Source organism: Mesoplodon mirus, assembly GCF_964341445.2.
Source record: "Mesoplodon mirus genome assembly, chromosome: 2".
Classification (NCBI taxonomy): Eukaryota; Metazoa; Chordata; class Mammalia; order Artiodactyla; family Ziphiidae; genus Mesoplodon; species Mesoplodon mirus.
Window position 1 is genome coordinate 35,251,349 of NC_138977.1, and position 128,915 is coordinate 35,380,263.

The 128,915-nt window shown below is 41.0% G+C and overlaps 4 protein-coding genes and 2 pseudogenes across 6 annotated transcripts; 2 read left to right on the forward strand and 4 right to left on the reverse strand.

The window, feature by feature from the left end:
* Window positions 1–8,766: 8,766 nt before the first annotated feature.
* On the reverse strand, window positions 8,767–9,820 carry LOC309815696 (tripartite motif-containing protein 75-like; the record flags this gene model as incomplete). Its single annotated transcript, XM_082642626.1, is given in 2 exon segments — window positions 8,767–8,982; window positions 8,984–9,820. Coding segments are annotated over 2 exon segments (1,053 nt in total).
* Window positions 9,821–24,386: 14,566 nt separating this feature from the next.
* Window positions 24,387–46,575, reverse strand: LOC309815706 (uncharacterized protein; the record flags this gene model as incomplete). Its single annotated transcript, XM_082642633.1, has 3 exons — window positions 24,387–25,424; window positions 40,376–41,383; window positions 46,547–46,575. 3 exons carry the CDS (start codon window positions 46,573–46,575, stop codon window positions 24,413–24,415), a joined length of 2,049 nt encoding a protein of 682 aa, XP_082498759.1. The 3' UTR covers window positions 24,387–24,412.
* Window positions 46,576–56,288: 9,713 nt separating this feature from the next.
* LOC309815717 (transcription initiation factor TFIID subunit 7-like) lies at window positions 56,289–62,499 on the reverse strand (annotated as a pseudogene). Its single transcript has 2 exons — window positions 62,471–62,499; window positions 56,289–57,319 (listed from the first exon to the last, which is right to left on the reverse strand). The product of its transcript is annotated as a transcription initiation factor TFIID subunit 7-like (transcript).
* Window positions 62,500–66,223: 3,724 nt separating this feature from the next.
* Window positions 66,224–67,598, forward strand: LOC309815719 (tripartite motif-containing protein 60-like; the record flags this gene model as incomplete). The annotated part of the gene is given in 4 exon segments (XM_082642653.1): window positions 66,224–66,309; window positions 66,311–66,547; window positions 66,549–66,838; window positions 66,940–67,598. Coding segments are annotated over 4 exon segments (1,272 nt in total).
* A 521-nt stretch (window positions 67,599–68,119) lies between these two features.
* LOC309815723 (tripartite motif-containing protein 60-like) lies at window positions 68,120–116,421 on the forward strand (the record flags this gene model as incomplete). The annotated part of the gene is given in 10 exon segments (XM_082642672.1): window positions 68,120–68,167; window positions 73,958–73,979; window positions 75,145–75,282; window positions 82,523–82,717; window positions 82,720–82,889; window positions 82,893–83,033; window positions 83,035–83,276; window positions 87,269–87,400; window positions 113,376–113,492; window positions 116,331–116,421. Coding segments are annotated over 10 exon segments (1,296 nt in total).
* LOC309798634 (protein enabled homolog) lies at window positions 111,198–113,041 on the reverse strand (annotated as a pseudogene). The gene is made up of 2 exons: window positions 111,646–113,041; window positions 111,198–111,597 (listed from the first exon to the last, which is right to left on the reverse strand). The product of its transcript is annotated as a protein enabled homolog (transcript).
* Window positions 116,422–128,915: the final 12,494 nt, after the last annotated feature.

Consider the following 128,915-nt stretch of genomic DNA (forward strand, 5'->3'; position numbering starts at 1 on the left):
TTTATATAAAATTCTAAAAAGTGCAAACTAATCTATAGTGACAGAAAGCAGATCAATGGTTGCCTGGTGATAAAATGAGAGGAGGAGCGAAGCAGAAGGAAGAGATTACAAAAAGCCATGAGGAAGGATTGGGGGATGCTGAAGATGTTTGCTATCTTGATTATGGTGAAGGGCAAAGCTTATCAAGCTCTACACTTTAAATATATGCAAGTAAATGTAACAGAATATAATTATTATTGGGCATTTCTTGGTGTTCAGTTGATGGCTGTCAATGTTTGGATGAATAATAAAAAAATTCATATATAATTCACTAATTATTTTATGTTTTGTACACATTTTTTCTTGCCTTTATTTCAGGCAAAAATATGTTTTTATCAAGACATTCACAAAATGTGCCTTCTACTGACAGTAATGCCATTTGAACAAGTTTTCTTGAGTGTTTTTCTCAAAGCTGTTTTATTAAAATTTTTAATTTTAGAAACTGCACTCTGCTAATGCAGTGATACCTGGAATTTCAAAAAAATGCTTCAATCAATATTTAGATTTGGAAAGAAACCATGACTTTTGTATATCACATCAAACACTGCAATGGGATTGCAGATCATGAATTAATTTTATCAAAGAAATTATAAAATATTTTAATTTAATGACATAAACCACTCTTACATGTCATGATTGTCAGCATCTCTTTAAGCAATCCCTAGATCCATATACAATTTAAGTTCTATTTCTTTAAAAAAATGTTCTTCTCTCTAAAATAATTGAAATAAACTATTTATATTACAAAAATGCAAATTATCTATATTATGAATATTTTAAATAAATAAATTAAACCTGGAAAGTTTAATTTTTTGAAAATTTAGTTAATTTTATTAAATGTTCAAATCTGGGTCCTCTTTTTTTTTAATCGAGGCATACTTAGTATGAAACTTTATATTAGTTTCAGATGTATAATCTAATGATTCGATATTTGTATATATCGTGAAATGATCACTGCAGTAAGTCTAGTTATCATCATAGTTACATCACAATACAGAGTTATAAAAATTTTTTTCTTATGATGAAGACTTTTATGATTTGTTTTTTTCTTATGATGAGGACTTTTTTTTTTTTTTTTTTTTTTTTTTTTTTGCTGTACGCGGGCCTCTCACTGCTGCGGCCTCTCCCGTTGCGGAGCACAGGCTCCGGACACACAGGATCCGCGGCCATGGCTCGCGGGCCCAGCCGCTCCGTGGCATGTGGGATCCTCCGGAATCGGGGCACGAACCCGTGTCCCCTGCATCGGCAGGCGGACTCTCAACCACTGCGCCACCAGGGAAGCCCATGATGAGGACTTTTAAGATTTATTTGTATAGCAGGGGAACTATATTCAATATCTTGTAAAAGCTTATAATAAAAAAATAATCTAAAAATATGTATATATATGCATTTATATATATAAGTGAATCACTGTGCTGTACAACTGAAATTAACACAATAGTGTAAATCAAGTATACTTCAAAAAAAATTTAAACTTAGCAACTTTCAGATATGTAATACAGTATTATTAAGTATAGTCACCACACTGCTTATTAAATCCCCATGACTTCTTTATTTTATGACTGGAAGTTGGTACTCTGACCACTTTCACCCATTTCACCCACCATTCACCCCCACACTTTTGGCAGCCACCAATGTTCCAATCTGTTCTCTGAATCTATGAGCTTGTTGTTTTTGTTTTTTCTTTTTAAATTCCACATGTAGGTGAAATTATACACTACTTGTCTTTCTCTACCTGACTTATTTCAATTAAAATAATACACTCTGGGCTTCCCTGGTGGCGCAGTGGTTGAGAGTCCGCCTGCCGATGCAGGGGACGCGGGTTCGTGCCCTGGGTCCAGGAAGATCCCACATGCCGCAGAGTGGCTGGGCCTGTGAGCCATGGCCGCTGAGCCTGCGCATCCAGAGCCTGTGCTCCGCAATGGGAGAGGCCACAACAGTGAGAGGCCTGTGTACTGCAAAAAAAAATAAAAATAATAAAAGTAATAATAATACATTCTTAGTCCATCCATGTTGTCACAAATGGCAATATTTTATTCTTCTTTATGGCTGAAAAATATTCCATTGTATATATACCACATCTTCTTTATCCATTTCTCCATCAGTGAACACTTAGGTTGTTCCCATGTCTTGCTGATTGTAAATACTGCTGCAAAAAACATGGGAGTGCATACACATTTACAAGTTAATGTTTTTATTTTCTTAAGATAATACCCTGAAGTGGAATTGCTGGATCATATGGTAGTTCTATTTTTAATTTTTTGAGGAACCTCCATACTGTTTTCCATAGAGACTGCACCAATTTACATTCCAACCAAAAGTGCACGAGTGTTCCCTTTTGTCCACATCCTCACCAACACTTGTTATTTCTTGTCTTTTTGATAATAACATTTTGATGGGTGTGAGGTGATATCTAACAGTGGCTTTGATTTGCATTTCCCTGATGTTTACTGATGCTCATCATTTTTTCATGTGTCTGTTGGCCATCTGTATGTCTTCTTTGAAAAAACGTCTATTAAGATCTTCTGCTCATGTTTAATTGGATTCTTCGTTTTGTTGTTGTTTTGTGGGGTTTTGTTTGTTTTCTGTTTTTGCTACTGAATTGTATGAGCTCTCTTTATATTTTGGATATTAACGCCTTATCAGCTGTATGATTTGCAAATATTTTCTCGCATTTAGGGTTGCCTTTTTATTTTATTGATGGCTTCCTTTTCTGTGCAGAAGCTTTTTAGTTTGACACAGTCCCACTTGTTTGTTTTTGCTTTGTTGCCTTTGCTTTTGGTGTCAGATTGAAAAAATGATTGCCAGAACCAATATCAAGGAGCTTAACATCTATGTTTTCTTCTAGGATTTTTATGGTTTCACATCTTATATTCAAGTCTTTAATCCATTTTGAGTTTTTTTGTGTAAAGTATAAGGTTGTGCATAGTATAAGATTCATTCTTTTGCATGTAGCTGTCCAATTTTCCCAATACCATTTATTGAAGAAATTGTCCTTTCTTTATTTCATATCCTTGGCTCCTTTGTCATAAATTAATTATGTATGCCTGGGTTTATTTCTGGCCTCTCTCCTCTGTTCCATTGTTCTATGTGTCTGTTTTTATTCCAATATTTTACTGTTTTGATCACTAAATCCTTGTAATAGAGTTTGAAACTAGGAAGCATGATGCTTCCAGCTTTCTTCTTTCTTAAAATTTCTTTGGTTATTGGGGATCTTGGGTGGTGCCATCCAAATTTTAGGATTGTTCTATTTCTATGAAAAATGCCATTGGCAATCAGAGAAGAAAAAGAAATAAAAGGAATCCAAATTTGTAAAGAAGTTAAACTGTCACTGTTTTCAGATGACATGGTACTATACATAGAAAATCCTAAAGAAGATACCAGAAAACTACTAGAGCTCATCAATGAATTTGGTAAAGTCACAGGATACGAAATTAATACAGAGAAATCTTTTATATTTCTAGACACTAACAACGAAAGATCAGAGAGAGAAATTCAAGAAAAAATCCTTTTTTTTATTGCACAGAAAAGGATAAAATGTCTAGGAATAAACCTACCTAAGGAGGCAAAAGACCTATACTCCAAATACTATAAGATGCTGATGAAAGAAATCAAAGATGACACAAACAGATGGAAAGATATACCATGTTCTTTGACTGGAAGTATCAGTAGTGTCAAAATGAGTATACAACACAAGACAATCTACAGATTCAATACAATCCATATCAAATTACTAATGGTTTATCAAAATTACCATTTAATTAATAATGATAATAATAATAAAAAAATAAAGAGGGAGGGAGGAAACTTTGGGAGGTGATGGATATGTTTATGGCATAAATTGTGGTGATGTTTTCATGGATGTATATGTATATGCAAACTCATCAAGTTGTATACATTAAATATGTACAGCTTTTTGTATATCAATCATACCTCAAAAGAGCAGTTTTAAAAAGTACCATTTAATGCAACCGACAAGGACTTAATCTCCAAAATATACAAACAGCTGATACAACTCAACAACAAAATACCAAACAACCCAATCAAAAAATGGACAAAAGATCTAAATAGACATTTCTCCAGAGAAGACATACAGATGGCCAAGAAGCACATGAAAAGCTGCTCAACATCACTAATTATTAGAGAAATGCAAATCAAAACTACAATGAGGTATCACCTCACACCAGTCAGAAGGGCTATCATCAAAATGTCTACAAATAATAAATGCTGCAGAGGGTGTGGAGAGAATGGAACCCTCCTTCACTGTTGGTGGGAATGTAAATTGATACAGTCACTGTGGAGAACAGTATGGAGGTTCCTCAAAAAACTAAAAATAGAACTACCATATGACCCTGCAATCCCACTCTTGGGCAAATACCCAGAGAAAAATATGGTCTGAAAGGATACATGCACCCCAATATTCACTGCAGCACTGTTTACAATAACCAAGACCTGGAAGCAATCTAAATGTCCATTGACAGAGGAATGGATAAAGAAGTTGTGGTACATGTACACAATGGAATATTACTCGGCTATTAAAAAGAATGAAATAATGCCATTTGCAACAACATGAATGGACCTAGAGACTATCATACGAGTGAAGTAAGTCACACAGAGAAAGAGAAATATTATATGATATCACTTATATGTGGAATTTAAAAAATGATACAAACGAACTTATTTACAAAACAGAAACAAACTCACAGACTCAGAGAACAAACTTTTGGGTACCGGGGGGGAGGGTGGGGCAGAGGGATAGTTAGGGAGTTTGGGATTGACAGAACAAAAATTGTATATCACTATATTGTACACCTTTAACTTATATAATATGTACATCAACTATACATCAATTAAAAAGTTAAAAAAAAAGAAAAATGTCATTGGTATTTTGATAGCGATTGTGTTGAATCTATAGATTGCTTTGGGTAGTATAGACATTTTAACGATATTAACTCTTCTAATCCATGAACATAGAATATCTTTCTATTTATTAATATCTTCTTCAATTTCTTTCATCACTGTACATGTCTTTCCCTTCCTTGGCTCAATTTGTTTGTGTTTTTAAATGGGATTTTTTCTTAATTTATCTTTCTAATTGTTTGTTGTTAGTATATGGAAACAGGAAATTTTTGGCTATTGATTCTGTATCTTGCAACTTCACTGAACTTGCTTATTCTCACAGGTTTTGGGTGGAGTGTTTAGAGGTTTCTAAGCCCACTCTTGACAACATTATAACTCACAATTTCCCAGGACTTCTTTTGTTTAGAGGGTGGAAGTTTAGCTATTTAGAGAAGCATTTGTTTAAAACCTGATTGGTATTAGTCTCATGTGGATATTTCATGTTATAGGTGCTTAGCCCTGAGCACCACATTCTGAGAGGAAACCATGAGTGTATTAGTGTGTTTGTGTGTGTGTGTGTGTGTGTGTGTGTTGTAATCTGCAGTTCCCTTTGAAGCATGAAAACTCTGGCAAGGCACCTTGCTTGGGTATAAATGTGGAATAATATTTGTAGCCCTTTGTCAGTTGTATAAATTGGAAATATCTTTTCTCAAATTTCCCCACACTCTCTTTATACTGCCCTCTAATTAAAAGGAAGTCTAAAATTTCATATGGTCAAACTTAAATTTTCCTTCATGGCAGGTGCATTTTTGTAGATATTAACTAAAAACAAATTTTAATTGAGAGATCATGAAGATATTCCTCTATTTTAGCTCCCAAATGCCCTATAGTATGTCCATTCATATGTGGCTGGAGTTGACTTATATACACAGAATCAGTTCAATATTCTGGATCCCTTCTCATTAAATGACTGAAATTTAATTGGGGGGAAATGACATCATTATAACATTCAATCTTCTTAATATTTATGTGGTAATTCCTCTCACCTATTTTTGTCCTTTTAAAGATTTTCTCTGTAATGTTTTACAATCATCTGTGCAGAGACATGCATATTTTTGTGAGATTTCTTGCTAGGTATTTGCTGTTTTTTGGTTCTATTACAAATGGCAAGTTTCATTTTCTGATTGATGCTCTTATACAGAAATGCACTTGAATTTTGCATATTGATCTTGTATGTAGCAACCTTGCAAAATTTACATATGTATTAAATTCATTTGTAAATCGTTTTGGGTTTTCTAGGTAAAAAATCATATCATTTAATAATAGGAAAATTTCTATTTTTTTTCTTTCCAATCATTATACTTGTTCCCTCCTTGCCTGTTTGTGCTGCTTATGAATGCCAAAGCATTGTTGAATAGGTGTCACATTTCCATTCTAAGAGAAAACTATCAGAATTTTATCAGTGCTGTAGGGTTTTGGTAGATATCCTTCAGCAGATTAAGGAAGTTTGTTTCACTGTCTAATTGTCTAAATTTTTTTTTCTTCTCATGACTCCATGTATTAACCTGGGAAAGCTGACTTACAAAACACCACAGACTGACTGGCTTAAACAAAACAAATTTATTTTCTTGCAGTTCTGGAGGTCCAAGATCAAGGTGTCTGCAGGTTTGTTTTCTACTGAGGCCTCCTTGGCTTGCAGATAACCTCTCTCCGTGCCCTCCCATGGCCTTTTCTCTATGCATGCACATCCCTGGTGTCTTTCTTCTTTTGAGGACAGTCATTGAAGTAGGGCCCAACACCGTGTTAAACAGGTGATAGCAAGAATCCTTGTTTGAGGTCCATTGTCAGACAGAACACTTAACAGAATTTCATCACTGCAGTGGGTTTTGGTAGATATCCACTAACACATTAAGGCAATGACCTTTTCCTAATTTGCTAAATTTTCCTTTTTTTAAATCACTGACTGGTCATATTAGATTTATCCCCATTTTCACTTAACCTTGATTACCTACTTAAGTGCCCCACCTCTGAATACAGTTTGTGGTGGGACACATTCAGTCCATAACTATGGATGATGAATTTTATCAAATGATTTTTCTGCCATCTACTGAGATAATCATGAGACCTGTTTTCATTTAGTCTATTATGTAGTAAAATAAATTGAGTATTCAGTGATGTTTCTTATTGGTCTCTGGCTTTTTAGAATATAACCTTATTTGTTGTAAAGTTATGCATGTGTGGTAAACCTTTCAAGAAAAACAAAGGAATTATTAATAGCAAGATACTGGATGCTTCAAGCTGAGGAAAATGGGGGTGACATAGTGTGTTAGAATCCATGGGGCCTCTGAGCTACCGTGTAATGTTTGATTTCTTCACCTAGGTGTTTTATACATGGGTACTAATTTTACTATTCTCCTTTAAATTGTATCTACATGTTTACTACACAATCTTATATGCCTGCTTTTCATAACAAAACAAAAATAGATGAGTCACACTCAAAGATGAAATAAGCTACTGTGAAAATTAGAAATAGAATAGAAACATGCTTAAATGTTGGAACCAGGAAGAGAAAAGTAGCAGCCAGTTTAACCCTGTTGAGACATGGAAACAAATCTCCCCAAGCACAGGAAGGAGCAGGGACAATCTGCAAGTATTTAGGGGAACTTCCCTGGCGGTCCAGTGGTTAAGACTCGGAGCTTTCACTGCATTGGGCGCAGGTTCTATCCCTGGCTGGGGAACTATGATCACACATGTCACAGTGGGGGAGAGGGTGTTATTAAGCCCCCAAAATTAAAAAACCAAGGAAAAGTATAAGACTGATCTTTTTCTATGTCAAATATCTCCCAGGAAGATGTATAAATCATCTCACATAATGTCATAGTTACTGGACAATCTCAAATTTCAAGTAAGAGAGTAATATAGATGTACTACTGGTAATGAGCAAAACCCAACCTCTGTATAAAGGGCAATAAATCTGCCTGAACTTTGCCCTCGAGGGAGACTGGACAGTATACAAACCTGCCTGTGCTCTGATGGAGATGCCACCTCTATCTTTCAAGGCTGTTTCCCATAAAAACGTCCTGGGAAACACAGTCCTGAGTGGTCGGTCCCTTGCTCCCGACATGTGCAAGACGCCCCCTGAGAACTGTCTCCACACAGGTGTGTTTCCTCTCCCACATGGAACGTGTAAGGTGCTTATGGAACAGGTAAATGTATAGGTATAGGAAATATGCAAGTGTTCACACATTTACTGAAGCTGTGAAATTACAATTTTATAGGCTCCAACGTTAGAATTCCAGAAACACTTTACAGTTAAACTCCACGTCCCTGTTAGTTCCCACAACATCTCTACTGCTATGGAAACACCACCAACAACAACAAAATAGAAAACAAAATGAGAAAAACTTTCTTCATGACTTTAAGTCAAATAAACATTAAAAAAAAATCTCGGTGCCAGATGTAAGGACAGTTGTAAACATTCTACCTACTGTCCGTAAATTTCAGGAAGAAAAAGAAGCAAAGTCAAAGATCATCCTTAGTAATCTCTTACTGCACAGATTGTAAGACGTTGAGTATAGCATCGATAGAGAAATAGGGCTTTAGGATCTCAGAAAATTTATCGGTGAAAGAGTGGATGTGGGACCTGTCCTTCCAACTGTAGAAGGAAATCACGCCCAACTCATAGTCCAGATACACACCGATCCCGCCAGGCTCCTCCTTCAGCTCCAGGGGAAGGGCGCCCCCCGGCCCGCGGGCCTCACAATCCCCTCCGCGCGGCCCCAGAGTCCAGAGGCGTCTCTGTCCCTCCAGGCGCCCACCGCCGGTCCTGGAGGCGGAGTCTGCGCAGACGCCCACGGCTCACGCGGCCCCGCCCACCCAGCCCTCCCACTACCGCCCGCCGCTGGCAAAGCCCACCGAGCCCAGCATCGCAGGCTCCGTGCAGAATGTCCGCGCGCTTGGGGGAAAAAGCTGCCTGCTCCTCGCAAACGTCACCGACTTTCTATCCTCGGACACGAGCAGGTTGGGATGCGCTGTCCCGGGGTCCAGGGTCACGTCCTCCCGGAACTTCTGAATGATTTTCTGCAGAGCCGAGTGCTGCGGGGGGCAGGCTGCAGCCTTCCCGCCTCAGCTGGAAGGAGTAGACGTCAAGGCACCTCAGATGCTCGCCTCTGCCCAGGACGCCCCCGATGCCACTCAGCAGCCTGGCTCCAGGCAGCACGCTTCTCTCTGTCACCTCGTGCAGGAGGCCCCGCAGCGTGCAGACGTGGTCTGAGAAGGCGGTGATGTTGACGCCCAGCTGCTCCCGGATGTCCTGCTCCTCCTGGACCAGCCTCGCCAGGACGGCCTCCTGCTCGCGGCCCACAGCCCGGCTCAGCTGCCGGAACTCCGAGCCCAGCTCCAGCCGCTGGCGCTGCACCAGCTCCCGCAGCTCCAGCAGCTTTCTGTCCTGCGCGACCACCAGGCTGTGGGCATCTGCCACCGGCCTCTTCAAAGGCTCCACGTAAGCGCCGAGCCTCTGCCGGTGGTCAGCCGCGGCCTCGCCCACCGGCCTCACCAAGTGGCCCTGGTGCTCAGGGGTCCGTGTGCACAGGGGACACAGCACTTCCTCGTGTTCCTCGCAGAAGAGGCTCAGGACCTGGGGGTGCAGCTCGCACAGGCGCGGCTCCTCGCTCCTCCTCCTGTTGCTCCGGCTGCTCTGGAGCAGCCTGGCCACCTGGATCATCCTGCCCAGCTGGGCGTTGCTCCTCACCTGCCGCCCCTGGCACGGGTGGCGGCACACGGGGCAGGGGAACCTGTCCTCCAGGTGAGCCCAGGACCGCTGGATGCAGAAGCGGCAGGAGTTGTGCCCACACTCAGTGGTGACCGTGTCTCTCAGGCCCTCCAGACAGATGGAACAATTGGCTTCTGCCTGGAGTCCAGCCAGGGCCGCTGCCACAGCCATCGGGGCTGCACTGAGGTGGGTTTCTTAGGAGGCCGGGCTACTGGGTCTCCGCGCTGAGTAGCAGGTGCACCCTCGGGTCTCCCTCCTTCCTGTCCTGGATGTTGCAGGACTCTGGGGCGCAGGCAGGTGTTCAGAGAGGCCTCCTTCACTCCTGCGGCCTATCGTAGAGCAGCTGGGTGACTCACTGCCCTCAGCTGCTCCAGGGTGTGAAGCTAAGCTCAGCAACTCTCTGGGTCAGAGAGCAGACACAGCTCCAAAGTGCCTTTTCCTTCCTGGGGATGAGAAAATAATCCTTCCTGTGAAAAGGCTGCCCTGTGTCTTGAGGGACTCTCACTGCCACAGTGAGGCATCCTCTGATCCTCCCCTCCACCACGACCCACCTACACCCACATGGACCACAGGTTGATGGGACCAGGTCCTGGGACTGTGGAAAGTGTGTGGGCTTGAGGACAAGAGCCCAGGGCCTGGATGGGACTCCCCCTCAGTCACCTGCTATCTGGAGACCTGGGGAAAGTTACGTAACATCCTATTTCAAAGAGAATCTGGTTAAAGGATAAAAAACCCAGCTTCAATAATTTCAATCTTGTCAAAAATCTAATTTAAAAAACTGGTACTTTTTGGCTTAAACCACGGATACTTCTAACAGCACTGAATTCATAATACATCAAAATTTACTTTTCACTTAAGCTTCTCAACTACAGAATATGTGAAATTTTTTGCATAAGTGGATGGGATTTGGACTAGATGAAATTTGCTCTGGGCACCCTCCCCAAACTGACTTTTCACTTCAAGCTCAGAATGAGATTGAGATCAGTACGTCAATTTGAGTTGAAGCTGAGAAACACACACACATACAAACATACTCCCTGATGATAGTGGTGAGCTAGCAACTAGTGAGGATTTGTGGAGTCAAGATCCTAAGAAGAAAGTGTGGAGCTTTCCCTTCGAAGCACCTACTAATTCTCAAAGAGGCTGAGAGGCCACCAACTCTCAGGGCTGAGAACTCTTGAGTTCAGGGCACCCACACAGGAAGAGTCCTGTTAGACGCTCCAAACTTTCCACTGGGATCAGCAAAGTGATCCCAAAGCTGAAAGTGAGCATCCATGGAGGGTATGGGGGGAGGTTGGAGGGGGTGGGGGTGTATTGATTTAATCATCTCCAGCCCTGATAGGTTAAAGACAATCTCTGAGTCCAGAGACCCCAGAATGAATTTCAAGTGTTGAGATATAACATCTTGGAGATATGTGGTGTCACTGGATCATTCATACACAGCTGGTGAGAGGTAAGTGGGTACAACCACTTTTGAAAACTATTTTGCATTATTAACTATCTTAGAACATACACTCAGTTATTTTACTCAGGCTGTATAACCATCCAGACTATGACCCAGGGCTACAAACTCTGTGCACAAAAGTACATACACGAAGCTTCAGTACAACACTTTTCACAAGTCCAAACTGGAAATAACCCCAAAGTTCCACAGCATTAGAATGGCTAGATGAATGTGGTCTGTTCATACAATGGGACATTAATCAGCAATGTGTGGACACTAAATACTCTTCACCCCAAAACTGGGGTGAATCTCAAAGATGTAATGTGGTGTGACAAAAAGCCAGGCACAAAAGATTACACACCGTGTGTGCAGGAAAAACGACTTCATGGTGTTAGACCTCAGCATTAGTGCTCATATTGGGGGAGGAGGGATGAGCTAGTGATTGGGAGGAAGGTGAGAAGGGCTCTAGGGGTGCTGGTAACAATCTATTTCTTCATCTTGGTGGAGGTGGAGGGTTACAGGCTTATGCAGTTTTCACTGTGCATGTCTAATAAAAGCAAGAGTGACCATAAAACCATAGACTATAGAAATAAATTATAGAGAAATATGTTCCATCTGTTTGGCCGAGGAAGCAAATTTTTGAAAATCAGAAAACTACATGATTACTTCAAGCATATAATTAGCTTATATCAAGCAATTCAAGCAAACATAATGAAAAATCTGGACATAAAAATGGGTAAAGAAGATAAAAATATGCCAGTAATGAAATCAAAGCAGATCATTTTTAATAATCCAGAGATATCAGAGTGAAAAACAAGAGAGACTGTTCTTTGTGCCTTGTCTGATTGGCAAAGATTTATAAAATACTGCAAACAGGGTAGTGGAGCCAGAAAGAGAGGAAGCCTGGTGGGGTGGAGCGAGCAGAGATTCTGAGCCAAGCTGCCTGGGCTGCAATCCTGGCTCTTCCATCTATGGCCCTGTGACCTTTGACGGGTCAGAAGGGATTTATGGAGGAGGGGAAAATGTGACTAGCAGCAGGCCTGGCACACGGAAGGTGCTCTATGGTACTCAACTAACAAAACCCCAGACTTTCCATGCTCAGGATGCTGTGGTCAAAGAATATGTCTTTCACTGTCACCATTAACACCCTTGCCAAAGCCCCTACATGGTCCTCTGGGTGCCTGCACCAGCCTCTGACCACCCAGCTGGGCCCCTCCAGTCTCCTCCCACCCACACGAGGATCTAATCACACCCTTTCCTGCAGGACTGCTGTTCCTGGCACGAGAACCACGTCCTTCCCTCAGCTCCAGCTTCTCCCAGCACCAAGCTCTCTGCAGCGCTCAACCTCCTAACCTCTTCCTGCAGGTTCAGCCCTCTCTGGCCCCAGCACCTTTGTACAAGCAGAGCCTTCACTTGTCTCCTCACTCTCCCAGCTCAGAGCTCACTTGTCCCTTCCTCCAGATTCCCGCTTCCCGACTCCATGAGGGGTCACCTCCCCCAACAAAATGTGCCAGAGCTGCAAGGACAGGATCAGGAGCTCTTTCCACTCTGGCTGTTGTAAATTTACCCAGGTTTTGGAAATCTGCATCCCACACGTGACTGTCAACTCTGTGTTATCCCGCCATGATGGCATCTCCAAATATCACCTTAGTCCCTGGCTAAGCTGTTGAATGACTAAAATCCTGGCCAGGTTTCCAGTCTCCCTTAGGAACTGAGTGACTTTGGGCAACTTACTTGTATTCTCTGTGTCTGCAAGCAGGCAGTGGCGAAGTTGAGGAAGACCAAGTTCATACAGGGCCCCATAGCTCTAATCCCTCACTCCCCACCTACACAATGATGACGGATTTAAAGATCAAAGTGGAGCCCGGTGGCCACCTTTGATGTGGTTTCAGACATGACTCTGCATCACTGAGAATTTGATTTTCTGAACTGGTTGCGGCTCAAGGATACCACCAGCCATTTTCACAACAGCATCTGCTGACAGCTCTAGGGCAACTTTGCAGTTTCAACGTCCCCGCCCCCGCACCTGCAGCTGTGTAATCATTTGCAGCCACAGTCAATGCTTCTTTGCCTAGCACCCTTATTTTATGTAGCCTTGCAGGTTCTTTGCCTTGATAAGCCTCCCCCAGCTTGGACTCAGGGAACACAGGTCAAGTGCTTCATGAATCTGGGTCTCTGGGGCTGCTGTCTTATCAACCCCCAAATAAAAGCCTCTATTTCAATCAGGTCTTGGTTTCTGAAATTTTGGTTAACACCACAAAGTGCCCCTGACTGAGCCATCTCGGAGGGGGATCCCACAGGGGCTTCAGACCAGCCTCTGGGGGCTTTCTCACACACAGATACCAGTCTCTCCATCCTTGGGCCCTGGACAGGGTGGGAACTGGGCATCTGTGCTCTCAGCAAACATTTAGGTGAGTTAGGACAAGGCCCGCTGTGGGACCGGGAACCCTAATAAAGGACAGGTTTTTACATACACCAAACCCCAGTCTGGGTTCCCTTGGAGGTGGATCCCTAGGCTGGGCCCAGAGCAGCGGCTCAGGAAGCCCCCTGGTCTCGCCTCATCCTTGATCCCCACTTACCTGAGGGGGCAGTTCTCTCGGGGTTCCTGGGCCAGGTCCTCAGGCTGCTCTCCCAACACATGGTGGGGTCTGGGATGTGACATACCTGTCACATCCTCCTCCTCCCAGGAGGGTGGAGCTGTTGGGATCCAACCCTAAAGGCTGTGGCTCCTCCATAGATGGGAGGGTGGGCCCTGGGCATGGAGGGGTGTGTGGGGCGTGTTCAGAGGTGCTGCTTAGAGATGGGAGAGGAGGGGCAGACCCCGCCTAGATTAGGGCAGGTGATAAACAGGATCTCCGTTGCACCTTTGTGATCCTCCCTGGATCCTCTCAATGCCACTTAATCTCATCTTTGCTGATGATGAACTGAAATCTGAAAAGCTTTGTAAGGTTGTCCATTTACTTCCCAAGGAGGGGAGATGTGATTCAGGGCCCTCTGGCTCCCCCGCCTTTCCCCGTTAGGTAGCAAATTGTCAGGGAGGCTGCAAAATTACACGTCCCTGAGCAAAAGTTGCAGAAGGTAGTGGGGAGGCTGGGGAATATTAGGTAAAAGGAAAGTTACTGATGAGGGAACAACGAAGTACTGCACACTAGGCTTTTCACTGGTTGGCAGAGAATATTTATTATGATTACATCATATGCAGAGTATAAGACTCCCATCAGGCTCAGCTGCATTACATCCCTGAGAAGAGGGCAGGTTATCCTGCCTCCCTTGAAAGCTGTTTCCCCATTTGTAGGTTGGGGACAGAAACAATACTTTACACTTAGAGTATCTCTAGCCTAATAACCAAAAATCCAGTAAATATTTCAAATGAGAATGCATGGAAAGTACATACTACCCATGAAGTACTTCAGTTTTGATTGGCATTATTTTCACTATTTTGATTCATATTGCTTCTTGTGTTATTTTATGCCAGGAAAATAGACATTTAAAAACACATAAGAACACTAATGGGGGAATAATCAGCCATCATCCTACCACTTAGATAAATCAAGATTCATGCTCTCAACTGTGTGCTTTCAGAAGTTTGTATATATCCACATCTTTGTTTTTTTATATGACAGGTGATAAATGGCAGTATATTTTGCATACAGTTTCATGATCTGCTTCCCTCTACTTAACATTATATAAAATGGTGTCCTTCACAATCAAAAAATTGTTTCTCTAATAGGAAATACAATTTTTAAAAAAGGGAGTGTATATTGTTTAAAATACATAGAGGATAAAAAAGGAAGTCCACCAATGCCCCCAAATAATCTCTGTTAATGCATTAATTTAAGCCTTTTTTTTTTGCTGCATATACTGTACACTCACAGCATAATTACTAGTGTATTTACACATTGTCACATGGGCATCGAGTAGCACCGAAGTGTTCTTAATGTTGGGGAAACTGAAGTAAACAAAACCAAGTCCCTGCTCGCCTAGAGCAGCACAGATGGAAAACAAAAACAGAAATCTCCTGCATATATGCATGGGACAAAAATGTTTTAACATATTTTTTTAATATCTGACCCAATACAAACATAAAGTGTCAGGTGATAACAGCTGATATAAAGAAAAATCAGAATGAAAATTGGTCCAACCACCTTGAAAACCAGTTTGGTTCTTTCTACTTAAGTTGAGTATGCACCTACACAACCCTTCAGCTCAGCAATTCCACTCTTGTTATTTATGTTTAGAAATGTGTCCATTTGTGCAAGGAAGCATGTAGCAACACAATTCCCAATAGGGGAAACCTGGAAACAACCCAAGGGCTTTCAGCAACAGAATGAACTAATGAACAGTAGTACAGGCATGCAATGGACTACTATTCACCAAGAAAAGGGATCTGAAAAACAGAAAAATAAGGACGAATTCCCCACCTATCATATTGAGCTGAAGAGTCCAGAAATACAATAACATACTGTGTATGGCTCCCCTCATATGAAGATCAAAACCAGGCCAAACCAGTGACTCTTTTAGCAGCAGGTGGTGGTTACCTTTGGGGAGGAGAGTGGAGGCAGTGATGGAGAGTGGCCAGGAGGGGAAAGGGAGCAGGTACTGTTCTATTTGTGGGCTTGGTGGCTTACGGGACTATGTTCACTTTGTAATCATTCTCAGGTGATGCAAAATGATGGGTGTGTGTGTCTTTATATATGTATGGTCTACATCCATAAATGTTTACTTAAAAAAAGAACTGCTTCTGTTCTGTCTCCATAGGTGAGCCAGGGGATCTGCATTTGCAACAAGCATTTTGGTGACCCCCAGCCAAGGGAAATGGTGATAACAGGGATTGGCTTCCAGGAGCAATAAGAGGAGACTGAGTTCAGACCCCTGGTCACTCACTGACTAGCTGTGTGACCACAGATGTGCGTCATGGTGGGGTCTCAAGTAGCCTTCCTTCCAGCCCCACCTCCAAGCTGCACAATGTCCCCTGCCCTCTGCCCTGTCCCAGTGACCCTAGTTGTGGTCAGTGTGGAGTGCACTCTGGAACAAGACTCTGCGTTTGAGTCCGGGCTCTGCCAGTTATCAGCTGTAAGTTTGGGAGCACGGGTTAGCTCACCCCGCTGTGCCTCGATTTCATGCTCTGTGAAGTGAGTTAGTGGTAGAACCTACTTCCTCAGGTACTTGAGACTCAAGCAAACAGTGAGAAGACAGAAAGCGCTGTGTCAGTGACTCTTGTCATGAGGAAGATTATAATTGCACCCGAAGCAGATACCCATTAGCCTCTACTGTAAGTCTCAGATCTGAAGAGCGTGGTTCCTTTGAGAGTGGATCTGACACTGGCTCAGCCACTTACCAGTTGCGCCCCTACTGTGTGCCAGCCCCATGTTCACACAGCTGTGCTCAGGCCAGGAGTCTGAACACCTGTTTGCCTTACTGTAGTGACTGCAGTGGTTTCCGGCTCTGGTGAGAGAAAGGGCTCTATCATGATCTAGGGGTTCAGGAAAATACAAACTCCTTGTCATCACCTCTGTAGTCGGGATGGAGGGGTGACTGGGTCTGATGCTGGCATGTGCTTTTTAAATGAATTTGTCAATAGAAGTCTCACACATATCAGGAAAGTTGCAGGATTCTTTAGTGTACAGCTTGATGTATTATCACAAAGGGAATGCAGGTCTGAAACAAGATCTCATCTGTAAAAACAAAAGGCATTGCCAGCAATCTCCCCCCACAAACCCTAATCTAAGGACAGGATCATATCCTAGTAACAGTAAAAGAGATGAGTTTTTTAAGTAGAGGTGTAATGAGATCAATTTTTTTTTTGAAAAGTGAATGCCAGAGAACAGAATAATGACAGGGATGGCAGATGACCCAGTGAATGGGCCACTTAGGAGAATAGAGCAGTGGCCCAGGTGAGAGCTGCTGCTGCCCTGGTTTGGGAGAGAGAAATGAAGTTGAGGAAAAGTGGTGTGGGCCATTGGGTGTGGAGATATTATTCACTGAAATAGGCAATCCTGTGAGTAACAGCCTGGGTGCAGGGAATGGATTCAATGTAAGAGAGTGAAGTGTTGGCAGTCTGGGAAGAGGCATCTACAAATGGCCAAATGGCATCTGGACACAAGGTTTTCATGTAGATCCACCTGAGCTAAAGCTAGAGATTGAAGAGCCTTCAGGACACAGCTGGTAACTGTGGCCTCCCCAGTGAGGGGGAGCACATACAAAGTGTTTCTAGATCAGATTTCAATTTGAACATGTGTCAGAATCACTGAGAGAGTTTACTGACACAGGCATAGCTCAGAGATGTTGTGGGCCTGGTTACAGGCTACCTCAAGAAAACAACTATGACAAAATAGTGAGTCATGTGAGTGTTTTGGTTTTGAAGTGAGTATCAAAGGTATGTTTACACTATACTGTCATCTATTATGTGGGCAATAACATTTTGTCTAAAAAACAATGTAATGCCTTAATTAAAAAAGACTTTATTGCTAAAAAAAATGCTAACCCTCATCTGAGCCTTCAGCAGGTTGTAGTAGTAACTTCAAAGATCACTGACGACAATTCAAATTTAATAGTGAAGAAAAACTCTGACATATTGTGACAATTACCAAAATGTGGCTCAGAGACAGGAAGTGAGCAAATGCTGCTGGAAAAATGGCACCAATAGCCTTGCTCCATGCAGGATTGCCACCACCCCTCCATTTGTAAATAGATCACACAATGATGAAAGGAGAAAGGCCGGTACACAGACTGCTGAGCCACCCCTGCAGGTTCTGACTCAGTAGATCCCAGGTGGGAACCGGTCCCAGGTGACTCAGATGATGTTGGTCTGGGAACCACACATTCAGAACGACTAGAGGGCGCTGCAAAGGGGCCACATACAGCCTTCTGGATTCTCTAGGTACCTCATCTGTCACTTCTTCCAGTTACTAGATTTTTACCAAAGAAACAAATCAATAGTACGTGTTGTCCACAAAAATTCAGTTAACAATGATGTTAAAAAGGGAATTTCATTCAAGCCACACTGAGGAATATAACCGAAGTTCCACCTGTTAGAAGTTGAAGGTATAGTCATGTACGTGTTTGAGACACAGGATCGTCCATCAAAATAACATATGGACGCTGTAGGTTAACTCCTGAGCTCAGGTAATGCTTCTGGAGGGAGGAGGCTGGGCTGCTTGTGGGGAGCAAGATGGAGGTCCCTATGTTGACCGAGGGGTGGTGGAGGGGTCCCTCCCCCAAGCCCCATAGTTGGAGTCTCTCTCTTCGTAGCTAAAAATGTTTGAGGTGGCCCCACCTCAACTTGCCCTAAACCCCAGTATTTGTCCAATAACCTTCCTCTCTCTGGGCCTCAGTTTTCCCTCTGGGCGGTAAAGGGTTGCTGGTTCTTTCAGGGCTGCCACTTTGGTGAAGGGTGAGGGGGTTGTTGTGAGGTGGGAGACAAGAGGAGCCGTTAAACTGTGGCTTTGGGGTCAGACAGGCTCCACCTTGAAGTGGCCGTGAGACCTCCATGCCTCAGTTGCCGTGTTTGCAAAATGGGTCTACTTACCAGGATGAAATAAGATAATGTCCTTAAAGCATTTAACACAGCTCCAGGCACTTAGGAAGCCCTCAGAGGTGCTTGTTGCCGCTGTTCTACCTCTCTGGCCTGGTCTGGGGTGCCAGAAGGAGGGGGGAGGGTGCTGTCCCCTCCAGGAACTCTGCTGCTTTTCTGGCCCCATCCCCACCCCTCCCCCCACCCGCCGCGCCACATCTCAGTTTCCTTCTGTTCTGAGCCCCCATTTCTCCATTTCCCATGCCTCCACTTCCTGGAGGTCATCTGTCAGGCCAGCACACTGATCCCCTTGACTTCTGCGGGGCAATAAAAAATAAATAAATAAATAACATATGGATATGTTACATAAAGTTCACTAAGGTAAGCACGTACAAAGTGAGCAGCAAGGTCCATGACTCCCTACGGAGCTGGGAAAGAAGCTCTTCTTTTAATAAGTCACATTGCTAGCATCAAAGAAAGGGGAAAAGATTGATATTTATGTTCGAGCAGGTTCTCCCATCTTTTAGGAGCTGTGGGTTATGTGTGATGCAGAGGCACCCTGCACATTAGGGGGAGAGGGAGGAGGCCCAAAGGGACAGAGAGAGTGAATTTTAGGTTTAAATTTTCTTGTCCTGCCTTAAAATATAAATTTTATTCTATCGATATTGAACATAGTAGGTGAGTCATTGCTTACCAGTGTTCACATAATTATAAATACATTTCTTCTTCATTCTTCAGGATAAGGTCCCTCACTTAGTTTGGCTCTAAAGCCCTCCCAGCAGTTCATTCCCTTGGACATTTTGGGGGCACAATCGATATTTCCACACTAGTGAGGGGCAGACCTTAGTTGGAGCTCCCCAGACTGAAAGAACTGATGTAAACAGTCAAGTGTTCAACTTTGATGGCCTCATCTGGAATAAATGCCTGAGTTACAGTCATCAAATCCAACTCCCTACAATCAGACTTTCACTCTCTCATCAAGGTTTCAGTCCTGCCTTTCTACTCAGATGGTTCCTCATGGTGATTCTGTTTCCAACACCATTGACACTTTCATGACCTGAGGGCTCAGGACCTGGACTTTGTCAACCAGTCGCAGGTGCTCTTTCAATGGCTGTTTCTGCTTTGTTTTCCTCTTCCTGGCTGCTCTGTGACTGTGGTCCCTGGGGTTCTGCCCTTGACTGCCTCTCACTTTCCACCAGCGTCTCTCCACCTGTGTTCTGGTCCCACAGACTGCTATGCAACAGAGCACATTCATTTCTCATCCCTGCCCAGTGATCGTCAGAACTGGGGAGCCTGGAGAAAGAAATGCCCACCCCTGCCCCCATGAATGGGAGCTGGCCCGGCACCCTCACCTAGGTCTTGCTGTTCTCCTGATGAACGTAAACAGCTTCACAGAACAGCAACATCATCCGACAGGGCCACTCTGTGACTCTGATCAACAAGACAAACACAAGACTACTCTTGAAGCAGGTCTGGACGCAGACAAAACATGAACATCGTTCAAACCACAAAAATGACCCAACACCCAGGACAGGACCTGCCTCTCTTCGCTAATAGGAGTGACGGCTATTACTGTGCCCATCACATCTTCAGCCTCAGTCTAGTCTTCCCTCCTTCTGCATGAGGTTTATGAAGATACCCCATCACAGAATGAATCCCCTACTGGCAATATCTTATCAGAGCAATGTCCTTCTTCCTTAGCCTTTTCCTAAACCCCATAACACACCACCACCAAAATAACACCCCCTCCCTGAAATGCTAGAGGGTTCCCCATGGTGTGTCCTCCCTTGCTGAGAGTAGTGAGCCCAGGTGCTAAATAAAAGTGGTTCCCATCCCTTTGGCTTGAGAGTGTTGACAGGGACAGAGGAGAGATAGATCTTGTGGGAAGAGAAGGCTGAGCCAGGTTCCCTCAGGGTAGGGGTTGCACTGGGGGACGTGGGCTCATAGTTATGAAAAACAAGATTCTCATGTGTCCAGAATCGCCGCTCTCAAGCCACGGCTCCAGCTCAGCTCCATGTGTTGAGTGGCAGGATTGGGTCTACAGGGAGGAGAACATGGGACTCATCTCAGGTGCACAATTTAAGGGGTGCCAAAACACACAGGGATCAAGACCAATACTACTTTAAGTATTTTTAAAAGTCGAAATTAGGGCTTCCCTGGTGGCGCAGTGGTTGACAGTCCACGTGCCGATGCAGGGGACACGGGTTCGTGCCCTGGTCCGGGAAGATCCCACACGCCGCGGAGCAGCTGGGCCCGTGAGCCATGGCCGCTGGGCCTGCGCGTCCGGAGCCTGTGCTCCGCAACGGGAGAGGCCACAACAGTGAGAGGCCCGCGTAACGAGAAAAAAAAAAAAGTCAAAATTAAAGCAAAATGTCCATGATGAACAAAATGTCAGAATCTTAAAAATAGGATATGTATTACTGATTTTTCCTTCATAAACAATTTCTTGCCAAATTCATGCATAACTAATTCATGTATTACTAATGCCTGCTATATTTTGTCATATTTGATTCAATATTTTATATTACGAAAAAAATTAGTGTTACAGATAATTTTGAGGTACCCCAGAATCATTCTTCATGCGGCTCAAGTTACTTTGTACTTTTCAGTATACTTCAAAATTAATTATTATGAAAAATTTCAAAGATGCAGAGAAGCAGACACAATTGCATTAAAAAATAGTACCATCAACCCACATTCAACATTTATCAAAATTTTGTTAACTCATCTTTTTTCTTCCCTTTATGGTTGCTTTCATACTTGTATACATCATACCCCACTAAAAATGTGGACCTTTTTTACTAAAACCTTTATAATACCTAGAAAACAAGCAACAATGCCTTGATATCATTTACTACTTCATAGTCAAAATTCCCCAACTGCCTCATAAATGTCTTTTTTTCTGTCGGTTTATTCAAATGTGGATCCAAAGAACTTTCATGTTTCACAGTTAGGATTTTTTTTTTTCATTTTCAACTCTATTCTTTTTTTTTTTTTTATGGCAGCATTGACTCATTGACCTGTACAATTTCCCACATTCAAGTGCTGCTTCTTCTAAGGTCATTAACATATTCCTCCTCTACTCCCTACATTTACCATAAAGTGAAAGGATGCTACAAATGCTCATCCAATTCAGATTCAGTGTTTTGTGGTTAGATGATTTATAGGTGATGCAGAGTAGCTCAAAAACACCAGCAAATAACTGTACACATAATGTGGAGTTGCTCCCGTTTGGTGATGCTATGATTGATCAGTAGGTTAAGGTGTGACGCCTTGGTGCTCAAGTGTAAAGTCCCCACCAGAGGGTCTACCAGCTCAGTAAGGAGATGCTGAAAAAGTCTTAAACACTGAAAGAAAGAAAACTGTCATTATTTGCAAAAGATAAAACTGTCTGTTATGAAACTCGAAGAACCTGAAGAGAAATGATATAGCCTAGAGGGGATTTTAGCAAGATTATTGTATAAAGTATTAATACATATTTTAAGTATATCCACATGTGAGAAACAAAAATATAGTGTTGAAAGTGAATCTTTTACAATTGCATCAACATGTAAAATACATTTGAATGAATCTAGACATGAAATGCAGAAGTTGTATGAACAAAATCATAAACATGTAATGAAAGAGATTAAGGAAGACCTTTATAAATGTAAGAGTATACCCCACCTCCATGGATTGGATGACTCATACTAAAAGTTTCCTGTCTCTCCAGTTTGGATCGCTGCCTCAATGAAATCCCGAATAAAATCCACAAAAACACGATTTTAATAATCAACTATGATTTTACATTTTATTTTGTTTACCTATGTTCAGGGACCAAACTAGAGAGGCAAATCATCACTGGAAACAATATTTTAGAGGAGTGGGTAGCTTGTAGGCACTTCATAAAAGTGCCTATTTAAACGATTTCCTGAGTTGTCCTTGACAACACATTTTAAAACAATGAAGTAGATGTGCTGATACAGGACAAAAATAAGTGGAAAATAAGCATTTAAGATGAGATAGATTGCCCTCATTGCAAATATACCCAGGGGAAGGTTCTATACACATAAAGTATACGTCATATAAACGTTGGGTTTTATATGCAGGCTACTTGGAAAGGTTCATCAAAAAGCCATTAAGCAGGATTCCTCTAGAAAGGGAAACAGAGGAGAGGAGGTTCCCCATATGACCATTCTACCTGGGAAGGCTTTTCTGTAACGCACATCCCATCATTTTACCCTTCAACGTTTGAGGGAAGATGTTTCTGGAGTGCAGGCATAGGTGCTCCTGTTTAAGAAAAGCTTTCTGCTCTCCTGGGAGTAGATGGCTATCCTCAGGGAGACAAGAGGAGCACCTTCACCTGAGACCCATCTCCCTCTGTGAGCACCATAACTGCCTGCTTGTGGGCAGTGTGCTGGCGTCCTAGTGTCCCTGGATGCTGACTAGGGACAGGGGATACTGAGGACAGGTGTGATGGATTAACATAGGAATGATTGAGCCATCAATGAACGGGACATCATGCAGGCATTCATTATATATTAATACAAAGATCCTTAGTCTTCTATGAATATAAAGATGTGAGAAAGATCAAATCTGGAAGTGGAGATTCAGGATTACTTCGGAACTTACAAAACATACGGAGTTCCAGGGAAATGTATTTAAAGTACATTCAAGGCCTCCTCAAGGCCAACTTCTATTTCATTCCATCCAGGGAAGCCTGTCCCTAAACCTGTCCTGGTGGCTGCCCCATGACAGCCCCTCGCCCACCTGCTACAACACTCCCACAAAGCCCTCACCTCCTGAAGGAGAGGTGCAGCTGCACCTCAAGGAGAGAGCTTGTCTGCTGCCTGAGGGCCTGAGAGGTTGAGAACTGCAGAAGGGCTTTGGAAATCCAGAAACAGAGATTAGGATACATTTGGGAAACACCTCCTTTAAGGGGCAGATGGAATTCAAATAACCTCTGAAGGGACAGGCCAAGAATGTTCAGCAATTTCACTTTAGAAAAGAAAAATGAGGACTTTTCAATGTATTCCAAGGAACAGCTATATTGAAAATGGGTAACCAACAAGGACCTACTGTATAGCACAGGGAGCTCCGTTCAATGTTATATGGAAGCCTGGATGGGAGGGGAGTTTGGGGGAGTATGGATATCTATATATTTGTATGGCTGAGTCGCTTTGCTTTGCACATGAAAGTATCACACTGTTAATCGGCTATACTCCAATATAAAATAAAAAGTTAGAAAATAAAAAAATTAAAAAAATAATTCAACAAGCAAAATAAATAAAAATAAAATAGACATGAAAATCACCTGTACCTTGAAATATATTTATAATTATTAATCATTATTTTAGAAAATGGTGTGATTTCACATAAGTGAAATGAATAAACCTTAGAATTCACTTGTCATATTACTGGAATCCATTTGCACTGTGTTTTATTTTAGTGCATTTGGAAAGACCCATGCTGTAACAGTGAAATTTTCCCAAAAGCAACTGTACTAAAAACCTCAAATAGTACAGCACAATCCTGACAGGAAGAAAAGAGAAAGCAATATAATTAGTCAATAGGTTTTTAGTACCTGCTTTATGCCCAGCTAAACCCAGTTCAACAAGTGAAAAATGTATAGGACATGGTCCCTGTCTGAAGAAAACTTATAGCTCATTAAAGAGATGCACCAAATTCCTTATTTAAAAAAATTCACAACAGTTAGGCATGAAATTTTGTGCTTTGATTTTAAGAACAATAGATATTCAGAGAAAAAGGAAAAGAGGAAGAAAAGGCTGACCACTGTCAGGAATGAAATTAAGTACCAAAACTCTCCTCACTTCTCTAGGAGTGATTCTAGCTCTTCTTGCAAAGAGCTGAGCTGCTCCTTTTCTCGCTCTTCCTTTTGTTTCAGTTCATCCAGCACAGCCTGAAATCTGTTCTTGAGAGCCAGGTTTTCCACTTTCATGATGAGATCCTCCTGTCGCTTTGCCCTGTCCTGGGTCTCTTGGAGCTTGCCTTTCATGTTATCAATCTGTTTCTGAATTCCCATAACCAGCTGATTAGTTCCCTCGTTTTCTTGCTGGTGTTCATCTGACTCATTTAGCTTGTCCTGTAGCTGCCTTTCCAGATCTTCCTCAGTGTCCATGATGTTTATATCTTCTTCATCTTGATGCTGTGTCTCATCTTCATCTTCACTGCTGCTGCTGAGGTCATTGAATATCTCCCGAAGCTCATCATGTTCTAATGAGGCATGGCCCTGCCTGTGGCCAGACATTCCTGGGGAAGAGATATCAAGGCCTTGATTTTCTGCTTCTTTTGTTTCATCTTCAGTAATTATTTCCCAACGGGTACTGACAGCTTCAGCATCTGCTCTCAGCAACCGCTTTACTTCTTTTTCCACATCTGGAGATTCAATATACTTCTTCTTTATTGTCTTACGGAACCTTCTCTTTCTGACATTTTTTAGAGGCGGAGTAATTCCATGGTTCCATATAAACTTTTTCTCTTTGGCCTTATCCTTTTTCTTGCTTGCTTTGGGATAAGCAGTAGCAACTGGTTCCTCAACAGGAGGACAGAGATCACCATCAGCTGTAGAGACAAGCATAATCCAGTGACGGTTATAAGTCCAGTTTCTCCGGACAGGCGCGAGCGGAAAAGGAAGCCACTCAGAGCAAGGCGGCCGGGAGCCGAGAGTCTCCTTCCGAATTCCTTTGTTCTTCCCGGCACTTGGCAAAGTGATCCGCTGATTATCGGTGAAATGGCTGAGGACGGGCAACGCAAAATCTCGCCAAGAACCGCAGCTCCGAACACCGCAGCTCAGCCGGCCTCCGTCCGTTGCAGCAGACCTAGCCGAGAAAAAACAGCTACGTCACGCTCCACGCTTTTTTTTTTTTTTTTTTTTTTTTTTTTTGCGGTACGCGGGCCTCTCACTGTTGTGGCCCCTCCCATTGCGGAGCACAGGCTCCGGACGCGCAGGCCCAGCGGCCATGGCTCACGGGCCCAGCCGCTCCGCGGCACGCGGGATCCTCCCGGACCGGGGCACAAACCCGTGTCCCCTGCACCGGCAGGCGGACCCCCAACCACTGCGCCACCAGGGAAGCCCCACCCATTTTTTGATTGAGTTGTTTGTTTTCTTGACACTGAGCTGCATGAGCTGTTTGTATATTTTGGAGATTAATCCCTTGTCAGTTGTTTCCTTTGCAAATATTTTCTCCCATTCTGAAGGTTGTATTTTTGTCTTGTTTATGGTTTCCTTTGCTGTACAAACCTTTTAATTTTAATGAGGTCCCATTTGTTTATTTTTTTTTTAATTTATTTTATTTATTTTTTTTTTGCGGTACGCGGGCCTCTCACTGTTGTGGCCTCTCCCGTTGCGGAGCACAGGCTCCGGATGCGCAGGCCCAGCGGCCATGGCTCACGGGCCCAGCCGCTCCGCGGCATATGGGATCCTCCCAGACCGGGGCACGAACCCGTATCCCCTGCATCGGCAGGCGGACTCTCAACGACTGCGCCACCAGGGAGGCCCCCACTTGTTTATTTTTGTTTTTATTTTCATTAGTCTAGGATGTGAGTCAAAAAAGATCTTGCTGGGATCTATGTCAAAGAGTGTTCTGCCTACGTTTTCCTGTAAGAGTTTTATAGTGTCCGGGCTTACCTTTAGGTCATTAATCCATTTTGAGTTTATTTTCTGTGTATGGGGTTAGGGGATGTTCTAATTTCATTCTTTTACATGTAGCTGTCCAGTTTTCCCAGGACTACATATTGAAGAGACTGTCTTTTCTCCATTGTGTCAATATATTCTTGTCTCCTTTGTCATAGATTAGGTGACCATAGATGCATGGGTTTATATCTGGGCTTTCTCTCCTGTTCCATTGATCTATATTTCTGTTTTTGCACCAGTACCATGCTGTCTTGATGACTGTACCTTTGTAGTATAGTCTGAAGTCAGGAAGCCTGATTCCTCCAGCTCCGTTTTTCTTTCTCAAGATTGCTTTGGCTATTCGAGGTCTTTTGTATCTCCATACAAATTTTAAGATATTTTGTTCTAGTTCTGTGAAAAATGCCACAGTAATTTGATAGGGACTGCATTGAACCTTTATGCAGTTGAATCAGCTTTGGGTAGTATAGTCACTTTCACAATATTCATTCTTCCAATCCAAGAACATGGTATATCTCTCCAACTGTTTGTGTCATCTTTGATTTCTTTCATCTGTAACCTATAGTATTCTGAGTACAGGAATTTTGCCCCTTTATGTAGGTTAATTCCTAGGTATCCTTTTTGTGGTAATAGTAAATGTGATTGTTTCCTTAATATCTCTTTCTGATATTTTGTTGTTAGTGTATAGGAATGCAAGAGATTTCTGTGCATTAATTTTGTATCCTGCAACTTTATCATATTCATTGATGAGCTCTAGTAGTTTTCTGGTGGCATCTTTAGGATTTTTTATGTATAGTATCATGTCACTGGCAAGCAGTGACAGTTTTACTTCTTCTTTTCCAATTTGGATTCCTTTTGTTTTTTTTCTTTTCTGACTGCCATGGCGGGGACTTTCAAAACTATGTTGAATAATAGTGGTGAGAGTTAACATCCTTGTCTTGTTCCTGATCTTAGAGGAAATGCTTTCAGTTTTTCACCATTGAGAATGATGTTTGCTGTGTGTTTGTCATATATGGCCTTTATTATGTTGAGGTAGGTTCCCTCTATGCCCACTTTCTGGAGAGTTTTTATCATAAATATGTGTTGAATTTTGTCCAAACATTTTTCTGCATCTGTTGAGATGATCATATGGTTTTTATTCTTCCGTTTGTTAATATGGTGTATCACATTGATTGATTTGCATATATTGAAGAATCATTGCATCCTTGGGATAAATCTCACTTGATCATGTTGTATGATCCTTTTAATGTGTTGTTAGATTCTGTTTGCTAGTATTTTGTTGAGAATCATCAGTGATATTGGTCTGTAATTTTCTTTTTTTGTAATATCTTTGTCTGGTTTTGGTATCCGGGACATGGCGGCCTGGTAGAATGAGCTTGGGAGTTTTTCCAAGCTTTCTCTGTAATTTTATGGAAGGGTTTGAGAAGGATGGGTGTTAGCTCTTTAAATGTTTTCATAGAATTCACCTGTGAATCCATCTGGTCCTGGACTTTTGTTTGTTGGAAGATTTTTGATCACAATTTCAATTTCATTCCTTGTGATTCGTCAGTTTACATTTTCTGTTTCGTCCTGGCTCAGTCTCAGAAGGTTGTACCTTACTAAGAATTTGTCCATTTCTTCCAGGTTGTCTATTTTTTTGGCATAGTGTTGCTTGTAGTAGTCTCTTATGATCCTTTGCAGTTCTGCAATGTCCATTGTCATTTTTCTTTTTCATTTCTAATTCACTGATTTGAACCCTCTCCCTTTTTTTCTTGATGAGTCTGGCTAAAGGTTTATCATTTTTTTTTCTCTTCGCAAAGAACCAGGTTTTAGTTTTATTGATGTTTGCTATTGTTTTCTTCATTTCTATATCATTTATTTCTGCTCTGATTTTTACAGTTTCCTTCATTCTAACTTTGGGTTTTGTTTATTCTTTTTCTAGTTGCTTTAGGTGTAATGTTACATTGTTTATTGGGGATGTTTCTTGTTTCTTGAGGTAGGATTGTATTGATATAAGCTTCCCTCTTAGAACTGCTTTTGCTGCACCCCACAGGTTTTGGGTCATGGTGCTTTTGTTGTCATTTGTTTCTATGTATTTTTTGATTTCCTCTTTGACTTCTTCAGTGATCTCCTGGTTATTTAGTAGCATATTGTTTAACCTCTACGTGTGTGTGGGTTTTTATTTTTCCTGTAGTTGATTTCTAATCTCATAGCATTGTGGTCAGAAAAGATGCTTGATATGATTTCAATTTTTTTAAATTTACTAGGCTTGATTTGTGACCCAAGATGTGATCTATCCTGGAGAATGTTCCATGTGCACTTGAGAAAAAAGTGTATTATGGTGCTTTCGGATGGAATGTCCTGTAAATATCAATTAAATCTATCGGGTCTATTGTGTCATTTAAGGCTTGTGTTTCCTTATGGAGTTTCTGTCTGGATGACATGTCCATTGATGTAAGCAGGGTGCTAAAGTCCCCCACTATTATTGTGTTACAGTCAAGTTTTCCTTTCATGTCTGTTAATATTTGCCTTATATATTGAGGTGCTTCTGTGCTGGCTGCGTATGTATTTACAATTGTTATATCTTCTTCTTTGTTGATCCCTTAATCAGTATGTAGCATCCTTCTTTGTCTCTTGTAACAGTCTTTATTTTAAAGCCTATTTTGTCTGATATTAGTATTGCTGCTCCAACTTTCTTTTGATTTCCATTTGCATGGAATATCTTTTTCCATCTCCTCACTTTCAGTCTGTATGTGTCCCTAGGCCTGCAGTGGGTCTCTTGTAGACAACATATATACAGGTCTTCTTTTTGTATCTATTCAGCCAGAATGTATCCATTGTGTGTCTTTTGGTGGGAGCATTTAATCCATTTATATTTAAGGTAATTATCAATATGTGTGTTCCTATTACCATTTTCTTAATTGTTTGGGGTTTGTTTTTGTAGGTCTTTTTCTCCTCTTGTGTTTCCCTTTCAGAGAAGTTCCTCTAGCATTTGCTGTAGATCTGGTTTGGTGGTGCTGAATTCTCTTAGTTTTTGCTTGTCTGTAAAGCTTTTGATTTCTCATCGAATCTGAATGAGATCCTTGCTGGGTAGAGTAATCTTGGTTGTAAGTTTTTCCCTTTTATCGCTTTAAATATATCCTGCCACTCCCTCCTGGCCTGCAGAGTTTCTGCTGAAAAATCAGTTGATAACCTTATGAGGATTCCCTTCTATGTTCTTTTTTGCTTTTCCCTTGCTGCTTTTCATATTTTTTTCTTTGTATTTAGTTTTTATTAGTTTGATTAATATGTGTCTTGGCATGTTTCTCCTTAGGTTTATCCTGTATGGGACTCTCTGTTCTTCCTGGACTTGATTGACTATTTCCTTTCTTGTGTTAGGGAAGTTTTTGACTGTAATCTCTTCAAATATTTTCTCAGACCCTTTATCTTTTTCTTCTTCTTCTGGGACCCCTATAATTTGAAAGTTGGTCTATTTAATGTTGTCCCAGAAGTCTCTGAGACTGTCATTTCTTTTCATTCTTTTTTCTTTATTCTGCTCCTTGGCAGTAATTTCCACCATTCTATCTACCAGCTCACTTAATCATTATGCTGCCTCAGTTATTCTGCTATTGATTCCTTTTAGTCTATTTTTCATTTCAACTATTGTGTTGTTTATCACTGTTTTTTCTTTAGTTCTTTGTCTTTGTTAAACATTTCTTTTATTTTCTCAATCCATGCCTCCATTCCATTTCTGAGATTTTGGATCATGTTTACTGTCATTACTCTGAATTCTTTTTCAGGTAAGTTGCCTATTTCCTCTTCATTTATTTGGACTTGTAGGTGTTTACCTTGCTCTTTCATCTGTACCATCTTTTTCTATAGTCTCATTTTTTTTTTCTGACGGGTGGGGCTGTGTTCCTGTCTTGCTGGTTGTTTGGACTGAGGCGTCCAGCACTGGAGTTTGCAGGCAGTTAGGTGGAGCCAGGTCTTGGTACTGATATGAAGACCTCTGGGAAATCTGACCCCAATGAATATTCCTTGGGGCCTGAAGTTCTATGTTAGCCCAGCAGCTTGGACTCAGAGCTCCCACCACAGGAGATCAAGCCTGACCCCTGGACTTGGAACAAAGACCCTGGTCATGTGGGGATTTGTCCCGTCCTCTTCTGTGCCTTAGGTCCCCCACCGGCACCCATTAGGTGCTCTGCAAGAATTGCTCTGATGCATTCTTGTTGTACTTGTGGGGAGATGCAAACTTCACGTCCTCTTACTCCACCATCTTAACTCCATCTGCCTCCAGATTCTTAACTTCTCGTGGGCAGGAACCTCATCCCAAACAGCCAGGGATTCCAGCAACCAGCACACACCTGGTGTGGCAGGTGCTCAGAACTGCTCACTGAATGAAGACGCACTGTCTGTCCGTCATATTCACATGGAGACTTTCAGCTTTCACGGGACATCATTTTATTGGTACTTTGATTCAGACACTGAATCTTCCAGCTCCTTGGTGTCAGATTCCCCAGCCTGCAGAACTACCGATCCATGAAATCCCGTATGGAACTTGGCACCCAAGCAGGACAGCCAGTGGGAAGGGAACTGCATATCAGTGCCCTCAACCCAGCTGGGTCCAGCACCCCTGCCCAGGGAAGGCAGCCTGTGGGCCTGTATTGTATATTTGAAAGTTGCTAGAAGAGTAGATCTTAAAAGTTCTTATCACAAGTAAAAATAAAAATTCTAACTATGTGAGGTGATAAATGTTAGCTAAACTTATTGTGGTGATCATTTCACAATATATACATATATCAAATTCTTATATTGTATACTTTAAAGTTATATGATATTATATGTCAAATATATCTCAATAAAACTGGAAAAAATTAACTTATGGCCTTCTGGGGGGAAAAAAAGTATTCCAAGGAGCCAGAAACTATATCACTGATAGAATTAGAGAAAGGGGATTAAGGGTGAGAGTCTTCCATTCCCTGGACAGAGGATTCAATCAGAGAGGAAGATGAGAGGTGTCATCAGCAGCCTGTAATTTCCCAGGCTGATTGCATCTGCAGTCTGTCTAATGGGATAAAGGAAAGGAGTCTCCCTTCAGGCTTTTAAGGCCCAAGGGGCCAGATTCTGACCCCAGCAGTGAACAGAGAAGGTGGGCTGTGTCATGCCTTGAGACCTGGATCAAGACCTGGATCAAGGAAGACCTTCTGCTCTGTGAGGAAGAAGCCCAGAGCCCCAGTGGGTGGAGCCAGGATGCCCCCAAGGCCTTGAGGACACAGAGCAGCTCCTGCAGCACAGAGCCAAGACTGAGAAGCATGGACAGGTGAGCATGGACTTGGGGCCAGAATCTCAGGTGGGCCTGAGCAGGGACAACATAGCTGCCCAGGGGACACTGGGTGACCACACTCTGATGGAGAAGGGCCAAGACAGGATGGTCTGGGAGGTACTAGAGGGCAGGAGGTTCTCATTGGATTCATTTGGAACAGACTCTCTGGCCTGCAGAGTGGGAAATTCCATGGGTTCAGAGGAAGATGCAGTAGGGGGAAGGAAGCCCCAGTTGTGGGTGTGGGTGTGACTTGGAATCTGCCTGTCACCTGGACCATACCTGCGGGAGGTGTGGGCAAGTCCTAGGGGCTCCTGTGGGATGGACCTGCTGTGTGCCAGGCACCCTGCTCACTGCTGTTCCATTTTCTTCTCAATATATGGGCTCCTTAGTTAAGGTTTTATGTATGTACCTGTGTGGTTACTTTATGGAAGATAAATATTTGCTGGCTATCATAAGGACATATATACACACAGTTTCTTTTTATACTGTAATCACCTGTGACATTTGTTTTATCGTAATAGAGAGAAGGTCAACCTTTTAAGCCCTGTTTCTTCTTCTTTTTTTTTTTTTTTTCTTCTTTTGGGAATCAGACCCCAGGGAGTTTGTTCTTTAGCCTGCAGTGCCTGTTTTGCCCAAGGCCATTCCTAGGTCTTTTTCCAGAATGGCTGTGCTCTCGTCTTCCTGTCTCAGAATCATAGTATTATTTTCATGTGTTTGAACTTGCAGCCAACTCACATCAATTACTTGTAATGGTGGTACATCTTTTTTTTTTAATTGAAGTAGAGTTGATTTACAATAGTTTGTTAATTTCAGCTGTATAGCTGAGTAATTCACATTACATATACATACATTCTTTTTTATATTCTTTTCCATTATGGTTTATAACAGGATATTGAATATAGTTCCGTGTGCTGTACAGTAGGACCTTGTTGTTTACCCATTCCATATACAATAGTTTGCATCTGCTAACCCCAAACTCCCACTCTGTCCCTCTGCCACCCCCTCCCTCCCCCTTTAGAACCACAAGTTTGTTTTGTATGTCTGTGAGTCTGTTTCTGTTTCATAGGTAGGTTAATTTGTGTCATATTTTAGATTATACATGTAAGTGATATTGTATGGCATTTGTCTCTTTCTGACTTACTTAGTATGATAATCTCAAGTTCCATCCATGTTGCTGCAAAAGGCATTATTTTGTTCTTTTTAATGGATGAGTAGTATTCCACTGTATACATGTGCTACATCTTCTTTATCCATTCCTCTGTTGATGGACATTTTGGTTTCTTCCATGTTTGGGGGATTGTGAATAGCACTGCTATGAAAATAGGGATACATGTATCACTTTGAATTATAGTTTTGTTCAATATGTGCCTAGAAGAGACATTGCTGGATCATATGGCACTTCCATTTTTAGTTTTTTTGAGGAAACTCCATGCTGTTTTGCATATTGGCTACTCCAACTTACATGCCCAGGTTGGCACGCCTTTTGAGTCTGCTGTAATCTCTAAATTTCCCTTGGAGATAGAGACTGAAGGGATGTGGACACTTTAGGATGGAGGGAGAGGGAGAGTTGTGGCTCAAAGAAGGAAGAGAGAAGCTGGCGTGGCCTGGCTGGGACAGGAGCACACTGAGAACATTGGTCAGCCTTGTGAAAAGTGTTTTTACATAGAACATGTTCAGATTGTAAATTAAAAGAAAAATAGTAGAACAAACATGATTATCAGTTTCCAAGGGCTGCCACAGCAAAACACCACACATTAGGGTGACTTCAGCAACAGAAACTCATTGTCCCAGTTCTGGAGACTGGAAGTTGAATACCAACGGGTCAGCAGGTTCACTTTCTCCTGAGGCCTCTCTCCTTGGCTCCCAGGTGGCCTCCTCGTGGCTGTGATCTCACATGGCCTTTTCTCTGTGGGTCCCCGTCCCTGATGTCTCTTCCCCTTCTAAGAACACCCATCAGTGTTGCATTAGGACCTCCCTGAGCAGCCTCATTTTACCTTAATCAGCACATTACAGACTATATTACTATATAGGGTCCCATTCTGACGTCCTGGGAGTTACAGCTTCAACTTATGAACTGTGGGGGGCACACAGTTTAGCCTACAACATCCCATGTCCACATCCAGTGAGTGATGCCCCCAGCCATCCCTGCTCTTCATCACTGTGAAGCAAATCCTGCATATCATAGTGTTTTCAATGTAAATAGTGTACTCTGTGTCTTTCACGTATAGGATGTCTTTTCATTAATAACCTTTAAAAAATCATCAGATATCCAGAACCCCAACTGGCTGCAACCATCTTTTTGTTTGGATGTATGTATTTGAATTGACGCAGATGATGTTGGTCTGGGAACCACACATTCAGAACCACTAGAGGGCGCTGCAAAGGGGCCACATACAGCCTTCTGGATTCTCTAGGTACCTCATCTGTCACTTCTTCCAGTTACTAGATTTTTACCAAAGAAACAAATCAATAGTACGTGTTGTCCACAAAAATTCAGTTAACAATGACGTTAAGAAGGGAATTTCTTTCAAGCCACACTGAGGAATATAACCGAAGTTCCACCTGTTAGAAGTTGAAGGTATAGTCATGTACGTGTTTGAGACACAGGATCGTCCATCAAAATAACATATGGACGCTGTAGGTTAACTCCTGAGCTCAGGTAATGCTTCTGGAGGGAGGAGGCTGGGCTGCTTGTGGGAAGCAAGATGGAGGTCGCTACGTTGACCGAGGGGTGGTGGAGGGGTCCCTCCCCCAAGCCCCATAGTTGGAGTCTCTCTCTTCGTAGCTAAAAATGTTTGAGGTGGCCCCACCTCAACTTGCCCTAAACCCCAGTATTTGTCCAATAACCTTCCTCTCTCTGGGCCTCAGTTTTCCCTCTGGGCGGTAAAGGGCTGCTGGTTCTTTCAGGGCTGCCACTTTGGTGAAGGGTGAGGGGATTGTTGTGAGGTGGGAGACAAGAGGAGCCGTTAATCTCTGGCTTTGGGATCAGACAGGCTCCACCTTGAAGTGGCCGTGAGACCTCCATGCCTCAGTTTCCGTGTTTGCAAAATGGGTGCACTTACCAGGATGAAATAAGATAATGTCCTTAAAGCATTTAACACAGCTCCAGGCACTTAGGAAGCCCTCAGAGGAGCTTGTTGCCGCTGTTCTTCCTCTCTGGCCTGGTCTGGGGTGCCAGAAGGAGGGGGGAGGGTGCTGTCCCCTCCAGGAACTCTGCTGCTTTTCTGGCCCCATCCCCACCCCTCCCCCCACCTGCCACGCCACATCTCAGCTTCCTTCTGTTCTGAGCCCCCATTTCTCCATTTCCCATGCCTCCACTTCCTGGAGGTCATCTGTCAGGCCAGCACACTGATCCCCTTGACTTCTGCGGGGCAATAAAAAATAAATAAATAAATAACATATGGATATGTTACATAAAGTTCACTAAGGTAAGCACGTACAAAGTGAGCAGCAAGGTCCATGACTCCCTACGGAGCTGGGAAAGAAGCTCTTCTTTTAATAAGTCACATTGCTAGCATCAAAGAAAGGGGAAAAGATTGATATTTATGTTCGAGCAGGTTCTCCCATCTTTTAGGAGCTGTGGGTTATGTGTGATGCAGAGGCACCCTGCACATTAGGGGGAGAGGGAGGAGGCCCAAAGGGACAGAGAGAGTGAATTTTAGGTTTAAATTTTCTTGTCCTGCCTTAAAATATAAATTTTATTCTATCGATATTGAACATAGTAGGTGAGTCATTGCTTACCAGTGTTCACATAATTATAAATACATTTCTTCTTCATTCTTCAGGATAAGGTCCCTCACTTAGTTTGGCTCTAAAGCCCTCCCAGCAGTTCATTCCCTTGGACATTTTGGGGGCACAATCGATATTTCCACACTAGTGAGGGGCAGACCTTAGTTGGAGCTCCCCAGACTGAAAGAACTGATGTAAACAGTCAAGTGTTCAACTTTGATGGCCTCATCTGGAATAAATGCCTGAGTTACAGTCATCAAATCCAACTCCCTACAATCAGACTTTCACTCTCTCATCAAGGTTTCAGTCCTGCCTTTCTACTCAGATGGTTCCTCATGGTGATTCTGTTTCCAACACCATTGACACTTTCATGACCTGAGGGCTCAGGACCTGGACTTTGTCAACCAGTCGCAGGTGCTCTTTCAATGGCTGTTTCTGCTTTGTTTTCCTCTTCCTGGCTGCTCTGTGACTGTGGTCCCTGGGGTTCTGCCCTTGACTGCCTCTCACTTTCCACCAGCGTCTCTCCACCTGTGTTCTGGTCCCACAGACTGCTATGCAACAGAGCACATTCATTTCTCATCCCTGCCCAGTGATCGTCAGAACTGGGGAGCCTGGAGAAAGAAATGCCCACCCCTGCCCCCATGAATGGGAGCTGGGCCGGCACCCTCACCTAGGTCTTGCTGTTCTCCTGATGAACGTAAACAGCTTCACAGAACAGCAACATCATCCGACAGGGCCACTCTGTGACTCTGATCAACAAGACAAACACAAGACTACTCTTGAAGCAGGTCTGGACGCAGACAAAACATGAACATCGTTCAAACCACAAAAATGACCCAACACCCAGGACAGGACCTGCCTCTCTTCGCTAATAGGAGTGACGGCCATTACTGTGCCCATCACATCTTCAGCCTCAGTCTAGTCTTCCCTCCTTCTGCATGAGGTTTATGAAGATACCCCATCACAGAATGAATCCCCTACTGGCAATATCTTATCAGAGCAATGTCCTTCTTCCTTAGCCTTTTCCTAAACCCCATAACACACCACCACCAAAATAACACCCCCTCCCTGAAATGCTAGAGGGTTCCCCATGGTGTGTCCTCCCTTGCTGAGAGTAGTGAGCCCAGGTGCTAAATAAAAGTGGTTCCCATCCCTTTGGCTTGAGAGTGTTGACAGGGACAGAGGAGAGATAGATCTTGTGGGAAGAGAAGGCTGAGCCAGGTTCCCTCAGGGTAGGGGTTGCACTGGGGGAGGTGGGCTCATAGTTATGAAAAACAAGATTCTCATGTGTCCAGAATCGCCGCTCTCAAGCCACGACTCCAGCTCAGCTCCATGTGTTGAGTGGCAGGATTGGGTCTACAGGGAGGAGAACATGGGACTCATCTCAGGTGCACAATTTAAGGGGTGCCAAAACACACAGGGATCAAGACCAATACTACTTTAAGTATTTTTAAAAGTCGAAATTAGGGCTTCCCTGGTGGCGCAGTGGTTGACAGTCCACGTGCCGATGCAGGGGACACGGGTTCGTGCCCTGGTCCGGGAAGATCCCACACGCCGCGGAGCAGCTGGGCCCGTGAGCCATGGCCGCTGGGCCTGCGCGTCCGGAGCCTGTGCTCCGCAACGGGAGAGGCCACAACAGTGAGAGGCCCGCGTAACGAGAAAAAAAAAAAAGTCAAAATTAAAGCAAAATGTCCATGATGAACAAAATGTCAGAATCTTAAAAATAGGATATGTATTACTGATTTTTCCTTCATAAACAATTTCTTGCCAAATTCATGCATAACTAATTCATGTATTACTAATGCCTGCTATATTTTGTCATATTTGATTCAATATTTTATATTACGAAAAAAATTAGTGTTACAGATAATTTTGAGGTACCCCAGAATCATTCTTCATGCGGCTCAAGTTACTTTGTACTTTTCAGTATACTTCAAAATTAATTATTATGAAAAATTTCAAAGATGCAGAGAAGCAGACACAATTGCATTAAAAAATAGTACCATCAACCCACATTCAACATTTATCAAAATTTTGTTAACTCATCTTTTTTCTTCCCTTTATGGTTGCTTTCATACTTGTATACATCATACCCCACTAAAAATGTGGACCTTTTTTACTAAAACCTTTATAATACCTAGAACACAAGCAACAATGCCTTGATATCATTTACTACTTCATAGTCAAAATTCCCCAACTGCCTCATAAATGTCTTTTTTTCTGTCGGTTTATTCAAATGTGGATCCAAAGAACTTTCATGTTTCACAGTTAGGATTTTTTTTTTTTCATTTTCAACTCTATTCTTTTTTTTTTTTTTATGGCAGCATTGACTCATTGACCTGTACAATTTCCCACATTCAAGTGCTGCTTCTTTTAAGGTCATTAACATATTCCTCCTCTACTCCCTACATTTACCATAAAGTGAAAGGATGCTACAAATGCTCATCCAATTCAGATTCAGTGTTTTGTGGTTAGATGATTTATAGGTGATGCAGAGTAGCTCAAAAACACCAGCAAATAACTGTACACATAATGTGGAGTTGCTCCCGTTTGGTGATGCTATGATTGATCAGTAGGTTAAGGTGCGACGCCTTGGTGCTCAAGTGTAAAGTCCCCACCAGAGGGTCTACCAGCTCAGTACGGAGATGCTGAAAAAGTCTTAAACACTGAAAGAAAGAAAACTGTCATTATTTGCAAAAGATAAAACTGTCTGTTATGAAACTCGAAGAACCTGAAGAGAAATGATATAGCCTAGAGGGGATTTTAGCAAGATTATTGTATAAAGTATTAATACATATTTTAAGTATATCCACATGTGAGAAACAAAAATATAGTGTTGAAAGTGAATCTTTTACAATTGCATCAACATGTAAAACACATTTGAATGAATCTAGACATGAAATGCAGAAGTTGTATGAACAAGATCATAAACATGTAATGAAAGAGATTAAGGAAGACCTTTATAAATGTAAGAGTATACCCCACCTCCATGGATTGGATGACTCATACTAAAAGTTTCCTGTCTCTCCAATTTGGATCGCTGCCTCAATGAAATCCCGAATAAAATCCACAAAAACACGATTTTAATAATCAACTATGATTTTACATTTTATTTTGTTTACCTATGTTCAGGGACCAAACTAGAGAGGCAAATCATCACTGGAAACAATATTTTAGAGGAGTGGGTAGCTTGTAGGCACTTCATAAAAGTGCCTATTTAAACGATTTCCTGAGTTGTCCTTGACAACACATTTTAAAACAATGAAGTAGATGTGCTGATACAGGACAAAAATAAGTGGAAAATAAGCATTTAAGATGAGATAGATTGCCCTCATTGCAAATATACCCAGGGGAAGGTTCTATACACATAAAGTATACGTCATATAAACGTTGGGTTTTATATGCAGGCTACTTGGAAAGGTTCATCAAAAAGCCATTAAGCAGGATTCCTCTAGAAAGGGAAACAGAGGAGAGGAGGTTCCCCATATGACCATTCTACCTGGGAAGGCTTTTCTGTAACGCACATCCCATCATTTTACCCTTCAACGTTTGAGGGAAGATGTTTCTGGAGTGCAGGCATAGGTGCTCCTGTTTAAGAAAAGCTTTCTGCTCTCCTGGGAGTAGATGGCTATCCTCAGGGAGACAAGAGGAGCACCTTCACCTGAGACCCATCTCCCTCTGTGAGCACCATAACTGCCTGCTTGTGGGCAGTGTGCTGGCGTCCTAGTGTCCCTGGATGCTGACTAGGGACAGGGGATACTGAGGACAGGTGTGATGGATTAACATAGGAATGATTGAGCCATCAATGAACGGGACATCATGCAGGCATTCATTATATATTAATACAAAGATCCTTAGTCTTCTATGAATATAAAGATGTGAGAAAGATCAAATCTGGAAGTGGAGATTCAGGATTACTTCGGAACTTACAAAACATACGGAGTTCCAGGGAAATGTATTTAAAGTACATTCAAGGCCTCCTCAAGGCCAACTTCTATTTCATTCCATCCAGGGAAGCCTGTCCCTAAACCTGTCCTGGTGGCTGCCCCATGACAGCCCCTCGCCCACCTGCTACAACACTCCCACAAAGCCCTCACCTCCTGAAGGAGAGGTGCAGCTGCACCTCAAGGAGAGAGCTTGTCTGCTGCCTGAGGGCCTGAGAGGTTGAGAACTGCAGAAGGGCTTTGGAAATCCAGAAACAGAGATTAGGATACATTTGGGAAACACCTCCTTTAAGGGGCAGATGGAATTCAAATAACCTCTGAAGGGACAGGCCAAGAATGTTCAGCAATTTCACTTTAGAAAAGAAAAATGAGGACTTTTCAATGTATTCCAAGGAACAGCTATATTGAAAATGGGTAACCAACAAGGACCTACTGTATAGCACAGGGAGCTCCGTTCAATGTTATATGGAAGCCTGGATGGGAGGGGAGTTTGGGGGAGTATGGATATCTATATATTTGTATGGCTGAGTCGCTTTGCTTTGCACATGAAAGTATCACACTGTTAATCGGCTATACTCCAATATAAAATAAAAAGTTAGAAAATAAAAAAATTAAAAAAATAATTCAACAAGCAAAATAAATAAAAATAAAATAGACATGAAAATCACCTGTACCTTGAAATATATTTATAATTATTAATCATTATTTTAGAAAATGGTGTGATTTCACATAAGTGAAATGAATAAACCTTAGAATTCACTTGTCATATTACTGGAATCCATTTGCACTGTGTTTTATTTTAGTGCATTTGGAAAGACCCATGCTGTAACAGTGAAATTTTCCCAAAAGCAACTGTACTAAAAACCTCAAATAGTACAGCACAATCCTGACAGGAAGAAAAGAGAAAGCAATATAATTAGTCAATAGGTTTTTAGTACCTGCTTTATGCCCAGCTAAACCCAGTTCAACAAGTGAAAAATGTATAGGACATGGTCCCTGTCTGAAGAAAACTTATAGCTCATTAAAGAGATGCACCAAATTCCTTATTTAAAAAAATTCACAACAGTTAGGCATGAAATTTTGTGCTTTGATTTTAAGAACAATAGATATTCAGAGAAAAAGGAAAAGAGGAAGAAAAGGCTGACCACTGTCAGGAATGAAATTAAGTACCAAAACTCTCCTCACTTCTCTAGGAGTGATTCTAGCTCTTCTTGCAAAGAGCTGAGCTGCTCCTTTTCTCGCTCTTCCTTTTGTTTCAGTTCATCCAGCACAGCCTGAAATCTGTTCTTGAGAGCCAGGTTTTCCACTTTCATGATGAGATCCTCCTGTCGCTTTGCCCTGTCCTGGGTCTCTTGGAGCTTGCCTTTCATGTTATCAATCTGTTTCTGAATTCCCATAACCAGCTGATTAGTTCCCTCGTTTTCTTGCTGGTGTTCATCTGACTCATTTAGCTTGTCCTGTAGCTGCCTTTCCAGATCTTCCTCAGTGTCCATGATGTTTATATCTCCTTCATCTTGATGCTGTGTCTCATCTTCATCTTCACTGCTGCTGCTGAGGTCATTGAATATCTCCCGAAGCTCATCATGTTCTAATGAGGCATGGCCCTGCCTGTGGCCAGACATTCCTGGGGAAGAGATATCAAGGCCTTGATTTTCTGCTTCTTTTGTTTCATCTTCAGTAATTATTTCCCAACGGGTACTGACAGCTTCAGCATCTGCTCTCAGCAACCGCTTTACTTCTTTTTCCACATCTGGAGATTCAATATACTTCTTCTTTATTGTCTTACGGAACCTTCTCTTTCTGACATTTTTTAGAGGCGGAGTAATTCCATGGTTCCATATAAACTTTTTCTCTTTGGCCTTATCCTTTTTCTTGCTTGCTTTGGGATAAGCAGTAGCAACTGGTTCCTCAACAGGAGGACAGAGATCACCATCAGCTGTAGAGACAAGCATAATCCAGTGACGGTTATAAGTCCAGTTTCTCCGGACAGGCGCGAGCGGAAAAGGAAGCCACTCAGAGCAAGGCGGCCGGGAGCCGAGAGTCTCCTTCCGAATTCCTTTGTTCTTCCCGGCACTTGGCAAAGTGATCCGCTGATTATCGGTGAAATGGCTGAGGACGGGCAACGCAAAATCTCGCCAAGAACCGCAGCTCCGAACACCGCAGCTCAGCCGGCCTCCGTCCGTTGCAGCAGACCTAGCCGAGAAAAAACAGCTACGTCACGCTCCACGCTTTTTTTTTTTTTTTTTTTTTTTTTTTTGCGGTACGCGGGCCTCTCACTGTTGTGGCCCCTCCCATTGCGGAGCACAGGCTCCGGACGCGCAGGCCCAGCGGCCATGGCTCACGGGCCCAGCCGCTCCGCGGCACGCGGGATCCTCCCGGACCGGGGCACAAACCCGTGTCCCCTGCACCGGCAGGCGGACCCCCAACCACTGCGCCACCAGGGAAGCCCCACCCATTTTTTGACTGAGTTGTTTGTTTTCTTGACACTGAGCTGCATGAGCTGTTTGTATATTTTGGAGATTAATCCCTTGTCAGTTGTTTCCTTTGCAAATATTTTCTCCCATTCTGAAGGTTGTATTTTTGTCTTGTTTATGGTTTCCTTTGCTGTACAAACCTTTTAATTTTAATGAGGTCCCATTTGTTTATTTTTTTTTTAATTTATTTTATTTATTTTTTTTTTGCGGTACGCGGGCCTCTCACTGTTGTGGCCTCTCCCGTTGCGGAGCACAGGCTCCGGATGCGCAGGCCCAGCGGCCATGGCTCACGGGCCCAGCCGCTCCGCGGCATATGGGATCCTCCCAGACCGGGGCACGAACCCGTATCCCCTGCATCGGCAGGCGGACTCTCAACGACTGCGCCACCAGGGAGGCCCCCACTTGTTTATTTTTGTTTTTATTTTCATTAGTCTAGGATGTGAGTCAAAAAAGATCTTGCTGGGATCTATGTCAAAGAGTGTTCTGCCTATGTTTTCCTGTAAGAGTTTTATAGTGTCCGGGCTTACCTTTAGGTCATTAATCCATTTTGAGTTTATTTTCTGTGTATGGGGTTAGGGGATGTTCTAATTTCATTCTTTTACATGTAGCTGTCCAGTTTTCCCAGGACTACATATTGAAGAGACTGTCTTTTCTCCATTGTGTCAATATATTCTTGTCTCCTTTGTCATAGATTAGGTGACCATAGATGCATGGGTTTATATCTGGGCTTTCTCTCCTGTTCCATTGATCTATATTTCTGTTTTTGCACCAGTACCATGCTGTCTTGATGACTGTACCTTTGTAGTATAGTCTGAAGTCAGGAAGCCTGATTCCTCCAGCTCCGTTTTTCTTTCTCAAGATTGCTTTGGCTATTCGAGGTCTTTTGTATCTCCATACAAATTTTAAGATATTTTGTTCTAGTTCTGTGAAAAATGCCACAGTAATTTGATAGGGACTGCATTGAACCTTTATGCAGTTGAATCAGCTTTGGGTAGTATAGTCACTTTCACAATATTCATTCTTCCAATCCAAGAACATGGTATATCTCTCCAACTGTTTGTGTCATCTTTGATTTCTTTCATCTGTAACCTATAGTATTCTGAGTACAGGAATTTTGCCCCTTTATGTAGGTTAATTCCTAGGTATCCTTTTTGTGGTAATAGTAAATGTGATTGTTTCCTTAATATCTCTTTCTGATATTTTGTTGTTAGTGTATAGGAATGCAAGAGATTTCTGTGCATTAATTTTGTATCCTGCAACTTTATCATATTCATTGATGAGCTCTAGTAGTTTTCTGGTGGCATCTTTAGGATTTTTTATGTATAGTATCATGTCACTGGCAAGCAGTGACAGTTTTACTTCTTCTTTTCCAATTTGGATTCCTTTTGTTTTTTTTCTTTTCTGACTGCCATGGCGGGGACTTTCAAAACTATGTTGAATAATAGTGGTGAGAGTTAACATCCTTGTCTTGTTCCTGATCTTAGAGGAAATGCTTTCAGTTTTTCACCATTGAGAATGATGTTTGCTGTGTGTTTGTCATATATGGCCTTTATTATGTTGAGGTAGGTTCCCTCTATGCCCACTTTCTGGAGAGTTTTTATCATAAATATGTGTTGAATTTTGTCCAAACATTTTTCTGCATCTGTTGAGATGATCATATGGTTTTTATTCTTCCGTTTGTTAATATGGTGTATCACATTGATTGATTTGCATATATTGAAGAATCATTGCATGCTTGGGATAAATCTCACTTGATCATGTTGTATGATCCTTTTAATGTGTTGTTAGATTCTGTTTGCTAGTATTTTGTTGAGAATCATCAGTGATATTGGTCTGTAATTTTCTTTTTTTGTAATATCTTTGTCTGGTTTTGGTATCCGGGACATGGCGGCCTGGTAGAATGAGCTTGGGAGTTTTTCCAAGCTTTCTCTGTAATTTTATGGAAGGGTTTGAGAAGGATGGGTGTTAGCTCTTTAAATGTTTTCATAGAATTCACCTGTGAATCCATCTGGTCCTGGACTTTTGTTTGTTGGAAGATTTTTGATCACAATTTCAATTTCATTCCTTGTGATTCGTCAGTTTACATTTTCTGTTTCGTCCTGGCTCAGTCTCAGAAGGTTGTACCTTACTAAGAATTTGTCCATTTCTTCCAGGTTGTCTATTTTTTTGGCATAGTGTTGCTTGTAGTAGTCTCTTATGATCCTTTGCAGTTCTGCAATGTCCATTGTCATTTTTCTTTTTCATTTCTAATTCACTGATTTGAACCCTCTCCCTTTTTTTCTTGATGAGTCTGGCTAAAGGTTTATCATTTTTTTTTCTCTTCGCAAAGAACCAGGTTTTAGTTTTATTGATGTTTGCTATTGTTTTCTTCATTTCTATATCATTTATTTCTGCTCTGATTTTTACAGTTTCCTTCATTCTAACTTTGGGTTTTGTTTATTCTTTTTCTAGTTGCTTTAGGTGTAATGTTACATTGTTTATTGGGGATGTTTCTTGTTTCTTGAGGTAGGATTGTATTGATATAAGCTTCCCTCTTAGAACTGCTTTTGCTGCACCCCACAGGTTTTGGGTCATGGTGCTTTTGTTGTCATTTGTTTCTATGTATTTTTTGATTTCCTCTTTGACTTCTTCAGTGATCTCCTGGTTATTTAGTAGCATATTGTTTAACCTCTACGTGTGTGTGGGTTTTTATTTTTCCTGTAGTTGATTTCTAATCTCATAGCATTGTGGTCAGAAAAGATGCTTGATATGATTTCAATTTTTTTAAATTTACTAGGCTTGATTTGTGACCCAAGATGTGATCTATCCTGGAGAATGTTCCATGTGCACTTGAGAAAAAAGTGTATTATGGTGCTTTCGGATGGAATGTCCTGTAAATATCAATTAAATCTATCGGGTCTATTGTGTCATTTAAGGCTTGTGTTTCCTTATGGAGTTTCTGTCTGGATGACATGTCCATTGATGTAAGCAGGGTGCTAAAGTCCCCCACTATTATTGTGTTACAGTCAAGTTTTCCTTTCATGTCTGTTAATATTTGCCTTATATATTGAGGTGCTTCTGTGCTGGCTGCGTATGTATTTACAATTGTTATATCTTCTTCTTTGTTGATCCCTTAATCAGTATGTAGCATCCTTCTTTGTCTCTTGTAACAGTCTTTATTTTAAAGCCTATTTTGTCTGATATTAGTATTGCTGCTCCAACTTTCTTTTGATTTCCATTTGCATGGAATATCTTTTTCCATCTCCTCACTTTCAGTCTGTATGTGTCCCTAGGCCTGCAGTGGGTCTCTTGTAGACAACATATATACAGGTCTTCTTTTTGTATCTATTCAGCCAGAATGTATCCATTGTGTGTCTTTTGGTGGGAGCATTTAATCCATTTATATTTAAGGTAATTATCAATATGTGTGTTCCTATTACCATTTTCTTAATTGTTTGGGGTTTGTTTTTGTAGGTCTTTTTCTCCTCTTGTGTTTCCCTTTCAGAGAAGTTCCTCTAGCATTTGCTGTAGATCTGGTTTGGTGGTGCTGAATTCTCTTAGTTTTTGCTTGTCTGTAAAGCTTTTGATTTCTCATCGAATCTGAATGAGATCCTTGCTGGGTAGAGTAATCTTGGTTGTAAGTTTTTCCCTTTTATCGCTTTAAATATATCCTGCCACTCCCTCCTGGCCTGCAGAGTTTCTGCTGAAAAATCAGTTGATAACCTTATGAGGATTCCCTTCTATGTTCTTTTTTGCTTTTCCCTTGCTGCTTTTCATATTTTTTTCTTTGTATTTAGTTTTTATTAGTTTGATTAATATGTGTCTTGGCATGTTTCTCCTTAGGTTTATCCTGTATGGGACTCTCTGTTCTTCCTGGACTTGATTGACTATTTCCTTTCTTGTGTTAGGGAAGTTTTTGACTGTAATCTCTTCAAATATTTTCTCAGACCCTTTATCTTTTTCTTCTTCTTCTGGGACCCCTATAATTTGAAAGTTGGTCTATTTAATGTTGTCCCAGAAGTCTCTGAGACTGTCATTTCTTTTCATTCTTTTTTCTTTATTCTGCTCCTTGGCAGTAATTTCCACCATTCTATCTACCAGCTCACTTAATCATTATGCTGCCTCAGTTATTCTGCTATTGATTCCTTTTAGTCTATTTTTCATTTCAACTATTGTGTTGTTTATCACTGTTTTTTCTTTAGTTCTTTGTCTTTGTTAAACATTTCTTTTATTTTCTCAATCCATGCCTCCATTCCATTTCTGAGATTTTGGATCATGTTTACTGTCATTACTCTGAATTCTTTTTCAGGTAAGTTGCCTATTTCCTCTTCATTTATTTGGACTTGTAGGTGTTTACCTTGCTCTTTCATCTGTACCATCTTTTTCTATAGTCTCATTTTTTTTTTCTGACGGGTGGGGCTGTGTTCCTGTCTTGCTGGTTGTTTGGACTGAGGCGTCCAGCACTGGAGTTTGCAGGCAGTTAGGTGGAGCCAGGTCTTGGTACTGATATGAAGACCTCTGGGAAATCTGACCCCAATGAATATTCCTTGGGGCCTGAAGTTCTATGTTAGCCCAGCAGCTTGGACTCAGAGCTCCCACCACAGGAGATCAAGCCTGACCCCTGGACTTGGAACAAAGACCCTGGTCATGTGGGGATTTGTCCCGTCCTCTTCTGTGCCTTAGGTCCCCCACCGGCACCCATTAGGTGCTCTGCAAGAATTGCTCTGATGCATTCTTGTTGTACTTGTGGGGAGATGCAAACTTCACGTCCTCTTACTCCACCATCTTAACTCCATCTGCCTCCAGATTCTTAACTTCTCGTGGGCAGGAACCTCATCCCAAACAGCCAGGGATTCCAGCAACCAGCACACACCTGGTGTGGCAGGTGCTCAGAACTGCTCACTGAATGAAGACGCACTGTCTGTCCGTCATATTCACATGGAGACTTTCAGCTTTCACGGGACATCATTTTATTGGTACTTTGATTCAGACACTGAATCTTCCAGCTCCTTGGTGTCAGATTCCCCAGCCTGCAGAACTACCGATCCATGAAATCCCGTATGGAACTTGGCACCCAAGCAGGACAGCCAGTGGGAAGGGAACTGCATATCAGTGCCCTCAACCCAGCTGGGTCCAGCACCCCTGCCCAGGGAAGGCAGCCTGTGGGCCTGTATTGTATATTTGAAAGTTGCTAGAAGAGTAGATCTTAAAAGTTCTTATCACAAGTAAAAATAAAAATTCTAACTATGTGAGGTGATAAATGTTAGCTAAACTTATTGTGGTGATCATTTCACAATATATACATATATCAAATTCTTATATTGTATACTTTAAAGTTATATGATATTATATGTCAAATATATCTCAATAAAACTGGAAAAAATTAACTTATGGCCTTCTGGGGGGAAAAAAAGTATTCCAAGGAGCCAGAAACTATATCACTGATAGAATTAGAGAAAGGGGATTAAGGGTGAGAGTCTTCCATTCCCTGGACAGAGGATTCAATCAGAGAGGAAGATGAGAGGTGTCATCAGCAGCCTGTAATTTCCCAGGCTGATTGCATCTGCAGTCTGTCTAATGGGATAAAGGAAAGGAGTCTCCCTTCAGGCTTTTAAGGCCCAAGGGGCCAGATTCTGACCCCAGCAGTGAACAGAGAAGGTGGGCTGTGTCATGCCTTGAGACCTGGATCAAGACCTGGATCAAGGAAGACCTTCTGCTCTGTGAGGAAGAAGCCCAGAGCCCCAGTGGGTGGAGCCAGGATGCCCCCAAGGCCTTGAGGACACAGAGCAGCTCCTGCAGCACAGAGCCAAGACTGAGAAGCATGGACAGGTGAGCATGGACTTGGGGCCAGAATCTCAGGTGGGCCTGAGCAGGGACAACATAGCTGCCCAGGGGACACTGGGTGACCACACTCTGATGGAGAAGGGCCAAGACAGGATGGTCTGGGAGGTACTAGAGGGCAGGAGGTTCTCATTGGATTCATTTGGAACAGACTCTCTGGCCTGCAGAGTGGGAAATTCCATGGGTTCAGAGGAAGATGCAGTAGGGGGAAGGAAGCCCCAGTTGTGGGTGTGGGTGTGACTTGGAATCTGCCTGTCACCTGGACCATACCTGCGGGAGGTGTGGGCAAGTCCTAGGGGCTCCTGTGGGATGGACCTGCTGTGTGCCAGGCACCCTGCTCACTGCTGTTCCATTTTCTTCTCAATATATGGGCTCCTTAGTTAAGGTTTTATGTATGTACCTGTGTGGTTACTTTATGGAAGATAAATATTTGCTGGCTATCATAAGGACATATATACACACAGTTTCTTTTTATACTGTAATCACCTGTGACATTTGTTTTATCGTAATAGAGAGAAGGTCAACCTTTTAAGCCCTGTTTCTTCTTCTTTTTTTTTTTTTTTTCTTCTTTTGGGAATCAGACCCCAGGGAGTTTGTTCTTTAGCCTGCAGTGCCTGTTTTGCCCAAGGCCATTCCTAGGTCTTTTTCCAGAATGGCTGTGCTCTCGTCTTCCTGTCTCAGAATCATAGTATTATTTTCATGTGTTTGAACTTGCAGCCAACTCACATCAATTACTTGTAATGGTGGTACATCTTTTTTTTTTAATTGAAGTAGAGTTGATTTACAATAGTTTGTTAATTTCAGCTGTATAGCTGAGTAATTCACATTACATATACATACATTCTTTTTTATATTCTTTTCCATTATGGTTTATAACAGGATATTGAATATAGTTCCGTGTGCTGTACAGTAGGACCTTGTTGTTTACCCATTCCATATACAATAGTTTGCATCTGCTAACCCCAAACTCCCACTCTGTCCCTCTGCCACCCCCTCCCTCCCCCTTTAGAACCACAAGTTTGTTTTGTATGTCTGTGAGTCTGTTTCTGTTTCATAGGTAGGTTAATTTGTGTCATATTTTAGATTATACATGTAAGTGATATTGTATGGCATTTGTCTCTTTCTGACTTACTTAGTATGATAATCTCAAGTTCCATCCATGTTGCTGCAAAAGGCATTATTTTGTTCTTTTTAATGGATGAGTAGTATTCCACTGTATACATGTGCTACATCTTCTTTATCCATTCCTCTGTTGATGGACATTTTGGTTTCTTCCATGTTTGGGGGATTGTGAATAGCACTGCTATGAAAATAGGGATACATGTATCACTTTGAATTATAGTTTTGTTCAATATGTGCCTAGAAGAGACATTGCTGGATCATATGGCACTTCCATTTTTAGTTTTTTTGAGGAAACTCCATGCTGTTTTGCATATTGGCTACTCCAACTTACATGCCCAGGTTGGCACGCCTTTTGAGTCTGCTGTAATCTCTAAATTTCCCTTGGAGATAGAGACTGAAGGGATGTGGACACTTTAGGATGGAGGGAGAGGGAGAGTTGTGGCTCAAAGAAGGAAGAGAGAAGCTGGCGTGGCCTGGCTGGGACAGGAGCACACTGAGAACATTGGTCAGCCTTGTGAAAAGTGTTTTTACATAGAACATGTTCAGATTGTAAATTAAAAGAAAAATAGTAGAACAAACATGATTATCAGTTTCCAAGGGCTGCCACAGCAAAACACCACACATTAGGGTGACTTCAGCAACAGAAACTCATTGTCCCAGTTCTGGAGACTGGAAGTTGAATACCAACGGGTCAGCAGGTTCACTTTCTCCTGAGGCCTCTCTCCTTGGCTCCCAGGTGGCCTCCTCGTGGCTGTGATCTCACATGGCCTTTTCTCTGTGGGTCCCCGTCCCTGATGTCTCTTCCCCTTCTAAGAACACCCATCAGTGTTGCATTAGGACCTCCCTGAGCAGCCTCATTTTACCTTAATCAGCACATTACAGACTATATTACTATATAGGGTCCCATTCTGACGTCCTGGGAGTTACAGCTTCAACTTATGAACTGTGGGGGGCACACAGTTTAGCCTACAACATCCCATGTCCACATCCAGTGAGTGATGCCCCCAGCCATCCCTGCTCTTCATCACTGTGAAGCAAATCCTGCATATCATAGTGTTTTCAATGTAAATAGTGTACTCTGTGTCTTTCACGTATAGGATGTCTTTTCATTAATAACCTTTAAAAAATCATCAGATATCCAGAACCCCAACTGGCTGCAACCATCTTTTTGTTTGGATGTATGTATTTGAATTGACGCAGATGATGTTGGTCTGGGAACCACACATTCAGAACCACTAGAGGGCGCTGCAAAGGGGCCACATACAGCCTTCTGGATTCTCTAGGTACCTCATCTGTCACTTCTTCCAGTTACTAGATTTTTACCAAAGAAACAAATCAATAGTACGTGTTGTCCACAAAAATTCAGTTAACAATGACGTTAAGAAGGGAATTTCTTTCAAGCCACACTGAGGAATATAACCGAAGTTCCACCTGTTAGAAGTTGAAGGTATAGTCATGTACGTGTTTGAGACACAGGATCGTCCATCAAAATAACATATGGACGCTGTAGGTTAACTCCTGAGCTCAGGTAATGCTTCTGGAGGGAGGAGGCTGGGCTGCTTGTGGGAAGCAAGATGGAGGTCGCTACGTTGACCGAGGGGTGGTGGAGGGGTCCCTCCCCCAAGCCCCATAGTTGGAGTCTCTCTCTTCGTAGCTAAAAATGTTTGAGGTGGCCCCACCTCAACTTGCCCTAAACCCCAGTATTTGTCCAATAACCTTCCTCTCTCTGGGCCTCAGTTTTCCCTCTGGGCGGTAAAGGGCTGCTGGTTCTTTCAGGGCTGCCACTTTGGTGAAGGGTGAGGGGATTGTTGTGAGGTGGGAGACAAGAGGAGCCGTTAATCTCTGGCTTTGGGATCAGACAGGCTCCACCTTGAAGTGGCCGTGAGACCTCCATGCCTCAGTTTCCGTGTTTGCAAAATGGGTGCACTTACCAGGATGAAATAAGATAATGTCCTTAAAGCATTTAACACAGCTCCAGGCACTTAGGAAGCCCTCAGAGGAGCTTGTTGCCGCTGTTCTTCCTCTCTGGCCTGGTCTGGGGTGCCAGAAGGAGGGGGGAGGGTGCTGTCCCCTCCAGGAACTCTGCTGCTTTTCTGGCCCCATCCCCACCCCTCCCCCCACCTGCCGCGCCACATCTCAGCTTCCTTCTGTTCTGAGCCCCCATTTCTCCATTTCCCATGCCTTCACTTCCTGGAGGTCATCTGTCAGGCCAGCACACTGATCCCCTTGACTTCTGCGGGGCAATAAAAAATAAATAAATAAATAACATATGGATATGTTACATAAAGTTCACTAAGGTAAGCACGTACAAAGTGAGCAGCAAGGTCCATGACTCCCTACGGAGCTGGGAAAGAAGCTCTTCTTTTAATAAGTCACATTGCTAGCATCAAAGAAAGGGGAAAAGATTGATATTTATGTTCGAGCAGGTTCTCCCATCTTTTAGGAGCTGTGGGTTATGTGTGATGCAGAGGCACCCTGCACATCAGGGGAGAGGGAGGAGGCCCAAAGGGACAGAGAGAGTGAATTTTAGGTTTAAATTTTCTTGTCCTGCCTTAAAATATAAATTTTATTCTATCGATATTGAACATAGTAGGTGAGTGTTCACATAATTATAAATACATTTCTTCTTCATTCTTCAGGATAAGGTCCCTCACTTAGTTTGGCTCTAAAGCCCTCCCAGCAGTTCATTCCCTTGGACATTTTGGGGGCACAATCGATATTTCCACACTAGTGAGGGGCAGACCTTAGTTGGAGCTCCCCAGACTGAAAGAACTGATGTAAACAGTCAAGTGTTCAACTTTGATGGCCTCATCTGGAATAAATGCCTGAGTTACAGTCATCAAATCCAACTCCCTACAATCAGACTTTCACTCTCTCATCAAGGTTTCAGTCCTGCCTTTCTACTCAGATGGTTCCTCATGGTGATTCTGTTTCCAACACCATTGACACTTTCATGACCTGAGGGCTCAGGACCTGGACTTTGTCAACCAGTCGCAGGTGCTCTTTCAATGGCTGTTTCTGCTTTGTTTTCCTCTTCCTGGCTGCTCTGTGACTGTGGTCCCTGGGGTTCTGCCCTTGACTGCCTCTCACTTTCCACCAGCGTCTCTCCACCTGTGTTCTGGTCCCACAGACTGCTATGCAACAGAGCACATTCATTTCTCATCCCTGCCCAGTGATCGTCAGAACTGGGGAGCCTGGAGAAAGAAATGCCCACCCCTGCCCCCATGAATGGGAGCTGGCCCGGCACCCTCACCTAGGTCTTGCTGTTCTCCTGATGAACGTAAACAGCTTCACAGAACAGCAACATCATCCGACAGGGCCACTCTGTGACTCTGATCAACAAGACAAACACAAGACTACTCTTGAAGCAGGTCTGGACGCAGACAAAACATGAACATCGTTCAAACCACAAAAATGACCCAACACCCAGGACAGGACCTGCCTCTCTTCGCTAATAGGAGTGACGGCCATTACTGTGCCCATCACATCTTCAGCCTCAGTCTAGTCTTCCCTCCTTCTGCATGAGGTTTATGAAGATACCCCATCACAGAATGAATCCCCTACTGGCAATATCTTATCAGAGCAATGTCCTTCTTCCTTAGCCTTTTCCTAAACCCCATAACACACCACCACCAAAATAACACCCCCTCCCTGAAATGCTAGAGGGTTCCCCATGGTGTGTCCTCCCTTGCTGAGAGTAGTGAGCCCAGGTGCTAAATAAAAGTGGTTCCCATCCCTTTGGCTTGAGAGTGTTGACAGGGACAGAGGAGAGATAGATCTTGTGGGAAGAGAAGGCTGAGCCAGGTTCCCTCAGGGTAGGGGTTGCACTGGGGGAGGTGGGCTCATAGTTATGAAAAACAAGATTCTCATGTGTCCAGAATCGCCGCTCTCAAGCCACGACTCCAGCTCAGCTCCATGTGTTGAGTGGCAGGATTGGGTCTACAGGGAGGAGAACATGGGACTCATCTCAGGTGCACAATTTAAGGGGTGCCAAAACACACAGGGATCAAGACCAATACTACTTTAAGTATTTTTAAAAGTCGAAATTAGGGCTTCCCTGGTGGCGCAGTGGTTGACAGTCCACGTGCCGATGCAGGGGACACGGGTTCGTGCCCTGGTCCGGGAAGATCCCACACGCCGCGGAGCAGCTGGGCCCGTGAGCCATGGCCGCTGGGCCTGCGCGTCCGGAGCCTGTGCTCCGCAACGGGAGAGGCCACAACAGTGAGAGGCCCGCGTAACGAGAAAAAAAAAAAAGTCAAAATTAAAGCAAAATGTCCATGATGAACAAAATGTCAGAATCTTAAAAATAGGATATGTATTACTGATTTTTCCTTCATAAACAATTTCTTGCCAAATTCATGCATAACTAATTCATGTATTACTAATGCCTGCTATATTTTGTCATATTTGATTCAATATTTTATATTACGAAAAAAATTAGTGTTACAGATAATTTTGAGGTACCCCAGAATCATTCTTCATGCGGCTCAAGTTACTTTGTACTTTTCAGTATACTTCAAAATTAATTATTATGAAAAATTTCAAAGATGCAGAGAAGCAGACACAATTGCATTAAAAAATAGTACCATCAACCCACATTCAACATTTATCAAAATTTTGTTAACTCATCTTTTTTCTTCCCTTTATGGTTGCTTTCATACTTGTATACATCATACCCCACTAAAAATGTGGACCTTTTTTACTAAAACCTTTATAATACCTAGAAAACAAGCAACAATGCCTTGATATCATTTACTACTTCATAGTCAAAATTCCCCAACTGCCTCATAAATGTCTTTTTTTCTGTCGGTTTATTCAAATGTGGATCCAAAGAACTTTCATGTTTCACAGTTAGGATTTTTTTTTTTTCATTTTCAACTCTATTCTTTTTTTTTTTTTTATGGCAGCATTGACTCATTGACCTGTACAATTTCCCACATTCAAGTGCTGCTTCTTTTAAGGTCATTAACATATTCCTCCTCTACTCCCTACATTTACCATAAAGTGAAAGGATGCTACAAATGCTCATCCAATTCAGATTCAGTGTTTTGTGGTTAGATGATTTATAGGTGATGCAGAGTAGCTCAAAAACACCAGCAAATAACTGTACACATAATGTGGAGTTGCTCCTGTTTGGTGATGCTATGATTGATCAGTAGGTTAAGGTGCGACGCCTTGGTGCTCAAGTGTAAAGTCCCCACCAGAGGGTCTACCAGCTCAGTACGGAGATGCTGAAAAAGTCTTAAACACTGAAAGAAAGAAAACTGTCATTATTTGCAAAAGATAAAACTGTCTGTTATGAAACTCGAAGAACCTGAAGAGAAATGATATAGCCTAGAGGGGATTTTAGCAAGATTATTGTATAAAGTATTAATACATATTTTAAGTATATCCACATGTGAGAAACAAAAATATAGTGTTGAAAGTGAATCTTTTACAATTGCATCAACATGTAAAACACATTTGAATGAATCTAGACATGAAATGCAGAAGTTGTATGAACAAAATCATAAACATGTAATGAAAGAGATTAAGGAAGACCTTTATAAATGTAAGAGTATACCCCACCTCCATGGATTGGATGACTCATACTAAAAGTTTCCTGTCTCTCCAATTTGGATCGCTGCCTCAATGAAATCCCGAATAAAATCCACAAAAACACGATTTTAATAATCAACTATGATTTTACATTTTATTTTGTTTACCTATGTTCAGGGACCAAACTAGAGAGGCAAATCATCACTGGAAACAATATTTTAGAGGAGTGGGTAGCTTGTAGGCACTTCATAAAAGTGCCTATTTAAACGATTTCCTGAGTTGTCCTTGACAACACATTTTAAAACAATGAAGTAGATGTGCTGATACAGGACAAAAATAAGTGGAAAATAAGCATTTAAGATGAGATAGATTGCCCTCATTGCAAATATACCCAGGGGAAGGTTCTATACACATAAAGTATACGTCATATAAACGTTGGGTTTTATATGCAGGCTACTTGGAAAGGTTCATCAAAAAGCCATTAAGCAGGATTCCTCTAGAAAGGGAAACAGAGGAGAGGAGGTTCCCCATATGACCATTCTACCTGGGAAGGCTTTTCTGTAACGCACATCCCATCATTTTACCCTTCAACGTTTGAAGGAAGATGTTTCTGGAGTGCAGGCATAGGTGCTCCTGTTTAAGAAAAGCTTTCTGCTCTCCTGGGAGTAGATGGCTATCCTCAGGGAGACAAGAGGAGCACCTTCACCTGAGACCCATCTCCCTCCGTGAGCACCATAACTGCCTGCTTGTGGGGAGTGTGCTGGCGTCCTAGTGTCAGCATCCAGGGACAGGGGATACTGAGGACAGGTGTGATGGATTAACATAGGAATGATTGAGCCATCAATGAACGGGACATCATGCAGGCATTCATTATATATTAATACAAAGATCCTTAGTCTTCTATGAATATAAAGATGTGAGAAAGATCAAATCTGGAAGTGGAGATTCAGGATTACTTCGGAACTTACAAAACATACGGAGTTCCAGGGAAATGTATTTAAAATACATTCAAGGCCTCCTCAAGGCCAACTTCTATTTCATTCCATCCAGGGAAGCCTGTCCCTAAACCTGTCCTGGTGGCTGCCCCATGACAGCCCCTCGCCCACCTGCTACAACACTCCCACAAAGCCCTCACCTCCTGAAGGAGAGGTGCAGCTGCACCTCAAGGAGAGAGCTTGTCTGCTGCCTGAGGGCCTGAGAGGTTGAGAACTGCAGAAGGGCTTTGGAAATCCAGAAACGGAGATTAGGATACATTTGGGAAACACCTCCTTTAAGGGGCAGATGGAATTCAAATAACCTCTGAAGGGACAGGCCAAGAATGTTCAGCAATTTCACTTTAGAAAAGAAAAATGAGGACTTTTCAATGTATTCCAAGGAACAGCTATATTTAAAATGGGTAACCAACAAGGACCTACTGTATAGCACAGGGAGCTCCGTTCAATGTTATATGGAAGCCTGGATGGGAGGGGAGTTTGGGGGAGTATGGATATCTATATATTTGTATGGCTGAGTCGCTTTGCTTTGCACATGAAAGTATCACACTGTTAATCGGCTATACTCCAATATAAAATAAAAAGTTAGAAAATTAAAAAATTAAAAAAATAATTCAACAAGCAAAATAAATAAAAATAAAATAGACATGAAAATCACCTGTACCTTGAAATATATTTATAATTATTAATCATTATTTTAGAAAATGGTGTGATTTCACATAAGTGAAATGAATAAACCTTAGAATTCACTTGTCATATTACTGGAATCCATTTGCACTGTGTTTTATTTTAGTGCATTTGGAAAGACCCATGCTGTAACAGTGAAATTTTCCCAAAAGCAACTGTACTAAAAACCTCAAATAGTACAGCACAATCCTGACAGGAAGAAAAGAGAAAGCAATATAATTAGTCAATAGGTTTTTAGTACCTGCTTTATGCCCAGCTAAACCCAGTTCAACAAGTGAAAAATGTATAGGACATGGTCCCTGTCTGAAGAAAACTTATAGCTCATTAAAGAGATGCACCAAATTCCTTATTTAAAAAAATTCACAACAGTTAGGCATGAAATTTTGTGCTTTGATTTTAAGAACAATAGATATTCAGAGAAAAAGGAAAAGAGGAAGAAAAGGCTGACCACTGTCAGGAATGAAATTAAGTACCAAAACTCTCCTCACTTCTCTAGGAGTGATTCTAGCTCTTCTTGCAAAGAGCTGAGCTGCTCCTTTTCTCGCTCTTCCTTTTGTTTCAGTTCATCCAGCACAGCCTGAAATCTGTTCTTGAGAGCCAGGTTTTCCACTTTCATGATGAGATCCTCCTGTCGCTTTGCCCTGTCCTGGGTCTCTTGGAGCTTGCCTTTCATGTTATCAATCTGTTTCTGAATTCCCATAACCAGCTGATTAGTTCCCTCGTTTTCTTGCTGGTGTTCATCTGACTCATTTAGCTTGTCCTGTAGCTGCCTTTCCAGATCTTCCTCAGTGTCCATGATGTTTATATCTCCTTCATCTTGATGCTGTGTCTCATCTTCATCTTCACTGCTGCTGCTGAGGTCATTGAATATCTCCCGAAGCTCATCATGTTCTAATGAGGCATGGCCCTGCCTGTGGCCAGACATTCCTGGGGAAGAGATATCAAGGCCTTGATTTTCTGCTTCTTTTGTTTCATCTTCAGTAATTATTTCCCAACGGGTACTGACAGCTTCAGCATCTGCTCTCAGCAACCGCTTTACTTCTTTTTCCACATCTGGAGATTCAATATACTTCTTCTTTATTGTCTTACGGAACCTTCTCTTTCTGACATTTTTTAGAGGCGGAGTAATTCCATGGTTCCATATAAACTTTTTCTCTTTGGCCTTATCCTTTTTCTTGCTTGCTTTGGGATAAGCAGTAGCAACTGGTTCCTCAACAGGAGGACAGAGATCACCATCAGCTGTAGAGACAAGCATAATCCAGTGACGGTTATAAGTCCAGTTTCTCCGGACAGGCGCGAGCGGAAAAGGAAGCCACTCAGAGCAAGGCGGCCGGGAGCCGAGAGTCTCCTTCCGAATTCCTTTGTTCTTCCCGGCACTTGGCAAAGTGATCCGCTGATTATCGGTGAAATGGCTGAGGACGGGCAACGCAAAATCTCGCCAAGAACCGCAGCTCCGAACACCGCAGCTCAGCCGGCCTCCGTCCGTTGCAGCAGACCTAGCCGAGAAAAAACAGCTACGTCACGCTCCACGCTTTTTTTTTTTTTTTTTTTGCGGTACGCGGGCCTCTCACTGTTGTGGCCCCTCCCATTGCGGAGCACAGGCTCCGGACGCGCAGGCCCAGCGGCCATGGCTCACGGGCCCAGCCGCTCCGCGGCACGCGGGATCCTCCCGGACCGGGGCACAAACCCGTGTCCCCTGCACCGGCAGGCGGACCCCCAACCACTGCGCCACCAGGGAAGCCCCACCCATTTTTTGATTGAGTTGTTTGTTTTCTTGACACTGAGCTGCATGAGCTGTTTGTATATTTTGGAGATTAATCCCTTGTCAGTTGTTTCCTTTGCAAATATTTTCTCCCATTCTGAAGGTTGTATTTTTGTCTTGTTTATGGTTTCCTTTGCTGTACAAACCTTTTAATTTTAATGAGGTCCCATTTGTTTATTTATTTTTTTATTTATTTTATTTTTTTTTTTTTGCGGTATGCGGGCCTCTCACTGTTGTGGCCTCTCCCGTTGCGGAGCACAGGCTCCGGATGCGCAGGCCCAGCGGCCATGGCTCACGGGCCCAGCCGCTCCGCGGCATATGGGATCCTCCCAGACCGGGGCACGAACCCGTATCCCCTGCATCGGCAGGCGGACTCTCAACGACTGCGCCACCAGGGAGGCCCCCACTTGTTTATTTTTGTTTTTATTTTCATTAGTCTAGGATGTGAGTCAAAAAAGATCTTGCTGGGATCTATGTCAAAGAGTGTTCTGCCTATGTTTTCCTGTAAGAGTTTTATAGTGTCCGGGCTTACCTTTAGGTCATTAATCCATTTTGAGTTTATTTTCTGTGTATGGGGTTAGGGGATGTTCTAATTTCATTCTTTTACATGTAGCTGTCCAGTTTTCCCAGGACTACATATTGAAGAGACTGTCTTTTCTCCATTGTGTCAATATATTCTTGTCTCCTTTGTCATAGATTAGGTGACCATAGATGCATGGGTTTATATCTGGGCTTTCTCTCCTGTTCCATTGATCTATATTTCTGTTTTTGCACCAGTACCATGCTGTCTTGATGACTGTACCTTTGTAGTATAGTCTGAAGTCAGGAAGCCTGATTCCTCCAGCTCCGTTTTTCTTTCTCAAGATTGCTTTGGCTATTCGAGGTCTTTTGTATCTCCATACAAATTTTAAGATATTTTGTTCTAGTTCTGTGAAAAATGCCACAGTAATTTGATAGGGACTGCATTGAACCTTTATGCAGTTGAATCAGCTTTGGGTAGTATAGTCACTTTCACAATATTCATTCTTCCAATCCAAGAACATGGTATATCTCTCCAACTGTTTGTGTCATCTTTGATTTCTTTCATCTGTAACTTATAGTATTCTGAGTACAGGAATTTTGCCCCTTTATGTAGGTTAATTCCTAGGTATCCTTTGTGGTAATAGTAAATGTGATTGTTTCCTTAATATCTCTTTCTGATATTTTGTTGTTAGTGTATAGGAATGCAAGAGATTTCTGTGCATTAATTTTGTATCCTGCAACTTTATCATATTCATTGATGAGCTCTAGTAGTTTTCTGGTGGCATCTTTAGGATTTTTTATGTATAGTATCATGTCACTGGCAAGCAGTGACAGTTTTACTTCTTCTTTTCCAATTTGGATTCCTTTTGTTTTTTTTCTTTTCTGACTGCCATGGCGGGGACTTTCAAAACTATGTTGAATAATAGTGGTGAGAGTTAACATCCTTGTCTTGTTCCTGATCTTAGAGGAAATGCTTTCAGTTTTTCACCATTGAGAATGATGTTTGCTGTGTGTTTGTCATATATGGCCTTTATTATGTTGAGGTAGGTTCCCTCTATGCCCACTTTCTGGAGAGTTTTTATCATAAATATGTGTTGAATTTTGTCCAAACATTTTTCTGCATCTGTTGAGATGATCATATGGTTTTTATTCTTCCATTTGTTAATATGGTGTATCACATTGATTGATTTGCATATATTGAAGAATCATTGCATCCTTGGGATAAATCTCACTTGATCATGTTGTATGATCCTTTTAATGTGTTGTTAGATTCTGTTTGCTAGTATTTTGTTGAGAATCATCAGTGATATTGGTCTGTAATTTTCTTTTTTTGTAATATCTTTGTCTGGTTTTGGTATCCGGGACATGGCGGCCTGGTAGAATGAGCTTGGGAGTTTTTCCAAGCTTTCTCTGTAATTTTATGGAAGAGTTTGAGAAGGATGGGTGTTAGCTCTTTAAATGTTTTCATAGAATTCACCTGTGAATCCATCTGGTCCTGGACTTTTGTTTGTTGGAAGATTTTTGATCACAATTTCAATTTCATTCCTTGTGATTCGTCAGTTTACATTTTCTGTTTCGTCCTGGCTCAGTCTCAGAAGGTTGTACCTTACTAAGAATTTGTCCATTTCTTCCAGGTTGTCTATTTTTTTGGCATAGTGTTGCTTGTAGTAGTCTCTTATGATCCTTTGCAGTTCTGCAATGTCCATTGTCATTTTTCTTTTTCATTTCTAATTCACTGATTTGAACCCTCTCCCTTTTTTTCTTGATGAGTCTGGCTAAAGGTTTATCATTTTTTTTTCTCTTCGCAAAGAACCAGGTTTTAGTTTTATTGATCTTTGCTATTGTTTTCTTCATTTCTATATCATTTATTTCTGCTCTGATTTTTACAGTTTCCTTCATTCTAACTTTGGGTTTTGTTTATTCTTTTTCTAGTTGCTTTAGGTGTAATGTTACATTGTTTATTGGGGATGTTTCTTGTTTCTTGAGGTAGGATTGTATTGATATAAGCTTCCCTCTTAGAACTGCTTTTGCTGCACCCCACAGGTTTTGGGTCATGGTGCTTTTGTTGTCATTTGTTTCTGTGTATTTTTTGATTTCCTCTTTGACTTCTTCAGTGATCTCCTGGTTATTTAGTAGCATATTGTTTAACCTCTACGTGTGTGTGGGTTTTTATTTTTCCTGTAGTTGATTTCTAATCTCATAGCATTGTGGTCAGAAAAGATGCTTGATATGATTTCAATTTTCTTAAATTTACTAGGCTTGATTTGTGACCCAAGATATGATCTATCCTGGAGAATGTTCCATGTGCACTTGAGAAAAAAGTGTATTATGGTGCTTTCGGATGGAATGTCCTGTAAATATCAATTAAATCTATCGGGTCTATTGTGTCATTTAAGGCTTGTGTTTCCTTATGGAGTTTCTGTCTGGATGACATGTCCATTGATGTAAGCAGGGTGCTAAAGTCCCCCACTATTATTGTGTTACAGTCAAGTTTTCCTTTCATGTCTGTTAATATTTGCCTTATATATTGAGGTGCTTCTGTGCTGGCTGCGTATGTATTTACAATTGTTATATCTTCTTCTTTGTTGATCCCTTAATCAGTATGTAGCATCCTTCTTTGTCTCTTGTAACAGTCTTTATTTTAAAGCCTATTTTGTCTGATATTAGTATTGCTGCTCCAACTTTCTTTTGATTTCCATTTGCATGGAATATCTTTTTCCATCTCCTCACTTTCAGTCTGTATGTGTCCCTAGGCCTGCAGTGGGTCTCTTGTAGACAACATATATACAGGTCTTCTTTTTGTATCTATTCAGCCAGAATGTATCCATTGTGTGTCTTTTGGTGGGAGCATTTAATCCATTTATATTTAAGGTAATTATCAATATGTGTGTTCCTATTACCATTTTCTTAATTGTTTGGGGTTTGTTTTTGTAGGTCTTTTTCTCCTCTTGTGTTTCCCTTTCAGAGAAGTTCCTCTAGCATTTGCTGTAGATCTGGTTTGGTGGTGCTGAATTCTCTTAGTTTTTGCTTGTCTGTAAAGCTTTTGATTTCTCATCGAATCTGAATGAGATCCTTGCTGGGTAGAGTAATCTTGGTTGTAAGTTTTTCCCTTTTATCGCTTTAAATATATCCTGCCACTCCCTCCTGGCCTGCAGAGTTTCTGCTGAAAAATCAGTTGATAACCTTATGAGGATTCCCTTCTATGTTCTTTTTTGCTTTTCCCTTGCTGCTTTTCATATTTTTTTCTTTGTATTTAGTTTTTATTAGTTTGATTAATATGTGTCTTGGCATGTTTCTCCTTAGGTTTATCCTGTATGGGACTCTCTGTTCTTCCTGGACTTGATTGACTATTTCCTTTCTCGTGTTAGGGAAGTTTTTGACTGTAATCTCTTCAAATATTTTCTCAGACCCTTTATCTTTTTCTTCTTCTTCTGGGACCCCTATAATTTGAAAGTTGGTCTATTTAATGTTGTCCCAGAAGTCTCTGAGACTGTCATTTCTTTTCATTCTTTTTTCTTTATTCTGCTCCTTGGCAGTAATTTCCACCATTCTATCTACCAGCTCACTTAATCATTATGCTGCCTCAGTTATTCTGCTATTGATTCCTTTTAGTCTATTTTTCATTTCAACTATTGTGTTGTTTATCACTGTTTTTTCTTTAGTTCTTTGTCTTTGTTAAACATTTCTTTTATTTTCTCAATCCATGCCTCCATTCCATTTCTGAGATTTTGGATCATGTTTACTGTCATTACTCTGAATTCTTTTTCAGGTAAGTTGCCTATTTCCTCTTCATTTATTTGGACTTGTAGGTGTTTACCTTGCTCTTTCATCTGTACCATCTTTTTCTATAGTCTCATTTTTTTTTTCTGACGGGTGGGGCTGTGTTCCTGTCTTGCTGGTTGTTTGGACTGAGGCGTCCAGCACTGGAGTTTGCAGGCAGTTAGGTGGAGCCAGGTCTTGGTACTGATATGAAGACCTCTGGGAAATCTGACCCCAATGAATATTCCTTGGGGCCTGAAGTTCTATGTTAGCCCAGCAGCTTGGACTCAGAGCTCCCACCACAGGAGATCAAGCCTGACCCCTGGACTTGGAACAAAGACCCTGGTCATGTGGGGATTTGTCCCGTCCTCTTCTGTGCCTTAGGTCCCCCACCGGCACCCATTAGGTGCTCTGCAAGAATTGCTCTGATGCATTCTTGTTGTACTTGTGGGGAGATGCAAACTTCACGTCCTCTTACTCCACCATCTTAACTCCATCTGCCTCCAGATTCTTAACTTCTTGTGGGCAGGAACCTCATCCCAAACAGCCAGGGATTCCAGCAACCAGCACACACCTGGTGTGGCAGGTGCTCAGAACTGCTCACTGAATGAAGACGCACTGTCTGTCCGTCATATTCACATGGAGACTTTCAGCTTTCACGGGACATCATTTTATTGGTACTTTGATTCAGACACTGAATCTTCCAGCTCCTTGGTGTCAGATTCCCCAGCCTGCAGAACTACCGATCCATGAAATCCCGTATGGAACTTGGCACCCAAGCAGGACAGCCAGTGGGAAGGGAACTGCATATCAGTGCCCTCAACCCAGCTGGGTCCAGCACCCCTGCCCAGGGAAGGCAGCCTGTGGGCCTGTATTGTATATTTGAAAGTTGCTAGAAGAGTAGATCTTAAAAGTTCTTATCACAAGTAAAAATAAAAATTCTAACTATGTGAGGTGATAAATGTTAGCTAAACTTATTGTGGTGATCATTTCACAATATATACATATATCAAATTCTTATATTGTATACTTTAAAGTTATATGATATTATATGTCAAATATATCTCAATAAAACTGGAAAAAATTAACTTATGGCCTTCTGGGGGAAAAAAAAGTATTCCAAGGAGCCAGAAACTATATCACTGATAGAATTAGAGAAAGGGGATTAAGGGTGAGAGTCTTCCATTCCCTGGACAGAGGATTCAATCAGAGAGGAAGATGAGAGGTGTCATCAGCAGCCTGTAATTTCCCAGGCTGATTGCATCTGCAGTCTGTCTAATGGGATAAAGGAAAGGAGTCTCCCTTCAGGCTTTTAAGGCCCAAGGGGCCAGATTCTGACCCCAGCAGTGAACAGAGAAGGTGGGCTGTGTCATGCCTTGAGACCTGGATCAAGACCTGGATCAAGGAAGACCTTCTGCTCTGTGAGGAAGAAGCCCAGAGCCCCAGTGGGTGGAGCCAGGATGCCCCCAAGGCCTTGAGGACACAGAGCAGCTCCTGCAGCACAGAGCCAAGACTGAGAAGCATGGACAGGTGAGCATGGACTTGGGGCCAGAATCTCAGGTGGGCCTGAGCAGGGACAACATAGCTGCCCAGGGGACACTGGGTGACCACACTCTGATGGAGAAGGGCCAAGACAGGATGGTCTGGGAGGTACTAGAGGGCAGGAGGTTCTCATTGGATTCATTTGGAACAGACTCTCTGGCCTGCAGAGTGGGAAATTCCATGGGTTCAGAGGAAGATGCAGTAGGGGGAAGGAAGCCCCAGTTGTGGGTGTGGGTGTGACTTGGAATCTGCCTGTCACCTGGACCATACCTGCGGGAGGTGTGGGCAAGTCCTAGGGGCTCCTGTGGGATGGACCTGCTGTGTGCCAGGCACCCTGCTCACTGCTGTTCCATTTTCTTCTCAATATATGGGCTCCTTAGTTAAGGTTTTATGTATGTACCTGTGTGGTTACTTTATGGAAGATAAATATTTGCTGGCTATCATAAGGACATATATACACACAGTTTCTTTTTATACTGTAATCACCTGTGACATTTGTTTTATCGTAATAGAGAGAAGGTCAACCTTTTAAGCCCTGTTTCTTCTTCTTTTTTTTTTTTTTTTCTTCTTTTGGGAATCAGACCCCAGGGAGTTTGTTCTTTAGCCTGCAGTGCCTGTTTTGCCCAAGGCCATTCCTAGGTCTTTTTCCAGAATGGCTGTGCTCTCGTCTTCCTGTCTCAGAATCATAGTATTATTTTCATGTGTTTGAACTTGCAGCCAACTCACATCAATTACTTGTAATGGTGGTACATCTTTTTTTTTTAATTGAAGTAGAGTTGATTTACAATAGTTTGTTAATTTCAGCTGTATAGCTGAGTAATTCACATTACATATACATACATTCTTTTTTATATTCTTTTCCATTATGGTTTATAACAGGATATTGAATATAGTTCCGTGTGCTGTACAGTAGGACCTTGTTGTTTACCCATTCCATATACAATAGTTTGCATCTGCTAACCCCAAACTCCCACTCTGTCCCTCTGCCACCCCCTCCCTCCCCCTTTAGAACCACAAGTTTGTTTTGTATGTCTGTGAGTCTGTTTCTGTTTCATAGGTAGGTTAATTTGTGTCATATTTTAGATTATACATGTAAGTGATATTGTATGGCATTTGTCTTTCTCTTTCTGACTTACTTAGTATGATAATCTCAAGTTCCATCCATGTTGCTGCAAAAGGCATTATTTTGTTCTTTTTAATGGATGAGTAGTATTCCACTGTATACATGTGCTACATCTTCTTTATCCATTCCTCTGTTGATGGACATTTTGGTTTCTTCCATGTTTGGGGGATTGTGAATAGCACTGCTATGAAAATAGGGATACATGTATCACTTTGAATTATAGTTTTGTTCAATATGTGCCTAGAAGAGACATTGCTGGATCATATGGCACTTCCATTTTTAGTTTTTTTGAGGAAACTCCATGCTGTTTTGCATATTGGCTACTCCAACTTACATGCCCAGGTTGGCACGCCTTTTGAGTCTGCTGTAATCTCTAAATTTCCCTTGGAGATAGAGACTGAAGGGATGTGGACACTTTAGGATGGAGGGAGAGGGAGAGTTGTGGCTCAAAGAAGGAAGAGAGAAGCTGGCGTGGCCTGGCTGGGACAGGAGCACACTGAGAACATTGGTCAGCCTTGTGAAAAGTGTTTTTACATAGAACATGTTCAGATTGTAAATTAATAGAAAAATAGTAGAACAAACATGATTATCAGTTTCCAAGGGCTGCCACAGCAAAACACCACACATTAGGGTGACTTCAGCAACAGAAACTCATTGTCCCAGTTCTGGAGACTGGAAGTTGAATACCAACGGGTCAGCAGGTTCACTTTCTCCTGAGGCCTCTCTCCTTGGCTCCCAGGTGGCCTCCTCGTGGCTGTGATCTCACATGGCCTTTTCTCTGTGGGTCCCCGTCCCTGATGTCTCTTCCCCTTCTAAGAACACCCATCAGTGTTGCATTAGGACCTCCCTGAGCAGCCTCATTTTACCTTAATCAGCACATTACAGACTATATTACTATATAGGGTCCCATTCTGACGTCCTGGGAGTTACAGCTTCAACTTATGAACTGTGGGGGGCACACAGTTTAGCCTACAACATCCCATGTCCACATCCAGTGAGTGATGCCCCCAGCCATCCCTGCTCTTCATCACTGTGAAGCAAATCCTGCATATCATAGTGTTTTCAATGTAAATAGTGTACTCTGTGTCTTTCACGTATAGGACGTCTTTTCATTAATAACCTTTAAAAAATCATCAGATATCCAGAATCCCAACTGGCTGCAACCATCTTTTTGTTTGGATGTATGTATTTGAATTCAGAACAAAAGCCTTGTCAAATATTGTTGATTGTATGTATGCTCTTAATCTCTAATATACATTATTTTCACTCTTGTTACTATTTTCTTGAAGATGCCTGGTGAGTTGTGTCATAGAGTTGCCCACACCTGGATTTTGCCGACTGTGTCCCTGTGCTGTTGTTTTTCGTCACTACTGGGAGCAGTGGCTCTCTGTGAAGAAGAGGACCACCTAGCGAGCTCGATTTCCGCCCATTAAGTAACAGGGACAGAAGTGCCAAAGGAAGCAGAGACTGACTGGGGCTCTCAGTCCTCCTGGCGGCTGCTGTAGGGTTGAAGGGAAGGGGGAGAAATAGGCCTGAGTGGCCACAGCTCCCTGCAGATCTTGGCAAACCTACTGGCAGCCGTGAAGGAGCAGAGTGAACGCTGAAAGGTCAGAAGCTTCTCACTTGTCCCCACCCCTGGAGAGCCAGGTTTCTCTGAAGGGAGTCTCCTTAGACAGAAACCCTCCCTGCACAATGGCCCTGGCATCTTCCCTGGCACAGCTCCAAGCAGAGGCCAGCTGCCCCGTCTGCCTGGATGACCTGAGAGATGCAGTGACCACTGACTGGGCACAACTCCTGTCACCCCTGCATCCACCAGTGCTGGGAGGGTCTCCACGACATCTTCCCCTGTCCTGTCTGCCTCCAGCCCTGCCCTGACAAGGGCTTTGGAAGGAACACTCAGTTATGTCTCACGATTGACTTTGTGAAGCAGCTTCCCAGCACAGAGGAAAAGAGGAAATGGCAGAAAGAGAAACCCCTGTGCGAGAAGCACAAGCAGGTTCTGAGCCTGTTCTGTGAAGGACCTGGAGCTGCTGTGTCTTCAGTGCAGGGTCTCCTCTGACCACCGTGATCACCCCTTGGCACCCATGGAGCAGGCTGCAGCCTGTCACAGGACGAGGCTCAAAGCCCACATTGAGCCCCTGACAAAGCAGCTTGAATATACTGAAAAGTCATTAGAAATGCAAGCCTCAAAATCATTTGATTTGGTGCGGAAGGTGAACAATCAAAGGAGGGAATTGCACTCCGAAGTTGAATGCATTAAGCATTTCTTGGGAACAGAGCATGATGAAATTCATGTTAGGTTACTAAGTGGAGAGAAGGATGCTCAAGATAAAATAATTGAAAAAAAACACCAAATATCGGGCCACGGATCCACGTTGAAAAATCTGCTTGGTGAAATAAATGGTAAGTGTTGCAACCTGACCTGGATTTACTGACAGGCATTGAAAGGATCCACAGCACATATGGAAACCTAAAGAGCCCGGCAGCCTTTTCCTACAAATTAAAGAAGGTGGTTTTCACTCTCCCTCCACAATATTTTGGCCTCCACAAAATGATCTGCACATTTCAGGTACATCTGACACTAGATGCTGAAACTGCTCACCACAGTCTCAAAGTTTCACAAGACAGGAAAACTGCAAGATTTCGAAGGATGGAACCAAACTGTGTTCATAATCCTGAGGCATTTACTTCTCACCTAGAAGTCCTGAGTTCTGAGGGATTTGATGCTGGCAGGCATTTTTGGCAGGTAGAAGTAAGAGGCCTAGGTGACTGCTCCTTAGGTGTGTGTAAAGAATCTTTCCCCAGAAATGCTCCTATATCACCATACCCAAGCAATGGCTGCTGGCAAATTCAGCTCTGGGGTAGTACACCTAACACAGGGGATTCAGGAAACCCATGTCGGATTGGCGTTTTTCTGGACTACGAGTTGGGAGAAATTTCTTTTTATAATTTGAAAAAGAGATCTCCTTTATATTTATTCAGTGACATTTTTACAGAAAAACCTATGCCCTATTTCTCTATTGGACCTTTTTCAAAATCACTTACACTAAGCACTAAGTCTAGTTGAAGGTGAGTACTGAGCCGCCTTAGAAGACAATGTGTATGTTCTATTTTCTCCCTGTGTTGAGGGAACATCCTTGTAATAAACAGTAATAAACAAAAACAAAAAACAAAAAAAAACAAAGTTACTTCCTCGGGGAGGCCGGGCACAATCTTCACCCACCCAGAAGCAACTGATCCAAAGAGGTGACTGATTGTTCTTAGGTTTCAGAAACAAAACTACCCCGCCCCCGCTGCACCCTGTGACCCCAGCTCGCATGAAGCCTTTGGAGTTGTGCTCTTCACTCCTCTACTGCGCAGGGAAGGAGGAAGACCCGGTGGTAAAGCTTTTCAAACCAACCTCAAAGCACTAATAACATGAAAATGTCGCTCCGGAATTAGAGGATCAGCAGAAGCCAATGACTGCCCGGTCACCTGGGAAACGACCCCTCCCCACCATCTTGCTCAGGCTCTTCCGGGTCCCCACCATTAGACATTGAGCATGCGCAGGCCCATCCGCGCCCACTTCCGGTGCAACCACCCATCACCATGGCCCCGAGCGAGTTTCCAGGGACTGGCCTCTCAGGGGCCAGAGATGTGAGCCTTGCCCTGGAGCCTCCAGACTGCTCAGAGCCTCGGGCCTGAGAGGGCTGAGCCACGTGCTCCAGGTGAGCCGGGAGGGCCCTGAGGAAGGGCGGAGGGAGCTTAGCTGAGCAGGGGGCTTTCTGGGCATCTCCTGGCGCCAGACTTAGTGGTCTCTTAAGAAAAGTCACAGGTCGAATCTTGAGAGCTAGGAATCAGCCACAGGTTTAATTTCTTAGCCTGATGTTTATTGAGCCCACGCTAGCCGAGCTTTCCAACAGCTATAAGAATGGAGTAGATAATCAGTTTTGAGGAAAAATAGCAAAGAATTCAGACCATGAACCATACACTCTAGTGTCATTAACCAATGGCTGACAAAAATAAATGTAAAATCTCAAGTGGGATTTGTGGTGTGACAGATATGTGGTGGCAGGAAGCAAGCAGAGGGGCTGGAGGGCCACATCCTCAGGATCTCGGTGTTTTAACAGTAATGAACATTGGAGAGTAAGAGGATTACATTTGAGTGTAGAGTGCTGTAGAGTTATGGAATTGATGGTCGGCATGGAGTAGAAGACGGTAGTCAGAATAGTCGGCCTGTGTATGTAGCCTGGACTGGAAAAGTGTCCCCCCAAACTGTTCTTTTCACTCCAAGGCCTGAGTCTAGAAGGTGGGGTTGGGGAGATAAGTATGGGGGAGGGGAGAACCCATTAGGAGTATGTGTGGGAACGCCAGGGTACCTGCTTGATTTAAATGAATTAGTCTTTATGAAACAATAGTATGGTTCCAGAAATTTCAGTCTTTTATGTTTTTGGCTGCGCTACACAGCTGGTGGGATTTTAGTTCCCTGACCAGGGATTGAACCTGGGCCCTAGGCAGAGTGCAGAGTCCTAAACCCTGGACTACCAGGGAATTCCCTTTTTTCTTCTTTTTAGTCTTTTTTTAATTGGAGTATAATTGCTACAATGTTGTGTTAGTTCCTGCTGTACAATGAAGTGAATCAGCTACGTGTATCCATATATCCCCTCCTTCTTGGACCTCCCTCCCACCCCACCCCCCATCCCACCCATCTAGTTCATCACAGAGCACTGAGCTGAGCTTCCTGTGCTTTATAGCATGTTCCCACTAGCTATCTATTTTATGCATGGTAGTGTATATATATCAATCCCAATCTGCTAATTGGTCTTACCCTCCCCATCCCCCACTGTGTCCACATGTCCATTATTTATGTCTGTGTCTCTATTCCTGCCCTGAAAATAGGTTCATCTGTACCCTTTTTCTAGATTCCACATATATGCATTAATATATGATATTTGGGTTTTTTTCTTCTGGCTTACTTCATTCTGTATGACAGACTCTAGGTCCATCCACATCTCTACAAATGATCCAATTTCATTCCTTTTTATGGCTGAGTAATAGTCCATTGTATACATGTGCCACATCTTCTTTATCCATTCATCTGTTGTTGGACATTTAGGTTGTTTCCATGTCCTGGCTATTGGAAATAGTGCTGCAATGCATATTGGGGTACATGTGTCCCTTTGAGTTATGGTATAGTCAGGGTATATGCCTGGTAGTTGGATTGCTGGGTCATATAGTAGTTCTAATTTTAGTTTTTTAAGGAACATCCATACTGTTCTCCGTAGTGGCTGTACCAGTTTACCTTCCCACCAACAGTAGAGGAGGGTTCCCTTTTCTCCACACCCTCTCCAGCATTTATTGTTTGTAGATTTTTTGATGATGGCCATTCTGACTGGTGTGATACCTCATTGTAGTTTTGATTTCTATTTCTCTAATAATTAGTGGTGTTGAGCATCCTTTCATGTGTCCCTTGGCCATCTGTGTGTCCTCCTTGGTGAGATGTCTATTTAGGTCTTCCACCCATTTTTTGATTGGGTTGTTTGTTTTTTTGATATTGAGCTCCATGAGCTGTTTGTATATTTTGGAGATTAATCTGTTGTCTGTTGCTTCATTTGCAAATATTTTCTCCCATTCTGTCAGTTGTCTTTTCATCTTGTTTATGGTTTCCTTTGCTGTGCAAAAGCTTTAAAGTTTAGCTATGTCCCATTTGTTTATTTTTGTTTTTATTTTCATTACTCTAGTAGGTGGGTCAAAAAAGATCTTGCTGTGGTTTATGTCAAATAGTGTTTTTCCTATGTTTTCCTCTAAGAGATTTATAATGTCCACCCTTAAATTTATATCTTTAATCTATTTTGAGTTTATTTTTGTGTATCATGTTAGGTAGTGTTCTAATTTCATTCTTTAACATGTAGCTGTCCAGTTTTCGTAGCACCACTTATTGAAGAGTCTGTCTTTTCTCCATTGTATGTTCTTGCCTCCTTTGTCATAAATTAGGTGACCATATGTGCTAGGGTTTTTCTCTGGGCTTTCTACCCTGTGCCATTGATCTATATGTCTCTTTTTGTGCCAGTACCATACCTTCTTGATTACTGTAGCTTTGTAGTATAGTTTGAAGTTGGGGAGCCTGATTCCTCCAGCTCAGTTTTTCTTTCTCAAGGTTACTTTGGCTATTCAGGGTCTTTTGGGTTTCCATACAAATTGTAAGATTTTTTGTTCTAATTCTGTGAAGAATGCCATTGGTAATTTGATAGGGATTTCATTGAATCTGTCGATTGCTTTGGGTTATATAGTCATTTTCACAACATTGATTATTCCAATCCAAGAACATGGTATATTTCTCCACCTGTTTATGTCATCTATGATTTCTTTCATCAGTGTTTTGTAGTTTTCTGAGTACAGGTCTTTTGCCTCCGTAGGTAGGTTTATTCCTAGGTATTTTATTCTTTTTGTTGCAATGGTAAATGGGATTGTTTCCTTAATTTCTCTTTCGTTGTTAGTGTATGCAAATGCGAAAGATTTCTGTGCATTAATTTTGTATCCTGCAACCTTACCAAATTCATTGATTAGTTCTCATATTTTTCTGGTGGCATCTTTAGGATTTTCTATGTATAGTATCATGTCATCTGCAAACAGTGACAGTTTTACCTCTTCTTTGACAATTTGGATTCCTTTTATTTCTTTTTCTTCACTGCTTGTTGTGGCTAGGACTTCCAAAACTGAATAACAGTGGTGAGAGTGGACATCTTGTTCCTGATCTTAGTGGAAATGCTTTCTATTTTTCACCATTGAGAATAATGTTTGCTGTGGCTTGGACATATGTGGTCTTTATTATGTTGAGTCAGGCTCCCTCTTTGCCCATTTTCTGGAGAGTTTTTATCATAAATCATTGTTGAATTTTGTCAAAAGCTTTTTCTGCACCTATTGAGATGATCATATGGATTTTTTCTTTAATTCGTTAATATGGTATATCACATTGACTGATTTGCATATTTTGAAGAATCCTTGTATTCCTGGGACAAATACCACTTGATCATGGCGTATGATCCTTTTGATGTGTTGTTGGAGTCTGTTTGCTAATATTTTGTTGAGAATTTTGCATCTATGTTCATCAATGATATTGGTCTGTAATTTTCTTTTTTTGTGATATCTTTGTCTCATTTTCATTTCAGGGTCATGCTGGCCTGATAGAATGAATTAGGGAGTGTTCCCTCCTCTGCAATTTTTTGCAAGAGTTTTAGAAGGATTAGCTTTAGCTCTTCTCTAAATGTTTGATAGGAATTCGCCTGTGAAGGCATCTGGTCCTGGAATTTTATTTGTTGGAAGATTTTTAATTACAGTTTCAATTTCATTACTTGTGATAGGTCTGTTTACATTTTCTAATTCTTCCTGGTTCACTTTTGGAGAATTGTACCTTTCCAAGAATTTGTTCATTTCTTCCAGGTTGTCCATTTTATTGGCATATAGTTGCTTATAGTAGACTCTTATAATTCTTTGCATTTCTGCAGTGTCAGTTGTCATTTCTCCTTTTTCATTTCTAATTATATTGATTTGCTTCCTCTCTGTTTTTTTCTTGATAAGTCTAGCTACAGACTTATCAATTTTGTTTATCTTCTCAAAGAACCAACTTTTAGTTTTATTGATCTTTGTTATTGTTTTTCATTTCTATTTCATTTATTTCTGCTCTGATCTTTATGATTTCTTTCCTTCTACTGACTTTGGGTTTTCCTTGTTCTCTTTCTCTAATTGCTTTAGGTGTAGGATTAGATTGTTTATTTGAAATTTTTCTTGTCTCTTGAGGTGAGATTGAATTGCTGTAAACTTCACTCTTAGAACTGCTTTTGCTGCATCCCAGAGGATTTGGGTTGCCGTGTTTTCATTGTCATTTGTTTCTATGTGGTTTTTGTTTGTTTGTTTTGGGGTGTTTTTTGCGGTACGCGGGCCTCTCACTGTTGTGGCCTCTCCCTCTGCGAAGCACAGGATCCGGATGCGCAAGTTCAGCGGCCATGGCTCACGGGCCCAGCCGCTCCACAGCATGTGGGATCTTCCCGGACCGGGGCACAAACCCGTGTCCCCTGCATCGGCAGGCGGACTCTCAACCACTGCGCCACCAGGGAAGCCCTCTATGTATTTTTTTATTTCCTCTTAGATTTCTTCAGTAATATCTTGGTTATTTAGTAGCACACTGTTTAGCCTCCATGTATTTGTGTTTTTTATAGTTTTTTTTCCTGTAATTGATTTCTAATCTCATAGCATTGTGGTCGGAAAAGATCCTTGATATGATTTCAATTTTCTTACATTTTCTGAGGCTTGATTTGTGACCCAAGGTGTGATCTATCCTGGAGAATGTTCTGTGTGCACTTGAGAAGAAAGTGTATTCTGCCACCTTTGGGTGGAATGTCCTATAAATATCAATTAAATCTATATGGTCTATTTTGTCATTTAAAGCTTGTATTTTCTTATTTATTTTCTGTTTGGATGATCTTTCCATTGGTGTAAGTGGGGTGTTAGTGCCCCCTGCAATTATTGTGATACCGTTGATTTCCCCTTATATGGTTGTTAGCATTTGTGTTATGTGTTGAGGTGCTCCTGTGTTAGGGGCATAAATATTTATAATTGTTATATCTTTTTCTTGCACTGATCCCTTGATCATTATGTAGTGTCCTTCCTTGTCTCTTGTAGCATTCTTTATTTTAAAGTGTATTTTATCTGATATGAGTATTGCTACTCCAACTTTCTTTTGATTTCCATTTGCATGGAATATCTTTGTCCATTTGCCCACTTTCAATCTGTATGTGTCCCTAGGTCTGAAGTGGGTCTCTTGTAGACAGCATATGTATGGGTCTTGTTTTTGAATCCATTCAGCCAGTCTGTGTCTTTCAGTTAGGACATTTAGTCCATTTAATTTAAGGTAATTATGGATATGTATGTTCCTATTACCATTTTCTAAATTATTTAAGTTTGTTTTTGTAGGTCCTTTTCTTCTCTTGTGTTTCCTGCCTAGAGAAATTCCTTTAGCATTCATTATAAATCTGGTTTGGTGGTGCTGAATTCTCTTAGCTTTTACTTATCTGTAAAGCTTTTGATTTCTCTGTCAAATCTGAATGAGATCTTTGTTGGGTAAAGTAATCTTGGTTGTAGGTTTTTTTCTTTCATCACTTTAAGTATATCCTGCCACTCCCTTCTGGCCTGCAGAGTTTCTGCTGAAAAATCAGCTGATAACCTTATGGGGATTCCCTTGCTGCTTTTAATATTTTTTTCTTTGACTTTAAATTTTGTTTGTTTGAGTAGTATGTGTCTTTTGGTGTTTTTCTCCTAGGGTTTATCCTGTACAGATTCTCTGGGCTTCCTGGACTTGGGTGGCTATTTCGTTTCCCATGTTAGGGAAGTTTTCGACTATAATCTCTTCGAATATTTTCTCAGACCTTTTTTTTTCTCTTCTACTTCTAGGACCCCTATAATTCGGATGTTGGTACCTTTAGTGTTGTCCCCAAGGTCTCTGAGATTGCCTTCAATTCTTTTGATTCTTTTTTCTTTGTTCTGCTTCTCAGCATTTTTTCCCACCATTCTGTCTTCTAGCTCACTTATTCATTCTTCTGCCTCAGTTATTCTCTTATTGATTCCTTCTAGTGTATTTTTCATTTCAGTTATTGTGTTGTTTATCTCTGTTTGTTTGTTCTTTAGTTCTTCTTTGTTAAACATTTTTGTATTTTCTCGATCTGTGCTTCAATGCTATTTCTGAGATTTTGGATCGTCTTTACTATCATTATTCTGAATTCTTTTTCAGGTAGCTTGCCTATTTCCTCTTCATTTATTTGGGTTTGTAGGTTTTTACCTTGCTCCTTCATCTGTAACGTATTTTTTTTTGTTGTCTCATTTTTTTTTTTCTGATGGGTAGACTGTGTTCTTGTCTTACTGGTTGTTTGGCCTGAGGCTTCCAGCATGGAGTTTGTAGGCTGTTGGGTACAGCCAGGTCTTGGTGCCGAGATGAGGATCTCCAGGAGACCTCACTCTAATTAATATTCCTTGGGATCTGAGGTTATCTGTTGGTCCATTGGTTCGGACTCGGAGATCACCACAGGAGCTCAGGCCTTATGCCCTGCCCGTGAACCAAGATTCCACCACCCATGTGGGGCAGCAAAAAAAAAAAGAGAAAGCAGAAAAAAAAAGGAGCAGAACAATAACAAACAGTAAAAATTAAAATAAGATTAGAAAACTAACAAATATGTTAGAAAAAATAAAAATATAGATGAAATATGACCAGAAGGTAAAACAGAACCATAAGAGCAAAAATGAGGAAAAATAAAAAAGCTGCAAAAGGACTTGGCCATGGGGGATGGGGCTTATGTGGGGGGCAGGGCTTTGGCACAGGCGGGGTGTAGGTGGCGGCCTATGCCTAGGACGCAGGCGGAAAAGACCCTGGGGGGCTGGGGGCGGGGCTTAGGGTCATCGGGAGGGGCCCTTGAGTGCCTCAGGCCTTGGAATGTGGATGATCAGGCCCAGGAACCCAGCAGGCTCCAGTGGGTGGGGAAAACTCCATCTATGCCTTCCCTCCCCCACCATCCTCAGATCCCAGAGGGTCCCTCCCCATCTGCCCCTCCTCCATTTTTCCCCCTCCCTCCCTCCTATGCCCCTAGGATCTCTGCAGCTAGGGGGGCCCCAGAGGTTGGAGGACACCCCCGGGACCCCAGCAGGCTTCCCAGAACCTGATTGGGCAGGGGAAATGCCAGCTGCATTCCCCCCTGATCGTCTAAAACCCCTGAGGGTCCCTCCAGGTGTGGGAAGCTCTCCCTCTCCCAGCCACCCCTCAATGGCGCCGGTTCCATCTGGCCTTCACCCCTCCTTCTCGCTTACTACCCCCCATGTCCTACCTGGTCACTCAGGGGTTTCTCCTATCCCCTTGGGTGTCGAGGTCCCCCCAGCATCTGGTAGGTGCCCTAGTTGTGGGGAGACACAAACTCTGCATCCTTCTACTCCCCCATCTTCTTTAGCCATACTTGTAATGTACTACCTGTATAGCCTTGGGCAATATTCTTAAGACCTTATATATTTAATCAGCCAAAATGCATTTGTAAAATATGGAATTTTAAACAAGGATTAGGAATCCATGACATGACAGTGTTATTTATGAACATTAGATTGGAAGGTCAGAAGAGTTGGAAGACACATTTTCATTACTTTATACATTTCTTTTTATACCATAGAGGAGGAAAAATATTTTTCCCTCTACTCTGCTAGGTTCTTGGCTGAGACACCCCTCTTCCCTCCCATAATTAAAGATTAACAGGAGAAAAAACAAAACAACTTTAAATACATATGGTCATGTAGGAGCCCCACAAAGGAATGAGACTCAAAAGGCAGCCCGGCAACTGAGGCTTATATACCAGACTGAGAAGAGCAAAGGGATAGGGACCTGGGTTTCAAATGGGAGGAAGGCAGTTCACTGGAAGGTGAGTAGAGGAAATTGTTGGTAAAGTTTGCTCTGCCATTCAAATAAGTCAGGTAGATGAATGATCTCTGGAAATAGAGCACTTCCAGGTACAGTCTACCTTTCTAATATAAATTTCCCTAAATTCTACTCTGTTTTCTGAGCTTCTGTGTCAACAGTTTCTCAAAATAGTCTGCTCAAAATCATCCTTATGCCAAATGGGCATATTTTGGGGTGGCATATTCTGTTATCCTTTAATTACAATATAACAAAAAAGAATTTTAATGCACTAATACCTTACAGCTCCTTCAAAACTAGAATGCATGCAAACTTTCTTTGCCAAACTACTGCCATGAGCAGTTAACACTTTTTCTTCTCACTAAAGATTTAGCAGTACCAAAATTTATAGTAGCTTTATATACTTTAATACAATGTTACATGATATAACAAAAATCTAGGCAGTTGAGATAGATTTCTAAGAGCTTTTTTCACTTTGAAAATGTATAAGATCTTGTGTCTAGGAGTCCCCAAGACTATACCTAGGTACAGCTATTACTTGTGTCTAGGAATCCCCAAGACTATACCTAGGTACAGCTATTACTAGGGGGACTCAGAAATCTCAGGGTAAAGTATATTCAGACCTGTGATTGATTATAGTGAATGGATTCAGCAAAATCAACAAAGGGAAAAGATGCATGAGATGAAGTCTCAGGAAACCAAGGCAAACTTCCAAGAGTCCTCTCCCAGGAGAGTCACACAGACCCACTTAATACCTCCAGCAACAAGTTGTGACAACGTGTGTGAAATGTTCTTACCAGGGAAGCTCTTTAGAGGCTTGTTGCCCCCAAATCTGGGGGAAACAGGTCATGTAGCCAGCCTCTGCCTAGCATGTATCAGATCTCCAGATTCCCAGAAGGAATACTGGTGGTGAGCATAAACCACATCATTTGTACCTACACTTTAGCACAGTGAGCCATTATCAGGAAATAGTGGTAACCCTTACAGAATCCACCTTCCCAGACAGGACCCAAGGGCCAGCCTTTTAAGCAGGCCTTTCTAAGGACAGCAGTCTTAAGCCTGCTCTTTTAACTCTTTTTTTGTACAGTGCCACTTATTGTTCTGGGTTAGGTACTGCATGTCATCCCCAAAGCACCATGGTGTATTCATCAACCCAGAACCCTAACATTCAGTGGGGGTTTGGGTTTTTTTTTTAAACGGAGGTTTCATTATGTTGACATGGCTTATTAAGTCATTGGTCATTGGTGATTACCTCAACCTCCAGTGCCTCTCCCCAGGAAGTCGCAGGTTAGGACTGAAAGTCCCAACCCTCTAATCGTACCTTGATCTTTCTGGTGACTTGCCTCCATTCTGGTGATGTCTGTGGGTCCTTGGCCATCACTCATCTCATTAGCATACGAAAGACCCTCTTAACACTAGGGAGATTTCAAGGTTGTTAAGAGTCCTGTGTCAGGAACCTGGGATAAAAACTAAATATATATTTATTAGGTACAGAAGTAACAAGAAGTACAGTGTGCTTAATGGTTTAGAGTTTTACGCTACTGGGAAGTTAATAAGTTAGCCTGTTAATGTTTCATAGTTGGTGCCAGATGACACAAACTCCTGGGTCAGAGACAGAGGACTCTTACTGGCACAGCCAGCAGCATGAGCAGCATGATGTGTCAGTTCCCCTAACCTCCCAAGTCCCACAGAGGTGATGTGGAGGGGCCACGTGGATGCTGTGCACACTGCGCGTTTGCAACACATTCAGAGATCCCTGAGTTTGGGGGATCCCCTTTCATAGCAAGCCTGTTTCTGCTCCCACAGGGAGACTTTACCTCCCCTTTCAAGGATGCTTTCTGCAAACACAACCCTGAGAAATGGCCCTAATGGTATATTAGTGTAAACTGGGTACAATAAAGTTTTATAATAAAAAAGGAGACTGTCCATATTCTCAAGAAATATTAGTTTAAGTATTTAAGGGAAAACTGACATGATGTCTGTAATTTAAACTGTTCAAAATAATATATTCTACACATGTATATATTCATACACATTCTTGCCCTGACATGTAGTGAGAAAGAATACTGGTCAGACCAAATCTTAAAAACTGGACACTCTAAGCAAGGGAGTAAGGGAGGTGACTACATTATTGTTTCAATATCGCTGTAGTTTTGAAGGCTTTCAAAAGGAAAAGTTAGAGAGACCTCTGGCTGGTTTATTCTGTCCTGTCATGCCTAATTTCCAGGCAGAATTATTCTCTCAAATAGTAGCTACTCAACCATCAGTACACTATTCCTTTTTCTTCTCCCCCACATTATCAGGCACCATTTTTAAACTTTTTCTGCTGTTCACATTTCACATAAAATGATGCTTGAACATAGTAAAATTGTCATGATTTCACATTTAATGCTGGATTTGTGCGTATAACCAAGGGGAAATTACCCCATTCTGACTCATCACTTCTACGCTATCTTATTTCAGAATTATTAAAATGTGAAAAGAAATATGCATCTTAGAATTAATAAAATATGGTTGTATATACTTGTCATGCATTTTATCATCCCTCCTTGCCCATAATCCAGCTCACTTTAGGAGAACATTGGGCGTAGGGTCCTGGAGGAACTTAAGCCAATTGGACTGTGTATGGCCTGCCTTCCTGAATATACATGCAGGTAATCCTCTTCTAGAGGTAAATCACACTCCCCACCCCACCCCAGCTAACACTCACCTTGAGTAGGAATTACTTGCCAAATATTCTGGCCACTGTTATCCGCATGTGTGTGTTTGGATAGCAGGGTTTGTGTGGTGTGTGTAAATGGTAGGAATGGGCTGATAGAAGGTGGGTTTTCAAACACAGACTGACTCACAACTCCTGTCTCCTTTTCCTCTGATCTAGCAGGGCTCAGTATTTCTGAAACCCTTCTATATTATTGTCTCATCTGTATAAATATTATTCCCTTTGACTAGGTGACCCTTTCCTTACTTTTCCCTGGGTTGAGTTGAGGCTTTGTGGAAGGAGCTTGAGTCTCCTTCTCTGGTAAGGTTTGCTGTGCATCAGGCACTGTGGTAAGTGCCTTCCACACAGTCATTGATTCTCAATTAAACCCTCACACCAACTATGAAATTAGTGCTGGGAGAGGAATTTCAACATAGGCCTTTGAAGTCTTTTATGTATGCCAAGAATGTAGGGCCCTGACTTCCCTTCAACCAGGCCATCTAATACCAGTTCATGTATAAATATTCTCAGTTGCACCTACAATGTCCTTTATAACTTTTTCTCTCTATTCCCAGAGAAATTCAGATTATATTTGGTTGTCTCTTCTCTTTAATTTTTTGTAATTGAACAGTCTCCCCACTTTTGTCTTTTATATAACATTGACATTTTTAATACTAATGTTTTTTTAGGGTTTATTCATTTTGTATTTATTATTATTATTTATTTTTTAATAAAAAGCCCTTCTTGAATATCTACTACAGGCCAATGAGCAAGGTAGACTAAGAACCTACTTATCTTACTCACTATTGATGGACAAAAGAGAAACTAACCAACAAACGCACACATGAAGTAGACAATTTTAGATTATGATTACATTCTATGAAAGAAAATAGAGGGGATAGCAGAGAGTGCAGGGAGAGGAAGACAGTCAAACTATGTGAGTAGAAACTGTTTCCTCGAGGAGATAGCATTTGAGAGAGGAGACCTGACAGAAAACACAGAGGTGTACAAAGATTCCTGCGGAGAATGCTTAACTCCATAGCAATGACCTCAGCATCGATGAAATAAAATTTATATTTTAAGGCAGGACAAGAAAATTTAAACATAAAATTCTCTTTCTGTGTTTGTTTGGGCCACCTCTCTACCTCCCCAATGTGCAGGGTGCTTCTGCATTACACATAAACCAGAGCTTCTCAAAGATGGGACTGCCTGCTCAACCTTAAAGATCAATTGTTTTCCCGTTCATCTGACCCTAGCAACTTAACTTCTTAAAAGAATAGCATCCGGGGTCTTTCCTGGTGGTGCAGTGGTTGAGAGTCTGCCTGCCAATGCAGGGGACACGGGTTCGAGCCCTGGTCTGGGAGGATCCCGCATGCTGCGGAGCGGCTGGCCCCGTGAGCCACGATTACTGAGCCTGCGCGTCTGGAGCCTGTGCTCTGCAACAGGAGAGGCCCCGATGGTGAGAGGCCTGCGCACCGCGATGAGGAGTGGACCCCACTTGCCGCAACTGGAGAGGGCCCTCGCACAGAAACGAAGACCCAACACAGCCATAAATAAATAAATAAAAGTTAAAAAAAAAAAAAAAAAGAATAGCATCGGGGCTTCCCTGGTGGCGCAGTGGTTGAGAGTACGCCTGCCGATGTAGGGGACACAGGTTCGTGCCCTGGTCCGGGAAGATCCCACATGCCGTGGAGCGGCTGGGCCCCTGAGCCATGGCCGCTGAGCCTGAGCGTCCGGAGCCTGTGCTCCGCAACGGGAGAGGCCACAACAGTGAGAGGCCTGCATACCGCAAAAAAAAAAAAAAAATATATATATATAGAATAGCATTCTTTCCCAACTCTGTAGGAGGTCATAGTGACTTGCTGCTCACTTTGGACCTGCTTACCTGGACTATGTATCCTTCATGAACTTTATGTAAAATATCAGTATATCATTTTGATATATGATCCTTTGTCTTGAAAATGTATATGACTTTGCTTTCCAACTTCTAATAGGTGGAACAATTCTTTCTGAGAGTCTGTCTCCCAGATTATAATCCTCAGTTTGGCTTGAATAAAATTTCCCCTTTTTTCTTCTTGATTGTTAATTAAATTTTTGTAATCACCATATTCAACCAAAAAATTTAATTTTTGCTGCAATGTACCAAGGAAGAAAGAACGATAGGACTCAACCTCAAAGTGACTAGTCAGGATCAGTACTTAAGATTTTGTATATCATGTTGAGGAGATGAGGTTTTAAAGTGCATTCAGACACTGGAAAAATTTAATCACTGGGAAGAGAGGATATAAGTTGTCTAGTCAATGGAAAATTTTGATTACTGAGTGGGAATGGATGCAAGGGAGCAAGAGTGGAAGCAGGCTGACCAGGTAGAAGGGTGGTACCACAACCAAGTGGAGAGCTCTTGGTGGCTTGGTCTAGGTTAGGCTTCTGTACTGCATTCATATATCTCACAAGGTAGGGGACTGCCCCCAAAAGGTACAGAACAATAAATGAGTAGAAACAGCAAGGGATATAGTGATTTATATCCCAGTGTACTACAAAATGAATGAAACCACTTCCATTTAAGTTAACCATTTGGATGAGCCTGCAGGTGATTTTTCTAAAATTTTAATACTTTGAAATAATGATAGATTCAAGGAACTTTTAAAGTTAGTACAGAGGGGTCCCATGGACCCACTGTCTACGTTCCCATGTTTCTTAACAATATTATATGGAAACCAAGAATTTAATATTGGTCAAATGAGTACGTATAGTTCTGTGTCACTTATCACATGCAGATTCATGTAGCCACCACCAAATAGAGAACTATTCCATCTCTATGAAGTCTTATAGTCACAGCCATCACACTCCCACATCATACCAAAACCATGACACCCGCTTTTTGTGAAGTAGTATTTCAGAGTAACATTCAAAGATCATGACCCCTCATCTATAAGTATTTCATCATGTATTTCCTAAGAATACAATACTTTCTTATGTAGCTAAAGTGTAATTTTAGAATTCAAGAAGGTTAACTATGATACACTTATCTAATAAGTAGTGCATATTCCAATTTTCCCCATTGTCCCATACTATCCACTTTACAGCAGTTTTCCTGCCTATCTAGAATCAAAGCTTAAGATCATGAATTTCTCTTAGTTGTTTCTTTAGTCTCTTTTAATGTATTTTTTTCAGTGTCATCCTTGTTTATGCAGTGTTTAAGACCATTGAATGTTCCATGGTTTCAATTTTGGTGATTATTTCCCTGTGATTAGATTTGAGTAATGGTGGGGGGGCAGAACTTTTCCATATGTGCTGTTTTTCTTCCCATCGCAGGCCATCAATTTATCCATTCATTGGTCAGGAGGTGTTCTCTAGTCTCTACATTGTAAAGGCACTTATTTTGTCTCTCTACACATGAACTATAATTCTTAGAATAATATTTTGAGATTGTGTGAATATATTATTTCCCATGAAATTTTACCTTACAGTATTTGCAGTCATTGATGATTCTTGCCTGAATTAATTATTATATTGTGATTTCCAGTCTAGTAAATTTTGAAATTAAAAGCTTTTCTCCCCCATAGGAATGATTGCTTTCTTGAACCTGTGGCTACTTACTTGTAGAAGAAACTCATTAATGTTAAATTTGGGTGGGCTAATTTGCGATACAGCTACAAGCAGTAAATCTCTCTTGCCCTTCAAGTTGAGGTAGGTGCAGGAGACTCAGCAAGACTTCGGTGGCTGTCGTCAGCATGCCGGTCCAGTGCAATGTAAAGCAGGTCAATCTGTGATCTCTGGAGGAAGATATTCACTTCTCACTGGTTCTTGAGCTTGAGGCAGGCCTTGCCAGAGGGAGCATTCTTATCCACCACTTTTGTTCTCAACTCAGTGGAGTTCATAACAGCCCTGGTACAGGCACAAGAGGTGTCTAGCTACCCCATCTGTGTGGATAACTTGAAAGATCCAGTAACCATCAACTGTGGGCACAGCTTCTGTTGCTCATGCATCAGCATGACTTGGAAGGACCTAGGTGATACCTTCCCCTGTCCTATCTGCCATTTTTGGTTTGGAGACAAGAACATCAGGAGCAAACTCAGCTCAGTCATTTGACTGAAATTGCTAATTTACTCCAGATCAGAAGGAGCACGTGGAAGGGGCAGGAAGAGAGTTCTGTGTGTGAGAAGCACAATCAGTTTCTGACCCTTTTTTATGGGAAGAACCTAGAGGTTTTATGTACACAGTGCTCTTTCTCCATTTAATACCAGAAACACTACAATTGCCCCATCATGAAAGCTGTCTCTCATCACAGGAAAATTCTAGAATGTACCATTGAGCCCTTGAAGAATGATATGGAACAAGTTGAAAAAGTGATAACTCTGCAAGCCAGCCAATCAGTTGAACATGAGAAACCAGGTTAAATGTAGGAGAGAAGAAATAAATTCTGAATGTGAGCAATTTAGACTGTTTCTACAGAATCAGCAAGAGGATATTCTTAGGCAGATGGAAGATGAAGAGATGGACATTTTAACAAAACTCTATGAAAACTTTGTAACATTTACAGATCATGCTTCCATACCGAAACATCTGCTGAGGGAGGTAGGGGAATCTTGCCATGACATAAGAACAACCACTCTGCGGATGTGGTTAGACTATCCTTGTAAACCTGTTTGTTCTTTTTGTTCACCTATAAACTCTGGCTAATGTATTTTGTCAACTCAGCCAATTTATAAGCATGAAAGTTACCAATATGGGAAGACATGGCAAAACTGAGTCCTGATCATTAACTTGTAATGATATATTATCTAAAAGAATAATTTGGAATGAGAAATATTAATTCAGATTATTGACAGTAAGAAGAAATTTGGTGTAATGTCACAAAGTACAGAAAAAAATACACTCACTGTTAGCTTTCATATATATGTCTAAAAACAAATTCACTCTGAAGTTCAAAAATATAAAATTCCTTTAACACACTCAAGATCATTAACTATGAGTTTTAATATATCCCTGCACTTCTGGTTCACTTAAGAAAAATCAGAAAATACAGTTTAGTAAAGGAAAAAAAGAATATTTACTGATAGTCTCACCACACAGAAATAAACATGGTAAGAATTTGTTATCATTTTTTAGGACATTTTAAATGTAGATATATAGTCATGCATTGAAAAAAATTGCATACGTAAATTTGCTTTTTTAAAATTTAAAATGAACATTTTGCATGTTAATAAATATATATGTGCAACATCATTTTCAATTGTTGCATGGTATATATGTGCCACTGTTTATTCAGTTTATCCATTATTGTTGGATAATTTATTTTTCAGGACTCTTTCAGTTGCAAGGAGCACAAAACTTAAACTGCCCCAGACTAAAAGAGGAAAAGTCTTAGACAGGCTGTCCTGTGTTTGCAAGATAGCTACCAGCAGTTCTGGAATAATATCCTTTCAACTCCAAGTTCAGCAGGTGGAGGAAAAGCCATGCCTTCAGATGTTCTAGTTCTAGAGTTCACTCTAACTAGACCAATTTGGATTCGACCACTGTATGGAGAGGAGGAGCTGGGTGTAACCCGACAAAATCAGAGCGATCTTACCAGAATGAGGGAATATGAATGCTGATGGGCAAAAACAGCATCTGTCCACTACAGACATTTTCAGTGTTTGCAGCTATTTGCCTTCATGGACTATATACCCCAGGGACTATCCTTGAACATAACTCTTTAGAAACATGATTGATTATTTCCTTGGGATATATACTTAAAAGAGAAATTACCAGATCTAAGAGCATGGTATATTTTTAATGAATTTTATACCTTTTGCCAAATTGCCCTCCAGAAAATGCTGCCAATTAACCTGTGCTTTAGAAAATAGGAAACTCTGTGGAAATTTCTCTCTCACTTTTTTTTTTCTTAAAGCTTAGACATATATTTATGGCTTAAAAAGATTGCCAGTTCAATTATATAGAATGAAAGTATTCTGTATATTGAAAAACAACTCAAACAAATAAAAAGTTTCCTCATATCTTTACCATTACTGCTAGGCAAAAATTTCATCTTTTTTTACTTTGTATTTATATTAATTACTCCTAAAAAAATTATATATACATATATCTATTGGTATTTTTATTCTGTAAATTTTCTGCTTATGTCCTTAGGCATTTATCCATTAGAGTTTTGTCTTATCCATTTATAAAAGTTGTCATGTATTCACCCTTAATCTTTGTCATATATGTTGCATTTACCTCTTAACTTGGTTAGAAGCTAATAAAGATTAGAGTCTATAATATAGAGGCCTGGTTTGTTGCCCATGTTTAAAGCCTGTTTCCACCACTTTGTTTTGTGTCTTTGGGCAAGTTCTATAACCCTGCCTCTGCCTAAGTTTCCTTTTTGGGAAATGGAGATCATAAATAGTATTTATTTCACAGAATTGCTCTGAGGATTAAATGAAATAATGCATCTGAATAGCTGAGGACAGTGTCTGGTATATAGTGATCAATTTTAGATATTATTTTTGTTTGTGTTGTTTTTCAATGTACAGAAGATTTACATTTTGTGTAATTGAATCTAGCAATCTTTCTTTTAAGCCTTCAATAAGTGTCTAAGCTTAAAAAAAAAAAGATAAAAGAGAACTTTCCACAACTTTCTATTATCCAAAGCACAGATTAATTGGCAAGAATTTGCTTTGTATAATTGCTAATCTGGGGACTTCTCTGGTGGCGCAGTGGTTAAGAGTCCGCCTGCCAATGCGGGGGACACGGGTTAGATCACTGGTCTGGGAAGGCCCCACATGCCGCGGAACAACTAATCCCGTGTGCCGCAACTACTGAGCCTGCACTCTAGAGCCCGCGAGCTGCAACTACTGAGCGTGTGTGCCACAACTACTGAGGCCCGTGCGCCTAGAGCCCATGCTCCACATCAAGAGAAGCCACTGGGGCCTCCCTGGTGGCGCAGTGGTTGAGAGTCCGCCTGCCGATGCAGGGGATACGGGTTCACGCCCCGGTCCGGGAGGATCCCATATGCCACGGAGCGGCTGGGCCCGTGAGCCATGGCCGCTGAGCCTGCGCATCCGGAGCCTGTGCTCCACAACGGGAGAGGCCACAACAGTGAGAGGCCCGCGTACCGCAAAAAAAAAAAAAAAAAAAAAGAGAAGCCACTGCAATGAGAAGCCCACGCACCACGACGAAGAGTAGCCCCTGCTTGCTGCAACTAGAGAAAGACCACGCACAGCAACAAAGACCCATCGCAGCCAAAAATAAATAAAATTTTTAAAATTTTAAGAAGAACATAGGGGTAAGACAGGAATAAAGACACAGACCTACCAGAGAATGGACTTGAGGATATGGGGAGGGGGAAGGGTAAGTTGTGACAAAGTGAAAGAGCGGCGTGGACATATATACACTACCAAACGTAAGGTAGATAGCTAGTGGGAAGCAGCCGCATAGCACAGGGAGATCAGCTCGGTGCTTTGTGACCGCCTGGAGGTGTGGGATAGGGAGGGTGGGAGGGAGACGCAAAAGAGAGGGGATATGGGAACATATGTATATGTATAACTGATTAAATTTGTTATAAAGCAAAAATAAAAATTAAAAAAAAAAATAAATAAATAAAAAATTCATTTAAAAAAATTGGTAATCTGTACAGTCTTAGAGAAAACTATCTGGTAATTAATGCCACTGAATTATACACTTAAAAATAGTTAAAATAGTAAATTTTATATTATAAATATTTTTGTATAATTTTTAAAAATTAATATAATATTCCAAAACCCATTGAATTGTACACCTAAGTGAGTGAATTATATGGTATGTGAATTTATATCTCAATAATGCTGCTTTCTTTAAAAGCCTAGCTGGAAAAGTAATGTCCACTTAGAATATGACAGATTTCCCTTCTCTTTCCAAATGAAGGCACTATGACAATAAGAATTGCTTTGCATTTTGATTCATTCATTTGACAAATATTTACTGAGTACCTATTATAGGCCAAGCACTGTGCCAGCCCCTGGGGATTCATTGGAGACCAAAACAGTCATGGAGATTATTATAGTAAAGGTATGGGGGCCAGACATTTAAAAAATTCACCCAAATGAATATTTAATTATAAGTCCAAGATGTGCTTCTTGGAAAACTGAAGATTACTGTATAATGGGAAAATAATTTAGACTAGGGGTCAGGAAAGGCCTCTTTGAGGAAATCAAGCTAAGGCTTCAGGGAAGAATAGGACTTATGCTGGAGAACTTCCCAATGAATTCCATGAACATACTATAGTAAATAATGAACAGCCTATAGCAACATTAAATTTTAGGGGAACAGCTACAACAAAAACACCCTACCAATTTTCCTAACAAGATATTTAAACCTACTCAGTTCTTACACTGATAAATGATGCTGGGATGCAGTAAATGTTCTATGCCAGCACTTCTTAGACTTTGCTGTGCCTGTAAATTTTCCTGAGGGCCATCTAGAATGCAGATTCTGATTCACTAGGTCTGGGCCAGACCCTGAGATCCAGATGTGGCCGTGCTGCCTGGCAGAGGACCACATTTAACTAAGGAAAACAGACATCGCAATTAAATAGATGCAGCAGCTTTCCTGAATTATCTTGTGAACTCTCTCTTGAACTGTTTATTTTCAGTTGAAGCAAGTTTGCTGCTGTTGGATTTCATAAAGCTTTGACTGAAGAACTGGCTGCCTTAGAAAAAACTGGAGTCAAAACAACATGTCTCTGCCCTAATTTCATAAACACTGGCTTCATCAGAAACCCAAGAACCAGGTAAGTTGAGACAGAAATGGACAAAAAAAGATTGGGGATTGCTATGAATATCAACAGTTCTGTGGGTTTTCCTAAGTATTTTAATCATTGAAACACCTGATATTCGAGGCCTTTACCTCATCTCAGTTTTAGCTTCTGTAGACTGTGGGAAAATAGATGGAGAGACATAGAGAGGGAGAGAATGTATATAACTATAGATATGAATGACACAGTGAAGTTGCTAATCCTTCCTTTAAGTCTGGTGGTTCTCAGACTTAAGTATACATACATTTCTCCAGGAGCGCTTGGGAACCATGTAGGGGTCCCACCCCACAGAGATGTTGATTTATTCACTTTCTTTGGGATGCAGTAGTGGTGGGGAAGGGAGCCTGGAACTCTATATGTTTAACAAGCCTCATAAGTAATTCTGATAGTGGTGATCCAGGACCACAATGTTAAAAAAGGCCTTTCCTTTGGTAATCTAGAGATTATCCTCCAAAATAAGTAGCAGACCATATTCTGTTCTTGGTTAAAAAATAAAATTACAAAGGATCGGTGCTGAGATTTATTTTTAATGTTTCCTCTGGGAATAGCTTTAATGTTTTTGTAAACATGATGCATACTTTTAAAAAAAACTTCCAACATACACATAAATACAAATAAAGTTTCTTTTTAAATTTCCTTAAAACCCTCTATCCAGTGGAAACTACTTTCAACATTTTGAAGAACATCCATTTGGACATCTCTTTATGTACAGATTAAATGTCTAAATTTCATATAATTAGCATATATTACATATGGGATTCTGGAAGCAGTAAGTAAACTGCTTGCTTCCCTAAGCATTATGATTATAGATAACAATACTGTATTAAAAAGTTCAAAGTTGCTAAGAAGATAGATCTTTTTCTTTTTTAACATCTTTGTTGCAGTACAATTGCTTTACAAGCATATATAACTATATGCATATATATATGATATATAGCATATATCACTATATAACAAAGTGAATCAACTATACGTATACATATATCCCCATATCCCCTCACTCTTGCATCTCCCTCCCACCCTCCCTCTGCCACCCTCCCTCTCCCACCCCTCTAGGTGGTCACAAAGCACCGAGCTGATCTTCCTGTACTATGTGGCTGCTTCCCACTAGCTATCTATTTTATATTTGGTAGTGTATATATGTCAATGCCACTCTCTCACTTTCTCCGAGCTTACCCTTCCCCCTCCCCCTGTCCTCAAGTCTGTTCTCTACGTCTGTGTCTTTATTCCTGTCCTGCTCCTAGGTTCATCAGAACCATTTTTTTTTAGAGTCCATATATATATGTTAGCATATGGTATCTGTTTTTCTCTTTTTGACTTCACTCTGTATGACAGACTCTAGGTCCATCCACCTCACTACAAATAACTCAATTTCGTTTCTTTTTATGGCTGAGAAATATTCCATTGTATGTGTGTGCCATATCTTCTTTATCCATTCATCTGTTGATGGGCATTTAGGTTGCTTCCATGTCCTGGCTATTGTAAATAGTGCTGCAATGAACACTGTGGTACATGACTCTTTTTGAGTTATGGTTTTCTCAGGTATTTGCCCAGTAGTGGGATTGCTGGGTCGTATGGTAGTTCTATGTTTAGTTTTTAAGGAACTTCCATACTGTTCTCCATAGTGGGTTTATCAATTTACATTCCCACCAACAGTGCAAGAGGGTTCCCTCTTCTCCACACCCTCTCCAGCATTTATTGTTTGTATATTTTTTGATGATGGCCATTCTGACTGGTGTGAGATGATACCTCATTGTAGTTTTTTGTTTGTTTGTTTGTTTGTTTTTGCAGTACGCGGGCCTCTCACTGTTGTGGCCTCTCCCGTTGCGGAGCACAGGCTCAGGACGTGCACGCTCAGTGGCCATGGCTTACGGGCCTAGCCACTCCGCGGCATGTGGGATCTTCCTGGACCGGGGCACGAACCCGTGTCCCCTGCATCGGCAGGCAGACTCTCAACCACTGCGCCACCAGGGAAACCCCTCATTGTAGTTTTGTTTTTTTTTTTTGCGATACGTGGGCCTCTCACTGCTGTGGCCTCTCCCGTTTTGGAGCACAGGCTCCGGACACGCAGGCTCAGCGGCCATGGCTCACGGGCTCAGTCGCTGCGTGGCATGTGGCATCTTCCTGGACCGGGGCACGAACCTGTGTCCCTTGCATCGGCAGGTGGACTCTCAACCACTGCGCCACCAGGAAAGCCCCCTCATTGTAGTTTTGATTTGCATTTCTCTAATGATTAGTGATGTTGATCATCCTTTCCTGCGTTTGTTGGCCATCTGTATATCTTCTTTGGAGAAATGTCTATTTAGGTCTTCTGCCCATTTTTTGATTGGGTTGTTTGTTTTTTTGAGATTGAGCTGCATGAGCTGCTTGTATATTTTGCAGATTAATCCTTTCTGAGTTGCTTCATTTGCAAATATTTTCTCCCATTCTGAGGGTTGTCCTTTCATCGTCTTTTATGGTTTCCTTTGCTGTGCAAAAGCTTTGAAGTTTCATTAGGTCCCATTTGTTTATTTTTGTTTTTATTTCCATTTCTGTAGGAGGTGGGTCAAAAAGGATCTTGCTGTGATTTATGTCATAGAGTATTCTGCCTATGTTTTCCTCTAAGGGTTTTATAGTGTCTGGCCCTACATTTCAGTCTTTAATCGATTTTGAGTTTATTTTTGTGTATGGTGTTAAAGAGTGTTCTAATTTCATTCTTTTACATGTAGTTGTCCAGTTTTTCCAGCACCACTTATTGAAGAAGCTGTCTTTTCTCCATTCTATACTGTTACCTCCTTTATCAAAGATAAGGTGACCATATGTGCGTGGGTTTATCTCTGGGCTTTCTATCCTGTTCCATTGATCTATCTTTCTGTTTTTGTGCCAGTACCATACTGTCTTGATTACTGTAGCTTTGTAGTATAGTCTGAAGTCAGGGAGACTGATTCCTCCAGCTCCTTTTTTCTTTCTCAAGATTGCTTTGGCTATTCAGGGCCTTTTGTGTTTCCATACACATTGTGAAATTTTTTGTTCTAGTTCTGTGAAAAATGCCAGTGGTAGTTTGATAGGGATTGCATTGAATCTGTATATTGCTTTGGGTAGTATAGTCATTTTCACAATTTTGATTCTCCCAATCCAAGAGTATGGTATATCTCTCCATCTGTTTGTATTCTTTAATTTCTTTCATCAGTGTCTCATAGTTTTCTGCATACAGGTCTTTTGTCTCCTTAGGTAGATTTATTCCTAGGTATTTTATTCTTTTTGTTGCCGTGGTAAATGGGAGTGTTTCCTTAATTTCTCTTTCAGATTTTTCATCATTCGTGCATAGGAATGCAAGAGATTTCTGTGCATTAACTTTATATCCTGCTACTTTACCAAATTCGTTGATTAGCTCTAGTAGTTTTCTGGTAGCATCTTTAGGATTCTCTATGTATAGTATCATGTCATCTGCAAACAGTGACAGTTTTACTTCTTCTTTTCTGATTTGGATTCCTTTTACTTCTTTTTCTTCTCTGATTGCTGTGGCTAAAACTTCCAAAACTATGTTGAATAAAAGTGGAGCGAGTGGGCAACCTTATCTTTTTCCTGATCTTAGAGGAAATGGTTTCAGTTTTTCACCATTGAGGACAATGTTGGCTGTGGGTTTGTCGCATATGGCCTTTATTATTTTGAGGTAAGTTCCCTCTATGCCTACTTTCTGGAGAGTTTTTATCATAAATGGGTGTTGAATTCTGTCAAAAGCTTTTTCTGCATCTATTGAGATTATCATATGGTTTTTATCCTTCAATTTGTTAATATAGTGTATCACATTGATTGATTTGCATATATTGAAGACTGCTTGCATTCCTGGGATAAACCCCACTTGATCATGGTGTATGATCCTTTTAATGGGCTGTTGGATTCTTTTTGCTAGTATTTTGTTGAGGATTTTTGCATCTATGTTCATCAGAGATATTCACCTGTAGTGGCTTTTTTTGGTGACATCTTTGTCTGGTTTTGGTATCAGGGTGATGGTGGCCTCGTAGAATGAGTTTGGAAGCGAGCGTTCCTCCCTCTGCTGTATTTTGGAAGAGTTTGAGAAGGATAGGTGTTAGCTCTTCTCTCAATGTTTGATAGAATTCTCATGTGAAGCCATCTGGTCCTGGGCTTTTGTTTGTTGGAAGATTTTTAATGACAGTTTCGATTTCAGTGCTTTTGATTGGTCTGTTTATATTTTCTATTTCTTCCTAGTTCAGTCTCGGAAGGTTGTGCTTGTCTAAGAATTTGTCCATTTCTTGCAGGTTGTCCATTTTATTGGCATATAGTTGCTTGTAGTAATCTCTTATGATCCTTTGTATTTCTGCAGTGTCAGTTTTTACTTCTCCTTTTTCATTTCTAATTCTGTTGATTTGAGTCTTTTCCCTTTTTTTCTTGATGAGTCTGGCTAATGATTATTCAATTTGTTTATCTTCTCAAAGAACCACCTTTTAGTTTTATAGCTCTTTGCTATTGTGCCCTTCATTTCTTTTTCTTTTAACAGACCCATCTCCTTTTTATTTATTTATTTATAGAGTTATTTATTTATTTATTCTTTATTTATTTGTTTGTTTGTTTTTGACTGCATTGGGTCTTTGTTGCTGTGCGCTGGCTTCCTCTAGTTGCGGCAAGCAGGGGCTACTCTTTGTTGTGGTACGCAGGCTTCTCACTGTGTTGGCTTCTCTTGTTGCAGAGCATGGGCTCTAGGTGCGTGGTTTTCAGTAGTTGTGGCGCACGGGCTTAGTTACTCCGTGGCATGTGGTACATTCCCAGACCAGGGCTCGAACCCATGTCCCCGACCTTGGCAGGTGGATTCTTAAACACTAGGCCACCAGGGAAGTCCTGTGTCCTTCATTTCTTTTTCATTTATTTCTGATCTGATTTTTATGATTTCATTCCTCTGCTAACTTTGGGGTTTTCTGTTCTTCTTTCTCTAATAACTTTAGGTATAAGTTTAGTTTTTTTATTTGAGATTTTTCTTGTTTCTTGAGGTAGGATTGTATTGCTATAAACTTCCCTCTTAGTACTGCTTTTGCTGCATCCCATAGGTTTTGGGTCCTCATGTTTTCATTGTCATTTGTTTCTAGGTATTTGTTTATTTCCTCTTTGATTTCTTCAGTGATCTCTTGGTTATTTAGTAGTGTATTGTTTAGCCTCCATGTGTTTGTATTTTTTACAGATTTGTTCCTGTAATTGATATCTAGTCTCATAGCATTGTGATTGGAAAAGATACTTGATATGATTTCAGTTTTCTTAAATTTACCAAGTCTTGATTTGTGACCCAATATATGATCTCTCCTGGAGAATGTTCCATGAGCACTTGAGAAGAAAGTGTATTCTGTTATTTTTAGATGGAATGTCCTATAAATATCAATTAAGTCCATCTTGTTTAATGTATCATTTAAAGCTTGTGTTTCCTTATTTATTTTCATTTTGGATGATTTGTCCATTGGTGAAAGTGGGGTGTTAAAGTCCCTACTATGATTGTATTACTGTTGAGGTCCCCTTTTATGGCTGTTAGCATTTGTCTTATGTATTGAGGTGCTCCTATGTTGGGTGCATTTATAATTGTTATATCTTCTTCTTGGATTGATTCCTTGATCATTATGTATTGTCCTTCCTTGTTACTTGTAACATTCTTTTAAAGTCTATTTTGTGTGATATAAGAATTGCTACTCCAGCTTTCTTTTGATTTCCATTTGCATGGAATATCTTTTTTCATCCTCTCAGTTTTAGTCTGTATGTGTCCCTAGGTCTGAAGTGGGTCTCTTGTAGACAGCATATATAAAGGTCTTGTTTCTGTATCCATTCAGCCAATCTGTGTCTTTTGGTGGGAGCATTTAGTCCATTTACATTTAAGGTAATTAGCGATATGTATTTTCCTTTTCCTATTTTCTTAATTGTTTTGGGTTCGTTATTTTAGGTCTTTTCCTTCTGTTGTGTTTCTTGCCTAGAGAAGTTCCTTTAGCATTTGTTGTAAAGCTGGTTTGGTGGTGCTGAACTCTCTCAGCTTTTGCTTGACTGTAAACGTTTTAATTTCTCCATCAAATCTGAATGACATTCTTGTTGGGTAGAGTAGTCTTGGTTGTAGGTTTTTCCCTTTCATCACTTTATGCCACTCCCTTCTGGCTTGCAGAGTTTCTTCTGAAAGATCAGCTATTAACCTTATGGGGATTCCCTTGTGTGTTATTTGTTGTTTTTCCCTTGCTGCTTTTAATATTTTTTCTTTGTATTTAATTTTTGATAGTTTGATCAATATGTGTCTTGGCGTGTTTCTCCTTGGATTTATCCTACATGGGACTCTCTGTGCTTCGTGGACTTGATTGACTATTTCCTTTACCATATTAGGGAAGTTTTCAACTATAATCTCTTCACATATTTTCTCAGTCCCTTTCTTTTTCTCTTCTTCTTCTGGAACCCCTATAATTCAAATGTTCGTGCCTTTAATGTTGTGCCAGAGGTCTCTAAGATTGTCCTCAATTCTTTTCATTCTTTTTTCTTTAATATGCTCTGTGGTAGTTATTTCCAGTATTTTATCTTCCAGGTCACTTATCTGTTCTTCTGCCTCAGTTATTCTGCTACTGATTCCTTCTAGAGAATTTTTCATCCCCTTTATTTTCTTGCTCATCATTTTTTGTTTGCTCTTTAGTTCTTCTAGGTCCTTGTTGAAGGTTTCTTGTATTTTTTCCATTCTATTTCCAAGATTTTGGATCATCTTTACTATCATTACTCTGAATTCTTTTTCAGGTAGCCTGCCTATTTCCTCTTCATTTGTTTGGTCTGGTGGGTTTTAACCTTGCTCTTTCATCTGCTGTGTGTTTCTCTGTCTTCCCGTTTTGCTTAACTTACTGTGTTTGGGGTCTCCTTTTTGCAGGCTGCAGGATCGTAATTCCCGTTTTTTTTGGTGTCTGCCCCCAGTGGCTAAGGCTTGTTCAGTGGGTTGTGTAGGCTTCCTTGTGGAGGGGACTGGTGCCTGAGGCTAGATTTGTCTTTCTGGTGGGTAGGACTGTGTCTGTTGGTGTGTTTTGGGGTGTCTGTGAACTTGTTATGATTTTAGGCTGCCTCTCTGCTAATGGGTGGGGTTGTGTTCCTGTCTTGCCAGTTGTTTGACATGGGGTGTCCAGCACTGGAGCTTGCTGGTCATTGAATGGAGCTTGGTCTTAGCGTTGAGATGGAGATGAGATGAGAGCTCTCGCCAATTGATATTACATGGGGCTGGGAGGTCTCTGGTGGTCCAATGTCCTGAACTCGGCTCTCCCACTTAAGAGGCTCAGGCCTGTCAGCCACATGGCTCAGAAGGGAGAATAAAAGGAAAGAAGAATAAATAAGTTAATTAATTAAAGTTATTAAAATAAAAATATTTTTAAAGTAAAAAAATAAAAATAAAAGAGAGCAACCAAACCAATAAACAAATCCAACAATGATGACAGGTGCTAAAAACTATACTAAGATACACATAAAAATCAGAAACTAGGGGCTTCCCTGGTGGCGCAGTGGTTGAGAGTCCGCCTGCCGATGCAGGGGACGCGGGTTCGTGCCCCTGTCCGGGAGGATCCCACATGCCGCGGAGCGGCTGGGCCCGTGAGCCGTGGCCGCTGGGCCTGCGCGTCCAGAGCCTGTGCTCCGCAACGGGAGAGGCCACAACAGTGAGAGGCCCGCGTAATGCAAAAAAAAAAAAAAAAAAAAAAAAAAAAAAATCAGAAACTAGTCAGTCGCATACAGCAAACCCCAAGTCTACAGATGCTCCCAAAGTCTACCACCTCAATTTTGGGATGATTCATTGTTAGGTATTCCACCAATGCAGGGTACGCCAAGTTGATTGTGGGTATTTAATCTGCTGCTCTGGAGGCTGCACAGAGAAATTTTCCTTTCTATTCTTTGTTCACGCAGCTCCTAGGGTTCAGCTTTGTATTTGGCCCCACCTCTGTGTGTAAGTCACCCTCTGGTGTCTGTTCTTCACCCAGACAGGACGTGGTTAAAGGAGAGGCTGATTAGGGGGCTCTGGCTCACTCAGGCTGGGGCGGGGGAAGGAGGGGTACAGAACGCGGGGCGAGCCTGCGGCGGCAGAGGCCAGTGTGACACTGCAACAGACTGAGGCATGCCATGTGTTCTCCCAGGGAAGTTGTCCCTGGATCACAGGACCCTGGCAGTGGCGGGCTGCACAGGCTCCCAGGGGGGTGTGGATAGTGCCCCGTGCTTACACACAGGATTCTTGGTGACTGCAGCAGCAGCCTTAGCGTTTCATGCCCGTCTCTTGTGTTCGTGCTGATAGCCGTGGCTCAAGCCCTTTCCTGGAGCTTGTTTAGGTGGTGCTCTGAATCCCCTCTCCTCACGCAACCTGAAACAATGGTCTCTTGCCTCTTAGGCAGGTCCAGACTTTTTCCCCCGGACTCCCTCCCTGCCCGCCATGATGCACTAGCCCCCTTCAGGCTGTGTTCACACAGCCAACCCCAGTCCTCTCCCTGGGATCTGACCTCTGAAGCCCGAGCCTCAGCTCTCAGCCCCTACCCGCCCCGGCAGGTGAGCAGACAAGCCTCTCAGGCTGGTGAGTTCCGGTCGGCACTGATCCTCTGTGCGGGAATCTCTCCGCTTTGCCCTCTGAACCCCTGTTGCTGCGCTCTCCTCCGTGGCTCTGAAGCTTCCCCCCTCCACCACCCGCAGTCTCCACCCACGAAGGGGCTTCCTAGTGTGTGGAAACTTTTCCTCCTTCACAGCTCCCTCCCAGAGGCGCAGGTCCCGTCCCTATTCTTTTGTCTGTTTGTTCTTTTTTCTTTTGCCTTACCCTAGGTACATGGGGAGTATCTTGACTTTTGGGAAGCCTGAGGTCTTCTGCCAGCGTTCAGTGGGTGTTCTGTAGGAGTTGTTCCACACGTAGATGTATTTTTGATGTATTGGTGGGGAGGAAGGTGATCTCCACGTCTTACTCCTCCGCCATCTTGAAGGTCCTCCAAGAAGATAGATCTTAATTGTTCCCATCACAAAACAGAAATAACCATGTAATGTGATAGAGGTGTTAGCTAATGCTAAGGTGGCAATCATATTGCAATATATAAATGTATCAAATCAACTAGTTGTACACCTTAAACTTATATCATATGATATGTCAGTTGTATCTCAATAAGAATTATTTAATTAGTTAATTAATTTTAAAAAGAGTTCACTGAAACTGAAAGATGTTACCTAAGGAGGAGGAGAGTACCATCCCCAAGGATAGAATTTGCCAATATTTAGACAATAAAATAATATATTTGAGTCAAGTTTTTCACTTAGACTGTCTTTAAGCAGTTAAAAACAGACATTATATTGAATATGTTTTTTAATTATAATTGAATTTTTTACCCTTGCCCCCAGAAGAATCCGGCACACAGTTAACCTTCATGTGGGCAAGGGTGCCCTCTCCTGGCAAAGCTCTACTAGTGCAATTTAAAAAATCATTGGGACGCTTGCTGTGGGGGGTGGGGAGGGGAAGTATAAATGGAAGTTGGCCTGATCCTAGCCTAATCACAGTAATATAACCTGGCTAAGGAAGGGTCTGGGGCTTGTCCTGCTACACGAAGCCCTTTGAAGATAAGCTGATATTAGAGTGGATGCCAAAGGTGAAGTTAGTTTTAATATAGAAACTTAGTTTTAGTTAGAGAACAGAAAAATTCTTACTTTAGTTTATATTTTGGACCCTATATAAAATCTGTAATTTTCTTAAACCTCAAAACAATACTTTGCTTAGAGAGATAAAGTAACTTGACTTAAATTGGCAGAACTGAGATTCAGACTAAACTTTCCTTTTTATGCAGAAGGATAGCCTTCGAGGGAAAAGGAAACAACCTCTAGATGACCAATTCAAAGTAATTTGTATTATATTAATGTTGGAACTTAAATTCTCTTTTAAAGCACCTCAAAGATGTAGTTCATTGGTTATATTTACACATCTAACATACTGCAAAGAAACTGGTTTACTGTGTTATAATGCAGCATAATAATATAATGAGTTTATTGGAATTAAGTATAATCAGGTGCTCCAAGTAATTTTTTTGACAGCTAAGAGTTATTTTTGTTAAATAAACTTGGATATCAAGAAATCTTCTTATTAAAAGCATTTATTGAAAGCCTACTAGATACCAGGTACCCTACTAGGATACCTAACGTAAATTATCTCTAATCTTTAAAACAAGAGGGCTAGATTTGGACCCACACCATTGTTTGCCTACCCCAGCTCTAATCCTTATAACAATCTGCAAGATAAGTTTTACTATGCTCATTTTATGGAGAAAGAAACTGAAACTTGGAGAAATTAAGAAAATTGCCCAAGGTCACACAGTCCCAGAGCTGCAGACTAGAATTCTTACCTAGGTCCCTGACCCCAAAAGCCTCATTATTCCTAGCTTTATTTTATTTTATTTATTTATTTATGGCTGCTTTGGGTCTTCATTGCTGCATGCAGGCTTTCTCTAGTTGCGGCAAACGGGGGCTACTCTTCATTGTGATGCGTGGGCTTCTCATTGTGGTGGCTTCTCTTGTTGTGGAGCATGGAGTCTGGGCGCACGGGCTTCAGTAGTTGTGGCACATGGGTTCAGTAGTTGTGGTGCACAGGCTTAGTTGCTCCACAGCATGTGGGATCTTCCTGGCCCAGGGCTCGAACCTATGTCCCCTGCATTGGCAGGTAGATTCATAACCACTGTGCCACCAAGGAAGTCCCTTCTAGCTTTATATTTTTAACATAATTTTTATAAATAAATTTATTTTTTTATTTTTGGCAGGGTTGGGTCTTTGTTGCTGCACACGGGCTTTCTCTAGTTGTGGGGAGCAGGGCCTACTCCTCCTTGCAGTGCATAGGCTTCTCATTGCCGTGGCTTCTCTTTGTTGCGGAGCACGGGCTCTAGGCATGTGGGCGTCAATAGTTGTGGCACACGGGCTCAGTAGTTGTGGCTCGCAGGCTCTAGAGTGCAGGCTTAATAGTTGTGGCGCACGGGCTTAGTTGCTCCACAGCATGTGGGATCTTCCCAGACCAGGGCTCGAACCCGTGTTCCCTGCATTGGCAGGCAGATTCTTAACCACTGTGCCACCAGGGAAGTCCTTAATTTCTTTTTTTCACTGAAATATAGCTGATGAACATTATTATGTTAGTTTCAGGTGTAGTATATTGTGGTTTGACATTTACATACGTTATGAAATGATCATCATGATAAGTCTAGTAACCATTTGTTCCTATACAAAGTTATTACAATATTATTGATCATATTCCTTATGCTGTATATTACATCGGTATGTCTTATTTATTTTAGAACTGGAGGTTTGTCCAGTTCACCTATTTTGTCCCCACTCCTTCTCCCTCCCCTCTGGCAACCACTTATTTGTTCTCTGTATCTATGAGTCTGTTTTCATTTTATTTTGTTTATTTGTTTGTTTTGTTTTTTAGATTCTACATATAAGTAAAATAATATGGGATTTGTCTTTCTTTGTCTGACTTATTTCACTTAGCATAATACTCTCTAGATCCATTCATGCTGTTGCAAATAGCAAGATTTTTTTAAGGGCTGAGTAATATTCTGTTGTATATATATACCACATTTTCTTTATCCCCTCATCTATTGATGGACACTTAGATTACTTCCATATCTTGGCTACTGTAAATAATGCTGCAGTGAACATTGGTGTGTACTGTTATTGATTTCTAATTTCATCCCACTGTGGTCGAAGAACGTACTTTTTATGATTTCAATATTTTTAAATTTAATGAGATTTGTTTTGTGGCCTAATATATGATCTGTCCTGGAGAATGTTTCTTGTGCCCTTAAGAAGAATACATATTCTACTGTTGTTGGATTAAGTGTTCTATAGACGCTCTTAGGTCCAGTTGATTTATACTGTTGTTCAAGTTTTGTATTTCCTTGCTGATCTTCTGTCTAGCTGTTCAATCCATTGTTGCAAGTGGGATTAATGTCTCCAACTCTTACTTTTAAACTGTCCATATCTCCCTTCAATTTGGTTATTTTTTGCTTCATCTATTTTGGGGCTCCCTTATTAGATAAACGAACAATTTTTAGTTAAGTGCTTTTCCCTTAAATAAGTTATTTTTTTCTTTTCTGTTAGTGTATAAATAATGCAGCATAATCTGGATTTATTAGATTAACAATAATTGTATGTTCTGATTCATCCTTTTAAAACGTCTACTCTCCTATATGTAATATACATAAAAAAATTTATTTTCTCTAAAAATTTAGTTTTTGTGTGTGTGCTACAGAAAGATATTAGTTTTCATTGGCTAGTACTGTAAAAAAAGATGTTATATAAGAAGGTGACAAGTAACATTTGTATAGTATAACTGTATAAGTACTTATATGTACATTTCCCGTTTAACCATCATGTTACCCACAGAGTGCTAAAGCTGGCTTATATTCATTCAGTGACACCATGTTGGTAGCTTGAAATTGGCTATTTTGGTGGGAGTATTTATATCATAGAAACTGGAAAATGCTACAAAACTGGTAATTCTGTCCCCAGGAGAGCCAGTTGTTACACATTTACCAGCATACCACTGCATTATCTCCATTTTTCAGATTAAACATAAAAACAAAAGCCTGAGCTTTAAAGAGTAGAGATGTCATCCCCAAAATTATTCAGCTACTTAAGTGGTAATATTAGATAATCAAACACAGTTCTTCTACCTGAAAGTACTCTTTCTCCCTTCTTATGATCCTACATGGATTCTTCTTCTCAACCCCAGCAGATTGGCCTGAAGTGATTTGGGATAGTTTCTACAAAATCCGTTACCTACATTTATTTAATAGGATTTGCAACTCTTGTTAAAATTAGACTATCAGGGAATAAAATATTTCCACATACCAATATTTTAATGATTAAGATTTTAGTCTGCCAAGAGATTGAATTTTTTCTGGAAGACTTTTCTTTTGGTCTTTTTAATATCATGATATTGGACAGCCTTTAAGTCTAATGAAGATTCTTCTGACAGAGGCTAAGACCTTAGGTAAAGAAATCAAGTATCTAAGGAAAGTTCAGTAAATGCAACACCATTTGATTGGTAGGTTAGCAAGGCCACAGCGTGAATGAGATAGTATGCGATACTGTTTACACAGGTGTTTGTGAGCTTTAATGGAGTTTGGGGATATTGAAGTCTGGTAGCGATATGCTTGAAAGTGAATTTCCCTCTGAACACTTCTCAAGGCACAAACATCCTTCAACTTCTAGAGTCACCCTCCTCAGCACCCATTACCTTCTTATCCCACAGGCTAAAGGGCTGCTTAGTCTTCGTCAAGTTTCCATTGCCTTTCATTTCTGCCTCTATTGAGCCAAAAGCTATCGCTTTCATTATTATATTTCCTCTGCAGTGACATCTCCAAGCTTTTCATGTGTAACACTGTTGCATTGGGGTGCTGGGGTGAACACAGTGTTCTAATAAATGACTGACCTATGCTGAGGAGGAAAGATTATATCATGTATGTTTTAAGCTCTGCTCTCCTTCATGTATCCAATTATCATGCTCACTTTTTTTTTTTTTTTTTTTTTTTTTTTTTGTGGAACGCAGGCCTCTCACTGTTGTGGCCTCTCTCGTTGTGGAGCACAGGCTCCGGACGCGCGGGCTCAGCGGCCATGGCTCATGGGCCCAGCTGCTCCGCGGCATTTGGGATCTTCCTGGACTGGGGCACGAACCCATGTCCCCTGCATCGGCAGGCGGACTCTCAACCACTGCGCAACCAGGGAAGCCCTATCATGCTCACTTTTAAGTACAATACTACACTTTCCAGTTGTCCCAGTTTTACTTTACTACATGTTCTTCTTTCTAAATGAACTATTCTGTATTTGTTCCTAAAGAATCTCATCCAATTTTTTTTGCCTCACTTCTCTCAACTAATGGTACACATTTAAAATCTGCCTCCCCAAAATGTTAGTCACCCAGTTTGGTGACATTAGCAAATTTCATGAATAAATTTGATTATGTATCTTTTTTCTAAGTCATTAAAAAAAATGTTAGGGACTTCCCTTGTGGCACAGTGTTTAAGAGTCCACCTGCCAATGCAGGGGACATGGGTTCGAGCCTTGGTCTGCGAAGATCCCACGTGCCGCGGAGCAGCTGAGCCCATGCACCACAGCTGCTGAGCCTGCGCTCTAGAGTCCGCGAGCCACAACTGCAGAGGCCCGCGTGCCTGGGGCCCATGCTCTGCAACGAAGAGTGGCCCCCACTCACCGCAACTGGAGAAAGGCCCGCATGCAGCAACAAGGACCCAACGCAGCCAAAAGTAAATAAATAATTTTTTTAATATTAAAAACTCAGGACCATAGCAAGCTCCACACTTGGACCCAGACAAGGTGGTCTGAGAGTAGGACTCAGCGCAGACATCGCTTCCTTAGGGAGACCCTCCAATTAGATTAGATCTCCCTGATGTGCACTATGGCTTCTACCCTTTGTTGACGAGGTGTGAAGAGAGTACACACAGGAGGCATCTATTCCTTTTTGGCTGAGACCCGAAATGTGTGAGAACAAAGAAGAGAAAGGAAATCTCTCCCAGCAGCCTCAGAAGCAGCGGATTAAAGCTCCACAATCAACTTGATGTACCCTGCATCTGTGGAATACATGAATAGACAATGAATCATCCCAAATTGAGGAGCCGTGTGGATGAAAGGTTCTTGGTGCTGCAGCCAGGAGACAGTGCTGTGCCTCTGAGGTGGGAGAGCCAACTTCAGGACACTGGTCCACGAGAGACCTCCCAGCTCCACGTAATGTCAAACGGCAAAAATCTTCCAGAGATCTCCATCTCAACACCAGCACCCAGCTTCACTCAACGACCAGCAAGCTACAGTGCTGGACACCCTATGCCAAACAACTAGCAAGACAGGAACACAACCCCACCCATTAGCAGAGAGGCTGCCTAAAATCATAAAAAGTCCACAGACACCCCAAAACACACCAGCAAACGTGGACCTGCCCACCAGAAAGACAAGATCCAGCCTCATCCACCAGAACACAGGCACTAGTCCCCTCCACCAGGAAGCCTACACAACCCACTGAACCAACCTTAGCCACTGGGGACAGACACCAAAAACAACGGGAATTACAAACCTGCAGCCTGCAAAAAGGAGACCCCAAACACAGTAAGATAAGCAAAATGAGAAGACAGAAAAACACACAGCAGGTGAAGGAGCAAGATAAAAACCCACCAGACCTAACAAATGAAGAGGAAATAGGCATTCTACCTGAAAAAGAATTCAGAATAATGATAGTAAAGATGATCCAAAATCTTGGAAATAGAATAGACAAAATGCAAAAAAACAGTTAACAAGGACTTAGAAGAACAAAAGATGAAACAAGCAATGATGAACAAAACAATAAATGAAATGAAAAATACTCTAGATGGGATCAATAGCAGAATAACTGAGGCAGAAGAATGGATAAGTGACGTGGAAGACGAAATAGTGGAAATAACTACTGCAGAGCAGAAGAAAGAAAAAAGAATGAAAAGAACTGAGGACAGTCTCAGAGACCTCTGGGACAACATTAAATGCACCAACATTCAAATTATAGGGGTTCCAGAAGAAGAAGAGAAAAAGAAAGGGACTGAGAAAATATTTGAAGAGATTATAGTTGAAAACTTCCCTAATGTGGGAAAGGAAATAGTTACTCAAGTCCAGGAGGTACAGAGAGTCCCATACAGGATAAATCCAAGGAGAAATACGCAAAGACACATATTAATCAAACTGTCAAAAATTAAATACAAAGAAAATATATTAAAAGCAGCAAGGGAAAAACAACAAATAACACACAAGGGAATCCCCATAAGGTTTAACAGCTGATCTTTCAGAAGAAATTCTGCAAGCCAGAAGGGACTGGCAGGACATATTTAAAGTGATGAAGGAGAAAAACCTGCAACCAAGATTACTCTACCCAGCAAGGATCTCATTCAGATTTGATGGAGAAATTAAAACGTTTACAGTCAAGCAAAAGCTGAGAGAGTTCAGCACCACCAGACCAGCTTTACAACAAATGCTAAAGGAACTTCTCTAGGCAAGAAACACAACAGAAGGAAAAGACCTACAATAATGAACCCAAAACAATTAAGGAAATGGGAAAAGGAAAATACATATCGCTAATTACCTTAAATGTAAATGGACTAAATGCTCCCACCAAAAGACACAGATTGGCTGAATGGATACAGAAACAAGACCCATGTATATGCTGTCTACAAGAGACCCACTTCAGACCTAGAGACACATACAGACTGAAAGTAAGGGGATGGAAAAAGATATTCCATGCAAATGGAAACCAAAAGAAAGCTGGAGTAGCAATTCTCATATCAGACAAAATGACTTTAAAATAAAGACTACGAGAAGAGACAAAGAAGGACACTACATAATGATCAAGGGATCGATCCAAGAAGAAGATATAACAATTGTAAATATTTATGCATCCAACATAGGAGCACCTCAATACATAAGGCAAATACTAACAGCCATAAAAGGGGAAATCGACAGTAACACAATCATAGTAGGGGACTTTAACACCCCACTTTCACCAACGGACAGATCATCCAAAATGAAAATAAATAAGGAAACACAAGCTTTAAATGATACATTAAACAAGATGGACTTAATTGATATTTATAGGACATTCCATCCAAAAACCACAGAATACACATTTTTCTCAAGTGCTCATGGAACATTCTCCAGGATAGATCATATCTTGGGTCACAAATCAAGCCTTGGTAAATTTAAGAAAATTGAAATTGTATCAAGTATCTTTTCCAACCACAATGCTATGAGACTAGATATCAATTACAGGAAAAGAGCTGTAAAAAATACAAACACATGGAGGCTAAACAATACACTACTTAATAACGAAGTGATCACTGAAGAAATCAAAGAGGAAATTAAAAAATACCTAGAAACAAATGACAATGGAGACACGACGACCCAAAACCTATGGGATGCAACAAAAGCAGTTCTAAGAGGGAAGTTTATAGCAATAAAATCCTACCTTAAGAAACAGGAAACATCTCGAATAAACAACCTAACTTTGCACCTAAAGCAATTAGAGAAAGAAGAACAAAAACATCCCAAAGTTAGCAGAAGGAAAAAAATCATAAAAATCAGATCAGAAATAAATGAAAAAGAAATGAAGGAAACGATAGCAAAGATCAATAAAACTAAAAGCTGGTTCTTTGAGAAGATAAACAAAATTGATAAACCATTAGCCAGACTCATCAAGAAAAAAAGGAAGAAGACTCAAATCAATAGAATTAGAAATGAAAAAGGAGAAGTAACAACTGACACTGCAGAAATACAAAAGACCATGAGAGATTACTACAAGCAACTCTATGCCAATAAAATGGACAACCTGGAAGAAATGGACAAATTCTTAGAAAAGCACAACCTGCCAAGACTGAATCAGGAAGAAATAGAAAATATGAACAGACCAATCACAAGCACTGAAATTGAAACTGTGATAAAAAAATCTTCCATCAAACAAAAGCCCAGGACCAGATGGCTTCACAGGCGAATTCTATCAAGCATTTAGAGGAGAGCTAACACCTATCCTTCTCAAACTCTTCCAAAATATAGCAGAGGGAGGAACACTCCCAAACTCATTCTACGAGACCACCATCACCGTGATACCAAAACCAGACAAGGATGTCACAAAGAAAGAAAACTACAGGCCAATATCACTGATGAACATAGATGCAAAAATCCTCAACAAAATACTAGCAAACAGAATCCAACAGCACATTAAAAGGATCATACACCATGATCAAGTGGGGTTTATTCCAGGAATGCAAGGATTCTTCAATATACGCAAATCAATCAACGTGATACACCATATTAACAAATTGAAGGAGAAAAACCATATGATAATCTCAATAGATGCAGAGAAAGCTTTCGACAAAATTCAACACCCATTTATGATAAAAACCCTGCAGAAAGTAGGCATAGAGGGAACTTTCCTCAACATAATAAAGGCCATATATGACAAACTCACAGCCAGCATCGTCCTCAATGGTGAAAAACTGAAACCATTTTCACTAAGATCAGGAACAAGACAAGGTTGCCCACTCTCACCACTCTTATTCAACATAGTTTTGGAAGTTCTAGCCACAGCAATCAGAGAAGAAAAGGAAATAAAAGAAATCCAAATCGGAAAAGAAGAAGTAAAGCTGTCCCTGTTTGCAGATGACATGATACTATACATAGAGAATCCTAAAGATGCTACCAGAAAACTACTAGAGCTAATCAATGAATTTGGTAAAGTAGCAGGATACAAAATCAATGCACAGAAATCTCTGGCATTCCTGTACACTAATGATGAAAAATCTGAAAGTGAAATCAAGAAAACACTCCCATTTACCACTGCAACAAAAAGAATAAAATATCTAGGAATAAACCTACCTAAGGAGACAAAAGACCTGTATGCAGAAAATTATAAGACACTGATGAAAGAAATTAAAGATGATACAAACAGATGGAGAGATATACCATGTTCCTGGATTGGAAGAATCAATATTGTGAAAATGACTCTACTACCCAAAGCAATCTACAGATTCAATGCAATCCCTATCAAACTACCACTGGCATTTTTCACAGAACTAGAACAAAAAATTTCACAATTTGTATGGAAATACAAAAGACCCCGAATAGCCAAAGCAATCTTGAGAACAAAAAATGGAGCTGGAGGAATCAGGCTCCCTGACTTCAGACTATACTACAAAGCTACAGTAATCAAGACAGTATGGTACTGGCACAAAAACAGAAAGATAGATCAATGGAACAGGATAGAAAGCCCAGAGATAAACCCACGCACATATGGTCACCTTATCTTTGATAAAGGAGGCAGGAATGTACAGTGGAGAAAGGACAGCCTCTTCAATAAGTGGTGCTGGGAAAACTGGATAGGGACATGTAAAAGTATGAGATTAGATCACTCCCTAACACCATACACAAAAATAAGCTCATAATGGATTAAAGACGTAAATTTAAGGCCAGACACTATCAAACTCTTAGAGGAAAACATAGGCAGAACACTCTATGACATAAATCACAGCAAGATCCTTTTTGACCCACCTCCTAGAGAAATGGAAATAAAGACAAAAATAAACACATGGGACCTAATGAAACTTCAAAGCTTTTGCACAGCAAAGGAAACCATAAACAAGACCAAAAGAGAACCCTCAGAATGGGAGAAAATATTTGCAAATGAAGCAACTGACAAAGGATTAATCTCCAAAATTTATAAGCAGCTCATGCAGCTCAATAACAAAAAAACAAACAACCCAATCCAAAAATGGGCAGAAGACCTAAATAGACATTTCTCCACAGAAGATATACAGACTGCCAACAAACACATGAAAGGATGCTCAACGTCTTTACTCATTAGAGAAATGCAAATCAAAAGTACAATGAGATATCATCTCACACCAGTCAGAATGGCCATCATCAAAAAATCTAGAAACAATAAATGCTGGAGAGGGTGTGGAAAAAAGGGAACACTCTTGCACTGCTGGTGGGAATGTGAATTGGTACAGCCACTCAGGAGAACAGTATGGAGGTTCCTTAAAAAATGAAAAATAGAACTACCATATGACCCAGCAATCCCACTATTGGGCATATATCCTGAGAAAACCATAAGTCAAAAAGAGTCATGTACCAAAATGTTCATTGCAGCCCTATTTACAATAGCCCGGAGCTGGAAACAACCTAAGTGTCCATCATCGGATGAATGGATAAAGAAGATGTGGCACATATATACAATGGAATATTACTCAGCCATAAAAAGAAATGAAACTGAGCTATTTGTAATGAGGTGGATAGACCTAGAGTCTGTCATACAGAGTGAAGTAAGTCAGAAAGAGAAAGACAAATACCGTATGCTAACACATATATATGGAACTTAAGAAGAAAAAAAAATGTCATGAAGAACCTAGGGGTAAGACAGGAATAAAAAGACACAGACCTACTAGAGAATGGACTTGAGGATATGGGGAGGGGGAAGGGTAAGCTGTGACAAAGCAAAAGAGAGGCATGGACATATATACACTACTAAACGTAAGGTAGATAGCTAGTGGGAAGCAGCCATATAGCACAGGGAGATCAGCTCGGTGCTTTGTGACCACCTGGAGCGGTGGGATAGGGAGGGTGGGAGGGAGATGCAAGAGGGAGGGGATATGGGAACATATGTATATGTATAACTGATTCACTTTGTTATAAAGCAGAAACTAACACACCATTGTTAAGCAATTATACTCCAATAAAGATGTAAAAAAAAAAAAAACAACTCAGGACCACCTCTTGTGCAACTCCATCCTAAGTACCCTTATTCTAACACCCAGATAACAGAGGCCACTTTTTAGGTACTACTTGCTACTCAATAGTACATATACCAGGATGATTACATAGTAAAGATGTAACATGGAACTAAGTAAGAAAGCTGAAAATGAAATCAAGATCTAATAAATATAAGAGTTACATACGGAGATCAAGGACTTAGAGCTGAGCATATTCCTATATTTTAATTACTCTGATACTCTAGAAATTGTTCATTAAATAGTCTTAATAGGATAATAAAACTTGTATAATGGCATCTGACTTCTTTTCCAAGAGTTCTAGAAATTTAAAAGTGAAATTTGTCAGTCCTAATCTAGCTAAATTATTTTTGAGTCCTAGTTACTCCTATAGTTCTCATTTGCAGTATAGGGACTATAGTATCTCCTTCATAGGGTTGTTGGAAAACTTTAGTGAGATAACTTATGTAGATTGTTTAACACAGTGTGCAGTACATGATAAGCACTAAATAAATGGTTTTGTTTTTGTTTGGTTTTTTTATATACTGCAATTTTATTTCAATCACACAAATGAAGTTAGCATGTAGGAAATTTAAATGAAACAGTACAGTAAAAATAGCAGAGAACCAAAAATTCTAATAAGGAAGTACACCTAAAGCATGAGAATTCAACATTCATTAGTGTTTCATCTTCAGTTTTGATTGACACTTGATGCTTGCAAATTTTGAGACAAACTTTGAGATCATGATGACTATTCTGAAGAGATTTCAGCACCAGCACTAAGATTTGTGCATTCAGTTGGTTTGCAGTTGACTTGTTAGCCATTTACATAGTGTATAGTACGGATTTGTCACAGGTCAGATCACAGTGTTGAAAGAAAGAAGTACCTTCCTGTAATTAGAAAGGATCCCCTAAACTGCACTCAGCTTAAGACATCCAATGTACAAGAGCACGAAAACCATCATAATATTGTGGCTCCAAGGAATATAGTTTTGATAAGGAAAATAACCTAAGCTTCTGTTTCCCATTTTAATTACTGAAATCTCTAACAATGACAAAACTGTCACATAGGACAGTAGATGTATACAGTAACTCAATCAAACTTCTTGGAAAGAACACATTTAGCAATCTGGGATAATGCAGAATGACAGGAAATAAAACATGATTCAACACTGGTTCTTTTTGTCATTTTACACAGACATCATGTTAATATTAGACCAAGGCACAAAACGTTTAGTGCATAAACCAGTTTCTTTTTTAAGATCTAGCATTTTTACCATAGTCTTTTACCTTACTTACTTTGGACCACTTGTACCCAGTACTCTATCCTACTATAGACTGTTTAACTTAATCAACAAAATCAAGAGTGATTTCTGACCAGATTTATGGGGGACATAAACATTTGTATCATCAAAGGGTTTGCATAACCAAAAGTACAATAATAAAGATGAAAATGCCTCCTATTTCTTTTAGAAAGTAGTACTTCATAAGCTTGCCTGCATCTTTAATGTCTTCACTATTGGATGACAATGAATAGTTGATAGAAAAAAAGAACTATATACTTGAATTATGATAGCTTATCCATCACAGATCTAAAAATGAAATTTCTACAGAAACAGGAACTATTTTAACAAGGGAAAAAAATTCCCTCATTCAAACCTCTTTGAGTGGTAATGGCTGCAAACTTGCAGCACTTAGAATTCTAACTATGCTATCAACAAGTTCTGTCTTACAAACTTAGATTAAGAAATCTAGAAAGCAAATGAAAGTGGATTATTTCTTCAAAATTTTAGTAAAACTACTGATAAAGGTTTCAAAGCAAATATGGCACATAACAACTCAAGCATAAATCAAGATGGAGAGCCCGGAGAATTTTGATTTCCTAAAATTTCAAAAAATTCTATGATCGCAACATACGGGATTTCTCCCCTAATTTAATCTTAGAAGTTTCAAAGAAAAGGGAGTGGATAACATACACACACGTGAGTGCCCACACAAACACGCACTCACACACACGGTGGTGAGTATCTAGTTCCTTCTTCCCACCACCTAAGTCTCACTTTATTTATTAAAAGAAAATTATGCGGGGACCCCGCCTTGTTTTCCCTTTATCTAATGATTTCTGTGACCTTAATTGCTGCCATCATTGTTACTTTTCTAGTATTTCAACATAACAAGATTCAAAAGCAGCTTTGCAGTCAGGAATGTGTACCTGAACACCTGTATAACTGCAGGGCGCCTAGGTAATAACTGCCAAATTCAGGGATGGAACTTTTGAGTTCCACAGTAAGATGTAATTCATGTGAAGCTCAGAATCATGTTTCAGACCTTTGAACTTACTCAAGTTAAAATACAAATAGCTGGGCTTCCCTGGTGGCGCAGTGGTTGAGAGCCCGCCTGCCGATGCACGGGACACGGGTTCATGCCCCGGTCCGGGAAGATCCCACATGCCACGGAGCAGCTGGGCCCGTGAGCCATGGACGCTGAGCCTGCGTGTCCGGAGCCTGTGCTCTGCAACGGGAGAGGCCACAACAGTGAGAGGCCCCCGTACCACAAAAAAAAAAAAAAAAAAAAAAAACAAATACAAATAGCTGAAGACATGATGTAAAAGATTAAGTACGTGGTGCTGTTAACATATTTACCAATAAAAGTCACAAAATATTCCTCATTATTATTCATGCAGGTAACTGAGAACGAAGATAGTGCAGAAATTAACTTTAAATAAAAAAGTATTCCTTCCCTTCCTCCCGCTCCCCTATACTCTACAAAATGTTTTCCCTGCGACTAGGCCTTGAAAAGGCCACTACGTATTAGTTTGACATGCATTACCGTCTGCAATTTAAAAAGCTGATTTTGTGGTGTTGTAATTACATTATAAAAATGTCCACATGCATAAATCTAAAAAAGGTTGAAAACCTACAGTAAATCTACAATATACTGTTTTACATTTGACCACTGGTTTGTGTTATGTAGGAGTCACAGATTTGGTAAAGCATTGTAACAATTTAGGAAGGCATCTAAATCTTTAAATTCTGGACAAATTTTATGTTTGAATCTACAAAATTGCATGAAGGCTAAACTCGAGAGACTTCCTATCATTCTAAAATTCCTCACTCCAAACAAATCATTTTTAGGACACTTTCTTATAAATATCACCCTTTGAAAGCACATACAATTCCATTTGTTCCACATTTTATGATCTTAACCTACATAGGGCTGAACTCAATTATTTATGGAATATCAAATATGATAGGAAGACAAACCTGAGAGAAACATTTACAATAAAATAGCATAACTTGCTAAATTCCTCATCACCATCCTCTGAAAAAAATTTCTCAAGCCTTTCTCCTCTTTATTTTAGCAATGGATTGTGGGAAATGTGCGATTTTCTCTTGACATGAAAATATTTCAATGCACGGTGATCTTGCCTGACAAATTCAGTATTTTCTGCATAACTGATACAGGAACTCCTATACGACTCTCTTCCATCATGTTGTAAAGGTCAGAAAAAAGCAGCAAAATGGGAGGGAAATAGCTTACCACCAGAGTAATAATGCCTGAAGTCTTTCAAAGTATGCTGGTTTTTCCCTCCTTCCGACTGTTTGTCTCCATTTTCTTCTTACAGCTCACAAAATGTAAGGGTTTCGTTGTTAACACAGTTGTTCTTTGTAGGGTTTTTTTTCCTTTCTCCAGATTAAAGTCCTGTCTCTCCTTAGTTTGATTCTCTATGCAGTATTTGACTTGCTCAGTTCCTGCCTGGTTGCATCAATGAGCTCTTCTTTTAGCTTAGTTAATTCTTTTCTCATTTCATCTAAAATGTCCTGCTTCAGTCTGTCATAGTCCAGTCCCTCCATCTGGACTCTGTTGGCACTGGGCTGTGACAAGGGCACAGATTTTGGTCTGTGTAATGAATCATAGGGCCTGTTGTCAAAAACAACCTGATTTTACCTTGGAGAATCCCATCTGGAAATAACAGGTGACTTGCTGCCACTCATTGTATTTGTTCTTTCCCAAGGTTTTCTTGTCGGTTCAGGTGTACTTGTTGAAGAGGTCTTAGAAGTTACAGGCTCTGAATCTTCATTTTTGTCCTCTTTTTGTTCTGTTTCTATTGTTGATCCCTTTTTTAGCAATTCTTCTCCTCCTGGCCAGCAGGGCACTCGTTTCTTCCATTAATACCCTCTAATGGAAGGGGTCCATTTCCACCACCCGTATCTGTTTTAGAGGAGGCCGAATTCACACCAGTGGTATTCCCTCCACCTGGGAAGGAGGCGTCCTCCATCCGTGACACTTTCCTAAGTTTTGCTCCAGCAATTGCAACTGCAAGTCCAGTTAAAGGGCCACGGTCTTCAGACATGGATCCCGAAAAAACTCCAGTTGCAAGGAGGGGAGGAGCAGGACGTGGCGGGGAGGGGGGTACCTGACTAGGAAGAGGCGGTGGAGGAGGCGGAGGGGGGGCCCTGAGGACGGAAGTGGAGGGGGTGGAGGGGGCCCTGGGGGCGGAGGGAGCATGGCTGATGCCTGGGCTGGACCTGGTGGGAGTGGAGGAGGGGGTGGAGGTGCAGGTGGTCCCAAGACAATGCCCTGTTGGGCTGGAGATTCCGCGGCTGAGAGGCTGCCTGCGAGCCTGGCTCAGAAGCAGAGGAGTCGTCTCCACAGAGGCAGGGGCAGCGGCATTTGCCATTCTTGGCTCTCGCTCCCATTCCAGCTGCTCCCTTTCTAGCTGCTCTTGCCGCTCTCTTTCTGGCCTTTCCCAGTCCGACCTCTCCAGCCTCTCCCACTCCAGACAATCCTGACATTCCCTTTCTTGTCTCTCTCTCCAGCTGCTCCTGTTTTAGTCGCTCCCTCTCCAGCCTTTCCCTTTCTAACCTCTCCCTCTCCAGTCTCTCCGTTTCCATTCTTTCTCTCTCCAGCCTTTCCTGCTCCAGCTCCTTTTGTCGTTGCTGTTCTTGTAGTTGCCTTCTTTGAATTTCCAGTTCTTCTTGTGATGGGCCATTCTGAACTTGGGCAGGTGAATTTTGTCAAGGCAATATTGGCCCTGTTTCCTGTGAATTCAACACTTCTAAGGCATGCGTCATGGCACTTGTGAAGACATTGGCATCTTCTTTGCTGCCAAAGTTGAGACCAGACACCTGTCTAGCAACCCTTTAAGAATGGCACAATTTATCACCACCTGATGGTCCTGAATCTTCCCGTCCACCACTCTGAATGTGCTGTTGCCTGTATGATGATATATATGAACTCTGCTGAACCCGATTGAACCACCAGCTGGCACCCACTTTTTATTGGCATCATCATAAACCATCACAGCAGCTCTTGCCTGACAGATACTCTGTTCACGTCTCATTGTGCTTTCTTCTTTATGCCTTTAGATGTAGAAGATTTTTGTAGGTTCCAGTCTTTTTTATCGATAGTTGTTCAGATGTTAGTTGTGGTTTTGGTGTGTTTATGAGAGGAAGTAAGCGCAAGGTCCTTCCACGCCACCATCTTGAAAGACTCCTCCTGTTTTTGTTATTATTAATGCTAAAACAGCTATCATTTTTGAGCATCTGTGTTGGGCTAGATGCTACAAGTCAGTTATGTTATGGTTTGTATGGTAACTTAACTTACTCCCTTAGCACCAAATCAAAGCTAAAAAGTCATTGAAATGTTTTGTTTCTGAAGACTGCTTCTGATTTCAGTTTGGGACCCACCCTGGAACCCGAGGCAGTGGTAAACAAGCTGGTAGATGGGATCCTGACTGAGCAGAAAATCATCTTTATCCCATCTTCTATAAGCTTTTTAACAGTGGTGGAAAGGTAAGCCACAGTGATGTTTGTCAGCATTATAAATAAAGGTTATCTATTACATGTTTTTACTCAGATTTAAAACCAGGCATTTGATAAAAGTACAATTAAATGTAATTAAATTAATAAAAATAATAGGCTTAAAGAATCCATCCATTTTTACAACCACATGTGTTAATCATTCAAGCAAGATTGGTATAGCAATTGGGTAAAGGAACTGAATAATTTCCATATGTTTTTAAAGTCTTTTGTATTTTTTTTGAAGAAAGAAATTTGTATAATTCTGGAAGTCCTGTCTTATAAATGAATGCATATGAAGGAGGATAGTTTTTAAGCATTATTACATAATGGAATTATGGGACAATGATTTTGGAGGAGACCATAGTCAGGTTTTAGATATTCATTTAAATATACAACAGATAATCACTGAGCTCTTACTTTGTGCAAAATTATACTGAAGCATAGGTATTGCTAAATAATCTTTTATAATTTTAGAGACCCTTGAGCCTTGCTACTTCAGATGTGGTCCATGGACCAGCAGCATCAGCATCACCTGGGAATTTGTTGGAAATGCAGAGTCTCCTGATTTCCTGAATCAGAATTTGTATTTTAATATGACCCACAGGTGATTGTATGCATATTCAAATTTGAGAAACATTTCTTGGGAGCAGTAGCTCTCAACTTTGGTGCCCACTGGAATTCACCTGGGATTTTAAAAAATGCTAACGCCTGATACCTGCTCCCAAGATTCTGATCTAAATGGTCTGATCTAAATGGTCTGTGGCCTGGTCTCTGAGGGATACAACCTTCTAAGTGCTTCTAATGTACAACCAAGATTGGAAACTGCTGGTTTAAAGACTGTCTCATCATAGCACATTACCCCATTACTTTTCTGGGAGGAAGGCTGTGTGGCAGTGAGTCTGGTCAGGGTAAAGTGAAGAGGTGCCTTTGGTCAGGAAAAGAAAAAAAACCTCCTCCTGTCTGTCCCTAAAGTCAGGCTTCCCCGACATGGATCACTTGGGAAGTCAATTTTAAAAATAGGGCTTCCCTGGTGGCTCAGTGGTTGAGAGTCCACCTGCTGATGCAGGGGACGTGGGTTCGTGCCCCGGTCCGGGAGGATCCCACATGCCCCGGAGCGGCTGGGCCTGTGAGCCATGGCTGCTGAGCCTGCGCATCCGGAGCCTGTGCTCCACAATGGGAGAGGCCACAGCAGTGAGAGGCCTGCGTAGTGCAAAAAAATAAAAATAAAAATAAATTAAAAAATAGAAAAATCTCACCTCTAGAGATTTTAATATAGGATGTTTGAATTGGGATCCAGGAATCTCTATTTTAACAAGCAACTGTCACAGGCATTTGGTTCAAAGATCATACTTTGAGAACTACTGACCTAAAGCCTTAAAAAAAAATTCAGGAGATCAAAAGCATTAAGTGGCTTGTGTCAGGCTTTTTAGCCCCTTCTTCTAGGAACTATGGTTGAAACTACCTTAAAGGTTTAGGTAGTAAAGCTCAAGGATCTTCTTGGTGAATAAATGAATTAAAACCTGTGAAGTGTTTCACATTTGACTTGTCACATTATGTAAGCTCTCGGTGATCACGGTCCTTTAGAAGGTAACTCTCTGAGGGAAGGAATTTTGCCTGGTTTTCATCACTATATCCTCGCACTTTGAAGAGTTGATGGACACATAGGAGGCACCAAAATGTTTGTTAATTAAATAAAGATTACCTAGACCTTTAACATAGAGACTCACAGTTTGTGTTCTGGAGTTAGATGAAGTTGTGTTTTTCTGACTTGCTCGCTACATGAACATGGATGAGTTATCTAACTTCTTTGAAGCTCAGTTTCTTCATGGAGACAACAAGTCTTTATAGGGCTGTGAGGAATAAACAAAATAATACATTTAAAATATTCAGTATACTATATTATATAGGTAATATACTATATACTATATATAGTATACATGTTGCATATGCTATAAAATATTATAGTATATTATACATAATAAATGTTATGCACTACTATCATTGTAATTATCACTGTTATTAATATTGCCCTGATTTTCCTCCGACTATGAATGTTTGGTGCTCAATTTCCAAACCTTATTTTAATGCCATCTAAGCAGATATCTGTATATAGTTACACTGACTTACATATTCTGTTTAGTTTTTCTCAGACTCATTGGAATGTGACAAGTTCCTCAAAATTCTTAAGTATAGGGTGGGGAGAAAAAAATTAAACCTACTATGTGTCCATCACCGTTTAAGGCATTTATGGTAACACACTGATTCTTCACAAGAACACTCCGGGGTATGTGTTAACTCTTTCGTTTACATGTAAGGAATTTAAACCCTTTTGTTAACTTGTTCAGCATTATGCTCAAAATCAAGTATACTGTTTGCATTTTCTTTTAGCAATTCTGCTTCCAGAACTGGAAGCAGAATTAGTGGAACATTTTAATAGTTTCTGGATTATAAAGTATAAAATTATTTCCTATTCATATTTCCTTTCCAATATCAGGTTTCTTTTCTAAGAGCCTTTAGCATCTGAACTATTCAGTTCTATACACCTTGTATCTTAGATCTTTTGACGAATATTCAAGTATATTTATTTTGAAGACTAAATCTTTCAAGTCACTCCTACCCTAAAGAAGGCTAAACTTCCTTCCTTTTCCTTTTCAAAAGGAAATGGATTTCATTGGAAAGAACATATAATAGTGACTCAGAGTAAATGTTCTTAATCTTATTTAAGATGAACATGGACAAGATATATGATAAATATAAGTATTCTTAAAGATATTTTACAAATGTACTTAATATTAATTTCCTAATGATTTTCATGTATCTTTCTTTTAAGATCCTTCCTGAGCATTTCCTGGCAATTTTAAAACGAAAGATTGATGTTAGGTTTGATGCAGTTATTGGATATAAAATGAAAGAAAAATAAGTGCTTGATCTTTTGAAAACTGATTTACAAAGTTTAAGTTGATTTCATCTAATATTAATCAGAATTTTAATGTTTGGACTTCTGCTTTTCCTAATTACCTTTTTTTCTTCAACACGACCTTTTGAGGTTCTGGCAGGTCCTAATTTCATATAATACACAGAAATATATTAGGAACTGATTTTGTGAAAAAATGAAGAAAAAGAGAAACAGTTTTACAATAATTCCCAAGATTTTGTGGTTCATTGAAGGCTCTGCAAGGTTTGTACTAAAAATATTTAAGATATATTTTTATTTTTAATTACACTTAAATTTTATATAATTCACATTTCCTTTTCTATTCTACTTCAAACTCGCTAAATACAATGAAGGACTATATCTAATGGTATTTCATAATGAATCTCATGTGATATAAGAACTATTGCTCAAACATTCCAGCCTACACATTACTACTGTTTTCTGAGAAATACCTCACATTCCAATGCCAAACATTTCAACACAAGGAAATTAGAGATGAACACGTGTTGCAAGGATAAAAGCATCATTGGGATTTGAGGCAGAGAATTGGGAGAATGTACCCATAAGTAGCAACAATAATAAATGGATCAAACTTAAACTTTTGGTGTTTCTATCTTTTTATTTTGAACAGAACATAGCTTAACCTTCAAATGAAAGGAAAATGGATTGTGTGATCAAGGTCTTTTTCTTTTTCTCCTTTAGTATCTGGAAATCTGTTTAAGGAAAGTTATACTATAGATTCTGTAACATATAAGTAAATTTCATCTGAAGGTATTTCTACAATAAATTTCTCCCTCTTTCCCATCAACTAACTTCTTCTAGTATGGAGAATCAGAATTAAATGTAGAATATACATCAAAATGTGTATTCCACATTTAGTTGACGTAAATACATATCAGAGTCAAAAATGCCTGCTTTCCAGGGACTTTCCTGGTGGTCCAGCGGTTAAGACTCTTGTGTTTTCGTTGCAGGGGGTACGGGTTCGACTAAGATCCTGAATGCCACATGGTGCAGCCAAAAAAAAAAAAAGGTCTGCTTTCCAAAACATCATTATATTGAATATTGTAACTTGGAGTCCTCTCCATACTTTAGTTCTACTAGAGTATCTGTGAATCGCCAGTGTTTATGGATTTACCTAGACCCTATTATGTTAGCAGAGAATGACACTAGAAGATGGAGAGTCCATTATAGTCATCTTCTAACTCATTTTGAAACAGATTGTTTATTCTTTTGATTAAGTTATACCTATTCCAGCTTGTCAAGTGGCAAGTTTCAATAGGCTAGGAGAAAGCCTTTAGTGAAACTTCAGTAAAATAACTGAGGCCCAAAATGTACGGACAACTTTCCTCTTTTCACAATAAACTTGCTTTGGCTCTTAACACACTTCCCTAAAATTAGCACTTGGATGAATTTTGGCATTGACCATTGTGAGAAATAAGTACTACTTCTCTCTTTTGCAAGGTACTTCTTGGATATTATGCTAACTCTGAACCCACTTCTCAGTAGTTTAATGGGAAAGTCCGTCTAGGCCATCAACCGTGCTACTTGTAAGGGTCACACCAAAATCAGAGAGGCTTACATTGTTTTCAGGTAAATGCAGAAAGACTCCCAATTGTCAACTGTCATGGTACCCTGTGGTCCTAAACTAGGACCTTGAAGACCGATGGCTCTCTCCTTTGCAGGGTACAGAAATCCTGACTGTGGCAGTGAGCCACCCTCCCTGGACACACTCTGAAGCCTTCTTCTGAGCCCTTGCTATCACGCTGGGGCTCTGCCATAGGACTGCTGAGGCTCACCAGCCTCTCTCCTATTCCCTTTGAGAATATTCCCATGCTTGCTTCAGAAACACTCTTCCCTGCCCCTGCCCCCATGCCACCATTCTCACTTGCCAGAAATATACACTTTTTAATGGAAATGAGGGTTAGAAAGAGTGGGGAATCAGACCAAAGAAAAGGGTTAAAACTGACCCTCAGTACCTTCTCAACACCAACCTGGCTAGTGAGTAAACGGCCAATAAGTATTTTACAGTGGGGAAGGGGAGCAATTAAGAGCCTCCTCTCCCAGGCTGGGTGATAGATTTACCTCCTTGGACAATTCTGTGTGTGTGACATCATTATCCCCATTTCAAAGATGAGATAACTATAGCCCAGGGAAGTTCACCAAACACGTAAAATCACATGGCTACTTAGAAGTCAAGCTCAGGATTTGAACCCACGTTTGCTGACCTCACTATCCTACAGCCTCAGTGGAATTCTTGGAGAGTTGAACCATCACCCTATACAACCTCTACTTTTACCCAAGCTTTCCTTTATGTTTAAACAATATTCCAAAATCAGCCAGTGAAAATCTCTGATGGCAATTGAAGCTATTCAATCTGGGATTATTTTAAAGTAGAATAAAATACTACAATGCAGATGCCCAATTATTCCACCTAAAAAAAATCCAACCAGGCCTGTCCCCAAATCACCATAATCTAAAGTTTCCTGAAATTGGGAATTCCCTGGTAGTCCAGTGTTTACAACTCTTTGCTTTCACTGCCAAGGGTGCAGGTTCAATCCCTAGTTGGGGAACTAAGGTCCCACAAGCCACATAGATAGATGGACAGAGAGATAGATGATAGATAGATAGATAGGTAAAGTTTCTTGAAATTAAAATGCTGAGTCTAAAAATACTGGAATAGTCGTAATCTACACTGGACATCAAATCCTTCCCCCAAATAGATAGGAGTTTCCACTTGACCTGAGAGCCAATCTGACCACTCGAGTTCTTTGGTTTTGGGGGGGGGGGTTGGTCTAGGGATGACTAGGTCAACCTCAGAATCGGGGAGATGTGCCTTTTACTTTTATAGTCTTCCCTATAATTACAGGCACCCTAGAACTGCAAAAAGAGCACTGGTCAATGTAATTCAAATTAGCTCTTCTGAAATCTCAGTTTTTTCATCTATAAAAAGATTAAATTAGATTACATAGTCTCCTAGATTATCTCCAGTTTCAGTTAAATAGATGTTTTTAAATCAACGCATGGAAAACCTAGCATCTTCTCTACCCCATCTGTGTTCCCTAACAGAATGACACTTGTAACAAGTGTCTAAGCCAGAATCCTGGAGCTATACCTGCCTCCTCTTCCCTCACCTTCATCTCTCACCTCACCAACATCCTAATCCCCAGCACACACATTCAATATCAATCATCATTCCCACATTTATACTTCCAGCCCAAATCTTCCCTCTGAACACCAGACAGATATCCAGTGCCCTCTTGATATCGCTGCCCATATGGCCAATAGGCATTTCAAGGTAGCATTGCCGAAAGTGAGCTTTTAATGTTATCCCAAACCTGTTCCAAACCCCATTAATTAGTTGCTCAGGCCAAAAAGATTCGTGTCATCCTCAGTTCCTCTCTCTCCCATATCCATCACGAAAACAATTCTGTTTGCTCCACTTTGAAAATATATCCAGAATTCTGTCACCTCTTTTCATCCCCACTGCTACCCCTAATCCAAGTCTCCCTCATCTCTTGTTCCCCTTTCTGCTACTCCAAACACAGCAGCCAGATTGACTCTTTGAAATATGAGATCATGTCATGCTTCAGCTCAAAATCCTTCATTAACTTCTTATCTAAAACTTAAAGCTAAAGTCCTTAACATGACCTACAATGCCATATGTTGTCCAGTCTTCTTACCTGCTACTTTATTACCTTATTAGTCAGGGTTCTCCAGAGAAACATAACCAGTAGGAGGTTTTATATACATACATACTGGCTGGCAGACAGAGAGAGAGAGAGAGAGATGTATTTCAAGGAATTGAGGAATCGGCTCATATGATTGTGGAGGCTATAAAATTTGAAATTTGTAGAGGAAGCTGGCAGGCTGGAAACTCTTGGGCAGAAGTTGATACTGCAGTCTTGAGGCAGAATTTCTTCTTACTCAGGGTGTCTTAGTTCAGGCTGCTGTAACAGAATGCCAAAGACCAGGTGGCTTATGAACAACAGAAAATTATTCTTAACAGTTCTGGAGGCTGGAAGTTCAAGATCAAGACACCAGCAGATTCAGTGTCTGGTGAGAGCCTGCTTCCTGGTTCACAATCAGCCAACCTGTCTTCTCGCTGTGTCGTCACAGGACAGAGGGACAGGGGAGCTCTCTGAGGTCTCTTTTTTTTTTTTTTTTTTTTTTTGGCTGCGTTGGTTCTTCGTTGCTGCATGCGGGCTTTCTCTAGTTGCAGCGAGCGGGGGCTGCTCTTCGTTGCGGTGCACAGGCTTCTTATTGCAGTGGCTTCTCTTGTTGCGGAGCACGGGCTCCAGGCACACGGGCTTTAGTATTTGCAGCACATGGGCTCAGTAGTTGTGGCTCGCGGGCTTAGCTGCTCCGAGGCACGTGGGATCTTCGCAGACCAGGGCTCAAACCCGTGTCGCCTGCACTGGCAGGCGGATTCTTAACCACTGCGCCACCAGGGAAGTCCCGTGAGGTCTCTTTTATAAGGTACTAATTTCCTTCATGAGGGCTTCATCTTCATGACCTAATCACCTTCCAAAGGCCCCAAGTTATAATGGTCATGTCAACTTCAATATTAGTTGTTTTGAAACGGCGGCTATAGAACTGCAAGTGTGTTAGAGCGATAAATTAAGTGTGTGCCTTTAAATAAGGAATTTTGGAGACAGCATCCGCAGAAAGAGTTCATTGGAACAGGAGTAGCTGACAGAGACAGGACCCCCTGGGGCATAATCGTTACACCCCACTTGCAGACTCCTTGAAATGAACCCACTGAAGGCTCTTCACTGGAGGACCCGACTCCCCCTGCTGAGAGCTGTTCTAGACGGACAGCTGCTGGAGGCTCTGTCAGGGTAGAGGGCGACTTCCGCTCACAACCTGCGGCAGGACCAGAGACCACTGCTTGTGCTGAGATGCCTGCTTCCCAGACTTCTCCTTGGAGTGGTTCTTAACCCCTTTCCTATTTTCACTACTTTGACTAACCTGTGTTTTGTGCAAAAACCAAGTGATTTGTGAATTGAATATTGGCTACATTTTGTATAGCTCCAATGTCATGATTCTTCGCTGGACCCTGAGACAAACACCACACTTCCAAATACCATTACATTGGAGATTAGGTTGCAACTTGTGAACCTCGGAGGGACACAAACATTGTCTATAGCACAGAGAAAGCTTGGTTTTGCTTTCAAAGGCTTGCAATGGATGCAGTGAAGCCCATCCATACTATCAAGAATAATTTCCTTTTATTTAAAGACTGCTGATTGTAGATGTTAACCACATTACAAAATACCTTCACACTCAACCACTGCACCACCAGGGAAGCCCAGTCCCTTTTTTTTTTTTAATTTATTTTATTTATTTATTTTTGGCTGCATTTGGTCTTCGTTGCTGTGCGCAGGCTTTCTCTAGTTGCAGTGAGTGGGGGCTACTCTTCGTTGCGGTGCTCAGGCTTCTTATTGCAGTGGCTTCTCTTATTGTGGAGCACGTGCAGCCTTCAGTAGTTGTGGCACATGGGCTCAGTAGTTGTGGCGCACGGGCTCTAGAGCGCAGGCTCAGTAGTTGTGGCGCACGGGCTTAGTTGTTCCCCGGCATGTGGGATCTTCCCGGACCGGGGCTCGAACCCGTATACTCTGCATTGGCAGGCAGATTCTTAACCACTGTGCCACCAGGGTAGCCCCACACTAGTCCCTTGTTGTTTCTCAACCCACCAGACATGCTCCCATTTCAAGACCTTTGTACATTACTCTTTTCTCTCCAGAACCTTTTCCTCCAGATATCCACATAGCTAGCTCCCTCTTTCCTTTAAGTCTTTTTCCTTAGGTCTTTTCAGAATTTCTCACTCCATACCTAAAACTGCAACCCTGCCTACACAGCCTACACACATTTCCATTTCTCCCTCTGTTCTCTAATCTTCTCCTTGGCACTTATCATTATGGAGCATGCTACATATGTTGCTTACTTATGCTCTTTATTGTCAACATTGCCCTTAGAGTGTAAGATTCCCAAGGGAAGAGATTTGTTTTGTTTTGTTTTTAATATTCAGTTATTTATTCATTCATTCATTTGGCTGCTCCGGGTCTTAATTATGGCATACGGGAATCTTTGTTGCCGCGTACGGGAGCTTCATTGCTGCACGCAGGATCTTTAGTTGCGGCATGGGGGATCTAGTTCCCTGACCAGGGATCAAACCCAGGCCCCCTGCATTGGGAGCTCGGAGTCTTAGCCACTGGACCACCAAGGAAGTCCAGGAGGTGATTTGTTTTTATGTATTTTGTTCACTGCTATACCCCCAATGCCTGGAACAGCCCATAGAACATACCAAGTATTTGATATATATATTTTTTAATGAATGCATATTTCTTCCATGATTCTAGCTCCTAAATATCTCCTTTGCCACCACCCTCATTCAGACCACCATCATTTCTGACCTGGGTTACTGAAAAGCCTCCTAACTGGTCTTCTTTCATCTCTTCTTATCCTTCTTCCAATGCAATCTCCAGCTTGCAGCGTTTCTAAATCTGATGATAGCAGTCTCCCGCTCAAAATCTTTTACTAGCCCTCACTGTTGTTAAGACTCTCAGAGATTAAGCCTTTGCTGTGTCTCTATCTTCTCTCTACCTGACACTCTGTGCTCCAAGACAGAACTTCCTATTCCTTGAATGTGCCATGATCTCTCACCTCCTGGTACCCATACACCTGGTTTCCTATATCTGGAACATTCGTATCCCCTTCATCATCCAGCTAACCCCTTCTCACCCTTAGGTCCCATTTATGGCTCACCTTCCACCCCCATCTTCAGGACTAGATGATTTGCCCTTCCTGTGAGCTCACTTAGCTCCTTATATTTAGGACGGTCACAGCACTTTGTACCAGGTGGTGCAGTAAAAGGGCAAGAGATTTTTATATTCCCAAGGAAATGCGTAGCCAAACCACAAGTCAATCACTATATTAACCTGACTGTAAGAAATGAAAGACAGGATGGCAAACGGGGATGGGGAAAGAGTTCACTGAATATTTTTATGATGGAAGAGATCAAAGAACAGTTGAAAGCAAAAAAGACAGGTCCTGTAACAGGAAGAGTGGAATTAATAGGGAAAGAAGAAGAATGAGAGGAACAAGGAAAGAATGGTTGAGAAGCAAATTGTAGAGAGCAGGACCCTTTCTTTGCTACTGCAGGGAAAGAAGCAGGATTGATGTGTAGAGGTGAAGCAAGGGGTTTTCTAAACCAAGAGTAAGGCTCTATATGAGGTGTGAATTGGGGGTTTGTTTGGTTGGATATACACTAGGTTTGCAAACCTCAAGATAAAGTTTCTATGACCTTTAAGACTACCTAATACTGCTTTATCAATTTGGCAGTGCACAGAAGCCTTGATGGTGAACTAATGAACCCCTCCAGAAAGGGGGAAAAAAGTATTTATTTGAAAATATTACATTCTTAAACTTCTACTTGGCAGATTACTATAGTTAGACTAAACAAACTGTGGATTAAAACAATGTGCACAGATTCCATAACTTCCTTATTTTATGGCCTCCAAAGGAATAATGGCTTAGTGTTGACCTTTCTTTACACCATGATATGCCACCTACCCATCATAAATTACAATATCATATCAACTCTTCTGAGCTGTACAGTGTGCAAGTGACATTCACAGAATGGCTCTGCTCAGAAGGTAAAGTCCAACTCGGATGATACCTCTGCCAGTGTTCTCTCCACATTCTCCTTTTCCTTCCCTTTTGCTATGTAAATGCTATGATTAATATTACCATCATTATTATCTGTGTTCCAAATTATAATTCTGCTAGTTATGCTATTCCATCTTTTCCCCTTTCTGGTTATTATTACTTGTGTAAAAATCATTACATTTCTAAAACTGGCAGTCAGAGGGGTGGCTCACAAGAGGGATATTAATTTAAAAGAGAAAAAAAAGCAGACGAAATTCAAAAAATATTTCAGTTTAATAAGAATCTAAAGGTTATAGATGGTATTAGTTTAGTCAAGAAAATTTTTCCAAAAGCAACTCATCCTAAAATGTAATGCAAAGAGAAATTAATGATAAACTTGATGTGCCTTCATTCATATCAGTAGGAAAAAACTGATGTAACATGTGATCAGAGTAAACTAAACGTTTTTACTTGTTACGAAAATTTGTTGAAATGAAGCCAATGATGTCATGAAGACATGCAAACAAAACTCTTCAACACTTAAAAAAAAAAAAAGCAAGGGGGTAGATTCTTTGTTTCTAGCATTTGTTGAGAAAGTTAAACCTGTATTTGAGGAATATGAACATTCTCACCCCAAGATAACAAAAAATAATAATAATAAAAGGTAGTTTTCCAGGTGATCTCAGTCTGAATGAAATTTCTCAGCATCCAAACTATTTGAGCATAATGTGAACTAAGTAACATTAACAAAGTGATTTTCACTTTCTCAAAGTTTCTTAATTCTTGGATAATACAGGTATCCCAGAAGGTAAAAGAATCTAGATCCTGCTATAAAATTTTTAATTGCCTTTTAGAAGTATATCAGTAGTATATGAATTTGCATGGTGTGAGTCCTCTGGTCTGGCCCACTCTGAGCAAGTGAAATATTGAACTTAGAGGCATTCAACCTGAAAACAGATTCCTGATGTTGCAGCCAGCATGAGGTCTGATCTAAATCACCTATGTTAACATTTAAATATTTAAATGGATCCATATAAACATCACTGCAAACCTGCATGCAGACTGATATAGTCAAGTACTCTTTTTTTATAAATACACTCAGGGTTAAAACTTAAAGAGCCAATTATACTCTCTCCAAAGCGATATAGTATAGCCTAGGTCAGGATGCCTCAACCTTGGTACAACTGACACTTGGGGCTGGATAATTCTTTCCTTCAATGAACAGGGCTGTCTGTGGATTATAAGATGTTTAGCAGCATCCCTGGCCTTTACCTACTAGATGCCACTAGCATGCCTGAGGTGTGACAACCAACAATGTCTCCAGTCATGGCAAATTGTCTCCTTTGGGGCAAAAGTATCCTTGGTTGAGAACTATTTGGCTGGTTGGTTTTAACTTAGTTGGTCTAAGTTAAAAGTTGGGGCTCTGCAATCTGACTTCCTGAATCCTAACTCAATGTCTTACTGGCTATGCAAGTTACTTCACTTTTCTTTCCATCAGTTTCTTCATCTAGACTGCTCATTCTAATAGGACCTACCTCAAATATTTCCTGTGAGGATTAAATAAGTTGTTACATAAAGCCCTTATATCAGTCTATGGCATATAGTAAGCACTTAATAAATTTAAGCTATTACTATTATTATTATTATTATTATTATTATTATTATTATTATTTGGTTTATATAACAATTTACTACTTGAAAATCTACTTCATATACATGCTCCCTCATTTGAGTCTCATATCCCCCTTGTGTGTGGGTATGTGAGGAAGGTTGAACTTGTGATGTGTTGGTAAAGGTCTGTGTTGGGTAAAAGCATTTTACCCAGAAGCATTAATTTTTATCATTATTTTCCAGATAAGAAAAGTGAGACATAGAAAAAATAAAAAGAATTGCTTGAAGTCATGCCACTTTGTGTGTATGTGTGGTAAAATATACATAATGTAATGTTTACTACCTTAACCATTTTTATTTGTATTTTATTTTATTTTATTTTATTTTTTTAAGTCTTTTGGCCACACAGCATGTGGGATCTTAGTTCCCAGACCAGGGATCCAACCTGCCCCCTGCATTGGAAGCATGGAGTCTTAACCATTGGACCGCCAGGGAAGTCCCTTAACCACTTTTAAAAGTAGAGTTTAATGGCATTAAGTATATTCATGTTGTTGTGGAACCATCACCACCATTCATCTCCATAGCTGTTTTTAAACTAAAGTATAGTTGATTTACGATATTGTGTTAGTTTCAAGTATGCAACAGAGATCCAGTTATACATATTTTTTTAGATTACTTTCTGTTATAGCTTATTATAAAATATTGAATGTGGTTCCATGTGCTATCAGTAAATCCTTATGTTTATCTATTTTATATATAGTAGTGTGTACTATTAAACTCATACTCCTAATTTATCCCTCCCTGTCCTTTCCCCTTTGGTAACCATAAGTTTATTTTCTATATCTGTGAGTCTGTTTCTGTTTTGCAACTAAATTCATTTGTATTATTTTTTTAGATTCCACATATACGTGATATCACATAATATTTGTCTTTCTCAGTTTGACTTAATCCACTTAGTATGATATCCTCCAGGTCCTCCATGTTGCAGCAAATGGCAACATTTCATTAGTTTTTGTGGCTGAGTAATATTCCATTGTATATATTTAGCACATCTTCTGGGAATAGGCCCTTTATCTAAATTTTTTAGGCAGCTTATGGGGAAGTAAAAAGAAAGACTTCCCAAGTCTTCTGTTTCTTAAAAATAATCAGCCTAAATTAATCTTCATGCCAAGGAGACACATTTGGGGGTGGAATATTTTGTTCCCTTATTTATGCATATATCACATTTTGTTTATCCATTTATCCATTGATGAACACTTAAGTTGTTTCCACTTTTGAGGTATTGGAAGTCACACCCCCTTGTAAGTGAATACTTCTGGCTCTTGGTCTAATGCTCTTTTCCAAATTATCACAAAGGGAACTGATATAACCTATAATCTCCCCCAAACACAAGAGGTTTTCAGGGAAATGGGCATCTCATGTAAAATGATTAGCAAATTGAGACTGATACTGAGCTTTTATGAATAAATCAATCAAACTAAGCTTGGTTAGTCCATGTTTTAAGATTCCTTAAGATAATATCTCTACTTTCTCCTTTTCCTTCATTAAAAAACAAAACAAAACACATTTACACAGAGAGATACCAAGCGACCATTAGCTGATGCAGTATCTCTAGGATTATTTCTAGAGGTAAAACTTCATGGTTGTGGACAAAGAATTGTTGCCTGCCATTTTGTAAACAATGAATGTTGCTCTCCATCAAGCCATCAGCCACTGCAGCTGCCCAACCATGCACCTTGAGGGGAATTCAGGATAGAGAAAGACAGGATACTGGCCCAAAATAGTTAAGATGCATATCAAAGGAATAGTGTCAAGGACCCCAGATTCTTGCATCTTCCCATACATAGAAAAGAACTAAAATTATTAACTTGAGATGTCTGTTTTTTGTGATTAGCAATAAACTTTGATGTTCGACTACATTTTTTTCCCAGCAAAAACTACTATATATCCTGGCTCTGAAACCACAGAAATGCATCTCGGCGGTGGGTGGGGGTTGGGGGGGCTCGGAGGAGCTCTGGCTCTCTTTGTCTCAGCATAGAAAGAATTCAGCAAGAGGCAAAGTGATAGATAAGAAGTGATTTATTAGAATAGGACACTTGTGAGGCTTACAAACAAGCAGGCAGGCAAGCAAGTGTTAGTGGGTTACATTTTTATAATCAAAGGAGAAGCGGGGGTGGGGAGACCATCTTCTTCCTCCTTCTTTGAGTCTTCCATCAACTCCTCCTACCTGTTGGGTGGGGGAGTTTTGGGCACTATGTGGCCCATCCGGGACTGTCATAGTGCTATGGAAAAATTATTTCAGGTCTAGTATAATGATGGTCTTTCACTTTGAAGTGTCACCTTTCCCAAATTACTGCTTTTTATGTGTGAAGAGAGCATGTCCTAGGCGGTCATTAACTTGTTGACATTCACTGGGCAAGATGTAGGCCTTATTTTTCCACTATTGTTTTATTGTCTTCAGGCATGACTTATGCCTCCATTGCATGGTTTTGTTGCTAAGCAAGCCTGTCTGGCTTTGCTGCTAAGTGATTTGCTCTGTTTCACAGGTCAAGCAAGCCCACAAAGTTTCAAGATTTTCCCATTGCTTTCTTGAGTGATCGTTAACTTACTGTGGTTTCCCAAAGTCCCCTAAGGTTCCCTCTCTATCTACAGTCCCCTAGTGGGACTTCTAAACTAATTTTTTTTTTTTTTTTTTGGCTGCACCATACAGAGTGCGGGATCTTAGTTCCCCAAGCAGGGATTGAACCTGCGCCCTCGGCAGTGAAAGCACAGAGTCCTAACCACTGGACAGCCAGGGAATTCCCTAAACTAACTATTTGATTACCCTACTCCATCCCTATCAGCTCTTCCTTTACCTCTTTGGAGCAGTACACTGTCTGAGAGGGTATAACATCGGGCTATAGTCCTCAGGCCAACAAATAAAACATAATTCTCATTTTTTAGTTTGTGCATCTTTTTTTCAGTTGCCATGGTGAAACATAGAACAGAACTGCTTCTCAGAAAGTAAGTCCATATTATGCCAGAGAGCTGCTTAAGAATGATAAAAGAAAGGTGCTAATGTTTCTCCTGAATTTAAAAAAGTGAGTTTTTTTATCAGCAGAATAAAAAGAATTGGTCCTAATTAACTTTGGGCAAATAAATCATAGTATTGATTTCACTACAGTAATAAATATTGATCTTTTTTAAAATAAATTTATTTTATTTTATTTATTTTTGGCTGT